The sequence below is a fragment of the Podarcis tiliguerta genome (genome assembly GCF_965153285.1).
Source record: "Podarcis tiliguerta genome assembly, chromosome: 8".
Taxonomy (NCBI): domain Eukaryota; kingdom Metazoa; phylum Chordata; class Lepidosauria; order Squamata; family Lacertidae; genus Podarcis; species Podarcis tiliguerta.
In genome coordinates, this window is record NC_139541.1 from 80,843,655 (window position 1) to 80,972,799 (window position 129,145).

At 49.4% G+C, this 129,145-nt stretch overlaps 3 protein-coding genes and 1 long non-coding RNA gene across 6 annotated transcripts in view; 3 read left to right on the plus strand and 1 right to left on the minus strand.

Annotated features, from left to right (window-relative positions):
• Positions 1 to 500: 500 nt before the first annotated feature.
• On the plus strand, positions 501 to 40,847 carry RINL (Ras and Rab interactor like). Of its 2 annotated transcripts, XM_083455035.1 has the most exons (12): positions 501 to 791; positions 5,292 to 5,430; positions 7,256 to 7,397; positions 10,419 to 10,530; positions 15,710 to 15,782; positions 19,343 to 19,431; positions 22,017 to 22,382; positions 25,806 to 26,462; positions 31,842 to 32,156; positions 33,810 to 33,938; positions 36,019 to 36,185; positions 39,583 to 40,847. In XM_083455035.1, exons 2-12 carry the CDS (start codon positions 5,378 to 5,380, stop codon positions 39,943 to 39,945), a joined length of 2,466 nt encoding a protein of 821 aa, XP_083311161.1. In that variant the 5' UTR covers positions 501 to 791; positions 5,292 to 5,377; the 3' UTR covers positions 39,946 to 40,847. The 2 variants fall into 2 exon arrangements, with proteins under 2 accessions (XP_083311161.1, XP_083311162.1); XM_083455036.1 differs by lacking the exons at positions 501 to 791; positions 5,292 to 5,430; positions 7,256 to 7,397; positions 10,419 to 10,530 and adding an exon at positions 13,244 to 13,399.
• Positions 40,848 to 51,713: 10,866 nt separating this feature from the next.
• Positions 51,714 to 111,749, plus strand: LOC310684442 (SPARC-related modular calcium-binding protein 1-like). Of its 2 annotated transcripts, none has more exons than XM_083455622.1 (12): positions 51,714 to 51,962; positions 91,064 to 91,262; positions 93,153 to 93,265; positions 94,246 to 94,345; positions 96,226 to 96,276; positions 97,655 to 97,711; positions 99,219 to 99,296; positions 100,169 to 100,361; positions 102,146 to 102,228; positions 103,387 to 103,486; positions 106,235 to 106,488; positions 111,228 to 111,749. In XM_083455622.1, exons 1-11 carry the CDS (start codon positions 51,861 to 51,863, stop codon positions 106,473 to 106,475), a joined length of 1,317 nt encoding a protein of 438 aa, XP_083311748.1. In that variant the 5' UTR covers positions 51,714 to 51,860; the 3' UTR covers positions 106,476 to 106,488; positions 111,228 to 111,749. The 2 variants fall into 2 exon arrangements, with proteins under 2 accessions (XP_083311748.1, XP_083311747.1); XM_083455621.1 differs by having other exon boundaries at positions 51,726 to 51,962; positions 97,622 to 97,711.
• On the minus strand, positions 53,063 to 54,834 carry LOC310684895. Its single transcript, XR_014514939.1, has 2 exons — positions 54,594 to 54,834; positions 53,063 to 53,913 (listed from the first exon to the last, which is right to left on the minus strand). It is a non-coding gene; the product is annotated as an uncharacterized lncRNA (long non-coding RNA).
• A 6,845-nt stretch (positions 111,750 to 118,594) lies between the features above and the next one.
• LOC310684663 (ADP-ribosylation factor 6-like) overlaps positions 118,595 to 129,145 on the plus strand; it is a 14,969-nt gene continuing 4,418 nt past the window's right edge. Inside the window, exons 1-2 of the mRNA XM_083456113.1 lie at positions 118,595 to 119,224; positions 128,655 to 129,145. The exon at positions 128,655 to 129,145 is cut by the window's right edge and continues 4,418 nt beyond it. Of these exons, the coding sequence (XP_083312239.1) occupies positions 128,687 to 129,145 (459 nt within the window). The 5' untranslated portion in view covers positions 118,595 to 119,224; positions 128,655 to 128,686. The remainder of the gene's footprint in view (positions 119,225 to 128,654) is intronic.

Sequence of the window (129,145 nt, forward strand, 5' to 3'; positions counted from 1 at the left end):
TGGCATGGTTCCCGGACAGAAAGCAAGTTGCAATGTGGTTCTTTAGAAGGCCAGAAGACATGAGAAAGGCCTGAGAAACAATGGACTGTTCTCTACCTTTATTACAACAGAGCGGAATGTTTCTGATGCTTAGCTGCTGAGAAAATGATTTTGAGAAGCTTTGAGAAGCTTTGAGCCTGCTTTGGTGGGGGGTGACTTCGGGCCTAGGTGAGGTCACCTGTCCTCACCTTCCTTCAGTCAGGTGATGATAAGGCTGAACTCCCCGCAGGCAAAATGGTTGATGAGCTTCTGTAGAGCTTAGAGTTTGCTGCCAAAGTTGCATCATCTGCAAATAACATCTCTTAGAAGAGGACATGCCACGCTTTTTTCTTGGTGCAGAGACGTGCCAGATCAGACGACCTGGGTGTGTAGCGTCAATAGGGGGGGAAATGTTTTTAATCTCTCGGCTCTAAATTGCTTCATGCAATTAAAAAAAAAAATGCTTTTCAAACCTGAAACTCAAGTTACTGAATCTGTAGGCAACTACCCTGCTGCTTGGAACCTGGAAGGTGCATCTATCTATGCCCTATTTTTGCTTTCGTATTTGCACGCTTTTTTTGAAGTGAACAATCGTTCTCCGAGACCACGTGAAGGCAGCTGACGGAGGTGTAAACCACATCCCTGCCTTTTGTCTCCTAGGCCTGCAGTCCTCCCTCGCTCTCTGCCTGCTTGTGTTCCTCGTCTGCACCCCTGGTTGCTCCTCCTTAGGCCCATTGCACAGGGAACTTAAGGCTGCCACCCATCACTGCCAGGTAAGATCTGCTTTGTGTGTGTGTGTGTGTGTGTGTCCCCCCTCTTCATGTCTTGTGCTGCACCCACCGGGTGCTGAGCTTTTAGCTGAGCTGCAAACTTCAAATTCCCAAACTGGGTGGAGAGATCTGGCGAAGAGAGATGTGTTGATGCTTAGAAGCTGTGAGACTGAAATCAAACCTCCACATGCAGGGATAGTCTACCTCTGGGTACGGCTGCTGTGACCAGAGAGAGAGGAGGGCCAATTCTTTCAGATCTTGAGAAGTAGTAGACCTGTTGTTCACTGGAGATCTTTAGACAGGGGCTGGATGGTCGTCTGTCATTGCACTGCAGACTGGAGCTAGATCATAAGGCCTCCGAGAGCCATCCCAATTTGATTGACTCCCTGGTTGTGAGCTTCTCTGACAAGCCTTAGCCGCTCAGTCCCGGATCAACAATTGTCTAGTTGTGTTTTTCCTCTGTATCGAGGGAAAGGCCCTCTGAAAACTCAAACCTTGAATCTGGAGAGACATATGGTTGTCAAGCCTCTGCTTAAAGACCTCCAAAGAAGGAGACTCCACCACACTCCTTGGCAGCAAATTCCACTGTCGGACAGCTCTTACTGTCAGGAAGTTCTTCCTAATGTTTAGGTGGAATCTTCTTTCTTGTAGTTTGGATCCATTGCTCCGTGTCCTCTTCTCTGGAGCAGCAGAAAACAACCTTTCTCCCTCCTCTATGTGACATCCTTTTATATATTTGAACATGGCTATCATATCACCCCTTCACCTCCTCTTCTCCAGGCTAAACATGCCCAGCTCCCTTAGCCGTTCCTCATCTCGAAGCCTGGTGTCAGCGGTAGGCAGGGTTGGGCGTTTGCCTGGGCCCAGATACCGTTGAGAAGCCGCCATGTTCCATGTTACTGTAAACACGTGGCTTGCCACCTGCTGCTGCGCACATTAAATCTTTGAATCTTTAGAGCGAACTTTATGGAAGTTCATAAATCCTTGAGATGGAAGATGCAGCACAGAACCGTCTGCCCATATATCGGAAGCTCCTTCCCTTAAGGATGTTTTGAGGCTGGCTGTAAGTAATGTTAGCCTTTTATAGGAACATAAGAAGCTGCCTTATACTAAGCAGGTCTCGCCTCCAGATTGCCCCTTTTATTGTGCATTATTGATGCTCACACAAGGGACGCGGGTGGCGCTGTGGGTTCGAATCCCCGCGGCGGGGTGAGCTCCCATCGTTCGGTCCCAGCTCCTGCCCACCTAGCAGTTCAAAAGCACTCTTAAGTGCAGGTATATAAATAGGGACCGCTTTATAGCGGGAAGGTAAACAGCGTTTCCGTGTGCTGCGCTGGTGTTGGCTCGCCAGAGCAGCTTCGTCACGCTGGCCACGTGACCCGGAAGTGTCTCCGGACGGCGCCGGCTCACAGCCTCTAGAGCGAGATGAGCACGCAACCCTAGAGTTGGACACGACTGGCCCGTACGGGCAGGGGTACCTTTACCTTTTATTGATGCTCACAACGCTACAGTGGTACCTCAGGTTACATACGCTTCAGGTTACATACGCTTCAGGCTACATACTCCGCTAACCCAGAAATAGTGCTTCAGGATAAGAATTTTGCTTCAGGATGAGAACAGAAATTGTGCTCCGGTGGCGCAGCGGGAGGCCCCATTAGCTAAAGTGGTGCTTCAGGTTAAGAACAGTTTCAGGTTAAGTACGGGCCTCCGGAACGAATTAAGTACTTAACCCGAGGTACCACTGTATTGGGGTGGGAATCCCACCTTCAACATTGTTCGTGCCTCCAAACATTTTGGGGGCACCCCCACTGGCTCATGCTCAGTCGGTGCATATCCCATAGCTTCCTGCCGAAACTCCGCAATGTCTTACACCGCCAATGTTCCTGTTTAATTTTGTCCTGCTGTCATTGTGCTATGGTCTCTCCAGACAGCAATGATGTGGCAGCATCCCAGAATGAACTCAGAACCGCCCGCCAGTGGCGTAGCGTGGGTTGTCAGCACCTGGGGCAAGGCAAGTAATTTGCGCCCCCTAACCCTAACCACCAGATGTTGCGCCCGGTGCGGCCGGCCCCCCCTGCACCCCCCACACTACGCCACTGCCGCCCGCCCCCCCCCAGTGTCCCTATTTTCCAGGGACAGTCTTGGATTTACAGAGGCTGTCTGTCTCTACAGTCTCCAGCTATAATCCTTGTGGGCTATTTAATTGTAATTTCCATAACAAAGGAGACTCTTTGTTGGGGTGGTGAGGGTGAAGGCAGCCTCCCCCCCCCCCCATTCTTTAGGACCTGCTCACCATCTCTCGCCATATAAAGGAGATTGTCTCCATTCAGCACCCTTTAAAAAAAAATAAACTACAGTTCCCATGATTCTTTTTCTGGGGGTGGGGGAGATGTGCTTTAAATGTAGGGTCCAGCCTATACCAAATTACATTTTGTTGATCATTCTTTGTTTCATCCCATACTTTTCGGTGCATTTACCCTTCACTTTCCAAATCAAAAAAGTTCTTTTTTTTTAATTAAAAAAAGTAGATTTGTTGTTCCAGGGTGCCCATCAACCCACTTCAAATTTGCAAAGACAAACTCCCTATATGCATTTGAACCCCCTCCTGCAAAACACAGTCTGGAGGCCTCTCCTATTACAGTGGTACCTCGGGTTACATACGCTTCAGGTTACAGACTCCGCTAACCCAGAAATAGTACTTTGGGTTAAGAACTTTGCTTCAGGATGAGAACAGAAATCGTGCAGCGGCAGCGCAGCAGCAGCAGGAGGCCCCATTAGCTAAAGTGGTGCTTCAGGTTAAGAACAGTTTCAGGTTAAGAACAGACCTCCAGAACGAATTCAGTTCTTAACCCGAGGTACCACTGTAGTTTATTCCACCCTGCAAGATACCTTTATCTCTCCCAGTGCATACATTCATAAGGAAGTCGCCATGATGCAGTTTGTGTGGCTGCCAGCAGATGGTGCTGTGAACTGCAATGTGATGACAAGCTGGGCTATCAGAGGGCAAGGAGAAGAGAACCAGAGATAGGACAGGCAGCCCAGGCCAGAGAGTGGACGACTGATGAGGTCAAAGGGGAGAGGGTGGCTTTTGGCACCTTCAGCTCTCCTTCATTGCAGGGGGGTTGGCCTAGATGGCTCCCTTCCAGCTCTGCAGTTTTATGGTTCTGTGTGAGTGGCTTTGGCAAGGGGGTGGGGGTGGCAAGCAAAGCGTGCAGGGGCACATCCCATAGCAAATTTAAATTTTCTTACGTGAGCTGGAACCAGAGGCCTTTCTTCTTGGACTAATTGGTTTGGAATTGCCCAAGAAAGGTGCTAAATTATTTTTGTATGGCACAACTGCTGCTCGAATTTTCCTAGCTAAAAAGTGGAAAACGCAAGAATTATCAACTGTGGAAGAATGGCAGATGAAGATGATGGATTTTTCGGAGCTAGCCGACCTAACTGCAAGAGTCCATGGCGAGAAGGAGGAGGAGTATCAGGAAGAATGGACAAAATTTAATGATTATTTAGTTAAGTTAAACTAATCGGAAATAGCTTGCAGGTATTTGATCGGCTTTTATATAAGTTAAGTGATGAATTAATATGTTTGATCTCGAATTGAAAAGATATAAGGATGTTAACTGATTAAGTTAAGTTTATAAGAACTATGATTTGGAAAACCGTTAAGAAGAAGAAGAAGAGGAGTTTGGATTTGATATCCCGCCTTTCACTCCCCTTAAGGAGTCTCAAAGCGGCTAACATTCTCCTTTCCCTTCCTCCCCCACAACAAACACTCTGTGAGGTGAGTGGGGCTGAGAGACTTCAAAGAAGTGTGACTGGCCCAAGGTCCCCCAGCAGCTGCATGTGGAGGAGCGGGGAATCAAACCCGGTTCCCCAGATTAGGAGACTACCGCTCTTAACCACTACACCACACTGGCTCTCATTTTTCGCCCTATAGGACGCACTTTTCCCCCTCCAAAAATGAAGGGGAAATCTGTGTGTGTCCTATGGGGCAAATACAGGCTTTCGCTGAAGCTTGGAGAGCGCACCGACCCCTCTCGCTCTCCAGACTTCAGGAAGCTATCTGCAAGCCTAGGGAGCCCGCAGGGCTCCCTAGGCTGCGGATAGCAGCCTGCTGCCCGGCGCGCGGGGCGCCCTGAAGCAGAGCGCCCCGCACTTCGGGCAGACATCGGGCAGCCCCACAAGCTCGGGGGACAGCGGGGAGGCGGAGCACCGCCATCCCGCTGTTCCCTGACCTGGTTTGGATTCCACGACCTGGTTTTGGGGGGGAAAGAAAGGGAATTTTTTCCCCCTTTATTTCCCCCTCAAAAAACTAGGTGCGTCCTATGGGCCGGTGCATCCTATGGGCCGGAAAATACGGTAACAATGTTATCAAGGGTAATTTTAATAAGGTTATGATGTTTGTTTGTTTATAATTTTGTGAAAAACAATGAAAAAATTGGGGGGGGGATGAAAACCTGGAGCTCTGATTCATCTGCCAAACTTTTTCCCTTCCACCTCCAGGAACGCGTTTGGAAGCCAAAAAGAAACCCTAGGAAGCCTTTGGCAATGTGGGATTTGTGAGGACCCGTTAACCGTGGGCGCAAAAGATGTCTGAGCCCATCCTTGGTGCCGGCAGGAGCCCGGTGGAAAACGACCCTGGGTAAGCAAGCCTTCATAATAGCTCAGTCGGCAGAGCGTGAGACTCTTAATCTCAGGGTTGTGGGTTTGAGCCCCAGACATAGCTGTCAACCGTCCCTTATTTGGCGGGAAAGTCCCTTATCCCAGCGCTGTGTCCTGCTGCTCTCCCTTATTGATGATGTCCCTTAAATTTCCCGGGTTTCAAAGGAAGCAGCTCCTCTTCTTCCCTCCCTGCCGGCCAGGGAGGAGGGAGGCTCCAACTGTGTGGCTTGGCTGTGTTGCTCACCCAATAAGGAGTCTAAGAACGACTGGGGGGTGGAGCTTGCATGCCTTGTGCCGATCAAATCGGCCGCAATGCCTGGGGACTCGCCTTTGCTCAGCGCTTCCCAGCGGAGAGGTGACGGTGGTTTTCCTTGCTGCATCCCCTTTGCCGGGTTGATGAGCTGTGGGAACCACCGCTTGAGGCTTCGTTTGTTTCTGCCTTTGTCTCGGAGGGGCTCAGAAGTTGAACATACCTGTGCTGGGAAAATCCCTTATTTTGGCTGCTGATCCCTTATTTTCGAGGCTGCTGGTCCCTTATTTTCAAATCTGTAAGTTGACACCTATGGCCCCAGACTGGGCAAAAGATTCCTGCTTTGGACTGGATCATTGTTTCCCTAACTTGGATCTCTAGCTGTTTTTGGACTACAGTTCCCACGATCCCTCACCACTGGTTCTTGCTAGCTAGGGATGATGGGAGATGTAGTCCATAAACAGCTGGACACACAAGTTTGGGAAACACTGGACTAGATGGTTCTCGCGGTCTCTTCCAACTCTGCAGCTCTAAGATTCTATGATCTCTGTGCGACTGAGAGAATAGATTTGCCAGCCTCACTGCGGGCCAAACTGGCACCTTCCAGATGCTGTTGGACTACCATTCCCATCATCCCCAGCCAGCGCAGCATGATGGGACTTGAAGTCCCACAACATCTGGAGGTGCCAGGGACTGGCAGGATGCTGATCAGCCACCGGGAGGGTTGAGGAAATGGGGCTGGAGTCTGACTTGCGGGGAGCAGTGATTTGTGGGGAACTGTACCAGCCAGAAGTACCAGACCATAAAGAAGGCTGATCGCCGAAGAATTGATGCTTGTGAATTCTGGTGCTGGAGGAGACTCTTGAAAGTCCCATGGACTGCAAGAAGATCAAACCTCTCCATTCTGAAGGAAATCAGCCCTGAGTGCTCACTGGAAGGACAGATCCTGAAGCTGAGGCTCCGATACTTTGGCCACCTCATGAGAAGAGAAGACTCCCTGGAAAAGACCCTGATGTTGGGAAAGAAGGAGGGCACAAGGAGAAGGGGAGGACAGAGGACGAGATGGTGGGACAGTGTTCTCAAAGCTACCAGCATGAGTTTGACCAAACTGTGGGAGGCAGTGGAAGACAGGAGGGCCTGGCGTGCTCTGGTCCAGGGGGTCACGAAGAGTCGGACACAACTAAACGACACAACAACAACAACAACAACAGTACCAGCCAGGAGGCAAGAGCTGGAGGCAGGGGAAACTCCAGAGCTGTTTTTACAGGCCAGGGCAGGCGAGAGACCTTCATCCTGTTAACTCTTTCCCCACCTCCAATGCCAAGAGCAGTGGACTCGTAATCTGGTGAACCGGGTTCGCTTCCCCGCTCCTCCACCTGCAGCTGCTGGGTGACTTTGGGCCAGTCACACTTCTCTGAAGTCTCTCAGCCTCACTCACCTCACAGAGTGTTTGTCGTGGGGGAGGAAGGGAAAGGAGAATGTTAGCCGCTTTGAGACTCCTTCGGGGAGTGATAAAGCAGGATATCAAATCCAAACTCTTCTTCTTCTTATACAGCCTATGCCACACCCTAGTGAATGGAAAGTCTGAGAGCCCCATCACGCTTCTGGACCGGCTATCTGCAACAAGAAGCATTTGGGAGATTCTTGAGATCCAACCAGAACAAGCCAAGGAGTTGCTGTCAGCACACCCACCTGGGGTAAGCGGCCAGCAAGTTTTATTTTTTTTAATGGGATGAGTCCAGTGTGGGCAGGTGTATGGGGTGTTAGGGGAGGGATAGCACCTCTGGCAGGGAACACATCATGCTCCTTCTTCTTCTTCTTTTTTTAATAATATTTATTAGATATTTAATAGTTACAGAAAGAAAAAGGATAGAAAGAAAAGAAAAAACAGTAAAAAAATTTAACAAACAATACATCAAAAATAACAAGAAAAAACAGTACAACCAAACAACAAGAAAAAACAAAAAACATTTAAAAACACATCCAAATTTCATATCTTTATCTTTCATTTGCTTGTTTCCTCGACTTCCTCACGCCTCCCTTTTTTGTATTCCAGTTCAAATTAGCTGGTTCAGCAAATCCTTTCCCTCTTTCTCAATTTTTATCCTATAATTTATCTTGACACAGTTAACTTTAAATTTTCCACCTTAACCCATTAACAATCAATTTTTATATAATTCTTAATAACACTTCTGCTAAAACCATATAACTTCATTCCAGTATTCTTCTAACATTCATTAATTTTACAATATTTCTGTAAATATACTTTAAATTTTTTCCAATCTTCTTCCATCGACTCTTCTCCCTGGTCTCAGATTCTGCCAGTCATTTCCGCCATTTCCATATAGTCCATCAGCTTCATCTGCCATTCTTCCCCGGGTGGGTAGATCTTGTGTCTTCCAATACTTTGCAATGAGTATTCTTGCTGCTGTTGTGGCGTACATAAAAAAAGTTCTATCCTTCTTTGGCACCAATTGGCCGACCATGCCCAGGAGAAAGGCCTCTGGTTTCTTCAGGAAGGTATATTTAAATACCTTTTTCATTTCATTATATATCATTTCCCAGAAGGTCTTAATCCTTGGACACATCCACCAAAGATGAAAGAAGGTACCTTCTACTTCTTTACATTTCCAACATTTATTATCAAGCAAATGATAAATTTTTGCCAGCTTGACTGGTGTTATGTACCACCTGTAAATCATTTTCATTAAATTCTCCTTTAAGGCATTACATGCCGTAAACCTCATACCTGTGATCCATAACTATTCCCAGTCAGCCATCATAATGTTATGCCCAACATCTTGTGCCCATTTAATCATAGCAGATTTCACCGTTTCATCTTGAGTATTCCATTTCAGCAGCAAGTTGTACATTCTTGACAGATTCTTAACCTTAGGTTCTAACAATTCTGTTTCTAATTTTGATTTTTCCACCTGGAAGCCTAATTTTTTGTCCAAATTATATGCCTCCATTATTTGATAATAATGGAGCCAATCTCTCACTCTATTTTTCAATTTTTCAAAGCTCTGCAGTTTTAGCCTGTCTCCCTCTTGCTCCAGAATTTCCCAATACTTCGGCCATTTGGCCTCCATATTTAGTTTTTTCAATGCCTTCACTTCCATTGGTGACAACCATCTTGGGGTTTTGTTTTCTAGCAAGTCCTTATACCTTATCCAAACATTAAACAATGCTTTTCTGATAATGTGATTCTTAAAGGCCCTATGAACGTTAACCTTGTCATACCACAAGTATGCATGCCAGCCAAATACATTGTTAAAACCTTCCAAATCCAAAACATCAGTGTTTTCAAGAAGCATCCATTCTTTCAGCCAGCAAAATGCGGCTGATTCATAATAGAGTTTAAGGTCTGGCAGGGCAAATCCACCTCTTTCTTTAGCATCTGTTAATATCTTGAATTTTATTTGATGGTTTCTTGCCCTGCCAGACAAATCTGGAGATATCTCTCTGCCACTGTGGAAGACAGGAGTGCCTGGCGTGCTCTGGTCCAGGGAGTCACGAAGAGTCGGACACGACTAAACGACTAAACAAATGACCCATTTAAAGTGGCACAGCACCGCTTTAAACATAGAGTACAGATGGCAGGGGGCATGGAACCCATATCTCCTGGAAGCTGCCAACTTCCATTGGTCCTAGCATCATATGGTCATACTGGCTGGGGCTGATGGGAGTTGTAGTCCAAAGCACGGGGGGGGGGGGTTGTGCGCCATGTTAGGGAAGGCTGCCACTGGACACTGAAGTAGCAGCATGTAGCAGGAACCCCCCCCCCCCATCATTCAGTTTGTACAAACTTCACACACACTCACACTCACACACTACATACGCTACACTTCTGTTATAAATTCATAGAAAATCAACCATACATCAGATTTGCACTGTTCCACTTTTATTTTACTCCATGAAGGAAGGACTACAAAATGGGGAAGGTTTGATACAGGGCGCCATAATCCCTTCACCATACCAGCACATCCACAGGAGCACTGCCCAGTTGCTATGCCAACCCTGATGATCCCAGACAGAAGACAATAAAGATCACCAAGAACTTGCATATGGGAGTGGATTCAGCATGGACTGGAACAAAGGACAATGATCAGATCTTCCCTCAGGGGGCAGGAAACTGTGACTACCTTTTGTCTTCAGAAAATGACTCATGGGGAGGGGTAGAAGGGAACCAGCCAGGTGACAGGACACTCAGGTTACCACCACAACTCCTCCCTCAACCCCTTCTTTCTGTAATGTATGCATGATGTTTCTGGGGGTGGGCTTGACCTAGAGGATGGGAATTTCAAAAGTTTTTATAAGGTCTTGCACACCATTTTTCTGTGTCTTTCCTCTCTCCTGCGAGTGAGGGGAACACCCTGCTGCAACAGTTCAATAAAGGCCAAGCCTACAGGCTGCTGATTTGCTCCAATTTACTCTGGTTGGTGCCTTTACTTTTTGTCCAAGGGAGCCCTCGGATTTTTCCGGTAACAAGCAGCAGCAGCAAAGTTGCTCCTTGTCACCTTCTCAGTGTGCTTGCAGATGCAGAGTCACAAATGTTGCTGGTGGTTTCCTCTTTCCTGCTTAAAGGGGAAGGGAAGGAGGTGGGGGGTGGGTCTTGCTTCATTGACTGTGCTATCCAGAGGAAAGCGGATTTCTCATCTCCCTTCTCTCTCAATCTCTCTCCCCTCCTCCTGCCTTCCTTTTCCTTCTGCGGCCAGACGTTCATTATCGCTGGAAATGCAGCTGGAGGGTCCAAGGAGCTCTTCCTCCGAACACTGCAAAACAGGAGTGATGCTGTCTGCTCTTTCTCTATCCAGGACAACGGCACAGGTGAGTTGGTTCGGTCCCTCTGAGGGTCTTCTGTATTTGACCTGCGCTGAACCACAGATTCATTTGTTCCCAGGGTCTGGTGATTTGGGGCCAAACTGGAGTTCCTGGAGGCGGTTGGAGGATGGATGGCGGCTAACAGATTGAGGTTGAATCCTGACAAGACAGAAGTACTGTTTTGGGGGGACACGGGGTGGGCTGGTGTGGGGGATTCCCTGGTCCTGAATGGGGTAACTGTGCCCCTGAAGGACCAGGTGAGCAGCCTGGGAGTCATTTCGGACTCACAGCTGTCCATGGAGGCGCAAGTTAATTCTGTGTCCAGGGCAGCTGTCTACCAGCTCCACCTGGTACGCAGGCTGAGACCCAACCTGCCCGCGGACTGTCTCGCCAGAGTGGTGCATGCTCTGGTTATCTCCCGCTTGGACTACTGCAATGCGCTCTATGTGGGGCTACCTTTGAAGGTAACCCAGAAACTGCAATTAATCCAGAATGCAGCAGCTAGACTGGTGACTGGGAGTGGCCGCCGGGACCACATAACACCGGTCCTGAGAGATCTGCATTGGCTTCCAGTACATTTCTGAGCACAATTCAAAGTGTTGGTGCTGACCTTTAAAGCCCTAAACAGCCTCGGTCCTGTATACCTGAAGGAGCATCTCCACCCCCATCATTCTGCCTGGACACTGAGATCCAGCGCCGAGGGCCTTCTGGCGGTTCCCTCATTGCAAGAAGTGAGGTTACAGGGAACCAGACAGAGAGCTTCCGCAGCCGAAGCCGGGCTCAGGGCGGCTAACAACAATAAAACAGTACAAAAGTACAGCACAAACAACACTCTAAAATCATTCATTATAAAATTAATTAATTCAAGCCACTGGCAACCATTGGGCCAGAGCTCCGCGAAGATTGCCGAGGGAGGGAGTCAGGCTGTGCCCTGGCCAAAGGCCTGGTGGAACAGCTCTGTCTTGCAGGCCCTGCGGAAAGATGTCAAGTCCCGCAGGGCCCTAGTCTCTTGTGACAGAGCGTTCCACCAGATCGGGGCCACAACCGAAAAAGCCCTGGCTCTAGTTGAGGCCAGCCTAACTTCTCTGTGGCCTGGGACCTTCAGGATATTTTTATTTGAAGACCGTAAGTTCCTCTGTGGGGCATACCAGGAGAGGCGGTCCCGTAGGTACGAGGGTCCTAGGCCGTATAGGGCTTAAAAGGTTAAAACCAGCACCTTAAACCTGATCCTGTACTCCACCGGGAGCCAGTTCAGCTGGTATAGCACCGGGTGAATGTGATTCCGCGGCGAGGACCCCATAAGGAGTCTCGCTGCGGCATTCTGCACCCACTGGAGTTTCTGGGTCAGTCTCAAGGGCAGCCCCACGTAGAGCGAGTTACAATAATCCAGTCTGGAAGTGACCGTCGCGTGGATCACAGTGGCTAGGTCAAGGCGAGAGAGGTAAGGAGCCAACTGCTTAGCTTGGCGGAGATGGAAAAATGCCGCCTTTGTTGTAGCTGCAATCTGCGCCTCCATGGAGAGGGAGGTGTCGAAGATTACACCCAAACTCTTAACGGACGGTGCTGGCACTAATTGCGCCCCTGCAAGAGATGGAAGTTGCCCCCCCAATCCCATATCGTCCCGTCCCAGCCACAGGACCTCTGTCTTATTGAATGTGTGGGTAGAGGTTTTCTTGTTGCTTCCAAGGATCCCAGAATCTGTGCTTCCCTCCTACCCCTTTAAGCCCACAACGACCCTGTGAGGCAGGCTCGATGCCCATACTGGAGTTTACTGTGTGCATTCATTCCCATTTAATTTGCACAGTCCACAGGACGTCGCCCTCAAACGACACCAAACTCTATGCTGCCTTCCTGTAAATTCAAGGTTTGCCCAGTACAGGAGGGGGGGGAGTAATCCAATAAGCTGGGGAAAATTGGGCTGCAATCCACACTCCACTCGAGGTCACAGGCAATTTCCGCCTGTGTTTTTGGATGAGTGGATCAACTGTCACCTTCCGCTACTCCCCTTTCCGTCCCTTCCACTTCCTCATTCTCGTCATTTGTTTACTTGTCACTATTTCTGGTGGTGTCTTTATCCATGGAGTTTTCTTGGCGGGGATACTGGAGTGGCTTGCCGGTTCCTCCTCCAGGTGGATCACGTTTGGTCTAAACTCTCCACTATGACCTGTCCATCTTGGGTGGCCCTGCATGGGGTAGCTCGTACCTTCTCTGAGTTATTCAAGCCCTTTGCCGTGGCAAGGCAGGCTGTTTACCTTCCCGCCGGAGCGGTACCTATTTATCCACTTGCACTTTTGACGTGCTTTCGAACTGCTAGGTTGGCAGGACAGGGTCTGAGCAATGGGAGCTCACCCCGTCGCGGGGATTCGAACCGCTGACCTTCTGATCGGCAAGCCCTAGGCTCTGTGCTTTAACCCACAGCGCCACCCGCGTCCCCAGTACAAGAGGGTAGCATGTGTAATATAAATACAATGACAGGCAGCTGTCTCTCATGCCAAGGCGGTCTGTAATCTAGTCTTCTTCTGGATGCTCCCCATAAACTCTACCCCCCGCCCCGCCCCCTGGTCTCTTCAGGATCTGTTTTTAACTGGAGATGTTGGGAATTGATCCAAGTTCTCCTGCGTGGAAATCATGCGCTTTGGTTAATGAGCTCAGTGTCCTTCCTGTGTGCACCACCACGAAATAATTCAAACTCAAACTAGAGAGAGGATGCAAGTAGCCGCAGGCCCCACCCCATAAGCAAAGTGCGGGTTGTTCTTCTTGGAAATGAAGTTTGTTTCTTCTCCGCAGTCATGTGTTTTGCTCGGCTGATGGAAGGACGGACGAGGGGATATAGCAGAGTGCGTAGCCCTGGTGAACGGTCTCTTTAAAATTGAAGGTTCATTATTGTTCCACAAGATGTGTATTTCTTTAAGGGCCAGAGCAAATAGCATGACCTCGTTTTACAACTGTGAAGCAGTATAGCCGGTGCTGTTAAGTTATGTTAATTAAGCTGTTGGGTACAGTATATAAAGAGCAGCACCTAGCTCTCTCAGTACCCTGGTGGTTGGGTCATGGTTATTGATATATTTAATTGTAAAAGGAGTTTTTGTTTTTCTTATTAAAACCTCGCTAAAGTTCTTTTTGCGTTCCTTGTAATGTGCGGTCCCCCCAGCATGCTTTCTGCAGCGCAACTAATCTGCAAATAGCCAACAAGATCTGGATTTGAAGATTGTTGCGTGAGTGTGATGGGGGTCACCAGCCTGGGCAGACACGAGATGTGAATGCTGTTCAAAATTTGAACGTGGTATGAATGAGCTCCAGGCTGATTGATCTACGGAGGAAGCACACCTTCCTGCTATAGAGAGATAGATAAAGATTATTTTTTTCTGATTTTAAAGCGGCATTCTTTCCTCTTTTCTTAAACCATGATTATACATTTTGGAGAACTCTGCTTTTTCATTGCGCTGCTCCTCTGCCTCCCCTCACTCTCGTACATTGGCTTGCAAACTCTTGAGATGCTTAGATCTTTGGCACGTTACAAATCCATCATGTTGTTGTGATGCTTAGGGGAAGCAAGGGGGAACTAGGGCTTCACAGTGCAGAGGCCAGTGAGTTTCTAGTCCTGATGGACACCGTGTGATCTGGTGCTTTTGTAACACAGAGGACTAGAAAGCTGGATTTTGTGTTTGACGTCTCCTTTGGGGGGCCCCTGCTTGGACTTCACAGGCCTTAATTTGAGCCAGCGCTGAGACCCTTGTGATTCATCTTGGCACTTGTAGGATCAGTCCGGAGCCAGATAAAGGATGCCTCTAGGCATGGGCAGTGTAGCTTTCTCACCGCTGCACCTGGGGTTATGGGAAGGCTGACTGGTCAAGACAGGTCTTTACTACCAGATCTCTCTAGCTGTTCAATGACTGACCAGTCATCATCATCATCATAACAATAATAATTAATAATATTTTATTATTTGTACCCCGCCCATCTGGCTGGGTTTCCCCAGCCACTCTGGGCGGCTTCCAACGAAGATTAAAAATACATTAAAATGTCACACATTAAAAACTTCCCTGAACAGGGCTGCCTTCAGATGTCTTCTAAACGTCAGGTGGTTGCTTATTGCCTTGCCTGGTGGGAGGGCATTCCACAGGGCGGGCGCCACCCCCGAGAAGGCCCTCTGCCTGGTTCCCTGTAACCTCACTTCTCAGGGAGGGAACCACCAGAAGGCCCTTGGCGCTGGACCTCGGTGTCCGCGCAGAAAGATGGGAGTGGAGACGCATACTAGACCGAGGCCATTAGGGCTTTCAAGGTCAGCACCAACACTTTGAATTGTGCTCAGAAACGTACTGGGAGCCAATGTAGGTCTTTCAAGACCGGTGTTATGTGGTCTCGGCGGCCGCTCCCAGTCACCAGTCTAGCTGCCGCATTCTGGATTAGTCGTAATGATTACCTGCATTGTTTTTAATGCTGCTTTATGTTTTACTTTTGCGTAACATTCCCCCAAAGAATCCTGGGAAATGTGGGTTGCCCTTTGCAGAGCTACCGCTTCCAGTGTCCTTAACGAACTACAGTTCCCAGGATTCTTTGGGGAGAAGTTGTGCGCTTTAATCATGTGTTGACTCCATAAAAGTGTGCATTACTCGGGCTGTGAAGTTTGGCAAATAGCCGTGTTGCAACGACTGTCCCACAAGCTTCAAGTAATGAAAGTAATCAGTGATAGACAGAGAAGCTTTAAATGGGTGCACCTCCTTGCCCCAAAAGACCTTCTGCGTGGGGACAGGATTGAAAGGGTCAAACTAACAATGAATGTTAGAATGATGTTGGATTGAAGTTAAGTGGTTTTTAGCAGCAATGTTATAAAGGAATATGTAAAAATGGATTGTTAACAGGTGATAATCTAAAACTATAATATATTAAGATAAAATCAAAGAGGGAAAGGATTTGCTGAATTAACTAATTGAACTGGAATACAAGAAAGGGAGGTGTGAGGAGGTCAGGGAAACAAGTAAATGAAAGATAGGATATGGAAAGACTGTTCTGTTTTTAACTGTTTTTACTTTGTATTTCCTTTTTATTCTTTTTCTTATTTTTGTAATATGTTGAAATTTTAATAAATATCTTTTTTTTTTAAAAAAAGGGTCAAACTAACACACACCCCAATATGTGGCCTATAATTGCACTGCCTTCTATGATGCTTCTCTCATTCTCACAGTGATCTCTCTGGAGGGCTCCCTGCTGCATTTCAGAGACCTCTTAGAGCTGGTCTCTTTCCACCTTGTGAGCAGGTGAGTGTTTGGGGGCAGCTGCTGATGGGGAGACCGGGGGGGGGGGGTTGGGTTGTCGGCTCTCCCTCTGTCCTTGCATTTGGATCCATAGCTGTCAACTTACAGATTTGAAAATAAGGGACCAGCAGCCTTGAAAATAAGGGGCCAGCAGCCAAAATACGAGACCTGCAGCCTCACCTGTTCCAGGCACTCCAGTCTTCCTTTCCTCCTGCAGTCTGGTCAAACTCATGCTGGTAGCTTCGAGAACACTGTCCAACCAACTTTGTAACCAGAGGTTCAACTGAATAGAATCTGAATCACATGCACCACAAGGCCTATGCAGCCTCAACTTAAGATGGCTCCCCGGCCTGGCTTTGCACTGCAAAGTTTGCAGCAGCACGTGCAACAAAATGGCGTCCAGCATTCAAAAACCTCTTCAGCTTGCATTAACTAGCCACACACAAGGCATGCAAGCTCCACCCCCCAGTCGTTCTTAGACTTCTTATTGGGTGAACAACACAGACAAGCAACACAGTTGGAGCCTCCCTCCTCCCTGGCCGGCAGGGAGAGGAGCTGCTTCCTTTGAAATTTAAGGGACATTTAAAGGACATCTATTAATAAGGGACAGCAGCGGGACATGGCGCTGGAATAAGGGACTGTACCTTCAAATAAGGGACACTTGACAGCTATGTTTGGATCTGTTGTGGCGGCACTTTCCAGAAAGCAAAAAGGCCGCACTTCACTGCACGTCCTTTTCATGACTTCTGTGTCTGCTTTCAGCCAAATGTTTTATTATTATTATTATTATTATTATTATTATTATTATTATTACTACTACTACTACAGTGGTACCTTGGGTTACATACGCTTCAGGTTACACACGCTTCAGGTTACAGACTCCGCTAAGCCAGATATAGTACCTTGGGTTAAGAACTTTGCTTCAGGATGAGAACAGAAATCGTGCTCTGGCGGTGCGGCAGCAGCAGGATGCCCCATTAGCTAAAGTGGTCCTTCAGGTTAAAACAGTTTCAGGTTAAGAACGGACCTCCAGAACAAATTAGCTACTTAAGCCCAGGTACCACTGTATTAATAATAATAATTATTGCAATTTATGACCTGCCTTTGACCCTAAGCTTTCAGGGCAGGTTAGAACAATTAAAACACACTATTAAAGCACACTATTGCATAACATTAACAATAATTTACAACAGCTTTGAATTACAGAAATAGGGTGCCCCCCCAATACATCTCAAGGTTTGTAAGAAATCAATTTTTTAGTGTGGAAGCAACTACACTGGGACTCCCCGCATGCTGACACCAGGAAGCTGCCTTTTGAAAGGTGTCTAAACATTTCCGTTTAAACAAACCTACCCCAAAACATAAGTGCTGATGTATATTTTCATCTGTTTCCAGTTTATCGCTGATTTTATCTTTTGAATGTTTACTTTTACTGATAATCTTATTGTTTTATTTTCTTAGAGGTTTTAATTTTAATTTTTAATTTTTTATAAATTTTTATGAAATCAGTCAATAAAATATGAAGTAAAGAAGTACCAATCAATAAATCAAATCTATATTACGGTCACAGACCAGCATAATTACAGTCATTTAAAATCTGTAAAACGTTTTGGAAAGCTAAAATTATTAAAACAGAAGGTATATATAAAAGACTATCAGAATCTAAAAGAAGGGTTAAGGAGCATTAAACGGGTGTGGAGGAGCATAAAAGGTTAGTACAGTATAGGAAAGGCTATATGGCTATCAATTTACAGAGCACTCTGATATGAGTACAGTGGTACCTCGGGTTTCATACGCTTCAGGTTACATACGCTTCAGGTTACAGACTCCGCTAACCCAGAAATAGTGCTTCAGGTTAAGAACTTTGCTTCAGGTTAAGAACAGAAATCGTGGTGCGGCGGCAGCGGGAGGCCCCATTAGCTAAAGTGGTGCTTCAGGTTAAGAACAGTTTCAGGTTAAGTATGGACCTCTGGAACGAATTAAGTACTTAACCCGAGGTACCACTGTATTCATTAAATCTAGTTTGTGAACGCTGCTGTGCAGAACCTGCAACATTGTGCATTGTAGCAGGGTTAGCATCTGAAAGCATCAGGGAGGTATAGAATTGTCTGGTGCGCCCTGGGTACTTATGGAGTAGTGGGGAGAAGAGGCTAATACAAATGTCTCTATAATATAGACACTGGACCTTGAGCTTGTTTGGAGGTTCTAGCAGGGGAGCACAGCTATCGTATACCCTTGACCGAAGAACGGTACAGTGGTGCCCCGCAAGACGAATGCCTCGCAAGACGAAAAACTCGCTAGACGAAAGCGTTTTCCGTTTTTTGAGTCGTTCCGCAAGACGAATTTCCCTATGGGCTTGCTTCGCAAGACGAAACGTCTTGCGAGTTCTTGCGAGTTTGTTTCCTTTTTCTTAAAGCCGCTAAGCCGTTAATAGCCACTAAGCCGCTAATAGCCGTGCATCGCAAGACGAAAAAACCGCAAGACGAAGAGACTCGCGGAACGGATTAATTTCGTCTTGCGAGGCACCACTGTACACTCCTTCTATGTGGGATGGTCGTCCTCTTCCGCCGAGCGCGCAGCTTCGGGAGGGACGCACATGGAGCGGTGAGGGAGGAAGGGGACACCCGCCTAGCCAGCCAGATCAGCCGAATCAACCCTGGCGATCAATGGGGTGACAGATGTCGCAGCCAGATCGCCCTCCCATCCTTTCGTAGAAATGTTATAAGGAATTAAGTATAAATAGATTAATAGAATATTAAAGAAAAAATAAGGTTAGAATGTGTTAAGATGATTATAGGATGGAAAACAGAGGAAGATGGAAAGGAATTGCTGAAACAATTAACAGAAGTGGAATACAAAAAGGGAGGTGTGAGGAGGTCATTGAAATAAGTGAATGGAAGATAAGATATTGAAATTGTTTGATGTGTTTTGAATTGTTTTTGTTTTGTTTTGTTAGTTTAATGTGTTAATGTTATGTAGTGTTTTTGTATTGTATTGTATTGTTCATTTTTTTTGTAGTGTTTAAATTGTTGGAAAAATAATAAATATTATTTTTTAAATATATATATATAATATAGACACTGGAGAAGAACATGCTCTATTCTATGTCTCCAGCTAATGTCAAAGGTTTGCGCTACAGGAAATCGGGGTTTGGAGCAAGGAATTAAGGACGCATGCTTGCCCAGACGGAAGCGACCTCAGTACAGTGGTACCTCGGGTTAAGTACTTAATTCGTTCCGGAGGTCCATACTTAACCTGAAACTGTTCTTAACCTGAAGCACCACTTTAGCTAATGGGGCCTCCCGCTGCTGTTGTGCCACCGCAGCACGATTTCTGTTCTCAACCTGAAGCAAAGTTCTTAACCTGAAGCACTATTTCTGGGTTAGCGGAGTATGTAACCTGAAGCGTATGTAACCTGAGGTACCACTGTATAAGGCAGCTTCCTAAGTTTCGATGTGGACGGCTTGGTGTAAAGCAGAGGACGCCGCTGCCCTGTGGCTTGTGATTCTGGCTGCCTCCTTTGGGAATTGGTTTTGTGAATGTGCTGCGTTCTATGCTTCTAGAGACATCCTTCCACATCTGCTGAGGATCCCAGAGGCCCTTCAACTTCTACACAAGCCTGAATTAGATGCGGTTGCTGCCTTGGGCATGAGTGAGTGAGAACAGCAGGGCAGACTGGGGGTGGGGGGTGTCGATTTCTTGCTCCTCCTTGCAAGTCGAAATTCCTGTCGCTTGGTGTTGCGTGGCGAGTTCCCGCCCCCCTCGGGATAAATAAAGACACGAGACACCATAATTTAAGGTTAAATGGGCGACTTTATTGAATTCAGGAATGAGAGGCATTGGCTTAGGCATTGGTCCTATCGACTATCCGGCTCCAGCCCATTTGCTGGAGACACGGGAAGGGTTAACACCATAGAGGGGGAGACTCCTGCTGAGGCACGTCAACTAGGAGCTCCCCTGGGTCACCGCTCTGGGGCGTGCCTTCGGCCCACACCTCCATAGGCTTCGGACAGGGCCACGCCCCCCGGAGTCCTTTATCGGACCACCCTTCGTTCACTGGAGGGAGGTTATGGCGTTCCTCCCCCCCCCTCCTCTTACCTCCTTCTTACCAATGCCTACCGCCAATGCCGAGGAGTTGTGACGAGTTGCTACGAGATAGGCGAAAAACCAAATGGCTGTACTGTGGTGCCTCGCGTGACGAAAAGAATCCGTTCCGGGAGTCTTTTCGTCTTGCGGTTTTTTCGTCTTGCGAAGCAAGCCCATTGACAGAGTAGCGCTATTAGCGCTATTGGCTAAAAAAGGGCTAAAAACGGCTTTTTTAGGGGGGGGATTAGCGGTTTTGCTGCTAAAATGCTTTTAGCAGCTTAGCGATTCAGAATAAGGGGTTTTGGAGCAAAAAATAAATAAATCGATTTTTTTCGTCATTTTTCGTCTTGCGAAGCAAGCCCATAGGGAAATTCGTCTTGCGAAGCGCCTCTGCAGACGGAAAACCCTTTCGTCTAGCGGGTTTTCCGTCTTGCGAGGCATTCGTCTTGCGGGGCACCACTGTAAATCGCCAATTGGGAAAAAATCCTACCATGCCCCTTGCGGCGACAGACCGAAGTCCATAGCAAAGTGAGAGACCTACCTAAAGCCTACCTACAGGGAGGGAGGGTGGGCAAACGTGGGGCTAGCCGGCGAAAAGAGGACGAGCCCCCTCTGCGCCGGCCCTAAATAGGGCAGGCCACGCCCCCCCAGCCAGCTGATTGGCTGGCTGGGGGGGAAGACGCGCCGGGATTGCCCTGTTCTCGCGGGCGCTGAACCAGCCCCTGCTCACGTGGGGTGGGCGTGAAGACCGCAACCCCACCTCCTGGGCAGGCCGGAAGTGGCTTTGTCAGAATAGGTTGGTTCAACCCAACTCTGCTTCGCCTCGCTTTCTGGTCTCCAAATGCTCTCAGGCGGCGCTTCTTAGAATGTCAGTGTTTTTGGGTGGGATTCAATCCTGCACCAACAATTTGAGGTTGGGAGCTCTTGCACAGCAAGCCGACTTCCCCGAAAGATCAGATATTTTGCGAGAAGGAAAGGGACAGGGGAATGGCACTGCGAAGTGTGGGATATAGCGCTTTGATGCGACGTCATCTAACCTCCCCACAAGCAACTCGGAAAACAAATGCTCATTAAGTAGACAACCTTGTCTGTCCTCCCCACAAAGTGAATGCTCATTCGATAGCCAACAATTTCTAATCTCCCTGCAATATTGAGGAATATTGCTCAACAAACAGTTTTTCTGGAAGTTCTTACAGTCTTTATTAGGGGAAAAAATTCAAAATGGTCTCCTCTCCAAGGCTGGCTTTTGTGTTTGTCCCCATTAGCCCCCCCTCTCCTTGTTCTGGGATGAGGGTCCTATGCCTTCCTAACAAGCTGTATGAGAGTCAGAATAATAATAATAATTGATTATTTATACCCCACCCATCTGGCTGGGCTTCCCCAGGCACTCTGGGTGGCTTCCAACAAAACATTAAAATACAGTAATGCGTCAAACATTAAAAGCTTCCCTAAACAGGGCTGCCTTCAGATGTCTTCTAAAAGTCTGGTAGTTATGGTTCTCTTTGACATCTGGTGGGAGGGCGTTCCACAGGGTGGGTGCCACTACCAAGAAGGCCCTCTGCCTGGTTCCCTGTAACCTGGCTTCTCGCAGTGAGGGAACCACCAGAAGGCCCTTGGCGCTGGACCTCAGTGTCTGGGCAGAACGATGGGGGTGGAGACGCTCCTTCAGGTATACTGGGCCTTTGAGGGCGTTTAGGGCTTTAAAGGTCAGTATCAACACTTTGAATTGTGCTCGGAAACATATTGGGAGCCAGTGTAGGTCTTTCAGGACTGGTGTTATCTGGTCTCAGCAGCCATTCCCAGTCACCAGTCTAGCTGCCGCATTCTGGATTAGTTGTAGTTTCCGGGACACCTTCAAAGGTAGCCCCACAGAGAGCGCATTGCAGTAGTATAAGCAGGAGATAACCAGAGCATGCACCACTCTGGCAAGACAGTCTGCGGGCAGATAAGGGTCTCAGCCTGCGTACCAGATGGAGCTGGTGGAGAAATCCAGGTGGCCCAGCGCTTTCCAGTTTGCAATTCCATGTTGGGAAGCTGCACTTGTTTTAATAGCTCCCTGTCAGGCAGCTGTTAATTAAAGGCACAGGAAAGCCACCCGGGGAAAAAAGAAAAGAAAGTAACCTTCACATTCTGTCTTTGCTTCATTGTCAGAGTTTTGGACAATGCCCCTTAAACCTGACGATGGGCTGGTTTCGGCTGAAGCGGAAGAAGGGCCCGTGGGTCAGGATGGAGCCCCCTCTAAATCCAGACAGGCGGTCTGTTCTGTCCGGATAACGTCCGAGGACGAAGCTCTGTGCATCATCAACCCGCTGTTCGTCTCGGTGCACAGCGATGCTAGCTGGCTTGACCTTGCGTCCAGCTTGCGCCGGTCTAGTAGCACGAGGGGCACTCTGCGGTTCCCGAACGGGCTGGGGACTCCCCAGAAGTCCGGCTCAGTGAAAGCAGCATCCAGGAAACAAGGAGCCCATGGGAGTCTGGATCATCCAGAAGAGGAGGAAGAGGAGGAGATGGAGAAAGGTAAGGAGCTGTTGCTATCGAGGGCATCTGCCACATTTGTAGCATGAAGACTCTGCTTCCAGTTCTCCTCCTCTCCTGCTGCACTCGGCATGCAGAAGGCTCCAGATTCAATCCTCAGTATCTCTGGGTAGGGCTGGGTAAAGTGACTGCCCTCTCAGCCAGTAAGATAGTGGTGTGTGTGTGTGTTTGGGAGAGCAAGGCAGCATAGAATCATGGAATCATAGAGTTGGAAGAGACCACAAGGGCCATCGAGTCCAACCCCCTGCCAAGCAGGAAACACCATCAGAGCACTCCTGACATATGGTTGTCAAGCCTCTGCTTAAAGACCTCCAAGGAAGGAGACTCCACCACACTCCTTGGCAGCAAATTCCACTGTCGAACAGCTCTTACTATCAGGAAGTTCTTCCTAATGTTTAGGTGGAATCTTCTTTCTTGTAGTTTGGATCCATTGCTCTGTGTCCTCTTCTCTGGAGCAGCAGAAAACAACCTTTCTCCCTCTTCTATGTGACATCCTTTTATATATTTGAACATGGCTATCATATCACCCCTTAACCTCCTCTTCTCCAGGCTAAACATGCCCAGCTCCCTTAGCCGTTCCTCATAAGGCATCGTTTCCAGGCCTTTGACCATTTTGGTTGCCCTCCTCTGGACACGTTCCAGTTTGTCCGTGTCCTTCTTGAACTGTGGTGCCCAGAACTGGACACAGTACTCCAGGTGAGGTCTGACCAGAGCAGAATACAGTGGCACTATTACTTCCCTTGATCTAGATGCTATACTCCTATTGATGCAGCCCAGAATTGCATTGGCTTTTTTAGCTGCCGCATCACACTGTTGGCTCATGTCAAGTTTGTGGTCAACCAAGACTCCTAGATCCTTTTCACACGTACTGCTCTCAAGCCAGGTGTCACCCATCTTGTATTTGTGCCTCTCATGACTGGGATCATCTTGCCTGTCTGTTTCACCTGTAATTCTGCCTTCAGCTAAGAGGCTCCCTGATTCTGGAGGACTACTTTTTAATTACTGGTTAATAATAATAATTATTAATTATTAATTATTTCTACCCCGCCCTCCTGGCTGGGTTTCCCCAGCCACTCTGGCCAGCTCCCAACAGAATATTAAAATCACGATAAAACATCAGACAATAAAAACTTCCCTAAGCAGGGCTGCCTTCAAGATGTCTTCTGAAAGTCAGATACAGTGGTACCTCGGGTTACATATGCTTCAGGTTACAGACGCCGCTAACCCAGAAATAGTACCTCAGGTTAAGAACTTTGCTTCAGGATGAGAACAGAAATCGTGCTCCGGCGGCGTGGCAGCAGCGGGAGGCCCCATTAGCTAAAGTGGTGCTTCAGGTTAAGAACAGTTTCAGGTTAAGAACAGACCTCCGGAACAAATTAAGTACATAACCAGAGGTACCACTGTAGTTGCTTATTTCCATGATATCTGATGGGAGGGCGTTCCACAGGGCGGGTGCCACTACTGAGAAGGCCCTCTGCCTGGTTCCCTGTAACTTGGCTTCTCGCAGTGAGGAAACCGCCAGAAGGCCCTTGGAGCTGGATCTCAGTGTCCAGGCAGAACGATGGGGGTGGAGACGCTCCTTCAGGTTGAGTGAAACCAGCTGGATTGTGAGCCTGGCCTTGCTGATAAGAGCAGATTGTGTCCTGACCCTCCTGGGAAGCATGTGGACAGAAGGACCATGCAGATAAAAGCTGGCAAGCACCATCCTGGCCTGCATTTTCAGCTGGTAAGGGGTCGGTGGGAGAGACAGAGAGAGAGAGAGAGAGGGGGGGGGGAGCGCTTCAGTCTGATAACTCAGTGAATACAGGATGAGACTCTTAATCTTAGGGTCATGGGCATGGCAGGGGTTTGAACTAGACCCTTCTGGTCCCTTCCAACTCGACAATTCTATGATACTATGATAGTCTGTTTTGTATGCACCGTATTTTTCGCTCTATAAGACGCACCCGACCATAAGACGCACCTAGTTTTTAGAGAAGGGAAACAAGAAAAAAGAAATTTCTGAATCAAATGTTTTTGAGGAGGCGGCCAGATACAGGATAAAGGAAGTCTTTTCTTTGGTTGTTTGCATTGTTGTATGTTATGCTTGTTGTTTGTTATGTTCGTGTTTGATGGGGGTGGATTTCTGGGGTGGGGTGGGGTGGAGGGTTTGTGTTACGCTGTAAATAAAATTTCCAAAAAATATTCACCTGTTCTGGCTTCAGCGATAGCTGTGCAGCCTGCATTCGCTCCATAAGACGCACACACATTTCCCCTTACTTTTTAGGAGGGGAAAAGTGCGTCTTATAGAGCGAAAAATACGGTAATTTCAGCCTGCAGGTTAGCGTGCGTTTCCATTTCTGACATACGGAGGGTTACTCTCTAACTGCCTGTTGGCTGGCTACAGGTGGGCAAGGTCCAGAGCCGAGCTGATAAGAACAGACTCTGTAATGTCCTGCAGGGCCACCTGGAAGGAGAGTCATGGGGGCACAGGTACCCCCATTGTCTGTTTGTACCTGGAACTGTAGGAGACGGGGGCCCAGGTGCCATCAGAATGCTGATGACACTTGGCTCTCCGATTCTTCATAACAAGGAGGGACCTGGCGCACCCTGGGAACTGGAGTCCGGATGCAGCGAAGGTTTGCAGTGATGGTACCAGGCGAGTCTGCTCGGGAAGAGCGCCCCACCTGGCTTGAGAGCAGTACATGTGAAAAGGATCTAGGAGTCTTGGTTCACCACAAACTTGACATGAGCCAACAGTGTGACGCGGCAGCTAAAAAAGCCAATGCAATTCTGGGCTGCATCAATAGGAGTATAGCATCTAGATCAAGGGAAGTAATAGTGCCACTGTATTCTGCTCTGGTCAGACCTCACCTGGAGTACTGTGTCCAGTTCTGGGCACCACAGTTCAAGAAGGACACTGACAAACTGGAACGTGTCCAGAGGAGGGCAACCAAAATGGTCAAAGGCCTGGAAACGATGCCTTATGAGGAACGGCTAAGGGAGCTGGGCATGTTTAGCCTGGAGAAGAGAAGGTTAAGGGGTGATATGATAGCCATGTTCAAATATATAAAAGGATGTCACCTAGAGGAGGGAGAAAGGTTGTTTTCTGCTGCTCCAGAGAAGCGGACACGGAGCAATGGATCCAAACTACAAGAAAGAAGATTCCACCTAAACATTAGGAGGAACTTCCTGACAGTAAGAGCTGTTTGACAGTGGAATTTGCTGCCAAGGAGTGTGGTGGAGTCTCCTTCTTTGGGGGTCTTTAAGCAGAGGCTTGACAACCATATGTCAGGAGTGCTCTGATGGTGTTTCCTGCTTGGCAGGGGGTTGGACTCGATGGCCCTTGTGGTCTCTTCCAACTCTATGATTCTAAGCAAGAGCAATTTAACCCATCACGCCTTTCTCTTTGCTGCCAACCCTCAGGTGACCCTCTCCTCCGCTCCACCACCGCGCGGCGGAGGCCTCTTCATCGCAGCCTGGCCTGCAGCAGTTCGGAAGCCGCCTCCGAGGAGCTGCCTCTGTCTCCCGACCTCCACCTGAAGGAGATCAAGTCCCCCCACCGCGTCTCCTGGATAGAGGGGATCCCGACCACGCCTCCTCCCGCCTGGCCGCTGCAAAAGTCCAGCTCTGAATCCTCTCTGCTGAGCGAGAACTTGCTGCCTCCCATCCCCGAACTCGACTCGCTCTCCGTCAGCAGCGTGGAGGACGAGACGGAGGGGCTTCTCGCCGCCGCCGTGGCCGCTCAGCAGAAGAAGCAACGCCGTTCCTCCTCCGCCCTGAGTTACAAGGTCCTCCAGCGCCTCTCCGCCGTGGGCAGCACGCTCAGCGGGTTCCTCTCGGCCGAACGCCGGGTGTCCAAGCGAGTACAGGAGCTGGCCCAGGAGCCGTCCTCCTACGTGGGAGGGCTGGTGCAAAGCTTCGTGGGCCACATCCTGCGCGGAGCCGGGAAACGGCACGCTACCAGCACCGACCTGCTCCAGGAGGTCCGGCAGATGATCAGTAACCTCAAGGGCTACCTGTGCGAGAGCTCGGAGCTGCATGTGGTCTGCGAGCACAGCGAGGCCGAGGAGATAGACCTGGGTATTTATCGTTATTAAGTTCGTATCCCGCCCTTCCTCTTCGAGCGATCCGTAGTTAAAAGTAGAAGTCGGCAAATGTGCCCTCTTTTTTTCTCTCCAAAATATGGCAGCCCTGCTTGAGAGTCGTCTGTTTTGAATAGTTTTGGTTGCTGGCAGTAGTGTAAAGGTAAAGGGACCCCTGACCATTAGGTCCAGTCATGGCCGACTCTGGGGTTGTGGCGCTCATCTCGCTTTATTGGCCGAGGCAGCCGGCGTACAGCTTCTGGGTCATGTGGCCAGCATGACTAAGCCGCTTCTGGTGAACCAGAGCAGCGCACGGAAACGCCGTTTACCTTCCCGCCGGAGTGGTACCTATTTATCTACTTGCACTCTGACATGCTTTCGAACTGCTAGGTTGGCAGGAGCAGGGACCGAGCAACGGGAGCTCACCCCGTCGCGGGGATTCGAACCGCCCACCTTCTGATGTGCAAGCCCTAGGCTCTGTGGTTTAACCCACAGCGAAAAGTAGAAGTCGGCAAATGTGCCCTCTTTTTGTCTCTTCAAAATGTGGCAACCATGGCTGTCAACTTTTCCCTTTTCTTGCGAGGAATCCTATTCGGAATAAGGGAATTTCCCTTAAAAAGGGGGGAAAGTTGACAGCTATGATGGCAACCCTACTTGAGAGTCATCTGTTTTGAATAGTTTTGGTTGCTGGCAGTAGTGTGGCTGTGGCAAATTCAGAAGGACAGAGTCCCCTTCATGGCCACTCCCCCTTCAAAGATAATACAACCTTCTAAAATTATACAATCTTTATTTTTTAAAAGAAAAGTTACTCAGAAAACTACGTGTGCAGGTTGAAGTTTCAGCCCGCTGCAAATTATTGCACAGACTATCGGTATGGCTGGGCGCTGCCCTACATTCCTTCCTCCTCCTGTCTCCCAATTAACCTCCATCTCCAGGGCTCAGACTCTGTAGGGTCTACCCTCCTCCACTGCCCTCTCCCAATTAACCTCCGTCTCCAGGGCCCACATCTGTGACATCACCAGGGCTCCCCCCTAGGTCTCAGATTTGGGTCCTGAGATCTCAGGATCTGGAGTGCTGCTGACTTGGCAAGCCCACGATCTCCTCCTCTTCCTCCTCCTCTTCTTGTGCTACTCTGCATGGCCAAGGTTGCAATCTTGGTGGGGGGCAAAGCTCTGTCTACCCCCAAAACAGAAACCGTCACACCGTCAGGTTACCTGCTTCCCGGCAAAGCTGCTTATAAATGTATTTCGTCTTATCTCTGAGCAGCCAAAAATAACACCCCTGCCGTTTCCACTCTGGACCGCGGCCAGCTTGCGACATTGCTATCCGCTCACACGTGGGCCAGAGCAGAGCACTTAGGAAGCTGTGGTTGAGGCTCTGATGGAGCCCACACCGTACGCGGCAGAGGCAGCTGGGAGGGAGCAGATGCAAAGAGGAACCGAGGTAGCTTCCTGGACACAAAGAAATCCAAAGAGGCTTTGGATTCCCTGCACTTGTTTGTTTGTTGGGCTTTTGCCCACTTACTGATGTTTCCACCCAAAATAATAATAATAATAATAATAATTTATTATTTGTACCCCGCCCATCTGGCTGAGCCTCCCCAGCCACTCTGGGCGGCTTCCATAGAAACAAAAAATACAGTAAAATATCACAGATTAAAAACTTCCCTGAACAGGGCTGCCTTAAGATGTCTTCTAAATGTCAGGTAGTTATTTATCGCTTTGACATCTGATGGGAGGGCGTTCCACAGGGCGGGCGCCACTACCAAGAAGGCCCTCTGCCTGGTTCCCTGGTTTGCTTCTCGCAATGAGGGAACTGCCAGAAGGCCCTCAGTGCTGGACCTCAGCGTCAGGTTTCTTAGAATCATAGAGGACCCTCGTACCTACAGGACCGCCTCTCCCGGTATGCCCCACGGAGGACTTAAGGTCCATAAATAGCAACACCCTAGAGGTCCCGGGCCCTAAGGAAGTCAGATTAGCCTCAACCAGAGGCAGGGCCTTTTCAACACTGGCCCCAGCCTGGTGAAACGCTCTGTCTCATGAGACCAGGGCCCTGCAGGATCTGATTTCTTTCCGCAGGGCCTGTAAGACAGAGTTGTTCCACCTGGCCTTTGGCTTGGAGCCAATTTGATCCCCTCCCCCTCTTTTTCCCCCCTTTCTCCTCCTGTGATGGAACACCTATTTGGGGACTTCCCTGGCTTTTTTCTGGCCCACGTAGGACCAGTCTGGAAAGTTAGCCTTGGTGAAGACTTAACATTTTCATCCCCCAAAAAGCGTTCCATTGAAATGAGGCTTTATTTTAATGTTTTAATGTTGTATTTTGATCTTGTTTTTAAGTTGTATTTCAATCAATTTGTTTTATATCGGGTGTTAGCTGCCCTGAGCCTGGTCTTGGCTGGGGAGGGCGGGGTATAAATAATATTATTATTATTATTATTATTATTATTATTATTATTATTATTATAGAGTTGGAAGGTACCCCAGGGGTCATCTAGTCCAACCCCCTGCAATGCAAGAATCTCAACTCCTGAGAACTTTCCAATTCTCACTTTAAGGGGTGGAAGGAAGCACAGCAGTATAGCTGACTCTTAGCCAGTGGCGTAGCATGGGGGGTGCAGGGGGGGCCGGCCGCACCGGGCGCAACTTCTGGGGATTAGGGTTAGGGGGCGCAAATCCACGGGTTAGGGGGCGCAAATCCACGGATTAGGGGGCGCAAATTACTTGCCTTGCCCCGGGTGCTGACAACCCACGCTACACCACTGCTCTTAGCTTAAGCAGGGGTTATGTTCCAAAACCATAATTGTGTGTAGGCAAAACACACTCTCCCTGCACCTCTGAATGCCATATTGTAGAAGACACTGAGCTTTTAACATATTGAGCCGTCAACAACAACAAAAAAACCCTTAGCCAGTGGCGGAGCATGGCTATCGGGCGCCTGGGGCGGTGCGCATGCCAGGCACCCAGGCGCGGGGCTAGCTGGGGGAGGACGCTCTGTGGGGCCTTCAAGGAGTCTGCCTGCCTCTTCCCACTCAGCCGCCCTACAGCTGAGAGGGAGGCAGCAGGCGAACTGCTTGGGCTGCGCAGAACCTGCGCATGCCTGAGCCATCGTTTCACTCCCAGGAGAGATGCGTGACTTGGGCATGTTGCAGGCCCCACGGTGAGTGCCACCCGGCATTTTGTCACCCCCCTCAGAGGTGATACCTGGGGCAACCCACCCCTACCGCACCCCCCTTCCTCCGCCCCTGCCCTTAGCCAGCTGAAAATGCAAACTTTCGGTTTTGAATTCACTCTGCGTGGGGCTGCCCTTGAGAACGACCCAGAAACTCCAGCAGGTGCAGAATGCCGTGGCGAGACTCCTTACGGGGTCCTCACTGCAGGATCACATTCACCTGGTGCTATTCCAGCTGCACTGGCTCCCGGTGGAGTACAGGATCAGGTTTAAGGTGCTTCAAAGCCCCATATGGCCTAGGACCCTCGTACCTACGGGACAGCCTCTCCTGGTATGTCCCACGGAGGACCTTACGGTCTTCAAACAAAAACATCTTGGAGGTCCCAGGCCACAGGGAGGTTAGGCTGGCCTCAACCAGAGTCAGGGCCTTTTCAGTACTGGCCCCGATCTGGGGGAACGCTGTGTCACAAGAGACTAGGGCCCTGTGGGACTTGACATCTTTCCGCAGGGCCTGCAAGACAGAGCTGTTCCACCAGGCCTTTGGCCAGGGAACAGCTTGAACCCCGCCTTTGGTAATCCTCATAGAACGCTAGCCCAATGGTTGCCATTAATTTGATTTGAATTGATTTTAGAATGAATTGATTTTAGAATGCTGTGTTACTTTTACTGTTGTTAGCCGCTCTGAGCCCGGCTTCGGCTGGGGAGGGCGGGATATAAATTTTAAAAAATTATTATTATTATTGAATTCAAAGTGCAAGCAACCTTGCGAAAAATGTGGTTATATTTTAAACTGGAACGCCATCAAACAAAAGGGAAAGTGTGTCTGGTCTCTGGATTCTCATCCTCTGACTTCCACTAATTTTTTTTATAAGATATTTATTAAAGTTTTCAATATATTACAAAAATTAGAAAAAATAAAGAAAAAGAAAAAGAAAAGGAAAATACAAAATAGAAACAGTTAAAAACAAATCAGTCTTTCCATATCTTATCTTTCATTTACTTGTTTCCCTGACCTCCCCACACCTCCCTTTCTTGCATTCCAGTTCAATTGGTTAATTCAGCAAATCCTTTCCCTCTTTGATTTTATCTTATCTTTTATCTTAATATATTATAACTTTGAATTATCACCTGTTAGCAATCCCTTTGTTCATATTCCTTAACATTGCTGCTAAAAAATCCCACTTAACTTCAATCCAGCATCATTCTAACATTCATTAATTTTACAGTGTTTCCGTAAATAGTCTTTAAATTTCTTCCAATCTTCTTCCACTGACTCTTCTCCCTGGTCTTGGATTCTGCTGGTCATTTTCGCCAATTCCATATAGTCCATCACCTTCATCTGCCATTCTTCCAGAGTGGGTAATTCTTGTGTCTCCTCTGACTTCCTCTAGGATTGTTGTTGTTGTTGAGTCGTTCAGTCGTGTCCGACTCTTCGTGACCCCCTGGACCAGAGCACGCCAGGCACTCCTGTCTTCCACTGCCACCCGCAGTTTGGTCAGACTCATGTTTGTAGCTTCGAGAACACTGTCTAACCATCTCGTCCTCTGTCGTCCCCTTCTCCTTGTGCTCTCCATCTTTCCCAGCATCAGGGTCTTTTCCAGGGAGTCTTCTCTTCTCATGAGGTGGCCAAAGTATTGGAGCCTCAGCTTCACGATCTGTCCTTCCAGTGAGCACTCAGGGCTGATTTCCTTAAGAATGGATGCATTTGATCTTCTTGCAGTCCGTGGGACTCTCAAGAGTCTCCTCCAGCACCATAACTCAAAAGCATCCATTCTTCGGCGATCAGCCTTCTTTATGGTCCAGCTCTCATTTCCATATATCACTACTGGGAAAACCATAGCTTTTACTATACGGACCTTTGTTGGCAAGGTGATGTCTCTACTTTTTAAAATGCTGTCTAGGTTTGTCATTGCTTTCCTCCCAAGAAGCAGGCGTCTCTTAATTTCGTGGCTGCTGTCACCTCTAGGATAGCCGCCCATTATTATCATCATTAAACTTGCCACAAGCTTGAAAGCCTCGTCATCGCCTCATCCCCGTGCTAGGGCAAGGAGCGTCCAGGTGGCACCGTCGCTCCTCCTCCTGGGAGAAAAATCCCGGAGCTGTGCTCGCCCTCCAATACACCACTTGCCTGACCTACGTGATCCACAGTAACGTGTCGTGGTTTCATTTTCTCTTCCTCTTCCCCTTTCTTGTATCATTTTGCTGCTAGGTTACGTGGTCGAAGCCGCTCTGTACAAATGCATCCTGAAGCCTCTCCGGAACTCCATCTATGCCCGGTTGCAGGAATTCCACGCCCACGACGGCACCCTGGACAAGCTGCGCGGGCACCAGGCCACCATGCGGCGGCAGAGCCTGGCCGAGCTGGGCGTGACGGCCGGCGTCCCAGATGCGGCCGCCTTAGAGCGCATCCAGGCCAAGCTGAGCCTCATGCACCAGGCTTACTCTCCCAAGAAGAAGGAGACGCACATGCTCAAAGTCTGCAAAATGCTCTACGAAGCCATGAACCAGGCTGCAGGAGGAACAGGTAGGCAAGCCTTGACAACATCTCTCTGAGAAGAGTCAGAGCTCAGTGGTCTAGAGCGGCTGGTTTGCCTCCAGCAGGGTCCCAGTTTCAATCGCCAGCTGGGGAAGGCTTCCCTGTCTGAAATTCTGGAGAGTGGCTGCCAGCCAGAGTAGGCAGCACTGAGCTGCATGGACCAAGTGGCCTGACTTGGGAAGAAGGGCTTTTCTTCTTGCTTGTCTTTAATAATAATAATAATAATAATAATTTATTATTTATACCCCACCCAGTGGCATAGCGTGGGTTGTCAGCACCCGGGGCAAGGCAAGTAATTTGCGCCCCCTAACCCGTGGATTTGCGCCCCCTAACCCTAACCCCCAGATGTTGCGCCCGGTGCGGCCGGCCCCCCCTGCACCCCCCACACTACGCCACTGACCCCACCCATCTGGCTGAGTTTCCCCAGCCACTCTGGGCGGCTTCCAATCAAGTGTTAAAAACAATACAGCATTAAATATTAAAAACATCCCTAAACAGGGCTGCCTTCAGATGTCTTTTAAAAAGAAGATAGCTGCTTATTTCCTTCACATCTGAAGGGAGGGTGTTCCACAGGGTGGGCGCCACTACTGAGAAGGCCCTCTGTCTGGTTCCCTGTAACCTCACTTCTCGCAATGAGGGAACCGCCAGAAGGCCCTCGGTGCTGGATCTCAGTGTCTGGGCTGAATGAATCTCCCAACATTCAACTTCACTGAACGCTCCTGAGTCCCAGTCGTACCTCGGAAGTCGCGTTCAGGAAGTCCGTTCGACTTCCAAAACATTCGGAAACCAAGGCGCAGCTTCCGATTGGCTGCAGGAAGCTCCTGCAGCCAATCGGAAGCCATGGAAGCCCCGTCGGACTTGCGGGTTCCAAAAAACGTTTGCAAACCAGAACACTTCCAGGTTTGTGGTGTTCGGGAGCCGAAATGTTCAAATCAACAATTTCGTTCTGTAGGGGACAATGACAATAAAGATTATCGTATCATAATGTACGACTGTACAGTGGTACCTCGGGTTACATACGCTTCAGGTTACATACGCTTCAGGTTACAGACTCCGCTAACCCAGAAATAGTACCTCGGGTTAAGAACTTTGCTTCAGGATGAGAACAGAAATTGTGCTCCGGCGGCGCAGCAGCAGCGGGAGGCCCCATTAGCTAAAGTGGTGCTTCAGGTTAAGAACAGTTTCAGGTTAAGAACGGACCTCCGGAATGAATTAAGTTCTTAACCTGAGGTACCACTGTATTTGTGGGGCCTGCCTGGTGTTTTTCCATGAATAGAATGTGTCTTTTTATTTACAATGCATCTCTGGGTTATAGTGGTACCTCGGGTTACATACACTTCAAGTTACGTATGCTTCAGGTTACAGACTCCGCTAACCCAGAAATATTACCTTGGGTTAAGAACTTTGCTTCAGGATGAGAACAGAAATTGTGTTCCGGCGGCACAGCAGCAGCGGGAGGCCCCATCAGCTAAAGTGGTGCTTCAGGTTAAGAACGGACCTCCGGAACGAATTAAGTACTTAACCCGAGGTACCACTGTATTATGAGAGAAAGAGACAATCATTTCTCGACATCCTCTTTCCTTGCACCTGAACAGTAGGGCTGGCTCTGACGATGTTCTTCCGTTTTCCCATTTTCGGAAGAGCCTTTTGGCGCCGACGACTTCCTGCCGGTTCTGATCTACACGCTGGTGAACTGTGATGTGGTTTCAGTGCAGCTGGATGTCGAGTACATGATGGAACTGATGGATCCCAGTCAGCTGCTGGGAGAAGGTAACCCGGCAAGTTGTGCCAGACCTAGATCTGTCCCTCGGGTATCCTGAAATGATCTGGATTTTTGCTAGGTACTGGACGTCCTCCTAAAGTTTAGGGTTAATGTCTCTAGGAGACCCCAGAAGTCTCTGCCTCATGTTGTCAAGAGCGGGTGTCAGGAACAAGCCAGCAATAAATCATATGGCATAAGTTGACTCTTTATTAAAGGAAACCAGGTTGAATCAGGAGACCAGGCCTAGTGAGCTCAGCACCTCATCCCAGTAGATCTTGCCCCCGGTGCAGAAGTGAGAACTGAAGGTCCCTGCCTTCTCACAGTCTCCTTCCCAAGCAATCTGGGGCTCTGTTGTCTTCTCTCTCTCTGCTCTCCCCTTTTCATATCTCTTCTGGTTCTTGGAGACCAGGGGGGAAGGGAGCTTGTCACAGCAGGAGGGGGAGACCCCCTGGCTTCTTCCCCAGCCTGCCTCACCTCTGCCTCTTGGCCCCCCTCCTCTCCTACCTCTGATTCTAGACTGCTCTCTGCCACAGACTCTCCCAGCTCACGAAGCCCTGTTCCCTCTTCAGTTTCCAACCTCCTCTTCCCCATCTTCTCCCTCTGACTACTCCTTGCCGTCCCACCACCAATCCCCGGGCTCTGAGCCTTCTTCTCTTGGGGGATCCTCTATCTGGTTCCTCCCACCATTCCTCTGCATCCAGCCAGTCCATGACACACATATAGGGAATAGAGCACAGGTGGGAGGGAGCTGTTGGACTTCAGCTCCCATCATCCCCAGTCAGGGATGATGTGAGTTGTAGTCCAGCAACATATTTTTTTTATTATTTTATTCATTTATTGAATTTATATACAGTCTTATACCTACCGTATTTTTTGCTGTATAAGACGCACTTTTTCCTTCCTAAAAAGTAAGGGGAAATGTGTGTGCTTCTTATGGAGCGAATGCAGGCTGTGCAGCCATCCCAGAAGCCAGAACAGCAAGAGGGATTGCTGCTTTTACTGCGCAGCGATCCCTCTTGCTGTTCTGGCTTCTGAGATTCAGAATATTTTTTTCCTTGTTTTTCTCCTCCAAAAACTAGGCGCATCTTGGGGTCTGGTGCATCTTATAGAGTGAAAAATACGGCATACAGTGGTACCTCTGGATGCGAATGGGATCTGTTCCGGAGCCCTGTTCGCATCCTGAAGCAAACGCACTGCACGTCTGCGTGGGTCGCGATTCGTCGCTTCTGCGCATGCGCGTGACGTCATTTTGAGTGTCTGCACATGCACGAGCGGCGAAACCCAGAAGTAACGCGTTCTGTTACTTCCGGGTTGCCTCGGAGTGCAACCCGAAAACGCTTAACCTGAAGAAACTTCAACCCAAAATATGACTGTACATACGGCAAGCCACGGGTTTTGCATCCCTAGAACAGAGGGACGCAAAGCCACACTCCACTTCTACTGCATTTGAGTTAATTGAACTGCGCTGATGTGCACTGAAGCACACCAAGCGATGATGTCTTTGCCAACGGGCACAGGACTAGCGTTTCTATTTTTGCTCTAAGGAACATTCTGTGTTTTTTTTTAATAATATTTTTTATTGGGTTTTTTACACAAAAAATAAAACAGAACAGAACTAAAAAAGCAAAAAGCAAAAAATACACAATACAAAAACACAGAAACAACAACATAGTACAAAACACATCAAAAAGAAAGAACATTAATAAAAACAATTTCATCTTTATGATATTTCTTTCATTTACTTATTTCCCGACTTCCCCAGACCTCCCTTCACTGTATTCCAAAACACCTATTTAATCAGCAAATCCCTATCCTCTGTCTTAATTAATCCTTGTCTTAATTTTAACATCTTTGTATAACTTAATCTCCTTCAAATCTTAAATCATTAAATCTTTGAATTTTACGACTTTTATACCTTTTAAATTCAATCTGATGTCATTTTAACATTCATTAATCTTATAATATTTCTGTAAATAATCTTTAAATTTCTTCCAATCTTCTTCCACCGTCTCTTCTCCCTGGTCTCTGATTCCTGAGCATCTCCACCCTGACGCGGGTTTTCTCTTCTCCCTCCCTCTCGCGCCGCAGGAGGCTATTACCTCACCACCTGGTTTGGCGCCCTCTTCCACATCGAGAACTTCCAGCCAGCGGCCACGGTGACCCGGCAAATCAGCATCGAGGCCCAACGCTCCATCCACCAGTGGCATCGGCGACGAACCATTCACCATCACCACGCCAACCGGCGCCATTCCCAGGTGAGGCTGGAGTCTGCAAAAGAAGTCCTGTGCTGAAGTGCTGAGGGCTAAGAAGTGGGAGAGAGCAAGGGATTCTGGGAGCCAAATTCCGGGATGGGGTGCGGAACTGTCAGGCTAGTGTAGTACCTCCCCCACACCTGTTCCTCACCTGCCAATCAAACTGACATCCCAATGATGTCGGGTGACTTTTTTTTTGGCTACAGGGTTTGAAATGATGGTGTTTCCTGCTTGGCAGGGGGTTGGACTCGATGGCCCTTGTGGTCTCTTCCAACTCTATGATTCTATGATTCTATGAAATCAAGCCATGCAGGCAAAGGAACAACTTACAGGGTGCCTGGGTGCCGTTCCTGGTGTGGATAGAAAGAGGGAATGACTGACATCTCTTGGGGTTGCAAGCTTACTGTTTGGTATCTAATCGTCTTTACTGGCTGCCCATCCACTACCGAGCCGGGTTCAAGGTCCTTGCATTAATTAGCTGAGGTTCAGGTTGCCCCAGGGACACCTTTACAGTGGTGCCCCGCAAGACGAATGCCTCGCAAGACGGAAAACCCGCTAGACGAAAGGGTTTTCCGTTTTGGAGGTGCTTCGCAGGACGAATTTCCCTATGGGCTTGCTTTGCAAGATGAAAATGTCTTGCGATTCCTGGGGGGGGGGGGTTTCGCTCCCCACCCCCTTTTTCTAAGGCACTAAGCTGTTAATAGCCTTTTAGCAGCTAATCCCTTAAGCCTTTAATAGCCGCTAATAGCCGCTAAACTGCTAATAGCGCTAATCCGCTAATCCGCTAATGGGCTTGCTTCGCAAGACGAGAAAAACGCTAGACGAAGAGACTCACGGAACGGATTCTTTTCGTTTTGCGAGGCACCACTGTATATCCTATCCCAATCCCTGAGATCATCTGCAGGAGCGTTGCCGGTCATTCCTCAAGTTCATAGTACAGTGCTACCTTGGTTTACAAACCTACTCCATTCCGGAAGTCAATTCTTAAACCAAAGCGTTCTTAAACCAAGGCGTGCTTTCCCATAGCGGCGGGGGACTCAATTTACAAATGGAAAACACTCAACAGGAAGCAAAACATGTTCTGCTTCCAAGGCAAAGTTCACAAACCAAAACACTGGGTTTGCAGCGTTCTTAATCCAAGTTGTTCATAAACTAAGCTGTTCTTAAACCAAGGTACCACTATATCATAGAATTGTAGAGCTGGAAGGCACATGATCATGGAACATCCAGAAAGTGTAAGAGCTGCATAAGAACAGGAATCCTCCCCAAAATATTATTATAAATGAGCCTCTGACATACATACCGTAAATACATCTGCAAACTCATCGAGAGGTGTGACCTTGCTTTTGCTGGGTAATCTTGTTGTATCAGGTTTCATATAAGACAAACCCAACTCTCATCAACGAAAAGACTCCTTTCTCTTTTCCAGTCTTTCATATCAGCCACAGTTGAAATTCACAACAATGTCATAGAATAGAATAGAATCATAGAGTTGGAAGAGACCCCAAGGGCCATCGAGTCCAACCCCCTGCCAAGCAGGAAACACCATCAGAGCACTCCTGACATATGGTTGTCAAGCCTCTGCTTAAAGACCTCCAAAGAAGGAGACTCCACCACACTCCTTGGCAGCAAATTCCACTGTCGAACAGCTCTTACTGTCAGGAAGTTCTTCCTAATGTTTAGGTGGAATCTTCTTTCTTGTAGTTTGGATCCATTGCTCCGTGTCCGCTTCTCTGGAGCAGCAGAAAACAACCTTTCTCCCTCCTCTATGTGACATCCTTTTATATATTTGAACATGGCTATCATATCACCCCTTAACCCGTGGAGTTATGTCCCATGGAGAACTGTGGAAGACTAGCCAATTGCTCATGAAAAGATCTCTCTCCATATTCTGCAAATAGAAATATTTTGATACCGTACTACAACACATTGAAATGTAGAAAGGTTTCTTTGATTGTCCTTGAATGGCCCTGCCACACTGGCCATCTAACACATAACACCGGTCCTGAAAGACCTACCTTGGCTCCCAGTACGTTTCCGAGCACAATTCAAAGTGTTGGTGCTGACCTTGAAAGTCTAATAATAATAATAATAATAATAATTTATTATTTGTACCCTGCCCATCTGGCTGGGCTTCCAACAAAGTTAAAAAATACACTAAAATGTCACATATTAAAAACTTCCCTGAACAGGGCTGCCTTCAGATGTCTTCTGAATGTCAGGTAGTTGTTTATCGCTTTGACATCTGGTGGGAGGGCATTCCACAGGGCGGGTGCCACTACCGAGAAGGCCCTCTGCCTGGTTCCCTGTAACTTGGCCTCTCGCAGCAAGGGAACCACCAGAAGGCCCTCGGAGCTGGACCTCAGTGTCCGGGCAGAACGATGGGGTGGAGACGCTCCTTCAGATATACTGGACCGAGGCTGTTTAGGGCTTTAAAGGTCAGCACCAACACTTTGAATTGTGCTCGGAAACGTACTGGGAGCCAATGTAGGTCTTTCAAGACCGGTGTTATATGGTCTCGGTGGCCGCTCCCAGTCACCAGTCTAGCTGCCGCATTCTGGATTAGTTGTAGTTTCCGGGTCACCTTCAAAGGCCTTGGCCCAGTATACCTGAAGGAGCGTCTCCACCCCCATTGTTCATGAGGTCCAGCTCTGAGAGCCTTTTGGTGACTCACTCTGAGAAGTGAGGTTACAGGGAACCAGGCGGAGGGCCTTTTTGGTAGTGGCACCCTCCCTGTGGAACGCCCTCCCATCTGATGTCAAGGAAATAAACAACTATCTGACTTTTAGAAGACATCTGAAGGCAGCCCTGTTTAGGAAAGTTTTCAATGTCTGATGTTTTATCGTGTTTTTAGTCAGATGGGTGGGGTATCAATATAAAGGTAAAGGTAACAGGATGCCTGACCGTTAGGTCCAGTCGCGGACGACTCTGGGGTTGCGGCGCTCATCTCGCTTTATTGGCTGAGGGAGCCGGCGTACAGCTTCTGGGTCATGTGGCCAGCATGACTAAGCCGCTTCTGGCAAACCAGAGCAGTGCACAGAAACGCCGTTTACCTTCCCGCCAGAGCGGTACCTATTTATCTACTTGCACTTTGACGTGCTTTCGAACTGCTAGGTTGGCAGGAGCAGGGACCAAGCAACGGGAGCTCACCCCGTCACGGGGATTCGGACCGCCGACCTTCTGATTGGCAAGTCCTAGGCTCTGTGGTTTAGCCCACAGTGCCACCCGCGTCCGGGGTATCAATAATACATTATTATTATTATTATTATTATTATTATTATTATTATTATTATCTGCTCCTGCCACTCCAATATGTTGGAGAACCATTGCTTTAATGGCAGGGCTGCTACCTCAAGGGCCTTGGCCACACGGTAACTTCTTGCTTCCTACCCCCCTTCAGCACATCCTCTATGTCTCCTTCTGCGAACCCTTCAACAACCAGAAGACCATCTCCGTGCCCCCTGACATGACAACAGCATCAGTGTGCGCCGTGTGCGCCGAGAAGTACGGCGTCTCCGATCCCGAGTCCCACGGCCTCTTCTTGGTGTCGCACGGCTCCTCTCAGCTCTTGGCCGGGGACAGCTGCCCGCAGAGACTCCGCTCAGAGACCCTCCAGACCCAAGGAGGGCTCGGGAGTTTCGTCTACAAGCCCAAAGACAAGGGGCTCCCCGCTACCGCCGCTCCCCCTTCCCTTTCGAACCCTGACCGCTCGACTGAGGCCCGGGAGCCCCTCAAAAGCAAGGACACGGGTCAACCGGATTGAGCGTAGGCCTCGGAACCTTCCGGAAACTTCCCCAGAAGGTTGACCAAGCTTTTGGGTTTCTGACTGGGCGGAAACTTCGGGAAAAGCTGAGAGAATGGGCTATAAAACGTCCGCCAGGAAAAGTCTCGGGCAGAAGACCTCAGCCCTGAAAGCAGACAGGGTGATGAGCCTTTCTCCTTTGCATGGAAGCTTGTGAGGGAGCGGCCGCCATTTTGTTTTTTTACTACTCCTGTTGCCCTGCCAGAGTTCCCTCTTCCGTTTAGACCAGGGCTGACCAGACTAGTAAGGGTAAGTGGGAAACTTAAGTGGCATTACAGTTGAAGTGGTATGAAACTGCTTTAAATGCCTAGAGCATATGGGGCCTTAAGGCAGGCTTAGCCATCTTGGACTACTCTAGATATTGTTGGACTACAACTCCCATCATCCCTGGCCATTGGACTGGCTGGCTGAGGCTGCAGGTGGCAGGATCTGTTCAGTTCCAGTCCTCTCACTTTCTCATTTTCCCCCAATACCTTGGAAGTTGAACGGAATCCGTTCCGGAAGTCCGTTTGACTTCCAAAACGTTCGGAAACCAAATCGCAGCTTCTGATTGGCTCCAGGAAGCTCCTGCAGCCAATCGGAAGCCCTGTCGGACGTTCGGCTTCCAAAAATAGTTTGCAAACCGGAACAGTCACTTCCGGGTTTGTGATGTTCAGGAGACGATTTGTTCGGGAGCCAAGCCGTTCGACTTCCAAGGTACCATTGTATTAAATCCAGCTCTCTACATTTCGAAGCGATTCACAATTTCCCAAAAACCGTGACATTTCATCAGCATCTTATTGCCGATTTCTCCTAATAAACACATCTTTACATTCTGGGGGGGGTGTGCACATTGCTGCAGCCTGTTTCCTCCCCCCACCCAACGCTGTGTGTTTCTGAATGTCATTTTCACAAATACCTCCATTTTTATTCACATTGTGTTTTTCCCCTCATCCATGCACTTTTGTAAACCTTGACTGGAGAACTGCATGGCAACATTTCGTGAAGGGGGAATGTCGACGGACGGCTGCATTTTGGTTTGTGCAGTGTTTTGGAAAGTGAAGCAGATTTGGGCAGATTTGGCTTTGAGTGCATACAGAATCCTTCGTCCGTAGCTGGGGCTGATGGTGATCGGAGTCTAGAGCATAGCTGTCAACCGTCCCTTATTTGGCGGGAAACTCCCTTATCCCAGCAACGTGTCCCGCCGCTGTCCCTTATTGATGATGTCCCTTAAATTTCCCGGGTTTCAAAGGAAGCAGCTCCTCTCCCTCCCTCCCTCCCTACCAGGGAGGAGGGAGGCTCCAACTGTGTTGCTTGGCTGCGTTGCTCACCCAACAAGGAGTCTAAGAACTACTGGGGGGTGGAGCTTGCATGCCTTGTGCCGATCAAATCGGCCGCGTTGCCTGGGGACTCGCCTGTCTGGGGACAGAGAGCCAGTGTGGTGTAGTGGTTAAGAGAGGTAGTCACGTAATCTGGGTAACCGGGTTCGCGTCTCCGCTCCTCCACATGCAGCTGCTGGGTGACCTTGGGCCAGTCACAGTCTCTCAGCCCCACTCACCTCACAGAGTGTTTGTTGTGGGGGAGGAAGGGAAAGGAGAATGTTAGCCGCTTTGAGACTCCTTAAAGGGAGTGAAAGGCGGGATATCAAATCCAAACTCTTCTTCTTCTTCTTCTTTGCTCAGCGCTTCCCAGCGGGGAGGTGACGGTGGTTTTCCTTGCTGCATCCCCTTTGCCGGGTTGCTGCGCTGTGGGAACCACCGCTTGAGGCTTCATTTGGCTGCTGGCTGGGCTTTCTGCCTTTGGCTGGGAGGGGCTCAGAAGTTGAACATACCTGTGCTTGGAAAATCCCTTATTTGGGCTGCTGATCCCTTATTTTCAGATCTGTAAGTTGACAGCTATGGTATAGAGTGTTGCGAGATGGGCTGCCGTGGTTCTACCGTCTGAGAGTAGCTTAAGATAATGGAGAAGACAATGTTGTTGTTTTTTAAGCCAGGGAGGCAAGGAGCAACTACACCCACCCATCCTTATTCCATCTGTTGTTTTAATCCATCAATTCTCACGTCTACCCAGCAGAGGGCAGCATCTGTTTTCTATTACGGAAGCTCAAAACCATAACTAACTTAGAACCTTGGAATTGTAGAGCTGGAAGGGACATTGAGGGTCATCTAGTCCAACCCCCTGCAATGAAGGAATCTCCACTAAAGTATCCATGACAGATGGCCATCCAACCTCTGCTTAAAGGCCTCCAACAAAGGAGAGTCCACAACCTCCCGAGGGAGACCTTTCCCCTGTCGAACAGCTCTTCCAGTCATATCTTACAATTTGAACACATTCCCAGCCACCCAAAGGATTGCGGGAACCGTGTTGTTGTCATTTAGTCGTGTCCGACTCTTTGTGACCCCCTGGACCAGAGCACGCCAGGCACTCCTGTCTTCCACTGCCTCCCGCAGTTTGGTCAAACTCATTTTAGTAGCTTCGAGAACACTGTCCAACCATCTCGCCCTCTGTCATCCTTGTGCCCTCCATCTTTCCCAACATCAGGGTCTTTTCCAGTGAGTCTTCTCTTCTCATGAGGCGTCCAAAGTATTGGAGCCTCAGGTTCAGGATATGTCCTTCCAGTGAGCACTCAGGGCTGATTTCCTTCAGAATGGAGAGGTTTGATCTTCTTGCCGTCCATGGGACTCTCAAGAGTCTCCTCCAGCACCATAATTCAAAAGCACCAATTCTTTGGCGATCAGCCTTCTTTATGGTCCAGCTCTCACTTCCATACATCACTACTGGGAAAACCATAGCGGGAACCGTAGTTTACCCCTAACAGAGGTTGTAATTCCCAGCACCCATCAACTAGAGCTCCCAGGATTCTTTGGCCAGGGAAGGGTGTGTGGTGTGTACATAGGCTTAATGTGCTAAGTACAGTTGGAAATGTAGAAGGGGATGGAAGATTTTAAGCGCTTCATAGGAACACAGGAAGCTTCCTTATACTGAATCAGACCATGTGTCCATCTGATTCAATATTGTCTACACTGACCAACAGCAGCTTTCCAGGATTTCAGGCAGGAGTCTCTGTATCCGGAGCTGCCAGGGATTGAACCTGCAACCTTCTCCTTGCAAGAGAGTTTCTCTGCCACTCAGCTAATGGTCCTTCCTGACACCTCCAGGTGTTGTTGGGGTCCTATCAGCCTCAGCCAGCAGTAAATCCCACCGTTCAAGTTGGGAGTTAACTCTTTATTAGTAAGAACATGATCTGCACAAACTTGGTAGAAGATCACCTTAGCCCGGCCAGTGCTGGTGCAAGTTGTCCCACAACATTTATTGTGGCCAAGGGACAGGAAGGCTGGAGGAGTCCGATACCCAGAAAACAAGACACCTTCTTCATTTTAGGGGGCTGCGATTCACACAACAAGTTTTTGGGAGTCAGGAGCGTGCCAGCCATAAATCACACTGTGCAAGTTGGAGTTAATTCTTCATTAGCAAGAACACGATCTGCACAGACTTGGTAGAGGTCAGGCCTAATGGGCAGCATTCCCTAGTAGGTCTCACCCCATGGATCAGTTGCCGAGACTGAAAACCCCTGCCTCCCCGCAGCTGTCTAGGTCCCCTCCTCTCCGGGGCTTCCCCCAAGCAATCAGAGACGGTGTCTACCTGCAGCCAACCTCTCCTCTGCCCCTTTCACACCTCTTCTGGTTCTGGGAGACACGTGGGGAGGGGAGACACCCTGCTTTCTTCACCTGCCAGACCAATCTCTGCCTTTTGCCACCTCTTCAGCCTCTGATTCTACACTGCTCTCTGCCACAGACTCTCTCTGCTCACGAAACTGTTACCTATTCCACTTCCAACACCACCTTCTCCCAGGCAGCTCCCTCTTCTCCCTCTGACCACTCATCCTTGCCCCAGCTCCGAGCCTCCTTCCTTTGAGGGTTCTCCAGCTGGCTCCTCTGAGAGCCAGTGTGGTGTAGTGGTTAAGAGCGGTAGTCTCGTAATCTGGGGAACCGGGTTCGATTCCCCGCTTCTCCACATGCAGCTGCTGGGTGACCTTGGACCAGTCACACTTTTCTGAAGTCTCTCAGCCCCACTCACCTCACAGAGTGTTTGTTGTGGGGGAGGAAGGGAAAGGAGAATGTTAGCCGCTTTGAGACTCCTTAAAGGGAGTGAAAGGCGGGGTATCAAATCCAAACTCTTCTTCTTCTTCTTCCTCTCCCCATTCCTCTGTGTCCAACCCGTCCACGGCAGGGGACTTGCCAAGAGTTCAGCTCCCAAAAACGAACCCCCTCCCCAGAAAGACCCTGTACCTCCATTTTTCAAAGAGGGAGGTCACTATGAGTTCAGTCCCATAGGCCTCTCATTCCCTGCACAGGTGTGCTCCCCTGAGCCCAGGGGTGGGAGAAGATACAAGAGCAATGGAAACGGAGAGCGGGACACAGTGGTGGGAAGGAGTCTCCCCCCCCCCTTTTTTTGTCTATTTCCAAGAAACCATTTCCTGGCACCGGGTCCTCCCAACCTGCAGACTCCTGCACAGACAGGCCTGCTGTGCGGCACGTCTTGAACCGACGCCCCGATGTTGCAACAAACCCCTGGGCCTGGCTTTTGTGTTTTGCACAGCTAACCGGGAACAGGTGTAAGGTTGCCGGAGGGAGGGGAGGGGGGGAAGGTTTGCAGCCAGATGTTTCCTCACCTGCCTCCGCCGTTCCCCACCAACCACGTGGAACGCCGGGTGAGATATCGGAAGCAACTTGCGGGTGGAAATTGCAAATGGGAGCCAGGCTGGTATTTGTGGAAGGGTTTCGGTGGACGTGTTCTGCAACAGGTCGTGGATGCAATTATTGTTTTCTAGACCAACTGCCTGCAATGCAGGAATCTTTTTGCCTAACATGGGTTTCGAACCCGCAACCCTGAGATTAAGGAGTCTCGTGCTCTACCGACTGAGCTGTCATATACACTAAAGCTAAGGGACCCCTGACCATTAGGTCCAGTCGTGGCCGACTCTGGGGTTGCGGCACCAGAAGCGGCTTAGTCATGCTGGCCACATGACCCGGAAGCTGTACGCCGGCTCCCTCGGCCAATAAAGCGAGATGAGCGCCGCAACCCCAGAGTCGGTCACGACTGGACCTAATGGTCAGGGGTCCCTTTACCTTTTTATGCTGGTTATATGAGACTGGTTACCCCACAATTAGGGCGTGGAGAATTGGGGTCTTGCCCCCATCCCGCTTCTATTTTAAAATCTAGTTGCTGGTGGCCAGGGTAGCAAAACAATCTACGAAAGTTGATTGAAATCAAACGTTTCAAGGGTGAGGCTTGCGTCTAAGGGCATTATTGCATCTTTGGGGGGGGGGTTCTTTCTTTCGGGCTGCTTCCACAAAGAAAACAATTGAAGACAACCTTTCCCTTCCATTATTGAAGAGTACTTTTTGTTTCTTCAGTTGGCAGACACTTTGATACTGCCCCACCAATACTAAAAGGCACCTCTATCAACACATGCCTCGCTTGAGCATTTATCAAAACATTAAATGGGTTAGAAGGCAGACAAAGCCACTAAACTACCGTATTTTTTGCTCTATAAGACTCACTTTTTACCTCCTAAAAAGTAAGGGGAAATTTGTGTGCGTCTTATGGTGCGAATGCAGGCTGTGCAGCTATCCCAGAAGCCAGAACAGCAAGAGGGATGGTTGCTTTCACTGCGCAGCGATCCCTCTTGCTGTTCTGGCTTCTGAGATTCAGAATATTTTTTTTCTTGTTTTCCTCCTCCAAAAACTAGGTGCGTCTTGTGGTCTGGTGCCTCTTATAGAGCGAAAAATACGGTACTTTCAGATGGATGTCAAGCTAAAGATTGCTAGAAAATCAACTTTGCCAAGAAATTCTGGTTCCTTCAGGAGTCGGAGAAAGAAACTCATCATTTGCTTAGGTATGGATTCAGTCGGATTGTTGTTGATTCCAGATTTTGAGTTGGCAAGTCAAAAACAAAGGAGACGCCTCAGCTCTGCTCCTTTTTAATTTTATTTTTTAAAAGACTTGTATCCCACCACTCCCTTTCTGATAAACAGTTCTGAGCAACTGAAGGGTGTATCTCCCCCTGGGGGTGGCTGTCTATACCTTCTTAGCTGAAAGACCCGAGTTCGAATCAGTACTTGGCAATGAGGCTCATGGGGTGATTTGCGTCGGCTGCTGATACCAACCTGCCTCAAAGGCTTATTACCGTAAGGATAATAGGGAAAGAGAGACGCTCATTTATGCCACCTCCATCTCCTTGGAGGAAAGTGTGGGATGCGAACTCAATAATAAATAAAACATGGCTTGTTTAATTAAACAGCATTTATAACCCACTTAATAATGAAGATCAGGAGCAATGCAACTTTAAGTCTGTGAACTGAAGGGGGAAATACTCCCTTGGGAAAACTTTACGTGGCAAATGTGGCTTTCAGTATGTCGAGAAGGGTGGTCGCCTTAAGGAATAGGTTAATGGGCAATTAAGAATTATATAAAATGAATTTACAAACAATAATGATCCCAAAACAGTTAGCTACCAAGCCCTGCCCTAGGGATGGCTGCTTCTGGTAAGAGGCAGGGAGAAGACAAGAGAAACGAAACTCTGGCCAAGTTGTTCCCTGGCTTTGAGCCAACAATCTGCAAATTCATTACTTCTGTGTTTATGTTCTTGGGCTTCAGCAGCTGCTGATGTCGAGTTTTTTGAAATCAAACCACAAAGTGAGAGCTGCGGATTGCAGATCCCCGTCGCTATTCTGCAATGATCTTGAGCAGCAGAAGACTCTCGTGGAATAAACTCTGCTACAGACAATATCACACCCTCCAACGTCTGATCAAAATTGGGATGCTAATATTTTTTGGTTCCGAGCTCTTATGGGAGGTAGCTGCCTCGCGCGACAGACCCAAAAAAAAAGTCTCTTGGTCCGGTGTTCTAGTGCAAGGCAGCTGATTTGCACCGGACCAAAAAGGGACATCCTGGGATCCAATCAAAAGCTGGGATGGCTTTTGTAATTCTGGGGTTGTTGTTTAGTCGCGTCCGACTCTTCGTGACCCCCTGGACCAGAGCACGCCAGGCACTTCTGTCTTCTACTGTTGGTCAAACTCATGCTGGTAGCTTCGAGAACACTGTCCCACCATCTCGTCCTCTGTCGTCCCCTTCTCCTTGTGCCCTCCATCTTTCCCAACATCAGGGTCTTTTCCAAGGAGTCTTCTCTTCTCATGAGGTAGCCAAAGTCTTGGAGCCTCAGTTTCAGGATCTGTCCTTCCAGTGAGCACTCAGGGCTGATTTCCTTCAGAATGGAGAGGTTTGATCTTCTTGCAGTCCTTGGGACTCTCCAGAGTCTCCTCCAGCACCAGAATTCAAAAGCATCAATTCTTTGGCCATCAGCCTTCTTTATGGTCCAGCTCTCACTTCCATACATCACTACTGGGAAAACCATGGCTTGAACTATACGGACCTTTGCTGGCAAGGTGATGTCTCTGCTTTTTACAGCATCCCAGTAGTCTCTTCTTACATGCCTATATTGCATACTCCTCAACCATTCCAATTTGAGCAGGATAACCCAGAATTTGCAACTCTGAGATAACCCTATCAGGAAACGTCCCTCTCTGGGGTTTTCAGGCAGGAATCTTTTTTTCTGCCCTGCTTTGAGGTGCCAGATTTAAACCCGGGACCTTCTGCATGCCAAGCCAGGGCTCTCCTGCTTGAGTGGCAGCCCCTTCCCCAATTCCAGAAGTCAAACAGTGAGTGGCAGTACTGCCCAAAGAAACAGCCTGCGGATTTTCTGCCCTCTTGGCAGCAGCGCTGTAGTGGTCCGGGGTCACAGGGGGTTGAACATCCCTGACTATTTCTGCAGCAAGGTCTCTGTCTTCAGCGTCCTACAGGGGCCCAATCAGTATGAAAGGTGGGCTTTTTAGCCGCCATATGCTCCAAAAGAGGACGCGGATGGCGCTGTGGGTTAAACCACAGAGCCTAGGACTTGCCGATCAGAAGGTCGCCGGTTCGAATCCCCGCGACGGGGTGAGCTCCCGTTGCTCGGTCCCTGCTCCTGCCAACCTAGCAGTTCGGACGCACGTCAAAGTGCAAGTAGATAAATAGATACCACTCCGGTGGGAAGATAAACGGCGTTTCCGTGTGCTGCTCTGGTTCGCCAGAAGCAGCTTAGTCATGCTGGCCACATGACCCGGAAGCTGTACACCGGCTCCCTCGGCCAATAAAGCGAGATGAGCGCCGCAACCCCAGAGTCAGTCACGACTGGACCTAATGGTCAGGGGTCCCTTTACCTTTATGCTCCAAAAGCTAAACATTTAGGGACACAAAACACAAGGGGTTTCTGTTTCAAAAGTGCACACGTTCTTTTATTTAAGTCACTCCGGAAAAAGATACTGGAGCACTCCAAATCATTTGCCAATGTACGTGCAGACAAAATAGCAGATCCACCTGCGCTGATTGTCGCAATGCATTCTGAATTTCTATTATTGCATAAGATTATGCAATAATATAATCTTAGAAGGGGTGTGTCCTTGACTACCATGAAGGGACAATGCTGCTGTTTGGTGGGGTTCTCTCTTGCAAAGCTGGTTGCTGGGCAGGGACTTTAGAAACAGCTTGCCCCCACCTCCATGTCCCCCCCATGGAGGGTGGTGAGAGAGAGAGAGAGAGAGAGAGAGAAGGAAGCATCTGCAACCAGCTCAATGGTCACTAGATGGGGCTCATGGGCTCTCCCTGTCCCTCGTACCAATCTCCTTTAGGTGTTTGTTGTTTATTTATGGCACGTAGGACGCTAATATCCAATGCCAAGATGAAGGTGTGCCAGCCCTGCATGCTGAGCACACCGCTTTGTGGAATGGGCAACTTAAAACCATCAACGCCTTCCACACGTGTCGCGTCAGGAAGATTCTGGGCATCACATGGCAGGACAGAGCCTCAAACAAACGGCCTCGGTCCAGTATATCTGAAGGAGCGTCTCCACCCCCATCGTTCTGCCCGGACACTGAGGTCCAGCTCCGAGGGCCTTCTGGCGGTTCCCTCACTGCGAAAGGCCAAGTTACAGGGAACCAGGCAGAGGGCCTTCTCGGTAGTGGCGCCCGCCCTGTGGAACGCCCTCCCACCAGATGTCAAAGAGAACAACAACTACCAGACTTTTAGAAGACAGCTGAAGGCAGCCCTGTTTAGGGAAGCTTTTAATGTTTGATGTATTGCAGTATTTTAATATTTTTTTGGAAGCCGCCCAGAGTAGCTGGGGAAGCCCAGCCAGATGGGAGGGGTATAAATAATAAATTATTATTATTATTATTATTATTATTATTATTATTATTATTACTATTACTTCTCCATTGTCTCCCCGAGACAGATGGATGCCAACAACAACCCCACCTTTGGAGGGAGAAATATTGCAAGGAATTTGACCCTTGCTTTCAATAGGTGACCGGGCGCACAATGCCACCACATCTTTTCCATACCTTACTAGTTCACATCTTTTTAACCAAAACTACTTTCAGAATGTTTTTAACTGAAACTGTTTTCAGAACGGTTTTTAACAGCTTTAGCTGTTTTTAACCGTCGCTATTTTTAGAATGGCTTAAAATGTTTTAGAATTTGTTTTTTAATGTGGATGCATTTGCTAGTCCTGATCTCCTTGGGGAGGAAGCAGGATATAAATTCAAGGAATAAATAAACCCACACCACGTATTTAAAGCAATCTCATGGCACTTCAACAGCCGTGGCTGTTGAATCGTGGGAACTGCAGTTTGCTCAGGCTGCTAAGAACTGTAGCTCCAGGAGGGAGGCCTCCCTTAAGAACTCTCAGCACCCGGAACAAACTACAGTTTCCAGTCCTTTCTATCAGTTCTACATAGACCATAAAGAAGGCTGATCGCCAAAGAATTGACGCTTTTGAATTATGGTGCTGGAGGAAATGCTTGAGAGTCCCATGGACTGCAAGAAGATCAAATGCATCCATTCTTAAGGAAATCAGCCCTGCGTGCTCACTGGAAGGACAGATCGTGAAGCTGAGGCTCCAATACTTTGGCCACCTCATGAGAAGAGAAGACTCCCTGGAAAAGACCCTGATGTTGGGAAAGATGGAGGGCACAAGGAGAAGGGGACGACAGAGGACAAGATGGTTAGACAATGTCCTCGAAGCTACAAACATGAATCTGACCAAACTGTGGGAGGCAGTGGAAGACAGGAGTGCCTGGCGTGCTCTGGTCCATGGGGTCACGAAGAGTCGGACACGACTGAACGACTAAACAACAACAACATAGCCCATCAGCCTGGTGATCTTCTATCCGAGGCTCTTAACTCTTCTCCATGTCCCATCTGCAGGTCTTCTTCAAATTTATGCTTACACTTTACTTCCATCTTGACAGTTCCTTTATTCCTTGTCGGCAAGTCAGCTCATACTCCATAGTCAAAACTAAACAGAATCCGAGACCAGGGAGAAGAGACGGTGGAAGAAGATTGGGGGGAAAACCTATTTAGAGAAATATTGTAAAATTAATGAATGTTAGGAAAGGTTGGAATGAAATTTCATGACTTTAGTAGAAATATTATAAGGAGTTAAGTATAAATAAACTTTAAGGTTTTGATGATAACATAAGGTAAAAATAAATTAAGATAACTAAAAGATAGAAAGCAGTGAAAGATGGAAAGGATTTGCTGATATAATTAACAACTGGAATACAAAAATAGGAGGTGTGAGGAGGTCGAGGAAATAAGTTAATGAAAGACAAGGATTTTGATGTATTGTGTTTTTTCTTGATGTATTGTTTTTTTTGGGGGGGGTTGATGTATTGTGTTTTTTTGCTTTTTTTCTATGTAATTTTTTATTCTTTTTCTCTCCTCTTTTCTCTTTTTTCCCTTTTTTGTGTAACTTTTAAACTTCTAATAAATATTATTTAAAAAAAACAAACAAACTACAGTTTCCAGTACCCATTGAGGGGAAGCCATGTGATTGTTCAAAGTGGCCAGAGAACCCAGAGATGTGTTTTAAATAAAAGGACACATTCAAAAGGACACATTCTGCTCATGTAAAAACACGCTGATTCCTGGACCGTCCGCAGGCTGGATTTAGAAGGCGATTGGGCCACATCCGGCCCCCGGGCTTTAGGTTGCCTACCCCTGCACTAGATGACCCTCAGTCTCTCTTCCAGCTCTGCAAATTTATGATTCTATCTCGCCGTTTACCTTCCCGCCAGAGCGGTACCTATTTATTTACTTGCACTGGTGTGCTTTCGAACTGCTAGGTTGGCAGGAGCAGGGACCGAGCGACGGGAGCTCACCCTGTGGCGGGGATTCGAACCGCCGACCTTCTAATCGGCAAGCCTTAGGCTCCCTGGTTTAGACCACAGCGCCACCCGTGCAGTGGCGTAGCGTGGGTTGTCAGCACCCGGGGCAAGGCAAGTAATTTGCGCCCCCTAACCCGTGGATTTGCGCCCCCTAACCCCCAGATGTTGCGCCCGGTGCAGCCGGCCCCCCTGCACCCCCCACGCTACACCACTGCACCCGTGTCCCCGGGTTCGAGTCCTACCCTGTGCAAAAAAAAAAAAAAATCCTGCATTGCAGAAAGTTGGCCTACCCTAGATGACTTTTGGGGTACTCTCCAAGTCTTGTGATTCCATGTCGCCTTGGAAAAAACCTCAACCCCAACGCTGCAAACTTTCTGCCCGGGAGCCTCCGTATGGGAAGAGAGGCGGGGCTCTTCCCTCCGCAGGGGGCGTGGCGCCTCCCCAGCTGTTCTGGGTCCACGTGGTTTGGACCACCTTAGGGGAAAGTGCAAGGACATGCGGCGCGCAGGGGAGGCGGAGGTAGGGCTGGCACCCCCGCCGCTTTATAAAACCTCCATGCAGCGCGCCCGCGGCGTCCAGTGGCCCCCGCCGAGGAAAGGGCGAGCCCGGCAGCCCCGATCGGCCCCACCATGCGCTCTGCGCGCCCCCGGACGCGCCTCGTCCCGAAGCTGCTGCTGTTGGGGCTGCTGGCTGTGGCGGCGGTGACACCTTTTCGTTTGGACACCTCGCCGGTAAGGGGGACCTTTTTTGGGGTGTGGGGTGGGGGGAAAGCAAGCCAACAGAGCGATGGGGAAGGTTGTGGGGTGTTTGTGTGTCTGTGCGTTTTTGGAGACAGGGGAGATCGGCGCATAGGGCTTGTTCCAGAACCAAAAGTCGTGCGTAAAGTTTGGAGGAAGGTTTCAGAAAGCCGCGGCTTCAGAAATACCCCGCGACCTCGGGTTACAGACGCTTCAGGTTACAGACTCCCCTAACCCAGAAATAGTACCTCGGGTTAAGAACTTCGCTTCAGGATGAGAACAGAAATCGCGCAGCGGCAGCGCGAAACCCCATTAGCTAAAGTGGTGCTTCATGGTTCAGAACAGTTTCAGGTTAAGAACGGACCTCCAGAATGAATTAAGTTCTTAACCCGAGGTACCACTGTACCGATCTGGGGTAAAAAAGAGACAAAAATGGTATTATTACTATTAAGCGCTATAGTGGGATTTAAGGGTATGAGGTTTTTTTGGTTTGGTTTTTTTTAAGGGGGCATGCACTGACCTTGAGTGAAAAATGCACTCACCCTCTTGCTCTTATATTGTTAGAATCATAGATCTGTAGAGTTGAAAGGACACCTGAAGATCCTCTAGATCAGCCCCCTTCAATACAAGCATCTCAACACGTGGTCCACCATCCAATTTGAAACCATGCCAGGCCCTGCTTAGCTCTGCAAATGTGCTAGACAATTTCATTGCTGCACCCCTATTATTTAACTTAGTAGTTGCCTAACACAGGGGAGTCTCTAGGCGGCTTGCAGTGAAGCGAAAGGTTCACAGGACCTCTTACTTGCATTACTATTCTTGGTAATATTAATGTTGTTATTGTAAGTTTAAGAGCACGCAAAACGGCTCAGAACAGCAGCTGTCGATACCTAACAAAGAAATGCACCTAAACCGACAACATCCTAGCTGTGGGATTGGGGTGGGAGTAATTTATCAGCAACTGAGATCGACATCTTCCTGATTTTGGCTCTGTGGCAGATAGGACGCGGATTCATGAAGGTTTGGGTGCCACAGCACCTGAAATGTCAAACGTGGGTGTTTTATTTTTTAAAAAGAGAAGTTACGGCGATCAATGCTTGGCACGGCATTTGGTTTATTTTGGCTTAACTCCAGTTTACAATCCACAAGCTACAGAAACCCCTAATGCAAAGTGTTTTTGCTCTCTGCAAATCTTTCCTTCCCAGAAGCCGCAGAGAGCCGTAGAGCTAACATTTTACTTTTATAATACGCACACATACACTTAGGAAGATTCTCACACTGTGTCTGGAAAGCCAGAATGCCTGACGAAACAAAGCAGTTGTGTCCTGATTTTATTTTTTATTTCTCTTCTGAAATTCGCACATTCATTTTGGTGGTGCAGAACTCCTTTCTGAAGACTTCCTCTAACTGCCTCCAGTCAAGTAGTTTTTATAAAATCTGGTTTGGAGCTTGACGTCCGCTGAGGGTTGCAACTTTGGTGGTTTATCCCAACCGGCCAAAAATCACTTTGCAAGCATGAGCTGCTCTTGTATTGGCTTGGTTCTGACAGCAAGAGCTTAACTCGCCTCCTCTTAGCAGGAGGGCTGAGGTTTTGGCGTTCCTTAGCTTCCCGAGACCACAGACACCCAAAGAATGAATGTCCCTTTTGAGAAGTCGAAGATGATCTTGTATAAAAGGCGGGCAGCGGTTTGGACTCAGGGGGTACAATTGTGTCAATACAGCAGACTTTTACTGCCTGGGCTCAGCAGTTTTGCACCTTCGTTTGTTAGCAGGTCTCAGCTGCGGGGCAGGCAGAAATTCACCAGGTGCAGCTTTTGCTTGTTGTTGCTTTTCCATGGTCTTTGGGTCAGTCTGACTTCTCCTCAGCCTTGGGCTCTGATAAGGCTGAGGCTTTCCAAAGGGCTCTGGAGTTAGGATTGCGGTCATCACCTTTGGACTGCATCCCCTGAAATTGATTTGGCACAGTTATTTATTGATTTCCTACATTTATAGGCCATCTTTTTCTCAAAGTGGTGTACCTGGTACTCCCCTTCCCTATTTGATCCCCACAACAACCCTCTGAGGTAGATGCAATATAGTAAAGGTAAAGGGACCCCTGACCATTAGGTCCAGTCGTGGCCGACTCTGGGGTTGTTGCGCTCATCTCGCTTTACTGGCCAAGGGAGCCGGCGTCCAGCTTCCGGGTCATGTGGCCAGCATGACTAAGCCACTTCTGGCGAACCAGAGCAGCGCACGGAAACGCCGTTTACCTTCCCGCCGGAGTGGTACCTATTGATCTACTTGCACTGGTGTGCTTTCGAACTGCTAGGTTGGCAGGAGCTGGGACCGAGCAACGGGAGCTCACCCCGTCGCGGGGATTCGAACCGCCGACCTTCTGATCAATTGTAAAAGCAGATGTGTAGCATAAAACGCATTAAAACAGGTTTATTAAAAACTCTGGTGTTTTCTTTGTTTAAAAACATTTTCTTCCATTTATTTCCCACCTTTTGCTCTTTTTATTATTATATTTAACTCTCACCTTTCCTCCGATCAACTCAAGGTGTTGTTTGTGGTTCTGCACCTCCCAGACAACAACCTTGCGAAGTAGGCTAGGCTGTGACTGGCTCAAAGTCACCCCTTACATACCTTCCAAATGTCCCTATTTTCCAGGGATGCCCCTGATTTAGAGAAGCCGTCCCGGTTTCTGATTTGATCCCAGAATGTCCCATTTTCCCTTAGGACGTCCCTATTTTCATTGGAGAAATGTTGGAGGGTACGGAGTTATCCGACCCCTGAGCCGTCTGAAGCCAGTCCTGTATAGGAGAGTTTTTTAAAATATGCTTAATGTTTTATAATGTTTCTATATATGTTGGAAGCTGCCCAGAATGCCTGGGGCAACCCAGTAAGATGCGTCAGTTATAAATAGTAAATACCGTATTTTTCGCTCTATAAGACGCACCAGACCACAAGACGCACCTAGTTTTTGGGGGAGGAAAACAAGGAAAAAAATATTCTGAATCTCAGAAGCCAGAACAGCAAGAGGGATCGCTGCACAGTGAAAGCAGCAATCCCTCTTGCTGTTCTGGCTTTTGGGATAGCTGCGCAGCCTGCATTCGCACCATAAGATGCACACACATTTCCCCTTACTTTTTAGGAGAGAAAAAGTGAGTCTTATAGAGCAAAAAATACGGTATATCATTATGGAATGGGACCTCCCTATTTTCATCGGAGAAATGTTGGAGGGTATGCTCAGGAGCTTTGTGGCTGAATTCCCCTTACTGTTTTTATTATTATTCTAGAATCATAGAATTGTAGAGTTGGAAGGGACCCGGGGGTCATCTAGTCCAACCCCCTGCAATGCAGAAATCATCGCCAGCATTAACAAATACGTCAGTACTGCATTGACAAAAACAGACCCGCATTCCTAAACGTTGAAGAGGCACTTAGAATCATAGAATCATAGAGTTGGAAGAGACCACAAGGGCCATTGAGTCCAACCCCCTGCCAAGCAGGAAACACCATCAGAGCACTCCTGACATATGGTTGTCAAGCCTCTGCTTAAAGACCTCCAAAGAAGGAGACTCCACCACACTCCTTGGCAGCAAATTCCACTGTCAAACGGCTCTTACTGTCAGGAAGTTCTTCCTAATGTTTAGGTGGAATCTTCTTTCTTGTAGTTTGGATCCATTGCTCTGTGTCCGCTTCTCTGGAGCAGCAGAAAACAACCTTTCTCCCTCCTCTATGTGACATCCTTTTATATATTTGAACATGGCTATCATATCACCCCTTAACCTCCTCTTCTCCAGGCTAAACATGCCCAGCTCCCTTAGCCGTTCCTCATAAGGCATCGTTTCCAGGCCTTTGACCATTTCGGTTGCCCTCCTCTGGACACGTTCCAGTTTGTCAGTGTCCTTCTTGAACTGTGGTGCCCAGAACTGGACACAGTACTCCAGGTGAGGTCTGACCAGAGCAGAATACAGTGGCACTATTACTTCCCTTGATCTAGATGCTATACACCTATTGATGCAGCCCGGAATTGCATTGGCTTTTTTAGCTGCCGCGTCACACTGTTGGCTTATAGTTATGTTGTGTGTGGATTTGAACCCTGATCTCCCAGGCCCTAGTACAGTGTTCTAACCACTACACCACAGAACCTCTGACAGCCACCTATCCAGGCCTAGGCCTTCTTAGCCCCTGCAAGGTGAGGGCCTCCGGTGGCCTTAAGACCACACCTTGCAGCTAATGGTTTATCAATGGCTATCGGTCACAATGTCTGTATCGAACCTCCATGGTCAGGAGCAGTTTACCACTAAATGCTGGCTGCAGGTTGAAGCAGTGGGGCAGAGCTATTCTTTCAACACCTACATGGTGAACTTCCTAGGGGCACCCTTTTGCTTACTGCTATTACTTCTTTTTATAATGTACATAAAACAGAGAGAGAGACCCACTCGGCTAGGTAAGGAGCAAGTTGCTGGTCCTCATGGATCTTTAACCTGACCCAGCAGGCCTGTTCTCAGGTTCTTAGGCAAGCATGAGGGATCTCTGGTCCTCCAGATGTTGTCGAACTACAGTTCCCATCATCCCTGGCCGTTGGCTGTGCTTGCAGGGGCTGATGGGAGTTGTAGTCCAGTGTGGCTGAGAAAGATTTGCCAGTCAGTGCAACGATGATTATTCCTTTGCCGTGTTTATCTGGGCATCTATAGACAAAGAAAACAGGCTTCGCTTGCATGTTTACATGTGCCAGGGACACGGTGACATTTCGTTCCTGCATGTGCCAAGGCCGATTCGCAACTTTAAATCTGATGCAGTTGTCGTCTGCTGCTCTGTTTACAAAGTTCTGACCTTATTGGATGGGCAGCTGACCTCTTGCAAAGCTCGTGCTGCTTGCATCAGCTGACGGAGCAGCTGAGCTCTTGCAAGGCGCTCTACTTTGATTTTCCCTGATGTGCCTTTGGCCCCAAACTCTGTCCCACCTCCCCAGAACCCGCTATGGCCTCTCCACTGCTCTCCTAATCCTTTCATAGAATTGCAGAGTCGGAAGGGACCAAGTCCAGCCCCCCTGCGATGCAGGCATCTTTTGCTCAACATGGGGCTTGAACCCACAACCCAGAGATCCCACTATGCCACTGTGAATCTCTCCTCCTCGACCCTTTCTCGCCCTTCTGAAAAAACCCACCCAACTCATTTGGGCATATCCTTCCCATTAGCCTTGCACCTGCCTTCTCTCGCCTCCTCCTCCTCCCCGCAGCGTTGAAATGTAGCTTCTAAGGGTTGTGGCTAAGCTCTGCCGGACTCAGAGTAGATCCATTGGAATGAATGGGTCTACTCTGCATACAACCCTAAGCTTGTGAGAGCGGAGACCTCCTCCACCACTTTTGCCTTTCCATCAAGGATAACGCAGTGTTAATAATCGTCGAGTTTTGCGGCAGAGGAAGCCTGTTATGTATTGAAGTTTCAGTTCTGTTCTGGCCTGTGAATAAACAAGAGCTGTTTGAAGAATCGCTGTGTCGTCTGATATGTTCACCCACCACTTAACACTGGCAACAAGGATGGGATGGATGGACATCGGAGCACAGCCAGATGCGGCCATCCTCTGAGCGGAGCTGATTCACTGAGCTGAAACACCGAGCGAAATCACTGAACAGAACCAATTCAGAGCTGACCGTTCTGGCTAGAGCACTGAGTTCCATCCATCGCCCTCCACGCCGGCTTCGGAATCATGGCTTCACTACAAGAAAGGAGATTCCACCTAAACATTAGGAAGAACTTCCTGACAGTAAGAGCTGTTCGACAGTGGAATTTGCTGCCAAGGAGTGTGGTGGAGTCTCCTTCTTTGGCGGTCTTTAAGCAGAGGCTTGACAACCATATGTCAGGAGTGCTCTGATGGTGTTTCCTGCTTGGCAGGGGGTTGGACTCGATGGCCCTTGTGGTCTCTTCCAACTCTATGATTCTATGATTCTACTTGTGCCTCTACCGCCGTTTGCGCCAGCCTCTGAAGCATAGGACTCCTACCTCGCTCGGTTCGACTGCTACCTCCAAGCCAACGAGCTGACGGAAGCGGGGGCTATTCCTCAGCCTCTGTGGGCCTGAAGTGTTCGAGACGGCCCGAGCATTGGTTGCGCCTGTAGCAGTCCAGGCAACACCGTGGGACACGATCCAAGAGAAGCTCCGCAACCACTAGGCGCCAAAGGCGTCCAAGATTGCTGCCCGCCATGCGTTCTACCACCGGAACCAGGCAGAGGGGGAGTCAATCAACAACTACACCACCACCCTCCGAGAGGCTGCAATGCACTGCAAATTCCGAGACTTAGACGATGCCCTGATGGATCAAATCGTCTGCGGGGTCCGGGACTTCCGTCTGCAACGGCGTCTCCTTGCCAAGCCAGACCTCACACTGCAGAAAGCCATTGAAGAGACTGTGGCCTCGGAAGCTGCTGAACTCTCCGCCCAGGAAATCCGCAAGGCCACCCGGACCCTGGTACTGGCCCTCGGCGATCCAGCAGGGTTTCCAAGCGCCCAGTGTATTTAAAAGACTATGTTCACTGGACAAACTGCACATGTAAAGCTGTATGGTGAATAGGGTCAATTTATATGCTTATGTTCCTTACGGAAACCAGTAAGGGAATTGCTGTATGTAATGGAACCACTATGATTGTAACTAATGCCTTATCTCGGTGGGGAGGGGTGTTATGTATTGAAGTTTCGGTTCTGTTCTGGCCTGTGAATAAACAAGAGCTGTTTGAAGAATCGTTGTGTCGTCTGATATGTTCACCCACAACTTAACAAAGCCCAAAGCATTGCTTAGGAAATGACACCATTGGCTGATTCCCTCTGGTGGAGCAACTTTTTGACATGCAGAAGGTTCCAGGTTCGAGCCCCAGTGTCTCCAGTTAGGGCTGGGAACATCCCCTGCCTGGAACTTTGAAGAAATGCTACCAGTCAGTGTGGACATTACTGAGCTGGGTGGACCAATGGCCTGACTCGGTGTATGGGAGCGTCCTCTCTTTCTATAGCCTTGGCAGCCATCTTGTTTAGGAGAACCACAACCCCCATAACACTCAAATTGCACCAGGGACCACAACTTTCTCAACACCATACAACCCTCCCGTTAGGAGACTCAAGCTTGATGGGGGTGAATATTCAAATACCCGCCCCCTTCATGGTTGTGAAGCGCCCTGAGATCTGCGGATGAGGGGCAGTATACAAATTTAATAAATTATTATCATTATCATTATCATTATTATTATTATTATTAAGTAAGTTTGTATACCACCATATACCCGTACATCTCAAAATAAATCTCAAAATAAAATGACTATACCACAAAATACATAACAAAAACAAAGACAACCCAGTAAACGGAAGGTTGTACATCTGTTGAGGAAGATTATTAACAATATCTGAATGATTTTTTTTGGGGGGGGCAGATTTTTGCTCCTCTGACCACATTTCAGGTGCTTCTCTTCAGACCCAGCTTCTTCAGAGGAAGTCACATAATACAGTGTACCGTATTTTTCGCTCTATAAGACGCACCAGACCACAAGACGCACCTAGTTTTTGGAGGAGGAAAACAAGAAAAAAAATATTCTGCATCTCAGAAGCCAGAACAGCAAGAGGGATGGCTGCGCAGTGAAAGCAGCAATCCCTCTTGCTGTTCTGGCTTCTGGGATAGCTGCGCAGCCTGCATTCGTTCCATAAGACGCACACACATTTCCCCTTACTTTTTAGGAGGGGAAAGGTGAGTCTTATAGAGCAAAAAATACGGTACATTTAAAGCACTTTGAACAGTCACGGTTTCTCCTGAAGAATCTTGGGAGCTGTAGTTTTTTTAAAGGGCACTGAGAGTGCTTAGGAGACCCCTATTGCCCTCCCAGAGCTACAATTCCCAGAGCGGTTTAACAGCCATTCCGTCTTCCCAGAGAATTGTAGCTCCGTAAGGGGAGCGGGAAGGGGCAACTCTGGGTGCCCTTGCCAAACTACAACTCCCAAAATTATTTGGGGGAGGCCGCTACTGTTTAAAGTCACAGTGCTTTAAAAGCGAGGTGTGGACGTGGGCACCGTCCAACCCCGTTCAAGCGGGCAGAGGAGAGAGCCTCCCAGGCAGAATGGCTTTTTGGAGATTAGTTTACAGCCCCTCTGCTGCTCTCCTGCAGACCAAGTGCCCAAGTCGTATGCCTCATCTCCACCCCGGAGACACGAGCCAGGAACTCATCCAGAAGTCCCCCTCCTTTAAAATTTGGGTTAGGGTGATTCCCATTAAATCAACCCACCCTGTACAGGCCCCGAGGTGTTATCTCTTCCCAACCCTCCACCTGTCACGTCCGAGCGAGGTGTGGGGGCAAGAGGGCTATCAATCTGTGGGTCCTGCTGGCTGGCTTTCCAGCTGACTAATACTGATCTTTTTTTAAGTCCCCGGAGAGGGGATGACATCAGCCCCCCAGGGGCTTGGCCCTGCCAGGGCAGAGTAAAATTAGTTCCTGCAGGCAACCACCGGGAACTAAATATGGACGTCGGTCGTTCCCTGTTTGGCAGCCTGTGTTTCACAGCATGTGAAAGCGTGACCTATTCCTGAGCCAGGAGGACACACGGTTGGCCCGAGAGCACGAGCCTGGATTTGAGAAGCCTCCCGGACCAAGGAGACCAGCGGTGGCTGCATTTTCCGCAGCACCAGACCTTAGTGGGGATGTAGAGGACAACCCTGGCAGCACAATGGTCCTCTTTTGCCCGGTGGGGAGCATCAGGGAAGACCTCTGAATACCAGCTGCTGGGGATAATAATAATAATAATTTTATTTATATCCCGCCCTCCCCAGCCGAAGCCGGGCTCAGGGCAGCTAACAACAATAAAATAGTACAACATTCTAAAACCATTCCATTATAAAATTAATTCAACTCAAATTGGTGGCAGACATTAGGCTAAAGTTCTGAGAAGATTGCCAAAGGAGGGGGTCAGACTGTGCCTTGGCCAAAGGCCTGGTGGAACAGCTCCGTCTTGCAGGCCCTGCGGAAAGATGTCAAGTCCCGCAGGGCCCTAGTCTCTTGGGACAGAGCGTTCCACCAGATCGGAGCCACAGCCGAAAAAGCCCTGGCTCTAGTTGAGGCCAGCCTAACCTCTCTGTGGCCTGGGACCTTCAGGATGTTTTTGTTTGAAGAATGTAAGTTCCTCTGTGGGACATACCAGGAGAGGCAGTCCCGTAGGTACGAGGGTCCTAGGCCGTATAGGGCTTTAAAGGTTAAAACCAGCACCTTAAACCTGATCCTGTACTCCACCGGGAGCCAGTGCAGCTGGCATAGCACCGGGTGAATGTGATCTCGCAGCGAAGACCCCGTAAGGAGTCTCGCCGTGGCATTCTGCACCCGCTGGAGTTTCTGGGTCAGTCTCAAGGGCAGCCCCACATAGAGCAAGTTACAATAATCAAGTCTGGAGGTGACCGTCGCGTGGATCACAGCGGATAGGGATTCAGAAGTAGGGAAAGCAGTGTTGAGCTTGGGTGCTGTTGTCGTTCTTCCCATTGGGGCATCTGTGACAGAAGCGAGCCAGCAATAAATCACAGTGAGCAACCTGGAGTTAACTCTTTAGTAGCAAACACAGAAGGGTCAGGCCCAAGGAGCACAGTAACTCATCTCTGGCCGGTCTTTTCCATGAAGCAGTTGCTGAGGCTGAAGGTCCCTGCCTCTCCCTGCAGCTGCTGAAGTCTCCTCCTCTTCAGGATTTCCCCCCAAGCAATCAGAGACTGCGCCTGCGTGGAGCCAATCTCTCCTCTGCCCTTTTCATGCCTCTCCTGGTCCTGGGAGACAGGGAAGGAGGGGAGCTTGATGCAGCAGGAGGGGGAGACACCCATTGCTTTTTACTCATCTCTGCCTCTTCGCCTTCCTCCTCTCTGCTTCCGGACTTCTCTCTGCCACAGACTCTCCCTGCTCACAGGGTTGTTGTGAGGATAAAGTCTGGAGGGGAGAAGCAGGTAAGCCTAATAGGGTGTTAACTACTACTACTCGCAGAAGAATTGATGCTTTTGAATTCTGGTGCTGGAGGAGACTCTTGAGAGTCCCAGGACCCTGGGGTTAAAAGTCTCTAAAGCATCACAGTTGAGATTTGGTGGTTTGAGACAGCAAATGCATAGGGCATGTGAGTCCCTACTTTTACGTTTCTGAGCACAATTCAAAGTGTTGGTGTTGACCTTTAAAGCCCTAAACGGCCTCGGTCCAGAATACCAACAAAGTATTAAAATACAGTGCTCTGTTAAACATTAAAAGCTTCCCTAAACAGGGCTGCCTTCAGATGTCTTCTAAAAGTCTGGTATTTGTTTTTCTCTTTGACATCTGGTGGGAGGGCGTTCCACAGAGCAGGTGCCACCACCGAGAAGGCCCTCTGCCTGGTTCCCTGTAACTTGGCTTCTCGCATTGAGGGAACCACCAGAAGGCCCTCGGCGCTGGACCTTAGTATCCGGGCAGAACGATGGGAGTGGAGACGCTCCTTCAGGTAAGCCCAAACGGAAAAGTAATAAAGAAGGCGGGCGATTTGCGGCCTCTCGCCCGCACCAGGATTCCCTCCTGTTCGTTTCCAGACTTGAGCTCCCTTTTGTGGGGAAGAGAGTTTCTTTAGGTGGAGAATTTCGTGTAGGAATTTGGCAGCTCAGCCAAATCCTTCGTAAATAGGTTTTTTAAAAAAGGAGCAAACCCCAGGCAGCCAAAAAATGAAAATGAAAAGGAGCAGAGAGGGAGGTGTAAGGACACGTCTAAAAGAGAGCTGGTTTTTCGTTCCAAGTTCCCATCATCAGAGGAAGCGGAGAGCGCCTAAGGGTTGCACACCTGTGTTGAGGGAGAAGGGGGGGGGGGACACAACCCACCCACAGATTTCTGCTACTTGGCACTGTTGCTGTGAGAAGTTTCGTTCTCCAGGACTGAGTTGGACACTACTTAGTTTTGGGGGTGAGGAAGAAATTTGATCCATTTCGCACCTGGACCCGGACCTGAACCGGAAGCTAACCTGCACACTCCGAAACAATGCGACAAACGAAACACAGGCCTCTCTCGGAAATTCGCCCTTCTCCAAAGTTTGCAGTGCAGCCCTCTAGCGGTTCTCAACCTGTGGGTCCCCAGATGTTGTTGGACTACAACTCCCATCATCCCTGAGCTCTGGCCTTGCTAGCTGGGGTGATGGGAGTTGTAGTTCGACAACATCTGGGGACCCACAAGCTGAGAAAGGCTGCCTAGGCCATGGATAGGCAAACTAAGGCCCCGGGGGCCGGATCCGGCCCAATCGCCTTCTAAATCCGGCCCGCGGACGTCCAGGAATCAGCATGTTTTTACATGAGTAGAATGTGTCCTTTTATTTAAAATGCACCTCTGGGTTATTTGTGGGGCATAGGAATTCGTTCATTTTTCCCCCCTTCAAAATATAGTCCGGCCCCACACAAGGTCTGAGGGCCCTCCGCTTAAAAAGTTTGCCGTCCCCTGCGTCTAGGCAGGTCGTGTGTAAAAAAAGAGGGAGGGAGCATTTGTTAGATTAAAGCATGCTTAAAAATGCACACATTCCTGGCAAATAGGACACAACTTTGCATTACCCTCGGGGAAAATTGCTCTGGAGAAAGGTGTCCACTAAGTAAAATTGCATAGAACAACACGTGGGGGGGGGGGGATTCACACTAAAATGCTGGTGGATTTTCGTGAGATTTGTTTTAAACAGCCCTAAACTGTTGTGGAGAAGTGACTGGAAAAACGAGAAACTGAGATAAAATGAGATGGGTGGAGTTTTGCTCCAGATGTTGCAGTACCAACTTCTGCACTTGAGCATGAAAGTTTAATAATAATAATAATAATAATAATAATAATAATAATAATTTTTATTTATACCCCGCCCTCCCCAGCCAAGACTGGGCTCAGGGCGGCTAACAACCAGTAATAATTTTTTTTTTTTATTGAAATACAATTTAAAAACAAGATTAAAATACAACATTAATACATTAGGATACAGCCTCTTCACAGGAGGAAAAAGGAAAAAGATAGAGGGGGAGGGAATCAAATTGGCTCCAAGCCAAAGGCCAGGCGGAACAACTCTGTCTTACAGGCCCTGCGGAAAGAAATCCGATCCTGCAGGGCCCTAGTCTCATGAGACAGAGCGTTCCACCAGGCTGGAGCCAGTGCTGAAAAGGCCCTGGCTCTGGTTGAGGCTAATCTGACTTCCTTAGGGCCCAGGACCTCTAGGGTGTTGCTGTTTATGGACCTTGAGGCTCTCCGTGGGGCATACCAGGAGAGGCGGTCCCGTAGGTACGAGGGTCCTAGGCCGTGAAGGGCTTTAAAGGTCAAAACCAGCACCTTAAATCTGACCCTGTACTCCACCGGGAGCCAGTGCAGCTCGAAAAGCACTGGGTGAATATGCTCCCATGGCAGAGACCCCGTGAGGAGCCTCGCTGCAGCATTCTGCACCCGCTGGAGTTTCTGGGACAGCTTCAAGGGCAGCCCCGCGTAGAGCATATTAGAGTGGTCGAGCCTGGAGGTGACCGTCGCATGGATCACTGTGGCCAGGTCGGGGCGGGAAAGGTCAGGGACCAACTGCTTGATGCGGCGAAGGTGGAAAAATGTCGCCTTGGCTGTTGTTGTAACCTGCGCCTCCATGGAAAGGGAGGCGTCAAGGATTACACCCAAACTCTTAACGGAAGGTGATAGCACTAATTGGGCCCCCGCAAGAGAAGGGAGTTGGTCCCTCATCCCCATGCCATCCCGACCCAGCCAGAGGACCTCTGTCTTCAAAGGATTTAGTTTCAATCGGCTCCCATGAAAACATCCAGCCACAGCTTCCAAACATCTGGTCAGCGTGTCCGGGGTACAATAAAACAAACAACAGCAAACAGCACCCGAACAGCATGCTTTTTGCATGCAGTAGGTCCTAGGTTTAATCTACAGGATCTTTAGGTTGTCTAGGAGAGACTCTGTAGTGGACTGGTTGGATGCAACTGGGGAACCAGTCAAGGAACCACCAAGGGAAGAAGGCTGAGAGCCCAGGGACTGGTGGTGGGATGAATGGTCAGAGGGGGAAGACTGGGGAGAGGAGGTGTCAGAAGCTGAAAGGGTAACATGGTGTAATGCTTTGAAAGAGAATATGATGAAAATGATATACAGATGGTATATTAAGGTAAAGGTACCCCTGCCCGTACGCGCCAGTCTTGACAGACTCTAGGGTTGTGCGCCCATCTCACTTAAGAGGCCAAGGGCCAGCGCTCTCCGGAGACACTTCCGGGTCACGTGGCCAGCGTGACGAAGCTGCTCTGGCGAGCCAGAGCCGCACACAGAAACGCCGTTTACCTTCCCGCTAGTAAGCGGTCCCTATTTATCTACTTGCACTGGTGTGCTTTCGAACTGCTAGGTTGGCAGGCGCTGGGACCGAACAGCGGGAGCGCACCCCGCCGCGGGGATTCGAACCGCCGACCTTTCGATCGGCAAGCCCTAGGCACTGAGGCTTTAACCCACAGCGCCACCCGCGTCCCATAGATGGTATATTACACCAGTGAAATTAGCTAAAAGATATAAGACAAATAATAAATGTTGGAAATGTAAAGAAAAAGAAGGAACATTTTATCATATGTGGTGGGAATGTAAAAAAAGAAAGAACTTCTGGGAAATGATATATAATGAGATGAAAAAGATGTTGAAATATACATTTTTTTTAAAAAAACCAGAAGCATTTTTACTTGGTATTATAGATCAGGACATTAATAGGCAAGATGTTAAATTGTTTTTATATGCAACAACTGCGGCAAGAGTGTTGTTAGCCCAGAAATGGAAACAAGAAGAAATTCTGACGAAAGAAGAATGGCAGACGAAATTAATGAACTATGCCAAATTGGACAAAATGACAGGAAGGATTCGAAACCTGCGGGACCAGAGATTTACGGAAGATTGGAAGAAGTATATGAATTATTTGAAGAGCAACTGTAATCAACAAATTACGCCAGTAGGACTACAAGAAGTTTTGTAAGGAGAAATATATGAAGTGTTACAAAGTAGAAAAAGATAGAGATATTGGTTATGAGTTTGAAATGTAACAGGGAAGATAAGAAATGCATACCGAGAGATTAGATTGGAAAATTTTCAGACAGGATTGATGGAAGTCAAAAATTTGAATAAGATGTAAAAGTATGCTTATTTACTGTTGAAAATGATATGTTAAAAAAACTAATAAAAAATTATAATAATGAAAGGGGGACGCGGGTGGCGCTGTGGGTTAAACCACAGAGCCTAGGACTTGCCAATCAGAAGGTCAGCGGTTCGAATCCCCGCTATGGGGTGAGCTCCCGTTGCTCGGTCCCTGCTCCTGCCAAACTAGCAGTTCGAAAGCACAAAGTACAAATAGATAAATAGGTACCACTCTGGCGGGATAGTAAACGGCGTTTCCGTGCGCTGCTCTGGTTCGCCAGAAGCGGCTTAGTCCTGCTGGCCACATGACCCGGAAGCTGTACGCCGGCTCCCTCGGCCAGTAAAGCGAAATGAGCGCCGCAACCCCAGAGTCGGCTACGACTGGACCTAATGGTCAGGGGTCCCTTTACCTTTTAACATGGTGTAGTGAGCAGGGAGAGTCTGTGGCAGAGAGAAGCCCAGAATTAAGAGGCAGAAACTGAATCAGGAAAGGAGGGATTGTCAAGAGGCAGAGATGAGTCCAGTTGGTGAAGAGACACGGATCTCTCCCCCTCCTGCTGCAACAAGCTCCCTTCCCTCCTTGCCTCCCAGAACCAGAAGAGGCATGAAAAGGGCAGAGCGGAGGTTGGATGCAGGCAGGCGCAGTCTCCGATTGCTTGGGGAAAGCTCTGGAGAGGAGGAGACTTAAGCAGCTGTGGAGAGGCAGGGGCTTTCAGTCTCAGCAACTGACCCATGGCGTGCGACCTACCAGGGGGAGCTGCCCATTAGGCCTGACTCTCTTCAAAGTCTGTGCAGACCGTGTTCTTGCTAATAAAGAGTTAACGCCAACTTCCACAGTGTGATTTATGGCTGGCTCGCTCCTGACTCCCAAAAACTTGTCGCGCGAATCACAGCCCCCTAAAATGAAGAAAGAGTCTTGTTTTCTGGGTATCGGACTCCTCCAGCCTTCCTTGCCCGTCGGCCGCAATAAATGTTGTGCGACGACTTGCACCAGCACCGGCCGGGCTAGCTGATCTTCTGACACCCCCTCAGGCATGATTTGTTTTGGATATCCCTTTTTATACATGGTTCTAACCAAAACAAATAACCCCCATCTCTTTTTTTATTGCGAGAAAATGTGTTTTTTGCCGAAACCGTTACGGTTGGGGGGGGGGACGGACAAGGAGGGGAGTGCAGGTTGTTAGAGGCCTGTATTAATTTTTATTTTTTGTAATTATATTTATATATATAAAAAAAGAAGACTGATGTGTTTTGGCTGCCGTCCTGCGGCTTTCCCCTCTTTCAAATAAAGCCCCCTTCATAAGCCGCCGAGCCGCGCTCCCTCGCTAACCAAAGGCTTTTGTCGTCTCGGGGGGAAGCGAGGGAGGGCGCCCCACAATGAGGCTTTGAATCTGGCAAGGGAGTTTGCTCCGAGAGAAGCTTCTTTTGCCATGTTTGCTGCAGGCGCTAACAAATTACTCCGCCTGACAGCTGAAAGACGTTGTGTGTGTGTCTTGGCCCGATTCAGTGGGGCAGGCTGGGCAGTAGCTTTGGGGTGGGGGGTGTCCGTGTGACTAGGAAAGCAGAGAAGGCCTGTGGGTCAGTAAGCATCGGGTCTAAAGCTTTGTTGTTGTTGTTTAGTTGTGTCCGACTCTTCGTGACCCCATGGACCAGAGCACGCCAGGCCCTCCTGTCTTCCACTGCCTCCTGCAGTTTGGTCAGACTCATGTTCGTAGCTTCGAGAACACTGTCCCGCCATCTCATCCTCTGTCGTCCCCTTCTCCTTGTGCCCTCCATCTTTCCCAACATCAGGGTCTTTTCCAGGGAGTCTTCTCTTCTCATGAGGTGGCCAAAGCATTGGAGCCTCAGCTTCAGGATCGGTCCTTCCAGTGAGCACTCAGGGCTGATTTCCTTCAGATTGGAGAGGTTGGATCTTCTTGCAGTCCATGGGACTCTCAAAAGTCTCCTCCAGCACCAGAATTCAAAAGCATCCATTCTTCGGCGATCAGCCTTCTTTATGGTCCAGCTCTCACTTCCATACATCACTAATGAGAAAACCATACCTTTAACTATACGGACCTTTGCTGGCAAGGTGATGTCTCTGCTTTTTACGGCATCCCATATGCTTCAGACAAAATCATTTTGTGTGATCATAGAGTTGCAGAGTTGCGAGGGACTGCCGGGGGTCATCCAAACCAACCCCCTGCGATGCAGAAATCTCAACTAGAACATCCCTGACAGATGGCCGCCCAACCTCTGCTTAAAAACCTCTAAGGAAGGAGAGACCACCACTTCCTCAGGGAGTCTGTTCCACTGTCTTTAAAAAAAAAAATCATTTTCTTTTTCATTCATTACATATATCTCATATTCATAACGTTTACAATGCATTCCTTCCTCCATCCCCTCCCTTCCGCTTCTGGTTTGTTTCTGCTTTCACCCACTTTGCTGTCTCCTAAAAGAAAAAGCTACTAATAACATATTTCTACAACAACATCAAACCTAAAAACATAAAAATAACAATGAATACATCATACTATTTCTCCATCTTCCACACTTTTTCTAATACTAATAATGTGACTGTTTATTTAAATCCTGCCATCCAGTCTATAGACTTTCTTTGTTTCTGCAAGTATGATATAAATGGTTCCCCTTCTTTTTCAAAGCCACTGTTGTCTTTTTCTCTTAGTCTGTCGTTTTTGCCAGTTCTGCATAGTTCATCAGCTTCTCTTGTCATTGTTCCAAACAGCTCTTACTGTCAGAAAGTTCTTCCGGGTCTTGAGTTGGAATCTCCTTTCTGTTATTACGCTCTCTCTTCAGAGAAATGTTGTGGAGTTATGTGACCTCTGAGCCAAGGAGATAAGTAACTACAATGGCACTTCGGGTTACAGACGCTTCAGGTTACAGAAATAGGACCTCAGGTTAAGAACTTTGCTTCAGGATGAGAACAGAAATCGTGCTACAGCATCGCTGCGGCAGCGGGAGGCCCCATTAGCTAAAGTGGTGCTTCAGGTTAAGAACAGTTTCAGGTTAAGAACGGACCTCCAGAACGAATTAAGTACTTAACCCAAGGTACCACTGTTTACAACCTTCAGAAGACATCTGAAGGAAGTCCTGTACAGTCATACCTCGGGTTACAGATACTTCAGGTTGCGCGTTTTCGGGTTGCGCACCGCGCCAAACCTGGACGTACTGGAACGGGTTACTTCCAGGTTTCAGTGCTCATATGTGCACAGAAACGCTAAATCGCGCTTTGCACATGTGCAGAACGCCGAATCGCGACCCGCATGTGCGCAGACGCAGCGCTTCGGGTTGCGAACGTGCCTCCTGCACGGATCATGTTCACAACCCAAGCGTCCACTGTATAGGGAAATTTTTTAATACAGTGGTACCTTGGGTTAAGAACTTAATTCGTTCTGGAGGTCCGTTCTTAACCTGAAACTGTTCTTAACCTGAGATTCCACTTTAGATAATGGGGCCTCCTGCCGCCGCCACACAATTTCTGTTCTCATCCTGAAGCAAAATTCTTAACTCGAGGTACTATTTCTGGGTTAGTGGAGTCTGTAACCTGAAGCGTCTGTAACCCGAGGTACCACTGTATTGTTTCATTTTGTTTTTATGTATGTCGGAAGCTGCCCAGAGTGGCTGGGGCAACCCGCAGTTTGGTCAAACTCATGCTGGTAGCTTCGAGAACACTGTCCGACCATCTTGTCCTCTGTCGTCCCCTTCTCCTTGTGCCCTCCATCTTTCCCAACATCAGGGTCTTTTCCAGAGAGTCTTCTCTTCTCATGAGGTGGCCAAAGTCTTGGAGCCTCAGCTTCAGGATCTGTCCTTCCAGTGAGCACTCAGGGCTGATTTCCTTCAGAATGGATAGGTCTGATCTTCTTGCAGTCCATGGGACTCTCAAGGGCCTCCTCCAGCACCATAATTCAATAGGACGTTCCTATTTTCACCAGAGAAACGTTGGAGAATATGTTTCCCCGCTGTCGTTTGGTCAAGTTTGTCTCGGGTCATCTCAAAGTGGCCCTAGGCGCACATCTCGTCATAGCGTTTTTTTGGCGTGTGTTCAGGGCCACCCGATCTCGGTTCAGGAGCCCGTCCAAAATCCTGTCACGCTATTTGACCAGGGAGGCAAATTATCGCCTCCCTGCAGGGGGCTCATTAAGACCTGCTTGCTCCTGTGAGTGTGAAAAATATTGTTTTTGAGGCATCATTTCGTTTTAATATTATTTTTTTACGAGCCTGGGGACCGGCGGCTGTCCCTGTCGGCGGCATCTATTTTTAAAGCAGGGGCTGACAGGCGATGGCATCATCGTGTTGATGCAGCGACCGGGGAGAGTAAATAAAGAGGAAAGGGACGGAGGTTTATTCAGTGCCGTGAGGCTGATTTCCCAAACGAAGGCTGGTGCCTAGGAAGGCATTCGTATTACACAAACTCAGCTTTCTTGCGGTCCATATGCAGTACAACAATAGCATATATCAACGGTTATTAATGTGGGTGAAATATACTCAGAGTCGCAAAGTGATTTCATGCTCTTTATTCAGCTCATAGTGGTGAGGAGGAATGAATGAAAGTCCCCTCAAAGTATCTGCTTTATATACATCATTTACACAATGGGCTGCACATGATTGGCTAATTCTGGAATTCTACTGTAAGCCAATCAGGTTGTGGATTCACTTATATCTGGAGCATGATTGGGTGGTTTCTGCCAACCAATCATACTGCTGCATTGTTCTAGGACCAATCAGACTGCTGCAATTTGGATCCTATTGTTCTAGGACCAATCAGACTGCTGCAGTTTGGATCCTATTCAACTCAGTACACAACAGTGGGAATCTTGTGGATAGCAGGGGAGGATACAGTGGTGCCCCGCAAGACGAATGCCTCGCAAGATGGAAAACCCGCTAGACGAAAGGGTTTTCCATTTTGGAGGTGCTTCGCAGGACGAATTTCTCTATGGGCTTGCTTCGCAAGACGAAAATGTCTTGCGATTCCTGGGGGGTTTTTTTCACTCCCCACCCCCTTTTTCTGAGGCACTAAGCTGCTAATAGCCTTTTAGCAGCTAATCCGCTAATCCCTTAAGCCTTTAATTGCCGCTAAACCTCTAATAGCGCTAATCCGCTAATCCGCTAATGGGCTTGCTTCGCAAGACGAAAAAACCGCTGGACGAAGAGACTCACGGAACGGATTCTTTTCGTCTTGCGAGGCACCACTGTATTTTGATTAAATATTATCCTTCCTGACTCACACTAGTCAGTAGCAGAGTATTTAGTAGGAAGCTAGTTGGTAGATTTGTTTGAATCTCTTTACTTAAGCCTTCTCGGTGGCGGCGCCCTCCCATCAGATGTCAAGGAAATAAGTAGCTATCTTCTCTTTAAAAGACATCTGAAGGCAGCCCTGTTTAGGGAAGTTTTTAATATTTAATGCTGTATTGTTTTTAACACTCAGTTGGGAGCCACCCAGAGTGGCTGTGAAAACACAGTCAGATGGGCAGGGTATAAATAAATTATTAGTAGTAGTAGTAGTATTATCATTATTATTGGTAAATGAGCCCGTGTGCTGCTGGCAAAATACATCAAGATGGAACCAATTGAAGAAGAAGGGAAGATGGTTGCGTGACCAACCCTTTTATGAGGGCCACGCCCATCTACCTGGTCACATACGGGAGGATGCTCCAGACCAGGTGTGACAGGAAGTCCTCCTGGCTGGAGTAACATCCCCCTATATGTCCACTCTAGGCAAACAGGAATTGCTGTACTTGACTGCTTCTGTTGTACCCCACAATTCAGGTGTAAGAGCAGCCTTGCCAGTCAACAGAGGAGCTTTAGCCTGTACAGTGGTACCTCGGGTTAAGTACTTGATTCCTTCTGGAGGTCCGTTCTTAACCTGAAACTGTTCTTAACCTGAAGCACCACTTTAGCTAATGGGGCCTCCCGCTGCTGCCGCGCCGCCGGAGCACGGTTTCTGTTCTCATCCTGAAGCAAAGTTCTTAACCCGAGGTCCTATTTCTGGGTTAGCGGAGTCTGTAACCTGAAGCGTATGTAACCCGAGGTACCACTGTACAGTCATGCCTCATGTTACGTTTGCTTCAGGTTGCGCGTTTTCAGGTTGCGACCCAGTAGTACCAGAAAGGGTTCTTTTCGGGTTTCGTCGCTCGCGCATGCGCAGATGCGCAAAATGACGTCACGCGCATGCGCAGAAGCGGCAAATCGCAACCTGCGCAGACGGGGGATTCGTTCTGCTCATGTTGCGAACGGGCCTCCGCAACGGATCCCGTTCGCAACTAGAGGTACCACTGTACATCTTGATTTCTCAGCCTTTGGGCTAAGGTCGAATGTAGTTTCTTGTTACTAGCAAAAGGACCCCCAAAGGCTGGGCTTGGGGAGCTTCCAGTTAGCAGAATCTTGAGGATAGGCTACTAGGGCCCTTCCGCACATCCTTTTGTGGTGCATTCACGACGATTTGCACCTGTGATGGTTTCAGAGTGGTTATATTGTGTGAAAAACCCGAATTCAGTGCTAAGTGACATTAGGAAGGAATTGAAAACGAGACTTCCAGTATTAGTAGGATGTGATACAAATCATTGGTGCAACTGTGTTTGGAGTTCTGTGGACCGTTCTGGGCGCCTCCGCTCAAAAAGGATGCTGGGGAAAGTTCGTAGAAGGGCGGCCATGATCCTGGCGAGGCAGAGACTCCTCCGTGGAAAAGGGCTGCAGCATTTGGGAGGTTTCAGTTTAGAGAAAAGGCGAGGAAGAGGTGGAATTTTAGACATACCTGAAATGGTGTGTGGCATGCAGAGAGTAGGTGGAGAAAAGGTTTTCTCCCTCTCTCGTAATACCTGAATGCATGGACTTTGTGAGAAGAATTTTAAAGTCTTAGATATACAGTGGTACCCCGCAAGACGAATGCCTCGGAAGACGAAAAACTCGCTAGACGAAAGGGTTTTTCGTTTTCTGAGGTGCTTCGCAAGACGGATTTTCCTAAGGGCTTGCTTCGCTAGACGAAACGGCCCTGCCTCTCGTGTCATGGCGACGGTCACTGCACGCACGCTCGCTTCCCCGCTCCTCCGGCTCCCTCCCACCTTTCCGCTGACGGTTAGTGCCTCGCGCCGCTGCCCACCCCCCTTGCGCGCTCCTCTCAGAGAGCCGTTGCCGCCAGCAGCCAGCGTTGCAGCCGGAGTCGCGCTCCTGAGCCCCGCCGCCCTCCAGCAGCCGCGTCACACGGTGGCCACAACGCGCGGGTGAGTCTGAGGTACCGGCTACGGCAGCTGTCCTGCTTCTCCCCGCCCCTCCCCGCCGTTGTCAGTGTTTAAATGCAGTGGTGCTTCGCAAGACGAAAAAACTCGCACAACGAAAAAACTCGCGGAACGAATTAATTTCGTCTTGCGAGGCACCACTGTATAATAAATGTTCATAAGTGTACCAACCAAGCACGTACATAGATCAGCACAGGAAGACCGACCTGAAACCATTTTTGATTCCCAAACCGACCAAATGTTTTCTCTGCAAGGAAAATGGAAAAGCCTCCCCATTGTCTTTTCCTTCACAAAGCCTGTCTTAAGGGTATGTCTGTCTGTGTTTGAATAGGGTGAGCCTGTGACATGACTCAGGAACTAAGTATTTATCATTTCCAACGACTGGCCAGGCTCCCCGGGTATCCAATCAAGTGAGCATTAACAGGTAAACCTGTCAGACGAGATAAACAATGCATTCAGATTTCTGCTGTAGACCGCCTTTTCTGTGATGTAGGTATGATGTATATGGGGGTGGTGGTCTTGGGTTACACCCCTTCTGTGATGTAGGTATGATGTATGGAGGGGTGGTCTGGGGCTCCAGGGCAGGGAATTTAAAATTTCTATATAAGGACAGGCACATCTTTGTTCTGGGTCCTCCTCCTCTCCTGCAGGTGAGGGGAGCACCCTGTTGCAACAGTTTAATAAAGATCGAGCTTACTAGCTGCTTTGCTTCTCAATATTCTCTGGTTGGCCTCTGTTATTTTCTCCTACCAATAGGGAACCTACGTAAGGACTCTATATGGGCTCTTGGATACCCCATAAGGGAAAAAGGGCAGATTTTGTTTACAACAACTTCCAACGGAGCTCATGGGGGAATCAGTGGCTACCAGCCACGATGGCTCTGCCTCCACTTCTGAATCCCAGTTCCTGGAAACTGAAGGAGGGGAGAGGGCTCTGGTGCTTGGATCCTGCTTCCGGGTTCCCCACAGGCATCCGTTTGGCCGCTGTCAGAACAGGACCCTGGATCCAGCAGGGTTTTTCTTATGTTCTTGGGGGTCAACAAAGGAGGAAAAGAAATTGAAGAGATTTGAGCAAGAATGGACACTGACGAAAGCGAAAAGTGCAATAATTGGGCGCACTCTTCCCACCTTGGATCAAATATATGCTTCCAGGTGCCATAAGAAAGCTGCAGAGATAGTGCAGGATAGTGCGCACCCCGGAAATGATCTTTTTCAGCTTCTGCCTTCTGGAAGAAGGTACAGAGTTATAAAGACTAGGACTAGCCGCCTGAGAAACAGTTTCTACCCAAATGCGATTTTGACGCGGGTGGCGCTGTGGGTTAAACCACAGAGCCTAGGACTTGCCGATCAGAAGGTCGGCGGTTCGAATCCCCGCGACAGGGTGAGCTCTCATTGCTCGGTCCCTGCTCCTGCCAACCTAGCAGTTCGAAAGCACGTCAAAGTGCAAGTAGATAAATAGGTACCGCTCCGGCGGGAAGGTAAACGGCGTTTCCGTGCACTGCTGTGGTTTTCCAGAAGCGGCTTAGTCATGCTGGCCACATGACCCTGAAGCTGGACGCCGGCTCCCTCGGCCAATAAAGCAAGATGAGTGCCACAACCCCAGAGTCGGCCACGACTGGACCTAATGGTCAGGGGTCCCTTTACCTTTACCTAAGGATTCTCTATGGGAGTATATTGTATTTTAAAAATGGGGTGTCAGAGTTTTTAGGGGGCTAACCAGGTTGGGATAGCTGGGGTAGCAGGCTTGTTGGTTTTGAATGTCTTATGTACCGGTAGATTTCCCCCCCCCCCCCAATTTCGTTGTTCTGTACGGGACAATGATGCTATGTACTGAAGTTCCCACCCTGGGCCAGCAGGGGGATACTATAGATAGTTTTCACTCAGGTCCACATATACAAACAAGGAATTGAAAGTGACGTTCAGTGATTGGATAGTTACAGAAAGTTGTTACTGTTGCGTTGTAGTGGAGCTCTATATAAGCAGGCTGGCTGAGCCCTTCAGTTCAGTTCTGTTCTGGCCTGTGAATAAACAAGAGCTGTTGAAGAATCGCTGTGTCGTCTGATATGTTCACCCACCTAAACATTATGAAGAACTTCTTGACAGTAAGAGCTGTTTGACAGTGGGATTTGCTGCCAAGAAGTGTGGTGGAGTCTCCTTCTTTGGAGGTCTTTAAGCAGAGGCTTGACAACCATATGTCAGGAGTGCTCTGATGGTGTTTCCTGCTTAGCAGGGGGTTGGACTCGATGGCCCTTGTGGTCTCTTCCAACTCTATGATTCTATGATTCTATGATTCTATGAACTTAACAAATAAGAATAAAGATTATCGTATCGTATCATACCCCTTTGCAGTCCTCTTACACAGTGTGTTGTTGTGATAATGGCTGCTGCTCTTGCAGCCCACTAGCGGGACTCCTTAAAGGCTTCAAAATCCAGCATGTGAGAAGCCGTTGCCAACAGTCAGTGGATATGGGTGGAGGCCGGCAGCTTCACGAGCCACATTGCTGGGCAACTGCCAAGGCATGTATCTCAGCAGGGGGCGGGGGGCGCTGCCAGACCCCCCAAAGCCCACCCACCCCAGCCCTGCGCCTCTGCTATTTCTGCATAGCCATCTGCAAGATTTTTTCCAGGGGTGGGGGCAAAGGCAAACACTGAAAGGGGAGAGTGGAGTAGCCTTTAAAAAAAAAAAAACACATTGAGAATAATATTGCCTGTACATTTTGCCTCCTGACTCGGGTTTTCAAACCCTCAAAGTTTCCCTATTTTCCAGGGACAATCCCCCCAGATTTACAGAAGCTGTCCCGGTTTCTTATTTGATCCCAAAAACGTCTCACTTTTCCGTAGGACATTTCTGTTTTCATTGGAGAAATGTAGGAGGGTATGGAGTTATCTGATCCTCGATCCATCTGAACGCAACCTTCGTTCAGGGAAGGTGTTTGGCTTTTTTTTTTTTTACTGTTTACAGCGGTACCTTGGGTTACATACGCTTCAGCTTACATACTCTTCAGGTTACAGACTCAGCTAACCCAGAAATAGTGCTTCATGTTAAGAACTTTGCTTCAGGATAAGAACAGAAATCGTGCTCCGGCGGTGCGGTGGCAGCAGGAGGCCCCATTAGCTAAAGTGGTGTTTAAGGTTAAGAACGGACCTCCGGAACGAATTAAGTACTTAACCTGAGGTACCACTGTACTGTTTTATTATGTTTTTATATGTGTTGTAAGTCTCCCCGAGTGGCTGGGGCAACCCAGTAAGATGGGCGGGGAATAATAATAATAATAATAATAATGGAATAGGACATCCCTATTTTCACAGGAGAAATGTTGAAGGCTATGGGTTTTGCAATTGCTAGGAACTTGCTCTTTTAAAAAATGGTGGTCTGGAGATTGTGGTTTTTGGGGGGCTCCCCCTTTGTCCATCTGTCCCCCTGCCTCGCCCCATAGGTGCCGATGTATCTCTGCCTGTTTCCCTGTTTTTCACCAGCAAAATACTAGAGAATCTTGTCCAATCAGTTGAAGTTTTTTCCTTCAGGGTGCAGAGATCACCCAGTTCCCCTGGGCCGAATGCTTTTTGGACAGAGCTTTCCCTGGTCTAGTTACTCCGTCGACGCGACACTCAGATTTTCCTGGCTGAAGCCTCTGTGGTTACCAGCGGCGTGCGAGAGCCAATGTAAGCTTGAAGGCACTTGGGTAGCTAGTACACACACACACACACACACACACACACACAATTTGTTGGGCTGTGAGGTCTGCAGGCTGCGGTGTCAATCAATACGCTGCAATGTGATGTTAGCTGCCTCTTAACCGCTGTTCCGAATCCGTCCTGTTTCATCTTAGGCCATGTTCACAACACACATTGAAAGCACCGTGATTCCACTTTAAACCATCATGGTTTCCCGCAAAGAATTCTGGGAACTGTAGTTTGCTGAGAGCCGTTAGGAGACTTCCCTATTCCCCTCCCAGAACTACAATTCCCAGAATTCTCTATGAAGGGCAATTGACTGAGAATTGTAGCTCTGGGAGGGGAATTTTTATTGGGGGTGGTGGTCTCCTAACAACAGCACCCTTAACAAACTACAACTCCCAGAATTCTTTGGGGGAAGCAATGACAGTTTAAACCGGTGTCATAGTGCTTTAAACATGAGGTGCGGGTGCAGGGGGAAAAGTTTAAGCCAGCCTTTCATCAACCTGGTGCCGTCTGGATATTTAGGATGCTGGCTGCGGCTGGTGGGAGTTGTAGTTCAAAACATCTGGATGGCACCAGATTGATGAAAGGCTGCTTTGAACAGAATAGTCATCTCCCTCCCTTAATGTTCAAAGGTACAAACGTGTGTTTGCACACAAACCATCTGTCAACTGGACTTTCAGTTTGTCAATTGAACTTTCACCGTCGGAGCATGATGCCGTACCAGTGAATCCGATGCTCCGTTTTTAACGATTTAGAACATTCGTGGTTGCCGAGTTTGATTTGGTATTATTTTTAAAAACTGGCCTTCTTACAGTAGCTGGGAGAACAGGCTAGTCCCACCCCACCCCCATCCCTGTAGATTTATAGACACCTGTATATTTATTTCATAGGTCCCTCAATATCTCAATTTACCACCCTGTGAGAAGTGAGGTTACAGAGACCAGGCAGAGGGCCTTCTCGGTAGTGGCGCCCACCTCGTGGAACACCCTCCCATCAGATGTCAAGGAGATAAAGAACTCTGATTTTTAGAAAACATCGGAAGTTTTTAATGTTTGATGTTTTATCGTGTTTTTAATATTCTGTTGGGAGCCACCCAGAGTCAATTCTGTGTCCAGGGCGGATGTATCCCAGCTCCATCTGGTACGCAGGATGAGACCCTACCTGCCTGCAGACTGTCTCCTCAGAGTGGTACATGCTCTGGTTATCTTCCGCTTGGACTACTGCAACGCGCTCTACGTGGGGCTACCTTTGAAGCTGACCTGGAAAGTACAACTAATCCAGAATGCGGCAGCTAGACTGGTGACTGGGAGCGGCCGCTGAGACCATATAACACCGGTCTTGAAAGAACTACACTGGCTCCCAGTACGTTTCCAAGCACAATTCAAAGTGTTGGTGCTGACCTTTAAAGCCCTAAACGGCCTCGGCCCAGTATACCTGAAGGAGCATCTCCACCCCCATCGTTCGGCCCGAACACTGAGGTCCAGCGCAGAGGGTCTTCTGGCAGGGTATAAATAATAAGTTGTTGTTGTTGTTGTTGTTGTTGTTGTTGTTGTTGAAGTTGAACTCTTCTGCATGAAGAAGGGCTTTCTATTGCCTGTACTGACTCTTGATGGGATGGTCTTAAGTAATAGGAGAGAAGGAGAATAACCAAACCGTGATCCCAGCTCATGTGGCGGTCTGTTCCCTTCTTTTGTGAGCCATTAAGAAGAACCTTTCAGCAAGAGGGACTCACACAATGGGTTTGCTTAGCGAGCATCGCCCACTGAACACTGACCATCAATGTGCAGACTCTATTTCACATCCCAAGCCGAGGAATTATCCCCCTCCTCCCCGCCGGATAAGGAATGACATTCAGTTTGTAGTACATGTAAGCCGTACGACCTGTACAAAGGGATGTGGGTGGCGCTGTGGGTTAAACCACAGAGCCTAGGACTTGCCAATCAGAAGGTCGGCGGTTCGAATCCCCACAACGGGGTGAGCTCCCATTGCTCGGTCCCTGCTGCTGCCAACCTAGCAGTTCGAAAGCACGTCAAAGTGCAAGTAGATAAATAGGTACCGCTCCGGCGGGAAGGTAAACGGCGTTTCTGTGCGCTGCTCTGGTTCGCCAGAAGCGGCTTAGTCATGCTGGCCACATGACCCGGAAGCTGTACGCCGGCTCCCTCGGCCAATAAAGCAAGATGAGCGCCGCAACCCCAGAGTTGGCCACGACTGGAACTAATGGTCAGGAAGGGATCTTGGGCTGTTGCAAGCGACGGAGTCTGTGTTGAGGGACACTCTGTTCCCCGCACTTAATAAATTCTTATTCTGTACCAACTGTCAAACCTAAGCTTTTTGCTCCAATGATTTAAAAAGAATTGGAGACTTCGTTGGTTCAGTTAAAGCAGACTTGGCTGCTTTCCAGCTGCTTGGGACTACAAAACCCATCAACTGGTCCGGCTGATGGGAATTGTGATCAAAAGCACCTGGAAGTTAGCCGGTGCTCAGATGGTGGATCCTTTCACTGTAGATTTTTAAAGCAGAGGTTGGAGAACCACAAGCCGGGGATGCTTTAGTTACAATGCCTGCATTGGGGAAGGTTAGACTAGATGAACCTTGGGGGTCCCTTCCACCTCTGAAATTGTATTATTCTATGAAAGGTGGCATGGGACGCGGGTGGCGCTGTGGGTTAAACCACAGAGCCTAGGGCTTGCCGATCAGAAGGTCGGCAGTTTGAATCCCCGCGACGGGGTGAGCTCCCATTGCTCAGTCCCTGCTCCTGCCAACCTAGCAATTCGAAAGCACCTCAAAGTGCTAGTAGATAAATAGGTACCGCTCCAGCGGGAATGTAAACAGTGTTTCCATGCACTGCTCTGGTTCCCAGAAGCGGCTTAGTCATGCTGGCCACATGACCCAGAAGCTGTACGCCGGCTCCCTCGGCCAGTAAAGCGAGATGAGCGCTGCAACCCCAGAGTCAGCCACGACTGGACCTAATGGTCAGGGGTCCCTTTACCTTTACCTTTATATGAAAGGTGGACTTGAAAAGTCCTGTTGTGTACAACAGCGTTTCCCAAACTGGTGCCCTGCAGATATAGAGTCCAAAACATCTGCCTCAATGTCCTGTCCAGATGGTGCCTCTGGGAATGGCGATTCCAGCATCTCAGCTCAAGGGAATGTTAGCAAGGTCTTCTCCCAGAGATAGTCTGCGGGCAGGTAGGGTCTCATCCTGCGTACCAGATGGAACTGGCAGACAGCCGCCCTGGACACAGAATCTGGAGCTATGGAACTCACTCCCACAGGAGCCCGCCAACTTAGATTAGACCAATTTGTGGAGGAGAGGGTTATTGATGTCTACTAGTCAGAATGCAGATCTCTACATGTTTCAGCCAGATCTACTGTTTTCGGCATAGGCATCCGAGCAAATGGTTTGGAGTGCTCCAAAAACATCTTTTGGAGTGACTCAAGCTGTGTTTTCCATCACACTTAACAGAACTCCGGAAACCGAAGCACCTTGGCAGTTTGAGTTCTGCTAAACGCTCAGCTTCGGAGCATATCACACCCCAGAAGCTCCCTTTTCGTGTGAACTGGACGTATGTCACTGTCCCTGAGAGACAGGGCGAGTCTTTCGCCCCTCCGGGGTCCCAGGCTGCTACACCCCTCGCACCGATCCTGACCCCCTCTGCCCATGTGAAGGCGAGCAGCTTTTCGGGCTTGAACATGGCACCGTCTTCGTTGCCGCAACTCTGTTCTCCCCCTGGAGTGACTTAGCCCTTGGCAGTGGCTGCCACCATTTGCAATCTTTGGAAGGGCTCTTGGGCCGTCGCAGGTGGCGGAGTCTGTGTCTGAGGGACGCTCTGTCCCCCGCACTTAACAGCACTCGGCTGGGGGACGTGGCGCCTTTTGGACACGCTAGCTATCTGCCTGGGGGTGGGTGGGGAGGATGACATCATGTCTGCAGAGCAGCGGTGGAGCTTGAAAGACGCTCCTTTGACTTAGAAGTGCGATGGGGGGCCGGCAGATCCTGCCGAAGATACGTCAAGGTCTGCGGTGTGAGGAAGAGACCCACACCAAGCATGAATCGTGGTTATAGAGTTTCAGAGTTAGGTTTGGGGCAGGTGGGGGTGGGCAGACCTGGGTTCAAGCCAAGCAAAAGAATTTGCTCTGCAAAGGTTATCCTCTGTGAATCGCAGTGGTGAATACTCACTAGATGTTCCCCTCGTATTCTAACGTTTGTGGAATATTTGGTTTCCGTATTTGACATCCAATCCCCTTTTTTTTTGTTTGGCCGTGACATGAAATAGTTGGCGTCTGACAGCGTTCGATTGTTGACATGCAGCGGTGCTCAGTATTGTAATGCATTGGTTAGTACTGTATTTTTCGCTCTATAGGGCGCACTTTTACCCCTCCAAAAATGAAGGGGAAATGTGTGTGCGTCCTATGGAGTGAATGCAGGCTTTTGCTGAAGCCTGGAGAGCAAGAGGGGTCAGTGTGCACCGACCCCTCTCGCTCCCCGGGCTTCAGGCAGGTATCCGCAAGCCTTCAGAGCGCTCCGAAGGCTTGCGGATAGCAGCCTGAAGCCCGGGGAGCGCAGCGCCAACTCCCGCTGTGCTCCCCGGACTTCAGGCAGCTATCTGCAAAACATCGGCGCGCACCCCCAGCCCCACAAGCTCCGGGAGCGGCAGCAAGGCTGCACACAACCTTGCCGCTGCTCCTGGACCTGTTCTGGGGGCTGGGGTCGGGGGAAGCTCAGGCTTCCCCCACCCCAGCCCCGTGGCTAAAAACGAAGCCAAGACAGTGAGCGGGATCCATCCCGCTCGCTGTCTTGTCTTCTGTGCTCTTTGGGGCTGGGGGGGGGGGAGAATATATATTTTTTCTTTATTTCCCCCCCTAAAAACTAGGTGCGCCCTATGGTCCGGTGTGCCCTATGGAGCAAAAAATATGGTATTTGGAATGAGCAGCGAGCATGATCCAGCCCTCCGCCAAGGTGCTGGGCAGGGTGCAGATATCCACGATTAGCTACCAATGATATAACAACGGTGTTCTTCAATCTCATGTCCCTAGACGTGGTTGTTGGACTACAAGTCCCATCATCTGTGACCATTCGCTGGGGATGATGGGAATTGTAGTCCAGGAACCACGTCTGGGGATCCGAGGGCGAAGAACAGTGATATAAAAAGGTAAAGGTACCCCTGCCCGTATGGGCCAGTCTTGACAGACTCTAGGGTTGTGCGCCCATCTCACTCAAGAGGCCGGGGGCCAGCGCTGTCCGAAGACACTTCTGGGTCATGTGGCCAGCGTGACATCGCTGCTCTGGCGAGCCAGCGCAGCACACGGAAACGCCGTTTACCTTCCCGCTAGTAGGCGGTCCCTATTTATCTACTTGCACCCAGGGATGCTTTCGAACTGCTAGGTTGGCAGGCGCTGGGACCGAACAGCGGGAGCACACCCCGCCGCGGGGATTCGAACCGCCGACCTTTCGATCGGCAAGCCCTAGGCACTGAGGCTTTAACCCACAGCGCCACCCGCGTCCCATAACAGTGATATAGAAGGGTGAAATTTCGTTAAACATAGCTACACAAAGTGGAGGCGTCCGCAGATCAAATAACTTTGATTGGTCGTCTTCACTGACCTGGTGACCACATAGGAACATGAAAACATCTTTGCTGGATCAGGCCAAAGGCCTATCTAGGGCGCATTCAGAGATGGGGGATATTGTGTTAGTTTTCCTGATTATAATACTGGTGCTTCTGCCTCATTTTCTAATGTTCCTTTCCCACTACGCTACCTGTGCGCTACAGAACTGTGGCTTTTTGACCAATATACTTGGATGTCTGCTTTTGAATTCTGGTGCTGGAGGAGACTCTTGAGAGTCCCATGGACTGCAAGAAGATCAAACCTCTCCATTCTGAAGGAAATCAGCCCTGAGTGCTCACTGGAAGGACAGATCCTGAAGCTGAGGCTCCAAGACTTTGGCCACCTCATGAGAAGAGAAGACTCCCTGGAAAAGACCCTGATGCTGGGAAAGATGGAGGGCACTAGGAGAAGGGGACGACAGAGGACGAGATGGTGGGACAGTGTTCTCGAAGCTACCAGGATGAGTTTGACCAAACTGCGGGAGGCAGTGGAAGACAGGAGGGCCTGGCGTGCTCTGGTCCAAGGGGTCACGAAGAGGCGGACACGACTAAACAACTAAACAGCAACACTTGCATGTCACACTAAATTTAATCCACACTAGTCGGGTGTGTTGTGGCACAATGGCAGACATCGTTGGACAACTTTGCTTCTCTCCTTTCCCCCCTTCCTTTCTGCACCTGCATTCTTCTGTCTCCCCCCCCCAAAAAAATACCCCCCCCATTAAGACAGCAGGAAAGAACTGCATCCCACCACACCCAGAGTCCCCCCCCCCCCGCCGGGTTAAACAGATATATTTGATTCTGGAATCAGGGAACACAGAAATGAACACTGTGCTCCATTTGCTTTCCAGAAGTGGCTTTTGGTGTGAAAACTAACAATGGGAGAAACGTCGGGGAAATGGAATAAATTGTTGCCTGGGCATACCGGCAAGATCTATGTTGTCCGACCCAGAAATAAATATATACAGTGGTACCCCGCAAGACGAATGCCTCGCAAGACGGAAAACCCGCAAGATGAAAGGGTTTTCCGTTTTGGAGGTGCTTCGCAAAACGAATTTCCCTATGGGCTTGCTTCACAAGATGAAAATGTCTTGCGAGTCTTGAGGTTTTTTTCCACTCCCCACCCCCTTTTTCTAAGCCGCTAAACCGCTAATAGCCTTTTAGCAGCTAATCCGCTAATCCCTTAAGCCTTTAATAGCCGCTAATAGCCGCTAAACCACTAATAGCGCTAATCCGCTAATAGGGTTGCTTCGCAAGACGAAAAAACCGCTAGACGAAAAGACTCGCAGAACGAATTAATTTCGTCTTGCGAGGCACCACTGTAGTTCCTCCTCTTGGGTATTTGAGGCAGCGAGGGGACACAGAGGACGAGGCCAGGGAACCGCATCTGTATAGACCTGCATGCCGTCGTTGCTTTTCTGCACAGGCAAGCAAGCTAAGAGACACTCCTCGGGTCCGTAAATCAAAAATTGAGCAGCGCCGGGTTGTGTGGAAAAGAGAAGACATGTGGCCAGCTTTGGCAGGGCTCCCCAATCTCTCGGCAGGGGAGCTGGGCTGGTGGTTTTGGCAGAGGAGGAGGGGGGCTCCCCCGATCCCACCCTGCCCTGAGGGAATCCACAACAAGCTTCTCTTTGCTGGAGAAACCCAAAGCTAAAATGGATGGCTGTTCAGGAAGGGAGAAAGGGGGTTGCCTGCCCCCTTGGGTCTGGAGTGAGAGAGTGTGTGTATAATAATAATAATAATAATAATAATAATAATAATTTTATTTATACCCCGCCCTCCCCAGCCAGAGCTGGGCTCAGGGCAGCTAACACAAGTAAAATAACAGTACAGTGGTACCTCGGGTTACATACGCTTCAGGTTACATATGCTTCAGGTTACAGACTCCCCTAACCCAGAAATAGTGCTTCAGGTTAAGAACTTTGCTTCAGGATAAGAACAGAAATTGTGCTCCGGCGGCGCGGCGGCAGCAGGAGGCCCCATTAGCTAAAGTGGTGCTTCAGGTTAAGAACAGTTTCAGGTTAAGTACGGACCTCTGGAACGAATTAATTTCTTAACCCGAGGTACCACTGTAAAAACATAATAGGAAAAAGACAGAAAGAAAAAAACAATTTAAAATGCAGGTTAAAATGCAATTTAAAATGCAGCCTCATTTTAAAAGTAGCCCATAGATCAAAACCATAAGGGGAGGAAAACATAAGGGTCAGACTGAGTCCAAACCAAAGGCCAGGCGGAACAGCTCTGCCTTGCAGGCCCTGCGGAAAGATGTCAAGTCCGCAGGGCCCTAGTCTCTTGTGACAGAGCGTTCCACCAGGTCGGGGCCAGCACTGAAAAGGCCCTGGCCCTAGTTGAAACCAATCTAACCACCTTGCGACCTGGGACTTCCAAAACGTTGTGGTTTGTGGACCTTAAGGTCCTCTGCGGGGCATATCAGGAGGGGCAGTCCTGTAGGTATTAGTTTTCCACCCTGAGGCATAAGGTTGTTGCTGATGCTTAACTTCGTTGGAGGCAGGATTTAGCTCAGAGTTCCCTGGGAAGAAGGACCAGCTGTTAATCTACTCTGGTAACTATAGTTCTGGGAAGGGAGTAGGGGTCTCCTAACAACTCCCATCACCCTTAGCAGTCTATGCGGCAGCTAGACTGGTGACTGGGAGCAGCCGCCGAGACCATATAACACCAGTCTTGAAAGACCTACATTGGCTCCCAGTACGTTTCCGAGCACAATTCAAAGTGTTGGTGCTGACCTTTAAAGCCCTAAACGGCCTCGGTCCAGTATATCTGAAGGAGCGTCTCCACCCCCATCGTTCAGCCTGGACACTGAGGGCCCTGAGGGCCTTCTGGCGGTTCCCTCACTGCGAGAGGCCAAGTTACAGGGAACCAGGCAGAGGGTCTTCTCGGTGGTGGCGCCCGCCCTGTGGAACGCCCTCCCAACAGATGTCAAAGCGATAAACAACTACCTGACATTCAGAAGACATCTGAAGGCAGCCCTGTTCAGGGAAGTTTTTAATATGTGACATTTTAGTGTATTTTTCATCTTTGTTGGAAGCCACCCAGAGTGGCTGGGGAAACCCAGCCAGATGGGCGGGGTACAAATAATAAATTATTATTATTATTATTATTATTATTACTTAGCAAACAGCAGCTCTCAGGATTCTTTAAAAGCTCAGCAGCTTCAGAGTGCTATATCCCATGGCAGCGTCTCCATGCCAGGCAGAACTGCACCAGTGAGAGCCAGTGTGGTGTAGTGGTTAAGAGCGGTAGCCTCGTAATCTGGTGAACCGGGTTCGCTTCCCTGCTCCTCCACATGCAGCTGCTGGGTGACCTTGGGCCAGTCACACTTCTCTGAAGTCTCTCAGCCCCACTCACCTCACAGAGTGTTTGTTGTGGGGGAGGAAGGGAAAGGAGAATGTTAGCCGCTTTGAGACTCCTTAAAGGGAGTGAAAGGCGGGATATCAAATCCAAACTCTTCTTCTTCTTCTACCTGTTGTGCTCCTGCCTGCCTTGTGGCTGTTTGCAAGCACGTACATGGGATGCGGATGGCGCTGTGGGTTAAACCACAAGCCTAGGGCTTGTCGATCAGAAGGTCGGCGGTTTGAATCACCGCGAGGGGTGAACTCCCGTTTCTCGGTCCCCGCTCCTGCCCACCTAGCAGTTCGAAAACACGTCAAAGTGATTCTAGAATAATAATAAAAACAGTAAGGGGAATTCAGCCACAAAGCTCCTAAGCATACCCTTCAACATTTCTCCCGTGAAAATAGGGAGGTCCCATTCCATAATGATATTTTTACTATTTATAACCGACGCATCTTACTGGGTTGCCCCAGCCATTCCAGGCAGCTTCCAACATATACAGAAACATTATAAAACATTAAGCATTTTTTAATAACTCCCCTATACAGGACTGCCTTCAGACGGCTCAGGGGTCGGATGACTCTGTACCATCCAACATTTCTCCAATGAAAATAGGGACGTCCTAAGGAAAAATGGGGTGCGGGTGGTGCTGTGGATTAAACCACAGAGCCTAGGACTTGCCGATCAGAAGGTCGGTGGTTTGAATCCCCATGACGGGGTGAGCTCCCGTTGCTCGGTCCCAGCTCCTGCCAACCTAGCAGTTCGAAAGCACATCAAAGTGCAAGTAGATAAATAGGTACCACTCCAGCAGGAAGGTAAACAGCGTTTCCATGTGCTGCTCTGGTTCGCCAGAAGCGGCTTAGTCATGCTGGCCACATGACCCGGAAGCTGTACACCGGCTCCCTCGGCCAGTAAAGCGAGATGAGCGGCACGACCCCAGAGTTGTCCACGACTGGACCTAACGGTCAGGGGTCCCTTTACCCTTTTACATGGCTCTATCAAGAAAACTGGGGGGGGGGGGGGTTCCGAGATGTGGTTGGGCTCTAGCTCCCATCAGCCAGACCTGGCAGAGTTGATGGGCAAGGAAGAATAACAAATGCCCTTATTTTCATCGGACGAATGTCGGAGGGTATCGAAGCAACGGATTTGCAAAGCTTTAAGTCCACGGCCTCCTTTTCTACAGCTGTTCAAAGTGGTGGTGTTTTTGCACACGGGCACACCAGCTCCCTGCCCCCCCATAACCCCCTAGCCCCCCCCCCACCAAAATGCATGCCTACGGTCTGGGCTCTTGCCAGGAGGTGGGAAAATCCACGTCTCCTTGTACATGAAACAAAAATTCGGTCTTGAGCCGTCGCCGGCTTTTGATTGGCCGCCTTCCCCCTGTGTGTTTATTTACACGGCAATTAGTTAAACTAACTCCTTTCACCGGCCGGCCCTAACGCTTGCCAAGGTACACAGTTCGTACGGCACCCCCTAGGGGCAGGGCGGAATGGCAGCGAGGGGAGGTGGGAAGAGAAGGAAAGTGGGGCAGGGCTGGGGGGGGGGGGCGTGGAGGAGAGAGTACCAGGTCAGCGATTTCAAGAAGAGATGGGGAACTCTGGGGAGGGGAGAGGGGCGTGCGAGTCGGTTTCCTTGTTGTGAGAATGCGCGCAACTCAGACACACACATGCACACAAAGCAGCTCAGAGTCTGTGTCCCAACAAGCACACTATATATCCTGCTAGGAAAACACACAGCTCTTTCTTCAGTGTTGGGATACAGTGAAAAAGTGGGTGGCTCGGTCTCCCTTTCCGCAGTCGAAAGGTGCCTTCTTGGACCGTCGACGGAGGTAGCAGGTTGCTTGGTGCAACCCCTCCCCAGCGCCTAACATCTAGCGTGGTCTTCGCCGTTACCTGGCACCATCCAGGCGCTGTGGGCTAGAACTCCCAGTAGCCCCAACGCAGAGGGCGTCAGGTAACGGCCGAGTCTCTCAGCTCAAGCCACCACCCTCTAATCTGGAAGAAACCCCCTAATTCTTGGTGTGTGGGAGGAGACTCTCTGGGGTCACTTAGTGGGGAGGGGAGGGCACTCTGCACATGCTCAGAGACCACCTCAAATGGAGTTGTGGCATTGCCAAAGGCGAACATGGGCAAACCCAGCACAGTTTAATAATAATAATAATAATAATAAATTTCATTTATACCCCACCCTTCCCGGTTCAGAAAACAGGGCTCAGGGTGGCTAACAACAAATTTAAAACACTTAATTGATGCCACAAAAATCTGAATCAAAAGCGCTCACGGGGTGTTGCGAGTTGGACTACGGAGACCAGGGTTCGAATCTCCATTCACCCATGGCCATAGGCCAATCGCCTTCTCTGAGCCTACCTCACAAGGTTGTTGTGAAGATAAAATCCGGAGGGGAGTAGCAGGTAAGCCTACTTGAGCTCCTTGGAGGTTAACAACAATGACTTCTACTGACCTTTGCACACAAAAAAAGTTCTAATTATAACCGCCTCTTTTAATTCAGCTGCGATTTGTGTTAGAATTTTAGAGTTGGAAGGGAGCCCGAGGATCATCTAGTCCAACCCCCTTATATGCCGGAATATTTTTCTCAATTTGGGGCTCAAACCCACGACCCTGAGGTTAAGAACCTCATGCTCTACCAACTGAGCTATCCCTCAGGCCATTTTTATGCCCAACATCACTCAGCTACAGCCAATGAGACGCTTCAGAATATTCGTTCCTCAGTGTTCCATAGGTGCCACCTCGGTCCATCACCTTTTGATTGACACCAGTAGGGTTGCCATCTTTCAAAAAGTAAAAACCTGGATACCCTGAAAGTTGTGGAGCTTTATTTTAGGATGACCCCAACATTGCTGCTGTTGTTTAGTCGTTTAGTCGTGTCCGACTCTTCATGCTGGTAGCTTCGAGAACACTGTCCCACCATCTCGTCCTCTGTCGTCCCCTTCTCCTTGTGCCCTCCATCTTTCCCAACATCAGGGTCTTCTCCAGGGAGTCTTCTCTTCTCATGAGGGGGCCAAAGTATTGGCACCTCAGCTTCAGGATCTGTCCTTCCAGTGAGCACTCAGGGCTGATTTCCTTCAGAATGGAGAGGTTTGATCTTCTTGCAGTCCATGGGACTCTCAAGAGTCTCCTCCAGCACCATAATTCAAAAGCGTCAATTCTTCGGCGATCAGTCTTCTTTATGGTCCAGCTCTCACTTCCTTACATCACTACTGGGAAAACCATAGTTTTAACTATACGGACAAGCTGATGTCTCTGCTTTTTAAGATTGAGCTTTTATTTTAGGAAACCACTGAAATTGTTCAGCATTTTTTAGACCAACCCCAGAGTTGTTCGATTTTTCAATTGACTTTTCTAATATACCTGACAGAGCGCCGCCTTTTGGAAATTCCCCCCGGACGTCAATTCCGCTTTTGAAATCCCAGGCGTATGGCAGCCCTAGACACCAGACAAAGCAGCTGAAGAAGGCAGAAACCAAAACATTTTGCTGAAAGACTTACATTAGTCTGAATCTTTTTATATGCAATTGCTGGTATATCTCACAAATAATATATATGCAATTGCTTTATATTCATAAATGAAATGCTTATTACTAATAACTTTAACAACATCTTTTCTGAGGAATAGTATCCCTCTTGAGATAGGCAGGTTCTCACTATCTCCAATTTCCGGAAACAGTTGCAAGATATTAAAAGTTCCGGCAGGCTCTCTCAGCTTGATAAACGGGACTTGACCACTTTGTTAGGGTTTCAGTCTTGTTTTAAATTTGTTATTGTTTTGTGCTTTTGACTGTCTTTAATCAGATAATGTGTAACTCGCCTTGAGACGGTGGCGATTAAATCTCGGGTGATAATGATGAGAATGTCTGTTGTCTTGGACACAGTGACTGATAAACAGGAACGGTTTTCGTTGTTAACTATATACAGAGCAATCTGGCCTGAACTGCTGTTTGGTGCCATGGTGTCCATTTGTGTGTTTTTATAACTGTTAACGGAGAAATCTGAGGGCTCCCTTGGACAAAAAACAAGGACACCAGCCAGGAATACCAGAGCAAAACAGCAGCCAGTAGGTCTTTCTTGAAGACTGTCACGACAGGACTCCCACCTGCCACAAGGTGGAACAAGATGAAAGCCCCGAATAAAAGAGCCCCCAAACTTTTATTAGCTGCTCATCCCCATGTTACACCCCCCCCAAACTACATCACTCATACATCATGGTTACATCATGAAAGGGGAGGTCTGGTGGCAGTAATCTGAGCATCCTGGACCCTGCCCCATGGTTCCCCTTGCCCTCCACCAAACACCCATCAAGTGTAACAAAAGAGATATTTACATTTCCCTGTTTCCCTGCCAAGTTAATCACACCCTTTTGTCTTCATCTGGGTTTGCTATTTCTGGACTGGCTACCTGTCTGGCACTCAGGTATCAGGATGCCAGGGATTATCACCCAGGCAGAGGGGCTGCTGAGCAGCTGAGCTCACATGTCTATATGAATTTCTGAAGTTTTCCCAGTGAGCCAGTAAAGGTAAAGGGACCGCTGACCATTAGGTCCAGTCGTGACCAACTCTGGGGTTGCGGCGCTCATCTCGCTTTACTGGCCGAGGGAGCCGGCATACAGCTTCCGGGACATGTGGCCAGCATGACTAAGCCGCTTCTGGCGAACCAGAGCAGCGCACGGAAACGCCGTTTACCTTCCCGCCGGAGCGGTACCTATTTATCTACTTGCACTTTGAGGTGCTTTCGAACTGCTAGGTTGGCACAGTGAGCCAGTACATAGATACATTTATCAGTGAATTCTTACATTTGGTATCGTGCAGCAGAGGCCCTTTGAATAGATAGGAAGAAACTGCGATGAAGTGTTTTGTGGGGACAAATCACAAAACTCACAAAAGCGATTGTGCTGGTTTTGGTAGTGGGCTGCATGTGCGTGATATCTGCTGGAGGGGCACCCCCCCCCAACCTATACATAAATTCCTGCAACATATCTCAAACCGCCCTGTGCTCCTTGAATGAAGGGCTGTGCGTAAATTTAATAAACAGATAAACAAAACAAGATAATTGGTGTTGCTCTGTGCCCTGTTTGATGCTGGCCTTTGTCTCCTTTGCAGTTCATCATCTCCGACAGCGACCCGGAGGAGTCTGCATGCCCGCTGGAGTGTCCTCACGAGCGCGGACGCCCGGTTTGCGCCTCCGACGGGAAACTCTACAAGTCCCCGTGCGCCTTCCAGAAAGCTCGATGCCGTGAGCGTTCCCTCGAAGCCCTGCCTCGCTTCCGCTGCGGTGGGGCAGCCCACCGGGAGCCCAACTGTAGGTAGAGAAGGTTTGGCAGCGTGGCCTAGTGGTGGGGGACTGGACAGAGGGAATCTCTTTTTTAATGTTTTTTTTAAATGTTTAAAATTTTTAATTTTTACCAACAACCAAAACACAAACTGTGAAACCCCCCCGGGCGACTGATACATTGAGTATACATAATCAATAATAACATATTCAAATCAACCATATGTACAATTTTATATACGTTAATACTCCTCCATCCCATAGCTGTCAACCGTCCCTTATTTGACGGGAAACTCCCTTATCCCAGCGCTGTGTCCCGCTGCTGTCCCTTATTGATGATGTCCCTTAAATTTCCTGGGTTTCAAAGGAAGCAGCTCCTCTCCCTCCCTCCCTGCCGGCCAGGGAGGAGGGAAGCTCCAGCTGTGTTGCTTGGCTGCGTTGCTCACCCAATAAGGAGTCTAAGAACGACTGGGGGGTGGAGCTTGCATGCCTTGTGCCGATCAAATCAGCCGCATTGCCTGGGGACTCGCCTTTGCTCAGCGCTTCCCAGCGGAGAGGTGACGGTGGTTTTCCTTGCTGCATCCCCTTTGCCGGGTTGCTGCGCTGTGGGAACCACCGCTTGAGGCTTCGTTTGGCTGCTGACTGGGCTTTCTGCCTTTGGTTCGGAGGGGCTCAGAAGTTGAACATACCTGTGCTCTGAAAATCCCTTATATTGGCTGCTGAGCCCTTATTTTCCATTTTTCCAGTTACTCACTATAGCCTGTCTGGCTGCAGTTACCATGAATTTTACCCATTTACATTCCTCTTTAGTTTTTAACTCGGTGCTACTCAGACTAATAAGAACCATTAAGTTAGATATTCCCACCTTCCTACCCACAATTCCCGATATTTCTATACCAATGTGTTTCCAAAATTCATTAACTAATGGACAATCCCACCACATATGACTGTACGTTCCCATCACTCCACATTTCCGCCAACAATTCTTACTTCCAGATTTTGTAATAAGATACAACCTTTTTTAATTTGATTTTTCATAATGATGTGAGATAAAAGAAACTAATCTAAAGGGAAAGAGAAAAATGGAAAGGAAACACCAAGGGAAAAACCCAAAAACCGAAAAGAGGAACAATAAAAAGGACTGCCATCTGTCCGTTACGTAAAATAATTTTTTTGAAATATTCCCTTTAGGATGACATCCAACTGATCTACTTTTTGTTAGGCAATATATTCGCAATCTCCCAACTCATAAGTCTTAAATCAATTCATTTTCCATTTAGACAAAAAGTCCAGTAGGAGTTCCCTAATTGTTGTTGTTGTTTTATTAGATTGATCTTTCATCGAAAGGTCTCAGGGCGGTTTGTAAGATAAAAATACAAGATAAAAACACAAATAAATAGTTAAAACAAAAAACCCCAAAAATAATAGCCCCCCCAAAAAACACATTTAAAAGGCTGTAGTATATTAATCAGCTGATAATTAATTAATAACCATTGCTATTAATAAATTTCCGCAATAGTTTTTCTTTAGTCAAACTTCAACAACAATTTCTCCCTATCAAGCAATTAATCTTTCCATTTTTGGCCGCCCAAGAACCTCTCCACTGTGATCATATATTAAAATAACATCCCCCAATTCTCTTACTCCCTCATTTTCTTATTATGTATTCATTAGTTCACGTCAAGTTCTGTATCTTCTGTTCCCATTTCCTGTTGTATTTACTGTGGTTTTCCATCCTGATTTCCTAAAGTTATCCCTTCCGTTTATCCTTATTCCGCATTTTGCCTCTGGGCCTGAGATCCTCCATCTTCCCCGTGCCGTGGTGAGAGAAGGGCTCTCTGCGCCTGCTCAGAGGTACCCTTGATGCCTCCAGCAGGCTCCATTTCTGATGCTGCGTCTTTCCTCCCGCCCACTGTGCAGATACCAACCTCACTCGGTGCCAGGAGGACCGAGCGACCGCCCTCTCGCAGTCCCGGCGTCAGTCTCACGCAACCTACGTCCCGGAATGCAACGAAGACGGCTCCTTCTTGCAGGTAGGCCCTCCATTGTTGTTGTTTAGTCGTTTAGTTGTGTCCGACTCTTCGTGACCCCCGTGGACCAGAGCACGCCAGGCCCTCCTGTCTTCCACTGCCTCCCGCAGTTTGGTCAAACTCATGCTGGTAGCTTCGAGAACACTGTCCCACCATCTCATCCTCTGTGGTCCCCTTCTCCTTGTGCCCTCCTGGCATGGACACCATCTCTAATTTTTATATTATCATTATGCTATGTAAATTATGTTTTTAATACAGTGGTGCCCCGCAAGACGAATGCCTCGCAAGACGGAAAACCCGCTAGACGAAAGGGTTTTCCGTTTTGGAGGTGCTTCGCAGGACGAATTTGCTATGGGCTTGCTTCGCAAGACGAAAATGTCTTGCGATTCCTGGAGGGGTTTTTTCGCTCCCCACCCCCTTTATCTAAGGCACTAAGCTGCTAATAGCCTTTTAGCAGCTAATCCGCTAATCCCTTAAGCCTTTAATAGCCGCTAATAGCCTCTAAACCGCTAATAGCGCTAATCCGCTAATCCGCTAATGGGCTTGCTTCGCAAGACGAAAAAACCGCTAGACGAAGAGACTCACGGAACGGATTCTTTTCGTCTTGCGAGGCACCACTGTATTGTACACCGGCCTGGGATCCTCGGATAAGGGGCAGTATATAAACTGATTAAACAAATAGATAAATAATGCACATTTAAAGCTGCAGCAGGAAGTCTATAGGTACCGCTGTGGCGGGAAGGTAAACAGCGTTTCCATGCGCTCTGGTTTCCGTCACGGTGTTCCTTTGTGCCAGAAGCGGTTTAGTCCTGCTGGCCATATGACTCGGAAAGCTGTCTGTGGACAAACACCGGCTCCCTTGGCCTGAAAGCGAGATGAGCGCCGCAACCCCATAGTCACCTTTGACAGGACTTAACCGTCCAGGGGTCCTTTACCTTTTCTTACCTGTTAGAAACACACTCACCCCTTCCTTCTCCTCCTAGGTTCAGTGCCATAAACAGACTGGCTATTGCTGGTGCTCCACACCAGAAGGGAAACCCATCAGTGGAACATCAGTCCTCAACAAAACACCAAACTGTACAGGTATGATTCCCCACTTCTGGGTTGCAAGCAATAATAATAATAATAATAATAAAATTATTTATACCCTCCCCATCTGGCTGGGTTTCCCCAGCCACTCTGGGAGGCTTCCAACAAAATATTAAAATACAATAGTCCGTCAAACATTAGAAGCTTCCCTAAACAGGGCTGCCTTCAGATGTCTTCTAAAAGTCAGGTAATTGTTTATTTTCTTGACATCTGATGGGAGGGCGTTCCACAAGGCAGGCGCCACTACCGAGAAGGCCCTCTGCCTGGTTCCCTGTAACTTGGCTTCTCACAGTGAGGGAACAGCCAGAAGGCCCTCGGAGCTGGACCTCAGTGTCCGGGCAGAACGATGGAGGTGGAGATGCTCCTTCAGATATACTGGACCAAGGCCGTTTAGGGCTTTCAAGGTCAGCACCAACACTTTGAATTGTGCTCGGAAACATACTGGGAGCCAATGTAGGTCTTTCAAGACCAGAGTTATGTGGTCTTGGCAGCTGCCCCCAGTCACCAGTCTGGCTGCCGCATTCTGAATTAGTTGCAGTTTCCGGGTCACCTTCAAAGGTAGCCCCATGTAGAGCGCATTGCAGTAGTCCAAGCAAGAGATAACTAGAACATGCACCACTCTGGCGAGACAGTCTGTGGGCAGGTAGGGTCTCAGCCTGCGTACCAGGTGGAGCTGGCAGACAGATGCCCTGGACACAGAATTGACCTGCGCCTCCATGGACAGCTGTGAGTCCAAAATGACTCCCAGGCTGCTCACCTCGTCCTTCAGGGGCACAGTTACCCCATACAGGACCAGGGAGTCCTCCACACCCGCCCGCCTCCTGCCCCCCCAAAAAACAATACTTCTGTCTTGTCAGGATTCAACCTCAAGCAGTTACCCATTACAACCCCCTCCTTCTTTGTAGGAAACATGGGCGTCTGCAGAGATTTGTAAATAGCGGGAAATAAATCACTGGAAATGGGGAGGTGGCGGGTTGCTAACAAAACCATGAGAAGATTCGTGCCTGTTTATTTTGCCTCTCACTGTATCTCAGTTTCCACAAGTGCTAGAAACTTGCTCAATTTTTTTCATGAAAGCTGGGAATCTGGGAGTTGCAGTTCCTCTAGGGCAGGGGTAGGCAACCTAAGGCCTGTGGGCCGGATCCGGCCCAATCGCCTTCTCAATCTGGCCCGCGGACGGTCCGGGAATCCGTGTGTTTTTACATGAGTAGAATGTGTCCTTTTCTTTAAAATGCATCTCTGGGTTATTTGTGGGGCCTGCCTGGTGTTTTTACATGAGTAGAATGGGTGTGTTTATTTAAAATGCATCTCTGGGTTATTTGTGGGGCATAGGAATTCGTTCATTTTTGTTTTTCAAAATATAGTCCGGGCCCCCACATGGTCTGAGGGACGGTGGACCGGCCCACGGCTGAAAAAGATTGCTGACCCCTGATCTAGGGGGTACAAGTGATCCCCCTTGTTTTAAGCTGAAAGAATAGCGTCCGCCACCCAAAAACAGTAGGTGATCCATGTTATGTACTGACGTTCTCACCCTGGGCCAGCAGGGGGATACTGTAGATAGTTTTCACTCAGGTCCACATATGCAAATAAGGAATTGAAAGTGGCGTTCAGTGATTGGCTAGTTACAGAAAGTTGTTACTGTTGCGTTGTAGTGGAGCTCTATATAAGCAGGCTGACTGAGCTCTTCAGTTCTGTTCTGGCCTGTGGATAAACAAGAGCTGTTTGAAGAATCACTGTGTCGTCTGATATGTTCACCCACAATTTAACAATCCAGATTAGAGCCGAAGGGACCTGAAACACAAAACAGGACCTATTGATGACTTATTTTTTAATTTTTTTAAATCCTGCCTATTTCTGTCCCCCTCTTTCTCTAGGGTCGTACACGGTGCGGACATCGTGGCCAGATCCCAACTCATCTCGGAAAGGTAAGGCTGCCCCCTTCTCCCCGATCCTCTCCCCCGATTGCACACCCCACACCTCGGCCGGAAAATTTCTACCCAAGGGGATAATGTTTTAAAATCCCGACCTACAGAGCTATGCGGTGGACTGTGGCTCGGGGAGGGGAGGGCTGTAGAAGGTCTGCTTTGGGTCCTGAGTTCGAATCCTGACATCAACAGATAGGGGTGGGAGAGAACCCTGCCCCTAACCCTGGATAGCTATTGTCAGTTAGTGTAGACTCAGTAGAGGACAGTTTCCTCTTTTCCTACTCCCTAACCTCCAACATAGGTTTTAGGGTCCCTTAAGGAAGGAAGGATGCAGGTGGCGCTGTGGTCTAAACCACAGAGCCTTGGACTTGCAGATCAGAAGGTCGGCGGTTCGAATCCCCGCGACGGGGTGAGCTCCCGTTGCTCGGTCCCTGCTCCTGCCAACCTAGCAGTTCGAAAGCACACCAGTGCAAATAGATAAATAGGTACCGCTCCGGCGGGAAGGTAAACGGCATTTCCGTGCGCTGCTCTGGTTCGCCAGAAGCGGCTTAGTCATGCTGGCCACATGACCTGGAAGCTGTACGCCGGCTCCCTCGGCCAATAAAGCGAGATGAGCACCGCAACCCCAGAGTGGGTCACGACTGGACCTAATGGTCAGGGGTCCCTTTACCTTTAAGGAAGGAATGGTGCTCCATCTGCAGGCAGGTGTGGGTACTGCACATCCACTTCTGTGACTACAGTTGCTCTCCGCCCCCACTGGCCCAAGAGGGGCAGGAGGCGGAGCCCGGACTCCTGGGTTCCATTCCCAGCCATGGGAGAGGGGTGGGTTAAATAGATGGATCTTGGAGGGATGCTATTACTAAGAAGAGGACCAAGCCCAGTTGTCACATTCCACTCCCCCGTTTCTGCCCCTCGGCATGCAAAAATCCAACAGGTTCAGCTCCCTGCATGTTTTGGATTTCCGCCTCTCCCGAGGCATGAATCCTCCGCCAAGTACCGTATTTTTTGCTCTATAAGACTCACTTTTTCCCTCCCAAAAAGTAAGGGGAAATGTGTGTGCGTCTTATGGAGCGAATGCAGGCTGCGCAGCTATCCCAGAAGCCAGAACTGCAAGTGGGATTGCTGTGCAGAGGTCCCTCTTGCTGTTCTGGCTTCTGAGATTCAGAATATTATTTCTTCTTGTTTTCCTCCTCCAAAAACTAGGTGCGTCTTATGGTCTAGTGCGTCTTATAGAGCGAAAAATACGGTAATCACCTTAATAATAACCCCAGACTCTGACCCTCCTGTAGCTCTGAACTCCACCGCTCTTTGGACAGAGTAGATGACATTAAAACCTCTGTAATAGTTGCCTTCGAACTCTTTTCCTCCCTGAACGCAGAAGACGGCACCAAGCCCCGGCCCACCCAGCCAAGCCCCTTCCCCCACAAGCAGGAAGGTAAGTGGCTCTCCTCTTGTGTAACAGCCCCCCATCATCTCCCGAAAATCCGCTTCCCCACTGCAGCAGTGAGCAGCGTTGCATAGTGGTTGCACCATGGCAAATGTGTTGACTCCTTTGACCCTCCAGGTGTTGACGAACTACAATTCCCATCACCCCAGCCATTGGCCAGACTTGCTGGGGCTGGTGGGAGTTGTAGTGAACTTTGTAGGGTCAAAGGTTCCCCCCATATGAAAGGTGTTATGTACTGAAGTTCTCACCCTGGGCCAGCAGGGGGATACTGTAGATAGTAGATAGTTCAGGTCCTTCCAAGAAATCTTGGGGGAAAGCCATGACCGTTAAAGTTGATGAATGTCAGGTCTGGATGTGACCTTGGAAGGAAAACAATAAGCATAAACCAGGGCTAGCCAAAGTGGCGCCCCCTCCAGGTGTTTTGAATGACAGCTCCCATTATCCCTGACCATGGAGTGGGGCTGATGGGAGTTATAGTCCACGGCGCCTGGTTGGCATCATAAGGGACTTGCAATAACATTTTTTAAAAGTGTTCCTCTGTTAATTGGGAGCAACTTTCTACTTGATCAAATGCCTTTTAATCCTTCGCGCCCACATTGCAAGCCTAAAAAATATATAATATTGGTTGTACGAGCCTTTTTAAAACAACCAGTAAAAATATTAGGTTTGCGCCTGTGTTTGGGTAGTGAGATAGAAAAAGAGAAATGGCATTTAGAGGATTCTCCTTGCGGTGGGAGGGACGTGGGCGGCGCTGTGGGTTAAACCACAGAGCCTAGGACTTGCCGATCAGAAGGTCGGCGGTTCAAATCCCCATGACGGGGTGAGCTCCCGTTGCTCGGTCCCTGCTCCTGCCAACCTAGCAGTTCGAAAGCACGTCAAAATGCAAGTAGATAAATAGGTACCGCTCCGGCGGGAAGGTAAGCGGCGTTTCCGTGCGCTGCCCTGGTCCGCCAGAAGCGGCTTAGTCATGCTGGCCACATGACCCGGAAGCTGTACGCCGGCTCCCTCGGCCAGTAAAGCGAGATGAGCGCCGCAACCCCAGAGTCGGTCACGACTGGACCTAATGGTCAGGGGTCCCTATACTTTACCTTACCTTGCAGTAGGAGGGGAGCAACAACATTGAGGCAAATAATGCTTCTGAAAGCTAATTGTTAGAAATTGCAGGAGGGGATAGGCCTCTTGTGCTGAGGTCCTGCTTGAGGCTTTCAGGTCACAGCCCCCCCAAAAGCTGTTTTTGTTGGGGGGGAATCACGCCGTAATGGCCTGAGATCACGGCAACAAAAATGGCTGCAGTTCTTTCCTTTTTTTGCAAGCGGGGTGTCTCGTTTTTTCTGGGAAACTTGTTAGCAATGCAAAGTGGATGGGGAGGGTGTCGAAAGAGATGGGTGGTGTGGGAGAGGTTTGTCCCCCCATAACATCTACTCTCATGTCGTCCATGCCTCTGTATGTGTGTGTATGTGTTTGTGTGTGTGTGTTTCTGTCTCCCTCCATCTAGAGGGCACCTCCTTGCCATTTCTCATTCCCATCATCATTCCGGATTTCAAGCCCAGCCGCACGGTGAAGCAAGCTCCAGGTGAGGGTCAGGATCCGTCGCTGTCATTTAATGGGTCAAATTTCAGGGGGGAAGTTGGGCGGCTTCCAACAAAACACTAAAATACAATAACCTATTAAACATTAAAAGCTTCCCTAAACAGGGTTGCCTTTAGATGTCTTCTAAAAGTCTGGTAGTTGTTCTTCTCTTTGACATCTAGTGGGAGGGCATTCCACAGGGCGGGTGCCACCACCGAGAAGGCCCTCTGCCTGGTTCCCTGTAACTTGGCTTCTCGCAGGGAGGGAGCTGCCAGAAGGCCCTCAGCACTGGACCTCAGTGTCCGGGAAGAACGATGTAGGTAGAGGCGCTCCTTCAGGTATACAGGACCAAGGCCATTTAGGGCTTGAAAGGTCAGCACCAACACTTTGAATTGTGCTCGGAAACGTACTGGGAGCCAGTGTAGGTCTTTCAAGACCGGTGTTATGTGGTCTCGGCGGCCGCTGACAGTTACCAGTCTAGCTGCCGCATTCTGTGGAACACCCTCCCACCAGATGTCAAAGAGAAAAATATCTACCAAATTTTGAGGTGGGGGAAATGTTTTGGACTGACGCCAAAAAGAGTGCAGTGAAGGAGCCTGTTGATGCAGTGGCGTAGCGTGGGAGGTGCAGGGGGGCCCGGCCGCACCGGGCGCAACATCTGGGGGTTAGGGTTAGGGGGCGCAAATCCACAGGTTAGGGGGCCCAAATCCACGGGTTAGGGGGCGCAAATTACTTGCCTTGCCCCGGGTGCTGACAACCCACCCTACGCCACTGTGTTGATGTCAACTGGCAGGGAGTTCCAGAGGTTAGATGCCGACACGCTAAACTTGTCTTCTTTGTTCCGATTGGTGGCTGCTTGTGCCACTCACCCCGCAGAGTACCCGCCTTCATGTGAGCAGGAGCGGCGAGAGGCTATTGACGAGGCCCGGCAGCACCAACAGGAGGGCACCTTCATCCCGGAGTGCGAGGGGGACGGCACCTATAAGGCCGTGCAGTGCCACCAGGCCACGGGGTATTGCTGGTGCGTGAGGGTGGACACTGGCCGTCCTGTTCCTGGCACTTCGACGAGGTCAGTGTCGCCCAACTTGTGAAGTCCAGAATGAGGGGTCCTGGTTCAGTCGGTGGAGCATGAGACTCTTAATCTCAGGGTTGCGAGTTCGAGTTCCACGTTGGGCAGAAGATTTCTGCACTTCAGGGGGTGGGATTAAACGACCTTTTATGCTTCTAAGTGGGGGACTCCCATCATCAACAAAGTAGCACCATGAAGGCTATGTACAGTGGTACCTCAGGTTAAGTACAGTGGTGCCTCACAAGACGAAATTAATTCGTTCTGCAACTCTCTTCGTCTAGCGGTTTTTTCGTCTTGCAAAGCAACCCTATTAGCGGCTTAGCGCTATTAGCGGTTTAGCGGCTATTAGCGGCTATTAAAGGTTTAAGGGATTAGCGGATTAGCTGCTAAAAGGCTATTAGCGGCTTAGCGGCTTAGCAAAAGGGGGTGGGAGCGGAAAAAAGTCTCAAGACTCGCAAGACATTTTCATCTTGTGAAGCAAGCCCATAGGGAAATTCGTCCTGCAAAGCGCATTGAAAAACGGAAAACCCTTTCATCTAGCGGGTTTTCCGTCTTGCGAGGCATTCGTCTTGCGGGGCACCACTGTACTTAATTCGTTCCGGAGTTCAGTACTTAACCTGAAACTGTTCTTAACCTGAAGCACCACTTTAGCTAATGGGGCCTCCATTGCCACGCCGCCAGAGCACGATTTCTGTTCTCATCCTGAAGCAAAGTTCTTAACCTGAAGCACTATTTCTGGGTTAGCGGAGTCTGTGACCTGAAGCGTATGTAACCCGAGGTACCACTGTACATTGAAGACACATCCTCCCGCCTCCTCACATGAATTCTGGGAACTATAGATTACACACCTCAGAGCTACAATTCCCATCACCCTTGACAAGCAAACTACAGTTTCCAGGGTTTTTTTTGGGGGGGGGTTCTATGCTGTCCACAGATGTAACAGTGTCTCCAGATGACCTGCTTATTAAGCATTCAGTCTGTTTTCTTTATTAGTGGTCTTCCCCACAATATTTCTGTTAAGTAGGCCTGGGCGATATATCGATATACAGTGGTACCTTGGATTGCGAACTGAATCCATTCCAGAAGTCCGTTCTTAAACCAAAGTGTTCTGAAACCAAGGCATGCTTTCCCATAGCGGCAGGGGTCTCAATTTACACTCAACAGGAAGCGGAACACGTTCTGCTTCCAAGGCAAAGTCCACAAACCAAAACAGCTACTTTCGGGTTTGCAGCGTTCTCAATCCAAGTTGTTCATAAGCTAAGCTGTTCTTAAACCAAGGTACCACTGTTTTGCCCAGGACTGGTATGAGCAGCAGACTGCGATGTTGGTTTCACTTAGCGATATATCGCTGGTGAAACCTCCACCGCTCCTGAGTTCCTTTGCTGGCAGCGTCCAGTGGGCAGACGCAGGAGCGCTGGCAGTTTCACCAGTGATATATACGACGGGGAGGGAGAAACAAGCTGTATCAGCGAGGGGCTGATAGCTTGTTCCTCCCTCTGCATCTTGCCCGCTCACCTGTGATGTTGAAAAGCTGATGATCGCCCAGCCCTGGTAGGAATCGGTGCCTGAGCTTTCTTTTTTCCTCATCCTTTCCAGCCCCTTTTCCTTTTGTGCTGTGTCTCCCATGTTGTAAGCTTGAGGACAGGGACAGTCGCTGAGTTTCTGAGTGACTGCCTTTTCTGACTGAAGAGGGGGATTAAAAAAATTAATCATATTGCCGTCATTGCTAGTATTCTCGTTGATGTTAGTATTCGCTCGGCGCCTCTCATTTTTCTTTCTCGCAGGAACTTCCCCCCGGACTGCGAGGCAGATGCGGCGGCCAAGAATGCAGAAATGAGCTCCTTATTCCGGGATCGGCTTCTGCCAGGTGGGATCATGAATCTCTGCTTCTTCTTTTTTTTCTTTTTTCTTTAATAAATATTTTATTAGTTTTTTAACATATCATTTTCAACAATTATTAAACATGCTTTTATATCTTATACGTTTTTTTGACTTCCATCAATCACATCCAAAAATTTTCCAATCGCTTCACTTAATTTACATTTCTTACTTTCACTGTTACATTTAAATAACTAACATCTCTCTTCTTTATCTTCTTTGCAATGTTTCATATATTTCTCCTTACAAAACTTCTTGTACTCCTACTAGGGTAATTTGTTGATTACAGTTGCTCTTCAAATAATTTGTATATTTCCTCCAATATTCTGTAAATCTCTGGTCCTGCAGGTTTTGAATCCTTCCTGTAAATTCTGCATAGTCCGTTAATTTTGTCTGCCATTCTTCTTTCATCGGTACAGTGGTACCTCGGGTTAAGTACTTAATTCGTTCCGGAGGTCCATTCTTAACCTGAAACTGTTCTTAACCTGAAGCACCGCTTTAGCTAATGGGGCCTCCTGCTGCTGCCGTGCCGCCAGAGCACGATTTCTGTTCTCATCCTGAAGCAAAGTTCTTAACCTGAAGCACTATTTCTGGGTTAACAGAGTCTGTAACCTGAAGCGTTTGTAACCTGAAGCGTATGTAACCCGAGGTACCACTGTATTTCTTCTTGCTTCCATTTCTGGGCCAACAATACTGAATCTCTGCTTCTTTCCAAATACTTTTCCCCCAGGTGCCACTGAGCACAGACCATAGCTGTCAACTTTTGCCTTTTCTTGCGAGGAATCTGTTAAGTTGTGGTTGAACATATCAGGCGACACAGCGATTCTTCAAACAGCTCTTGTTTATTCAGAGGCCACAACAGAACTGAACTGAAGGGTTCAGTCAGCCTGCTTATATAGAGCTCCAGTACAACATAACTGTAACAATTTTCTAAAACTATCCAATCACGGAACGTCACTTTCGATCCCTTATTTGCATAACTATCTACAGTATCCCCCTGCTGGCCCAGGGTGAGAACTTCAGTACATAACAGAATCCTATTCCGAATAAGGGAATTTCCCTTAAAAAACGGGAAACGTTGACAGCTATGGCACAGACCCATGTCAGTCTCGAGAGGCAAATTGTTCCCTTTGTTCTTTCCTGCTAGGTTGTCCAGGCTCCAAGAAGGTAGAGTTCCTCTCCAATCTGATCAAGGCCTTGGCTTCTGACATGTTGCAGTCGAGGATGATGCCGGTTCCATACCGAAGGTAAATACTGCTCTCTCTCTCTCTCTCTCTGAAGGGGCACAGGGGAGGAGAGTTGCTGCGTGTCGAGGTCCCCAAGCCACCCCCCAATAACTCACACATCACACATCCATTTTGGTTTGGGTTTTTGGCATGATTTTGGCCACAACTTTACATACATCCAAGTGAGTGGTTGCTTAGGCATTGGTTCTGACTATCTGTCCTTGCCCAGGGGACAGAACTGACTTCCAGATTCCAGCGGAAGCCAGGGCGGGAAACAAATTTTGGGGAGAAAATGAAGTTGGGCCTCAGTCCCTCACTTCTCACCCTCATGCTCCTGGTGGCTTGCCTGCCCCAAGTCTGATGCCAGGGACAAGGACGAAAAGAATGGCAAGCCCCTGGATTCCTTTAACGGAATTCCCTTTCCGCACCACCATTGGAGGGGTAGGCACTTACCCCTCCACCAACCAATTTGAACCAATGCCTAACCACCAACCTTACAAGTTGTGACGATTTGCTACGCAGTAGGCAAAACCAAATGGCACCAGCCAATCAGCCAAATGGACAAATTCCTACCAGGCCCCTGCCCCAAAAGCAGACGACCCCATGACAGGCATAGCAAGGTCAAGCGAACAACCCCCCAATACAGGGAGGGTGGGCGGGTGATCCAGTGTAAGCAGCCAAGAGAACGCTCAAAGTTAGGCGACCAGTATTTAAAACCTCTGACCCCTCCTTCAAAATTGGCAACAAGCAATTCTCCACAGCGACCCGATTAACCAATACACTCCCTTTGTCCCTCCCCAAATCCACCCAGCAACAATGGGGTGGCTTGTATCCCCCACCGCAACACGCACTCTCTGCTAGGGAGAACACGTTTTGCCAAACGTTTTAAGCAAGAGTTGAAATCTAATGGAGGATTCCATTGTTGAACCAGAAACAGGTTTGCTTGTGAGGTAATGGTCATAGTTGCCACCTAAGGACCACCCTTCGTTGTTGCCATCTGGTCAGTCTTGAGAAGCAATGGAGTAAGCCTCTGGGGTTAATAAATAATAATATTTATAATGGCAGTGAGAGATTTTACTTTCTTGGGCTCCATGATCACTTTTGTGGCTGCAGATGTGACAGCAGCCACAAAATTAAAAGATGCCTGTTTCTTGGGAGAAAAGCAATGACAAACTTAGACAGCATCTTAAAAAGCAGAGACATCACCTTGCCAACAAAGGTCCGTATAGTTCAAGCTATGGTTTTCCCAGTAGTGATGTATGGAAGTGAGAGCTGGACCATAAAGAAGGCTGGTCGCCGAAGAATGGATGCTTTTGAATTCTGGTGTTGAGGAGACTCTTGAGAGTCCCATGGACTGCAAGAAGATCAAACCTCTCTATTCTGAAGGAAATCAGCCCTGAGTGCTCATGGGAAGGCCAGATCCTGAAGCTGAGGCTCCAATACTTTGGCCACCTCATGAGAAGAGAATGTTGTTGGGAAAGTTGGAGGGCACAAGGAGAAGGGGACGACAGAGGACGAGATGGTTGGATAGTGTCTTCGAAGCTACAAACATGAGTTTGACCAAACTGCGGGAGGCAGTGGAAGACAGGAGTGCCTGGCGTGCTCTGGTCCAGGGGGTCATGAAGAGTTGGACACGACTACATGACTAAACAACAACAACAAACAATATTTATAATTATTTATAATTATTATTATCAATCATTAGCACCATGAAAGTGACCTCCCTGGGACGCAAGTCTGGGCAATATGTCTAGAGCAGGGGTCAGCAAACTTTTTCAGCAGGGGGCCGGTCCACTGTCCCTCAGACCTTGGGGGGGGCGGACTATATTGGGGGGGGGGAATGAACGAATTCCCCACAAATAACCCAGAGATGCATTTTAAATAAAAGCACACATTCTACTCATGTAAATAAAATCACACTTTCTACATGAGTAGAATGTGTCCTTTTATTTAAAATGCACCTCTGGGTAATTTGTGGGGCATAGGAATTCGTTCATCCCCCCCCCCCAAAAAAAAAACAAGGTCTAAAGGACAGTGGACCTGCCCCCTGCTGAAAAAGTTTGCTGACCCCTGGACCATGGCTGTCAACGTTTCCCTTTTTTAAAGAGAAATTCCCTTATTCCAAATAGGATTCTTCTCAAGAAAAGGGAAAAGTTGACAGCTATGCCCTGGACTAGAGACGCGGGTGGCGCTGTGGGTTAAACCACGGAGCCTAGGACTTGCCGATCAGAAGGTTGTGGTTCAAATCCCCGCGGCGGGGTGAGCTCCCGTTGCTCAGTCCCTGCTCCTGCCAACCTAGCAGTTAGAAAGCACGTCAAAGTGCAAGTAGATAAATAGGTACCGCTCCGGCAGGAAGGTAAATGGCGTTTCCATGTGCTGCTCTGGTTCGCCAGAAGCGGCTCAGTCATGCTGGCCACATGACCTGGAAGCTGTACGCCGGCTCCCTCGGCCAATAAAGTGAGATGAGCGCTGCAACCCCAGAGTCGGCCATGACTGGACCTAATGGTCAGGGGTCCCTTTACCTTTACTTATGCCCTGGGCTAGAGGATCCTTGGGATCCTTTCCAATTCTTGAATTCTATGATTCTGGAATTTTTGCTAGATTCCAAGCCTGCGCTCTTGGAGTTTGGGGTGACAGGCTACAATACGTTTCTTTAAAAGAACCGAAGACATTTCTCTTTTTCAAGGAATGCCCATGTCCTGCCCCCCCCCAACTAGGTTTCCCTGATCCAGCCAGGCTCTCCTGACCCCCTCTGCTCCTCACCTGCAGGTTTTCGGACAGCCTGACGGGGCCCAGCCTGGAGGAGCGTGCGGTGCGCTGGCAGTTTGTCCGCCTGGACAAGGACTTCAGCAACAGCATCAGCGAGCGGGAGCTGCGGCCCCTCAAGCTCTACATGAAGAGGAACACCCGGCCCAAGCGCTGCGTCCGCAAGTTCCTGGACTACTGCGACCTGGATGAGAACAAGCTCATCTCCTTGCATGAGCTCAAAGGCTGCCTGGGGCTGAGTTAGCCCGACACACGTGGTGCGTACACTCCCGTGCCCCTCGCTCACCTGTTGGTAACTCCACAATATTATTATTATTATTACAGTGGTGCCTCGCAAGACGAAATTAATTCGTTCTGCGTGTTTTTTCATAGAGCGAGTTTTTTCGTCTTGCGAAGCACCTCGGCGGGGAGGGGTGGGGAGAAGCAGGGCAGCTGCCGCAGCCGGTCCTTGGACTCACCTGCGCCTTGTGGACACCGCACGACACGGCTGCTGGAGGGCGGCAGGGCTCAGGAGCGCAACTCCAGCTGCAACGCTGGCTGCTGGCGGCAACGGCTCCTGAGGGGAGCGCGCGAGGGCGGTGGGCAGTGGCGCGAGGCAGCCGGAAGGTCGGCCGGAAGGTGGGAGGGAGCCGGAGGAGCGGGGAAGCGAGCGTGCGACCATCGCCATGACAGGAGAGGCAGGGCTGTTTCGTCTAGCGAAGCAAGCCCTTTGGAAAATCCGTCTTGCGAAGCACCTCAGAAAACGAAAAACCCTTTCGTCTAGCGGGTTTTTCGTCTTCCGAGGCATTCGTCTTGCAGGGTACCACTGTATTATTATTATTATTATTAACTCCAGCGGGTGCAGAATGCCGCGGCGAGGCTCCTTACAGGGTCCTTGCCATTCATCCAGTGCTTTACCAGTTGCACTGGCTCCCAGTGGAGTACAGGGTCAGGTTCAAGGTGCTGGTTTTAACCTTTAAAGCCCTAAGCGGCCTAGGACCCACGTACCTACGGGACCGCCTCTCCTGGTATGCCCCAGGGAGGACCTTAAGGTCCACAAATGACAACATTTTGGAGGTCCCAGGTCACAAGGTGGTTAGGTTGGTCTCAACTAAGGCCAGAGTCTTTTCAGCTGTGGCCCCGACTTGGCGAAACACTCTGTCACAAGAGACTAGGGCCCTGCGGGACTTGACATTTTTCCGCAGGGCCTGCAAGACAGAGCTGTTCCGCTTGGCCTTCGGTTTGGACTCAGTCTGGCCCTTATGTTTCCCTCCCCTTATGATCTTGATTTATCGGCTACTTTTAAAATGAGGCTGCATTTTAAATTGCATTTAAATTAAGTCCTGTGAAACTTCTCACTGTTTTTCTGCCTCCAAATTGGTCACCTGGCTTTCCTTAATCCAGAATGCGGCAGCTAGACTGGTGACTGGGAACGGCTGCCGAGACCATATAACACTGGACTTGAAAGACCTACACTGGCTCCCAGTATGTAGACAACTGATGGGTTGTCACCAGGTTGGTGCCATTACCGAGAAGGCCCTCTGCCTGGTTCTCTGTACTCTCACTTCTTGAAGTGAGGGAAGTGCCAGAAGGCCCTCAGAGCTGGACCACAGCGTCCAGCCTAAATGATGGGGTGGAGACGCTCCTTCAGGTATACAGGGCAGTAGGCGTTAGGGCTTTAAAGATCAAGGCTCTACGTGGGGCCACCTTTGAAGGTGACCCAGAAACTACAACTAATCCAGAATGCGGCAGCTAGACGGGTGACTGGGAGCGGCCACCAAGACCACATAACACCGGTCTTGAAAGACCTACATTGGCTCCCAGTACGTTTCCGAGCACAATTCAAAGTGTGACCTTTAAAGCCCTAAACAGCCTTGGTCCAGTATACCTGAAGGAGCGTCTCCACCCACATCGTTCAGCCCGGACACTGAGGTCCAGTGCTGAGGGCCTTCTGGCGGTTCCCTTGCTGCGAGAAGCCAAGTTACAGGGAACCAGGCAGAGGGCCTTCTCGGTAGTGGCACCCGCCCTGTGGAACGCCCTCCCACCAGATGTCAAAGAGAAAAATAACCACCTAACTTTTAGAAGACATCTGAATGCAGCCCTGTTTAGGGAAGCTTTTAATGTTTGATAGATTATTGTATTTTAATATTTTGTTGGAAGCCGCCTAGCGTGGCTGGGGAAACCCAGCCAGATGAGTGGGGTATAAATAAATTATTATTATTATTATTATTATTATTATTATTATTATTATTATTATTATTTCTTGCCCATCTCCTTGGCCTCTGGTCTCTAAAGCAGCAGCACCAGCAGCAGCCTCACCAGCCCGTGAGATTTGCCAGGGCTTGGAACAAACTGTTCCTCTCTGAAAGCCTCACCACCGCCCCCCAACCACCCTTCCCCACCCCACTCATATAACTAAATCCAGCTCCAGCCTCTCCCTCTACCAGCTTCCATCGCAGACAAAGGGGGACTCTGTGCAATACCTTCTGGTGGATTAAGCGTGGATTAGCTGCGCGGAACACAGTTGCCTGCAAAATGCTTGCAGCCTCTACTCTTCTCGGAGCAGAAAGGGGGGGGGTGATTAGGTTAACTTGAAACGCTCTACGCACCTCTCCAATTAGGGCAAATTGATTTCTTGTTCCTTGCAACTGCGTGTGGGAGATTCGAAACCCTAATTAAAGTCTAAAATGCTTTAGGTTTCTTTTTTTTCCTGTTAACTTCGCACAATGCAGGTGACGAAATTTTATTTTATTTTATATAATTTATTTACAACATAGTCCACAACAACTCATACATACAAACAAACCCACCGCTGTTGCCGATTTAATTATCAAAATTAAACTCCTATCCCCTTACACAAAGAAAACATAATATAAAAATAAAAGACTTCCTTTGTCCTGTAAATGGCCTCCTTATTTACTTCTTGTGTACTATTTCTTTTACATGTGATTATTACAATTTTTCCTAATTATGACTTTAAAAAACCGCAAAGTCTCCTGTAGAAATTAATCGAAACAAGTGCAGGTGTATATTTTGGGTAAAGTATTCTCTACATTTCCCCCATTCTTTTTGAAATCCTTGTCTGGGCTGTCCTCTAATAATCTCTGTTAATCTGGCCAATTCACTATCATCTAATAATTTATCCTGCCATTCCTTTTTTGTTGGCACAAATTCTTTTTTTCCAGTTTCTGGCAATTAAGGTCCTCACCGCGCCTGTGGCATAAAGGAAGATTTTCCAATCTTCTTTTGCTATACCTGTGTCTGTTATTCCTAATAGGAAAGCTTCTGTAATTTTCACAAAGTTGTATTTAAATATTTTTTTAAGTTCATCATATACTATATCCCAGAAGCTTTTGATGTTTTCACAGGTCCACCAGATATGTATAAGTGACGGAATTTTAATTTAGCCTTTCTTCACTTGCTTAATTCTCCCAAAGCTTCTCCCTGTCTTTCGGGTTGGTTTTTCCTCTTCCCCAATTTAATTCACTGCCTGTAGTACAAGTTTCTGGAAACTACCTTCAGGAGCAAAGAATGACCGTCTGAAAAACTTTCCATTCGCATTCAGGTTATCTCTCTAAGGTGGGGATGTGAAATTAAGGATGGGTCAGTTTTGAAGGCTGGGTGTGGGTCCCATAGCTGCCTCTGCGAAAGACTCAGCTGCTATTTTATAACAGATTAGGCACAGGGTATGTTTAGGGATGCTGGTGGTGCTGTGGGTTAAACCACAGAGCCTAGGACTTGCCGATCAGAAGGTTGCCGGTTCGAATCCCTGCGACGGGGTGAGCTCCCGTTGCTCAGTCCCTGCTCCTGCCAACCTAGCAGTTCGAAAGCACATCAAAGTGCAAGTAGATAAATAGGTACCGCTCCGGCAGGAAGATAAACAGTGTTTCCGTGCGCTGCTCTGGTTCGCCAGAAGCGGCTTAGTCATGCTGGCCACGTGACCCGGAAGCTGTACGCCGGCTTCCTCAGCCAAGAAAGCGAGATGAGCGCCGCCACCCCAGAGTCGGCCACGATTGGACCTAACGGTCAGGGGTCCCTTTACCTTTACATTCCAAAATATGAGATAAAAGACAAATAAAATAAAACCTACATAAAGCAGCAGTGTTTTGTGTTGTGTAGGCTCCCATGATGTAAGTCATGGGCCCCTCCTGCTAGCCTGCTCCCTAAAATATCACGGGTTTGCTTCTTTCTATATATAGGGTGCCTACATTCTGCATGGACTGGTTGCATGACAACATGCGCAAATGGCTTGAGATACCTGTTAGGTCCATAAATTACCATACATTCAACACACAAAACAGCAACAATTTGTTGTTGACAAAGGACAGCTGGACATATAAAGGGCCCCATTACGTTCAGTAGCGTAAAGGTAAAGGGACCCCTGACCATTAGGTCTAGTTGTGGCTGACTCTGGGGTTGCGGCGCTCATCTCGCTTTACTGGCCGAGGGAGCCGGCGTACAGCTTCCGGGTCACGTGGCCAGCATGACTAAGCCGCTTCTGGCGAACCAGAGCAGCGCACGGAAACGCCGTTTACCTTCCCGCTGGAGCGGTACCTATTTATCTACTTGCACTTTGACGTGCTTTCGAACTGCTAGGTTGGCAGGAGCTGGGACCGAGCAACGGGAGCGCACCCTGTTGTGGGGATTTGAACCGCCGACCTTCGGATCGGCAAGTCCTAGGCTCTGTGGTTTAACCCACAGCACCACCCGCGTCCCTTCAGTAGCTTAGGGCCTCATCAAATCTAAATCCGGCCCTGGAGATACGTGACCCTGGCTCTGCCGTGAAGCTCACCTTTGCTGAATCTCATCCCAGCCGAACTCACAGGACTATGCACTGCTAATCTACAAAAAGCTTACCTATGTTGATCACTTGGATCCTGAAAGAAAAAGCCAGGTGTGCGAAAGCTCCCTTTCTACTCCCCTAGATGTGATTCTTAGTCGCCGCAGGTGACCAGGCTTGTGGTGGATTGTGAGCCTCCGCCAAACTTAATTTCTCTCCCTCTTTCTCTCTCCATAGACTTCCCCCTGACAAAGAATGGCGCTTTCCCCCTCCAGAAGCCCAGGGGGCGCTCTCTCATTCTCTGAGCACTGCATTCCCGCCTCTGGTTGCAGACTCTTTGCACTTTAAAGAGACGGACTGGACTTTCTGCCCAGAAGGTTGACGATGGTTCCGGGAAGTGGAGATAAACGTGGAAAGGGGTGGGACAAACGTGGCTGTCAGTCCATTTTCTGTGTTTTCCTTTTTATTTTATTTTTTTTGCTTTTTTAAAAAAGAAACGTAGATAACAACAGGCCTGCAGAAACCATCTACCTTAGTAGATTTTTTTATATATGTATAAAAAATAAGAAATAATAATCTTTGCTTTATTTTTGCAACGTAATTTTTAAGAGAGAGAGAAAAAAGTGAATGTAAGGGGACTTCCATGTTTGTTAGAGGGTGTTTCAAAAGGCTGTGCTTTTCAGTTGCGTAAAAAAATCAGCTGGGTTTTAAAATGAATTGTAGTCTGTTTATTTGAATCAATAAATTATGGATATACAAGGGTGGTTTCTTTCATATTTCTGGGTTCCTTTACGTGGAATTAATATCGGGGGCCCTACTTGAATATTGAAAAATTGTACTTATCTGCTTGTTGTTGTTGTTTAGTCATTTAGTCGTGTCCGACTCTCCATGACCCCCTGGACCAGAGCACGCCAGGCACTCCTGTCTTCCACTGCCTCCCGCAGTTTGGTCAAACTCATGCTGGTAGCTTCGAGAACACTGGCCAACCAATTCATCGCCAAAGAACTGGTGCTTTTGAATTATGGTGCTGGAGGAGACTCTTGAGAGTCCCATGGACTGCAAGAAGATCAGACCTATCCATTCTGAAGGAAATCAGCCCTGAGTGCTCACTGGAAGGACAGATCGTGAAGCTGAGGCTCCAATACTTTGGACGCCTCATGAGAAGAGAAGACTCCCTGGAAAAGACCCTGATGTTGGGAAAGATGGAGGGCACAAGGAGAAGGGGACGACAGAGGACAAGATGGTGGGACAGTGTTCTCGAAGCTACCAGCATGAGTTTGACCAAACTGCGGGAGGCAGTGGAAGACAGGAGTGCCTGGCATGCTCTGGTCCAGGGGGTCATGAAGAGTTGGACACAACTAAACAACTAAACAACAACAACAACAGACAGGGCTGCCTTCAGATGTCTTCTAAAAGTCAGATAGTTGTTTATTTCTTTGACGTCTGATGGGAGAGCGTTCCACAGGGAGGGTGCCACTACCAAGAAGGCCCTCTGTCTGGTTCCCTGTAACCTCACTTCTCACAGGGAGGGAACTGCCAGAAGGCCCTCGGCGCTGGACCTCAATGTCAGGGGGTGGAGACGCTCCTTCAGATATACTGGACCAAGGCCGTTTAGGGCTTTCAAGGTCAGCACCAACACTTTGAATTGTGCTCAGAAACGTACTGGGAGCCAATGTAGGTCTTTCAGAACCGGTGTTACATGGTCTTGGCTGCCACTCCCGGTCACCAGTCTAATGTATTTGTGTGCAAACCAGTTTTATCTTATTTTAACCTTCCATTTGATTTCCTGTCCCCAGTTCCCCTGTACCTATTACCCCTTTTTAACCACTTCCTGCCCACCAGAGCCTGTTATAAGTCAGGTTTCAGTGCAGCCGTGTGGTTGAGGCTGGGAAAAATGAGGTTTTTTTCTATACTTCCCTTCTCACAATTCCTTGGAGTTTTGCGCCCTCTGCTGGAATAACACAGCATTACTTAAAAAGTGTTTGTGCTCAGGTAAAACAGATCTCTCTCTCTTTAGGTTGCTTGCTAAATCCTTTATTTTCACACTCAAAGCGATTTGTTCCTAAAACAAGAGGTGATGGACCAGGGGCCTGCACAGAAGCTGGAAAATCCTGTGCCTCTTTTTCCCGTTCTGTGTAACCTGTCATCAAATGCACAGACCTATATCTTAAATGGATTTTCTGCCTATATACATAGAAACTAAAGGCTGTCATCACGCTCTGCAGTTGCGGATGCAGGTGGGGTGATCTGTGAGTGGCGGGTAAGCAGAGTGGTGAGATGTAAAGAGAGGGGGGGTTGGTCTAACTTGGACACACATTCATAGAATTGTAGAGTTGGAAGGGACCCCGAGGGTCATCTAGTCCAACCCCGAATCTCAGCTAATGCATCCACGACAGGGTTGCCATATTGTGAAGAGCAAAAAAGGGGACACATTTGCTGACTGGTGACCCTACTCATGAAAAAGATGTGTCCTGAAAGAAGGTGAGGGGAGCACTCTTGCGCTTGAGGGCTTCCTGTGGGTTTCCCACAGACATCTGGTTGGCCACTGTGGGAGCAAGTTCTTATCACACTCTTGTCTGGACTTGGGGAAATGCAGCGGTTCTGTGATGGGACGTGTGCTTTGCACGGAAAAAGTTTCAGATGCAATCCTTGGCATCTCCAGCTGGGGCAGGGAGAGATCTCTATCTGAAGCTGCCAGTTAGAGTAGGGAGTACTGAGCCTGGTGGACCAATGGTCTGATTCAGTATAAGGCAGCTCCCTGTATATCAGGAATGCCTCATTTACTGCTTCCTGCCATAGCCCATGGTTTTGCCTTTGGGGAAAAGGTAAAGGTAAAGGGACCCCTGACCATTAGGTCCAGTTGTGGCCGACTCTGGGGTTGCGGCGCTCATCTCGCTTTACTGGCCGAGGGAGCCGGCGTACAGCTTCCAGGTCATGTGGCCAGCATGACTAAGCCGCTTCTGGCGAACCAGAGCAGCGCACAGAAACGCCGTTTACCTTCCCGCCAGAGTGGTACCTATTTATCTACTTGCACTTGACATGCTTTCGAACTGCTAGGTTGGCAGGAGCAGGGAACGAGTGACGGGAGCTCACCCCGTCGCGGGGATTCGAACCGCCGACCTTCTGATCGGCAAGTCCTAGGCTCTGTGGTTTAACCCACAGCGCCACCTGCGTCATAATAATAATAATAATAATAATTTATTATTTATACCCCACCCATCTAGCTGGGTTTCCCCAGCCACTCTGGGTGGCTTCCAACAGAACACTAAAACACAATAACATATTAAACATTAAAAGCTTCCCTAAACAGGGCTGCCTTCAGATGTCTTCTGAAAGTCTGGTAGTTGTTTTTCTCTTTGACATCTGATGGGAGGGCATTCCACAGGGCGGGCGCCACTACCGAGAAGGCACTCCCTGGTTCCCTGTAACCTGGCTTCTTGCAGCGAGGGAACTGCCAGAAGGCCCTCAGTGCTGGACCTCAGTGTTTGGGCAGAACGATGGGGGTGGAGACGCTCCTTCAGGTATACTGGACCGAGGCCGTTTAGGGCTTTAAAGGTCAGATGTAGTGCACATTGTTGTTGTTGTTACCCCACCCATCTGGGTGGCTCCTATCATCATCATCACCAAAGCTATCAAACATTAGAAACTTCCCTAAACAGGGAAGTGCACATGGACATAAATGCGCAGAACTGCACATGAACACTAGATCCATGTGCCATGCTCAGCCAGCCACATCGCCCACTGCAGCTGCTGACGTACCTTTTGAACTGTGCCTGCACAGCCTGTTGGCATTCTTCCAAATATATATATATTTTAAAAACCACCAAAGGCCTCCTTGGCTTTTAAATCAGCAGAGGGCAAGGGCTGTTAATGAGTGCAAGCATGCAAGAGACAGAGCGGAGCCGCCAACAAATTAATTTTATTTATTTATGTATCTTATTCATGTATTTATTTATTTAAAGGCATGTATCCAAGCCACTTAATATTTAAACGTCTCGAAGCACTATGCAAAAACGCAGCACAGATAGAACCTAACTTCTGTTGTCAATGCTCTGGTGGCTTCCGGGCTTAGATCACCGCAATGTGCTATACTTGGGGCTGCCCTTGAAGACAGTTCGGAAACCGCAGCTGGTGCAGAACTCAGTGGTTTGGATTGCAGACCAGGGTCTAAGAAGAGTTTGGATTTGATATCCCGCCTTTCACTCCCTTTAAGGAGTCTCAAAGCGGCTAACATTCTCCTTTCCCTTCCTCCCTCACAACAAACCCTCTGTGAGGTGAGTGGGGCTGAGAGACTTCAGAGAAGTGTGACTGGCCCAAGGTCACCCAGCAGCTGCATGTGGAGGAGCGGAGATGCGAACCCGGTTCACCAGATTACGAGTCCACCACTCTTAACCACTACACCACACTGGCTCTCTCTAAACACATAAACACCAATCCTGCCTCAACTGTACTAGCACTTACAGGGAACCAGGCAGAGGGCCTTCTCGGTAGTGGCGCCCACCCTGTGGAACGCCCTCCCAACAGATGTCAAAGCGATAAACAACTACCTGACATTCAGAAGACATTCAGGGAAGTTTTTAATGTGTGATATTTTAGTGTATTTTTCATCTTTGTTAGAAGTCGCCCAGAGTGGCTGGGGAAACCCAGCCAGATGGGCGGGGTACAAATAAATTATTATTATTATTATTATTATTATTATTATTATTATTATTATTATTGCACTAAGGGGTTTCTAGACTCAGTTTTGGCTTCACTGACCTCAAGGAGCATCTGTCTCCGCATGAACCAAACAGGACCCCGCGTTCCAAGGGTAACCACACAAGATCAGGCCTTTTCCATGATGGCTCCCCCTTTGTGCTCTCCCCAGGGAAGCATGCCTGGCGCAATCATTGTGTGTTTTTAGCCATCAGGTAATTTTTAAAATAAGGGACGCGGGTGGCGCTGTGGGTTAAACCACAGAGCCTAGGGCTTGCCGATCAGAAGGTCGGCGGTTCGAATCCCCGCGATGGGGTGAGCTCCCGTTGCTCGGTCCCAGCTCCTGCCAAACTAGCAGTTCGAAAGCACGTCAAAGTGCAAATAGATAAATAGGTACCACTCCAGTGGGAAGGTAAACGGCATTTCCGTGCGCAGCTCTGGTTCGCCAGAAGCTGCTTAGCCCTGCTGGCCACATGACCCGGAAGCTGTACGCCGGATCCCTTGGCCAATAAAGCGAGATGAGCGCCGCAACCCCAGAGTCGGTCACGACTGGACCTAATGGTCAGGGGTCCCTTTACCTTAATTTTTAAAATGAAATTTACCTTTGGTTTTTAAATTGGGAAGATAGTTAAATCCATCAATGGCTTTTTGTACTGATTTCTTAAGTGGAGTGGGCAGGATCTGCTCCTTAAAATGTACAGTCATACCTCGGGTTACAGATGCTTCGGGTTGTGCGATTTTGGGTTGCGCACCGCGCCGAACCCGGAAGTACCGGAACGGGTTACTTCCAGGTTTCGGCGCTTGCACATGCGCAGAAGCACTAAATAGCACTTTGTGCATGCGCAAAAGCACAGAATCACGACCCGCGCATGCACAGACGTGGCGCTGGGGGTTGCGAACGTACTTCCTGCATGGAACACATTCACAACTCAAGCGTCCACAGTCTAGTATTTTCAGCAGAGTATTTTAGTTTTTGCTATTTTCCTAACTGGGGCTAATGTCTATGTTATTACTATTTTTTATTATGCGCTGGGCTCTGCCACCCCTTCTCACACTGCTTGCCAGCCCCACCTACCCCCATCAAAACCCCATATCACAGCTCCTCTTCGTCCCCCCGCAATCCCCACTTTATTCAAACTTCTACTATTGTTTAAGACCACTGTTCTAAAACCTCCCTTCTCTTTCACTCCACTCCCCCACCCTGACCCCGTGCAAATCCAGGACTGTGACAAGGTGCTACAAATCCTCCAACGAGGGCTGCGTGACGACAGCCTTCCTTTTTATTTATATAGGGGAAATTGCTTTGAGACATCTTGGTGCAAAAATGTAACGGATAGTAATTATTGAGCATAGCCCAGAAAATTCTGCAACTGGGGAGGGAGTAGACAGTGCCGCTTGACAAAATAAGATTTGGGGTTCCACCAGTGTCCCCCTATTGTCCTCCACGCAATGATGGCCGCAGCTCAGTAGCAGCACATCTGCTCTGCACATGGAAGGTCCCAGGTTCCTTCTCTGCTGTGTCCAGGTATATCTGGGGGAAACTGTGGGTCTGAAATGCTGGGGAGCTGCTGCCAGTCAGTGCGGGGAATACTGAGGTAGTTACAGGTAGGTAGCCGTGTTGGTCTGCTGTAGTCAAAACAAAATAAAAAAATCCCTTCCAGTAGTACCTTAGAGACCAACTAAGTTTGTTGTTGGGACGCAGGTGGCGCTGTGGGTTAAACCACAGAGCCTAGGACTTGCCGATCAGAAGGTTGGAGGTTCGAATCCCTGCGACGGGATGAGCTCCCGTTGCTCGGTCCCTGCTCCTGCCAACCTAGCAGTTCAAAAGCACATCAAAGTGCAAGTAGATAAATAGGTACCGCTCCGGCGGGAAGGTAAACAGCGTTTCCGTGCGCTGCTCTGGTTCGCCAGAAGCGGCTTAGTCATGCTGGCCACATGACCCGGAAGCTGTACGCCGGCTCCCTCGGCCAGTAAAGCGAGATGAGCGCCGCAACCCCAGAGTTGGTCACGACTGGACCTAATGGTAAGGGGTCCCTTTACCTTTTTAAGTTTGTTATTGGTATGAGCTTTTGTGTGGTCTCTAAGGTGCTACTGGAAGGACTTTTTTTAGTCATACCTCGGGTTAAAGACTCTTCAGGTTGAGCGTTTTCAGGTTGCGTCCCGCGGCGACCCGGAAGTAACGGAACGGGTTACTTCCGGGTTTCACCGCTCACGCATGCGCAGGCGCTCAAAATGGCGTCACGTGCATGCGCAGAAGTGGCGAATCATGACCCGCGCACGCGCAGACACGGGTTGCATTCTGCTCAGGTTGCGAACGGGGCTCCGGAACGGATCCCGTTTGCAACCAGAGGTACCACTGTATTTTGTTTCCAATACTGAGGTAGATAGAGCAATGGTGTAACTCAGGCTTCCCCAACCTTCGGCCCTCCAGATGTTTTGGACTACAGTTCCCATCATCCCTGAGCACTGGTCCTGTTAGCTAGGGATCATGGGAGTTGTAGGCCAAAACATCTGGAGGGCTGCCGGTTGGGGGACGCTTGATCTAACTCGATACAAGGAGTTTCCTGTGTCCCCAGGAGGGAAGCAAAAGTAACTTGGGAATCGCGACGCTTCCTCCCCCCGCCCCCCCCCTTGCTAGTAAAAGGGCTGAAACGCCCTTCCTTTTTTAAGATACAGGAATAATGGAGGTGGCCAGATGTCATTAGCAGGCTAGCAGAAGTTGTCAACGGCCCTCTTCGCCCAGACTGACAAGTCAGACGGCAGCTCCACGCTGGATGGGGGGGGGGGAGCAGCAGCAGCAGCAAAAGAGAGAGAAAAGGCCCTCCCCCTTTTACGAGGCCGGGGAGCATGCGCATTAACGCCAGCAGGGAAGGGTGGACCCTTTCCACTCTCCGTCCGCGCCCTTTCCTATTCCGGGACAGGCTCGCGAGGCGGAGGCGGGCTGGGGGGGGGGAGCTGTTGAGAAAGCGCGCGCGCGCGCGCCAGCCAGCCGAAGCGGGCGGGGTTTTGGCAACCCGGGAAACGGAGCAAAGGGAGATCCCACCTCCCCTAGTCCACCCCCCTCTTTCTCCGGTAGGGCTTTTCCCGTCGGGGCGGCTGCTGCAGCTGCGCCCTAACTCACCCGGCACCCCAAAAAGAGCTTTCTGGGGTGTGTATGTTGCGGGGGGGGGGAGTGCCAAGTGAGTGGCCCTGGGGGAGGAAGCTGCGGATGACTTTGCAGCCGGCGGAAGGAGCAGCAGCAGCAATCGGAGGTGGAGGAGGAGGCGGCGGCGGCGGCGATTGCGGTTTCAGCAGCAGCGGCGGCGCCGGCGAGCTCGGGAGCCCCGTGGAACGTTGAGGCGCCGGGAAGGAAAACACCCCCCATTGTGACGTCGCGTTCTTCGGAAGTGGAAAGTTTGTCCCAGCGTTCGAAAGGCGCGCCCGCTCGCCTTTGATCTCCTGGGCTCCCTCGCTCGAAAAGAAGGGACCCCCCCTTCCTCCCCCCGCGGCCAGAGGAAGCGGCTACTTTTCTTTCCCCCTCTCCCGCTGCTTCTTCCAAGGTGAGTGTGGCGCTGATGGGAGGCTTCTCCCTTCATTTTCCCTGGGTGGGTGCGCGCACGTTTCTCCCCCCCCCAACACCCTCCTATCCGGAGCAACCCCTCCCTTCCCTACTGGGGGCGGCGGCGGTTCCAACACGTGTGCCCCGTAACGAGGAGAAGCGCGGGCGTGGGTCGGGGGCTCGCTCGGAACCTCTCTTGCCCGACCGATCGTGTGAACGCACTTTCCTCGGTCGACGATCGCTTGAAGGCGTGGGTTGAGACGGCTCCGGGCTCCTTCAACCGCCCTTTGATTTGTACACCCCCCAAAAAATTTTTTGACAGATTTTGGGGTGGGGTTTTTAGAGCTGCTTCGCTTCTTTCGCCCTCTCCCCTCAACGTACACGCCTTTCCAGAAGTTGCCCAAAATCCTTGCAAAAAAAAGTTTGCAAATCTTTGATGTGGGGGGCGGGTCGCGATGAGGAAGACGGGCGCGTGGCTTTTTCACGACCCCGGCTGCCTTCCTGTTTGATTTCCGTACAGATTCGTGGAAGCGCCTGCAGGACTCGATTTGGGGGGGATTAGGGGTGTGGGGTGGGGTCTGATTTGGCAAATCTGGTAGCTTTAACTCGCTTGCAAAGAGAAGCGAGGCGGGTGTGGGTCTCGCCTCCCCCCACCCCACCGACGTTGGAAACTTCTCCTGGGTGGGACATCTGGGGTTTGAATTAAAACTGCCGTTTAGACAGGAACAAGCGGAGCGAGCGCTCGGGCGGCTGCGGACGCGTGTTCGCTTTCCGGAAGCGGCGCGCACGCTTGCCTGAAAGAGGTGGGGCGGGGGGGGGGTTGACCGGAGCAAGCAAGGGGGTCTCTGTCTTTCTCTCTCTCCAAATCTTTAATGTGGGGAGGGGCTGCGCACCCCCCGTTCTTTCCCTGCTTGGACAGTACTTTGCTAGATTTGAATCTCGTTCAGAAGACGCCCTAGAGAGCCGAATCTGGTGTGTTGTGTGAATTGTGGCACTCTCTCCGAACTGGAGGGATTGTGGGGGGGGCGGGGGAGATCTAATTCATCCGAGACTCCCCTGGAGGGGGGGGGTAGAGGCTTGGACATCTCATTTCCTTCCAGTTACCTAGGGACCCGTCTCTCCCTCGCCGCCCCGCGCTTTTCCCTTTGTTACAGCTGCTCTCATCGGAGCAGGCGAAAACTTCTTAATAAAGGCAAAAGACACGTGTGAGTTTTGCGCTCTCGTCTGGATGGTGCCCTTTGGCCTCCCCCACTCCGGTCACGTAGAGCTCTTTGACCCAGTTCCTCTGTAGCGATAGCGAGGGAGGGGGGAAGGAGTTGAGCCGCGGAGGCAATCTGTGTGAACTCATTTTTGTTTCCATTCAGATCTTTCTCTGTGTGTTTCATTCTTTTCCATATCTGTCTGCCAAAAAAAAAGGGGGGGGGGGAGAAATCTTCAGCTTCTTGGAGGTTGCCATTTTGAAACGGGGGGAGTTGCCTCGGTTTTCGTTTTTTAAAAAGTCCTGGCGTGGTTTTGAAATGCTTCGCGGAGCCTGATTTTCATTTCATTTTGTTACTTCCAGTATGGAGGAAACTTTCCTCTGCGTCTGTGTCTAAAACTTTTGTCACCTGTTCCTCAACTTGGCTGAGAATTATTTCTCTGCCATGCCTCTTCTTTTGTGTGTCTTCCTTCTCCCCTGTCCCAAAGTATTTTGAATTTTTGGAGAATTTTTTTTGGGGGGTGGGGAGAACGACAGACACCTGGAAAATAAGCGTGGCAATAAAATCAAGTCTCCATCAACGTAGAAAGTTCTTAACGCTCATGATTGCAAACTGGGTGAGTGTAGTAGCCTTGCAGATACCCACCCACTCGCAATTAATAACTTTTTTGGCTGCTGGGCCCTAGCAAGGAATCGAAATCAAAAGCCCAGGTTTGAAATGAGCACATACATCTAGGAGTCTCTGTAAACTTGAGAGTGACCTTCATACCTGTCCTGGGATGCTGGCTTCCATTGATGTGGTTTCGCGTGTGGGAGAAGTTGGGAATCAAAATGGAAGTTCGCACTCTTGAAATTAGGGACGCACACAAACACAACCAGGTTACGGATTTGGAGCCCAGGCAGGCTCACCGAAATGAGGCCTTGTGACCCCGCTGCCAGTCCCTTTGGGAGGTTTGCGGTGGAAGAATCCCCCCCCCCTCGCTGAGATCTGGTGTGGTGTTGAGGCGGGTTTTAGGCTGGGGAAATCCTTTTTTCGGGTCCTTCCTCAGCCCCGAAGCACACTGGGAGGCCTTTTGCCAGCCTTGCAGGGTGTTGTGAGAATAATAATAATTTATTATTTGTACCCCGCCCGTCTGGCTGGGTCTCCCCAGCCACTCTGAGCAGCTTCCAACAAAGATTAAAAATACATTCAAATGTCACATGTTAAAAAACTTCCCTGAACAGGGCTGCCTTCAGATGTCTTCTAAATGTCAGGTAGTTGTTTATCTCTTTGACATCTGATGGGAGGCTGTTCCACAGGGCGGGTGCCACTACCAAAAAGGCCCTCTGCCTGGTTCCCTGTAGCTTTGCTTCTCACAGTGAGGGAACTGCCAGAAGGCCCTTGGCGCTGGACCTCAGTGTCCAGAATATAAGGCAGGGGTAGGCAACCTAAGGCCCGGGGGCTGGATGCGGACCAATCGCCTTCTCAATCCGGCCTGCGGACGGTCCCGGAATCAGCATGTTTTTACACGAGTAGAATGTGTGCTTTTATTTAAAATGCATCTCTGGGTTATTTGTGGGGCATAGAAATTTGTTCATTTTCTTTGCCAAAATATAGTCCGGCCCACCGCATGGTCTGAGGGACGGTGGACCGGCCCCCGGCTGAAAAAGGTGGCTGACCCCTGATATATGGGGATAGATCACCCATGGCTTAGGGAAATTGGAGTGTTCTTAGTTTCCCATAGTGGGACGCGGGTGGCGCTGTGGTTAAAACCTCAGCGCCTAGGACTTGCCAATCGCATGGTCGGCGGTTCGAATCCCTGCGGCGGGGTGAGCTCCCATCATTCGGTCCCAGCGCCTGCCAACCTAGCAGTTCGAAAGCACCCCCGGGTGCAAGTAGATAAATAGGGACCGCTTAATAACGGGAAGGTAAACGGCGTTCCGTGTGCTGCGCTGGCTCGCCAGATGCAGCTTGTCACGCTGGCCACGTGACCCAGAAGTGTCTGCGGACAGCGCTGGCTCCCGGCCTCTAAAGTGAGATGAGCGCACAACCCTAGAGTCTGGCAAGACTGGCCCGTACGGGCAGGGGTACCTTTACCTTTACCTTTACTAGTTTCCCATACTTCCCTGTTAGGGGATTAGGATAGGACTTCTCCAGGAGTCCTTGCTTGTTCTGGGTTGGAGAGAAAAGGGGAGGGAGGTGTTATTGCCTGGTTTCTGTGCTGCTTTGAGGAGGGTCAGAGTTCAAGTGCCACCCCTGCCGCAGAATCCTTGCATGACCTCGCGCAGCTCGCTGGCCACCGTCCAGAGCAAAGGACGTGTATCGACGTTCTGCTGGAACGAACAGGACTCTGAACCTCCTGTGGGCTTCCCCCGCTGACTCCCAGTCTCACTTCCCCTCTCTGTGAAATGGGTTTAAAAAAGCACTAGTTTTATTATTACTTTCTGCATTTGGGCCCCACCTTCGAAGGAGCTCAAGGTGGCAAGGCGTGGCTCTCCCCCATCTCATTTAATTCTTCCGTGCGACAAGGGTAGGTCAGGCTGACAGGTGGTGACTGGCCCCAGATCAGCCGTTGAGCTTCATGTGGCCCGGTGGGGATTTGAACTCGGGTCTCGCAGGGCCTAATCTGGTGCATTTAACCACTGGCTCTCGGGGTGATTTGTGAAGGCAAATACAGTACTGTACCTGAGCCCATGTCAAATTAAGGGCATAGGAAAGAGAGACCTGTGTGTGTTTACTCCTTCTGCCCTAAACTGCTGGGCCGCATTCTGCCCGCACAGTGGCCAGCCAGATGTCTATGGGATGCTCACAAGCAGGGCACAGGAGGAGCAGAATTGGAGAGTGGGGAGGGCTCCCCAAAGGTCATCTATTCCACCCCCCTGCAAGGCTTATTTTGCCCCATGCGGGGCTCGAACCCACAGCCCTGAGATTAAGAGTCTCATGCTCTAGCTGTCTCTTGGGGCCCGCAATCCATAGGCAGCGTCCCTCTGATCCTGGAGTTAAAATATAGCCACCAGGGATAGCTCAGTCGGTAGAACCGAGAGACCCTTGATCTCAGGGTCAAGGGTTCGAGACCCGTGTTGGGCAAAAGATTCCTGCATTGCAGGGGGTTGGACTGGATGATCCTCAGGGGTCCCTTTCAACTCCAGAATTCTGTGACTCTGCTCTCTCCCAAGGTCTGGTCTGACACTCTAACCACTACACCACACTGCCTCCCTGCCGTTATCTGGAGGCCCACCAATTCCTCCACCCATGCGCTACTACAACTACTATTTCCAAGGCCTCAGGTGTAGGGGGGGGGAGGGCAGAATCGAAAACCGAATGCCAGATTTGGCATTCTGGAAATCTTGATTTTGAAAAAAGCCCTGCAAGTTCCTGGACCTTATGACTCTGACAGTCAGGTCAGATTGAAAGTGTTGGGGTGGGGGGTGCTCCTTTCAGATAGGCAGAAGTGAGATTGGTAGGACTTTTCAGTGGGGGTGTAATAGTAGGGGCTTCTGTGCCTCCCCTTGAATAAAACAAGCAGAACTAGCCGTGCAAATCGTGCAACTCTGCAAATTTCAGGAACGCTGTTGCAATAATGCTGATAACGACAACAGCGGCGAAAATAATTTTATTATTCACACCCCGCCCTTCTGACCCGACCGCCGGCCTGTTTCGAATTGCCATAGCGCTGGTGGCGACAGGTGGAGCGTTTTGGGGCTGGCACCCCCCCCCCCCAAAATCTGGGGGGCTCCCTGTGCCACTTCTAGGAATTGGAGAAGCGAGACCGTTAAATGTCAGACCGTGAGAAGCAGCGGAGGAGAAGGCAGCCGGGGGGTGAAGGTGCAGGAAGGGGAAGTGGTTTGAAAAACGGGGAGGGAGAAGCTTGTTCCAAAGCAAGAAGGAGCCCGAGAGAAATTGGGTGAAAAGGCAGGAATTAAATCGGGAGAGCCAGAGTCGCTAGGGCAGGAGTAGAATCACAGAATCCTAGACTTGGAAGGGACCCCGGAGGTCATCCAGTCCAACCCCCTGCAACGCTAAAGCATCCATGACAGATGGCCATCCGATCAGCGGTTCTCAACCTGTGGGTCCCCAGATGTTGTTGGACTACAACTCCCATCATCCCTGAGCTCTGGCCTTGCTAGCTAGGGGGTGATGGGAGTTGTAGTTCAACAACATCTGGGGACCCACAGGTTGAGAAAGGCTGGTTGTCATTCCGGACTACAAATCCCATCGGTCCCTGCCGGCGTGGCTGGGGATGATGGGAATTGTAGTCCCGCAAGAGGATGCTTCCCTGCGTGTTGCCTCCCCTGCGCTAGAGTGACGCGCAGCTCACATTTTCAGAGGCGGAAATGGAAGTTGTCATTAACCCTGGACCTCTGTGCGTGTAGGCTGACTATGCCCTGTCCCTTTGGGTAAGTAAGTAAATAAATCTACCCTTCGCACAGGAAGTTAGTGGGAAACCAGGTCAATTTTAAGCCCCAGAGAATGGCGCGAGTCTAGTCTTTCTGCCTCTAGGGCCGCTACATAGTCCTCACTTCCTGTTCCTGTTCAGAAGCTGCTGTTTGCTTGGCGGAACCGTGGTGCTGTTGTTGAGAATCAAGTCCTCGCATATGACTAGTCCTCAATGCAACGGCTGTCCTGTGTGCATTCACCTCTTTCTAGCGAATCAGTTGCCCCAAAAGAAGTTACCCGTATTTTTCGCTCTATAAGACGCACCAGACCACAAGACGCACCTAGTTTTTGGAGGAGGAAAACAAGAAAAAAAATATTCTGAATCTCAGAAGCCAGAACAGCAAGAGGGATCGCTGCGCAGTGAAAGCAGCAATCCCTCTTGCTGTTCTGGCTTCTGAGATAGCTGTGCAGCCTGCATTCGCTCCATAAGACGCACACACATTTTCCCTTACTTTTTAGGAGGGAAAAAGTGAGACTTATAGAGCAAAAAATACCGTAGTTGTGTGCGGGGGGGGGGGGGGAGAGAAAGGAAGGAACCAACTCTTCCTATCCTGGTCACCCGCCAGAGATTCTGAGCTCGCCACAGGCGACCAAGCGGACGACTATTTTATATAAGCTTTGCCTGATAATGGTTGCCACCTTGAGTGTCATTGTCTGGCTACAAATTGCCAGAGGACATTGTGATGGGACCAGCCGAAGGAGAAAAGGGGGAATGATTCTGGAGGAACATGGCTGGAGTAGGCAGCAGCTGGGACGTGGGGCGTGTAAGGGTGAATATGGTGAAATGAAATCTAGGCCAGAGCACCCTATTTATTTATGGCATATTCCTGCCTTGCAGGGGGTTGGACTGGATGACCCTTAGGGTCCCTTCCAACTCGACAATTCTATTCTTGATCTCGTACCTTTTTCCCCAAGGAGCATAAGGGGGCATGAACTGTTCTTCCTTACCACCTCATTTCATCTCCACAACAACATGTGTGGTGGGTTAGTCTGAGAGGCAGTGACTGGCAGTGGTGTAGCGTGGGTTGTCAGCACCCGGGGCAAGGCTAGTAATTTGCACCCCCTAACCCGTGGATTTGCGCCCCCTAACCCATGGATTTGTGTCCCCTAACCCGTGGATTTGCGCCCCCTAACCCTAACCCCCAGATGTTGCGCCCGGTGCGGCCGGCCCCCCCTGCACACCCTACGCTACGCCACTGGTGACTGGCCCCAGGTCACCCAGTGAGCTCCATAGCCGAGCGGGGATTCGAACCCTGGTCCCCCGCATCCCAGCCTGGCACTTTGACCGCTACACCGCGCTGGCTGGCTGCCTTTCCTTGGGGTGCCCAGGTCTTAAGTTGCCCTGGGGAAGGTTGGGGAGGGGCTGCTTAAGATGGGGGCACACAGATAAGAGGATCGTAGGAAGGGACCCGAGGGTCATCTAGTCCAACCCCCTGCAATGCAATGCAGAAATCTCAGCTAAAGCATCCATGACGGATAGCCAACCAAGGTCTGCTTAAAAACCTCAAATAAGGAGAGTTTGCCACCTCCCGAGGGAGACTGTCCCTCTCTCAAACAACTCCTATCATCAGAAAGGGTCTTTTATCTTCTCGTTTAGTCGTGTCCGGCTCTTCGTGACCCCCTGGACCAGAGCACGCCAGGCCCTCCTGTCTTCCACTGCCTCCCACAGTTTGGTCAAACTCATGCTGGTAGCTTCGAGAACACTGTCCAACCATCTCGTCCTCTGTCGTCCCCTTCTCCTTGTGCCCTCCATCTTTCCCAACATCAGGGTCTTTCCCAGGGAGTCTTCTCTTCTCATGAGGTGGCCAAAGTATTGGAGCCTCAGCTTCAGGATCTGTCCTTCCAGTGAGCACTCAGGGCTGATTTCCTTCAGAATGGAGAGGTTTGATCTTCTTGCAGTCCATGGGACTCTCAAGAGTCTCCTCCAGCACCAGAATTGAAAAGCATCCATTCTCCGGCGATCACCCTTGAATTTTGTGGGAGATGTCATTGATCAGCCTTTTTGAGGGTCGTCCCCCCAGCATCTGCCTCACAACCAGTACATCTGCAGCCGTCCATCTCCCTAGCCCCTGCTTCCCCCAAACAGTCGCCCGTTGTGGAGCTTTCCCAATCCAGCCCTGTTAAAACTTAGGTATACTATATAAGCTACAATGCGGGTGGCGCTGTGGGTTAAACCACAGAGCCTAGGACTTGCCGATCAGAAGGTCGGCGGTTCAAATGCCCGCGACGGGGTGAGCTCCCGGTGCTCAGTCCCTGCTCCTGCCAAACTAGCAGTTCGAAAGCACACCAGTGCAAGTAGATCAATAGGTACCACTCCGGCAGGAAGGTAAACGGCGTTTCCGTGCGCTGCTCTGGTTGGCCAGAAGCGGCTTAGTCATGCTAGCCACATGACCCGGAAGCTGTACGCCGGCTCCCTCGGCCAGTAAAGCGGGATGAGCGCTGCAACCCTAGAGTCGGCCACGACTGGACCTAACGGTCAGGGGTCCCTTTACCTTTTATACTATATAAGCCAGCGCCAAATGGCACCTTGTATCTAGGTTGTGGTTGCCGCAACGGAGTGTCTGTTCGCCATTGGGTTGGACTAGATGACTCTTCAGGGGTCCCTTCCGATGCTACAGTTCTATGATCTCAGCTACATGGCTTGACTGTCGTTTGCTCTTACAACAATTCACTGGTCCCAGTATTCAAGAGGGAGATACACACACGTTGGAAATGGCATTAACTATTGAGTAAGGCAGAGCTTTTTAAACCTGGCGCCCAGAAATCTCCACTCGGTTGCCATCGGACCTGCGGCAGTAGCAAAACGCGCCTGGCTAATTTCAAACACAGCTACAGTCGAACGTTTTGGATCCTGAACGCCGTAAACCCGGAAGTGAGCGTTCTGGTTTGTGAACATTCTTCGGAGCCCGAACATCTTCCGCAGCTTCTGATTGGTTGCAGAAGCTTCCTACAGCCAATCGGAAGCCGGGCCTTGGTTTCCAAACGTTTTGGAAGTCAAGTGGACTTTCGGAATGGATTCCGTTCGACTTCCGAGGTACCACTGTAAATTCTTGGGTTAAGAACTTAATTTGTTCTGGAGGTCCGTTCTTAACCTGAAACTGTTCTTAACCTGAGGTACCACTTTAGCTAATGGGGCCTCCTGCTGCCACTGCACCGCCGAAGCACGATTTCTGTTCTCATCCTGAAGCAAAGTTCTTAACCTGAGGTACTATTTCTGGGTTAGTGGAGTCTGTAATCTGAAGCATCTGTAACCTAAAGTGTCTGTAACCCGAGGTACCGCTGTAAAGGTAAAGGGACCCCTGAGCATTAGGTACAGTTGTAGCTGACTCTGGGGTTGCGGCGCTCATCTCGCTTTATTGGCCGAGGGAACCGGCGTACAGCTTCCAGGTCATGTGGCCAGCATGACTAAGCCACTTCTGGCGAACCAGACCAGCGCATGGAAGCTCCATTTACCTTCCCACCAGAGTGGTACCTATTTATCTACTTGCACTTTGACGTGCTTTCGAACTGCTAGGTTGGCAGGAGCAGGGACCGAGCAACGGGAGCTCACCCCGTTGCGGGGATTCGAACCGCCAACCTTCTGATCGGCAAGCCCTAGGCTCTGTGGTTTAACCCACAGCGCCACCCGCGTCCCTAAAGCAAAGTTCTTAACCTGAGGTACTATTTCTGGGTTAGCGGAGTCTGTAACCTGAATCGTCTGTAACCCGAGGTACCACTGTACTCTTCTATATTGCATGGGGCTTATCGTAACCTGAAGTAGAGAGCATGGAGGGCCTTGTTAATTTTGATATTCTCCTGTTTCCTCCTTCTCTTCAGCCTTGTATGGACTGTGGTGCTTGCCCGCAGCCATGGGGAAGATGCTATCAAAGATATTTGGCAACAAGGAGATGAGGATCCTCATGCTGGGCTTGGATGCGGCCGGCAAGACCACCATCCTCTACAAGCTGAAGCTGGGCCAGCCGGTGACCACCATCCCCACGGTGGGCTTCAACGTGGAGACGGTGACCTACAAGAACGTCAAGTTCAATGTCTGGGACGTCGGAGGGCAGGACAAGATCCGCCCTCTGTGGAGACACTATTACACCGGCACCCAGGGGCTGATCTTCGTGGTGGACTGCGCCGACCGCGACCGGATCGACGAAGGCCGTCAAGAGCTCCACCGCATCATCAACGACCGGGAAATGCGCGACGCCATCATCCTCGTCTTTGCCAACAAACAGGACCTCCCCGACGCCATGAAGCCGCACGAGATCCAGGAGAAGCTGGGCCTCACGCGCATTAGGGACAGAAATTGGTACGTCCAGCCG

Excerpts from the sequence above, each read along its gene's own strand:
- RINL (XM_083455035.1), top strand. The coding sequence starts at position 5,378 with ATGTCTGAGCCCATCCTTGGTGCCGGCAGGAGCCCGGTGGAAAACGAC. Across the intron at positions 5,431-7,255 it reads CCGGTGGAAAACGACCCTGG|CCTATGCCACACCCTAGTGA; the intron begins GTAAGCAAGCCT and ends CTTCTTATACAG. Across the intron at positions 19,432-22,016 it reads GGTTGCTGCCTTGGGCATGA|AGTTTTGGACAATGCCCCTT; the intron begins GTGAGTGAGAAC and ends CTTCATTGTCAG.
- LOC310684442 (XM_083455621.1), top strand. The coding sequence starts at position 51,861 with ATGCGCTCTGCGCGCCCCCGGACGCGCCTCGTCCCGAAGCTGCTGCTG. Across the intron at positions 93,266-94,245 it reads AAGACGGCTCCTTCTTGCAG|GTTCAGTGCCATAAACAGAC; the intron begins GTAGGCCCTCCA and ends TTCTCCTCCTAG. Across the intron at positions 94,346-96,225 it reads CAAAACACCAAACTGTACAG|GGTCGTACACGGTGCGGACA; the intron begins GTATGATTCCCC and ends CTCTTTCTCTAG.